At 37.5% G+C, this 112,090-nt stretch overlaps 1 protein-coding gene across 1 annotated transcript; it reads right to left on the bottom strand.

Moving 5' to 3' along the window:
• Nucleotides 1-18,447: 18,447 nt before the first annotated feature.
• Nucleotides 18,448-80,815, bottom strand: nudt14 (nudix (nucleoside diphosphate linked moiety X)-type motif 14). Its single transcript, XM_007230937.4, has 5 exons — nucleotides 80,638-80,815; nucleotides 48,913-48,956; nucleotides 35,589-35,653; nucleotides 29,077-29,383; nucleotides 18,448-21,963 (listed from the first exon to the last, which is right to left on the bottom strand). The coding sequence occupies exons 1-5, from the start codon at nucleotides 80,716-80,718 to the stop codon at nucleotides 21,714-21,716; spliced, it is 747 nt and encodes a 248-aa protein (XP_007230999.2). The 5' UTR covers nucleotides 80,719-80,815; the 3' UTR covers nucleotides 18,448-21,713.
• Between the last annotated feature and the right edge of the window lie 31,275 nt (nucleotides 80,816-112,090).

Here is a 112,090-nt window from a genome sequence, read left to right as displayed (position 1 = left end):
TGTGTGGGGTCTTCTGCATTGCATGTTGATGTTATTTCTGCAAGAGGCATTCTGTTTACATGGACAATTCCAGCCAGACACCATGTGAGGCGTTTCAGGGACAGATTCTTTTACATTACACAAAGATACAGATCACTTACGTTTCTGAATGTGAACCGTCAAGATAGCCAAATTTGATCTGAGCAAAAAATGGGACTTGAGCAATGTGGCTTGTAATGTGTTTTTCTAATTTGTTTGGTGTGAAATGTTCCATTCCAAACATCTGAACATATGAAAACACTGCCTGATGCCTTACTCTTAAAAAGGTGGTCTTTCAAAGAGTCTTCAGAGAAGCCAATGGCTCTTAAGAAAAGCATGTTTTTTGTTATTGTCCACTAAACTGTATAATAAATCAATTGACTGTATTTGCATTGCAATCATCATGGCCGCTGGTTTCTCTGCATTGTCCCATTTTACACCAGACCATTCTGAATGACGTCTTAGCTACGTAATTCTGCAGAATTCTTCAGAAAATCAGAAGAATCGGTTAAATTTCCCCCCTTCATGTTATGGCACAAACGGAGTTGCATGAAGAGGTTTAACTGCTGTTTGGATTGCAGCGTAAATGAATCTCCATTAGTGTCTACTGCTTTTGTTCCGCTCTCAGACTCTTATGGGACAAGAAGTGCATATTTGCAGTGGAGCAGAACATGAGGGCATGCAACACCTGACAGAGCTGTGACTCCTCACACCCTCATATCTGCCTGTACTTCCTTATCTCTGCGGAAACATGGCTTCCTACCACACAAAGGACACACTGATTCATCTTAGGACAGTGCGTGCCCCTTGACATATTTTGCTTGGATGTGGAGGAAGGTGCAGTTGATGAACACACAAGGCAGTAAATGAAAACATTCAATTTAGTCATTCCAAAAAAGCCTAAAAGAAAACACAGAATTTAATTGGAACACTTCACTTTCACTATTATTCTAGAAGAAGTTGTTGCGACTGGCCCGGAGATAGGATCTGCCACAACTTGTGGCTTAGGGGTTGGTAAGATAGGGGTTGGTTACACAAGATTTATCAAATGTAAGCAGTGATAAAAGTTTAACAGTGATAAAGAAGCATTTTTGAATAAAAGGTATAGATCAGGGGTACAAGTGTAAGATCTCAGAGAAAAATAATCTTCATAATTCATCTAAACTTCACATGATCTTTTGTTTCTTGGTGGTGAAATCGTGGAGAGTAAAATAAACCTATGACAACAGTTAGATACACCATTGAGACTCATGCTAATTGTCAACAGAGGAAGGCTGGTTCACACATAGGGCTGCCTACATCTACGTTACTCAATGTTAATACCTAATGCTGTTTTCATGTCGTGTATTTACAAGATGAGAGCACAGGAATGCCACCACAAACTCGTATTTACCAGTAGGAAACTGGGATTTTTAAATAAGCCCTAAGTTTCCGAGTTGGGGGTTTTGTCAGTAACAAGAGTTCATGGAGGCTGCAAGTATGAATCTTGCTTCTACAGTAAACAGTAAAAACGTATTAGCAATAGTTTTAAGCTTGAGTTGAGTTTAGCTTTGAGGGCAACTAACACTAATGTTATTAAGGAATAGCAACAAAGCTTATTAGAAGGATCCAAAAAGGGTTTCCTCATGCACATATATTGATATTATGAGCACTTACTCCCCTAACACCTCTAACAAACTAACTACAAACTAACTACTACCTCATTTCCTTCTTCCTCTTCTTTCCTACTCTATTCCATCATTTCCCTTTGACCTCCTTTAGGACCTATCTGTTTTTTACCTTTAACTTCTATTACTTCACTTCTATATGTACATCACTATTGTAAGTCGCTTTGAACAAAAGCGTCTGCCTAATGTACGATAATGTTATGTGATATTTTTAAACAGTTGTTTATTTGTATTTTATTGGCTTAATTCTCTTGGAGTAGGGCAAAATAAACCTCTTATTCTTTATGATAATAGACCAAAACTATAAACAAAGGGAATTTCTTAATGCCGTCCATTTCCACCCAACCAAAAAACACTCGATTCTCGTAAGTCGGAATTTCCGAGGAGGACTTGAAGGCAGCATAAAACCTCAGTGAAAGCCATTCATTTCTGAAGCAATGGGCTGAGAAATATACATTCCTTCTGCCTGAGAGAAGAATCCCAGCTAACAGAGAATGTTATAAGAATGTTTTGCAACATTTTTTAAAAATGTAATACATTTACATTTACATTTACATTTTCGGTATTTAGCAGACGCCCTTATCCAGAGCGACTTACAACAGTGCTTCAAAGTTACTAAAGATATCCAAAGCTAGTTTGTGGACTAGGATCAAGAGATACATAGAACTTAATCATGTTAAGAACCCTAGGAACCTTTTTTTTTTTTTTAGTTTAGGAACTCTTTAAAAAGATGTGTCTTCAGTCGACGTTTGAAGACGGCGAGTGACTCTGCTGTAATAATGTAATAAAGATTGCATCACAATGTTATTAAACTGTTTCTCACATATCGTTTCCAGCTAGATAAGTACGTTAAAAGTAACACTCCCAAAACCTCAAAATTAAAACACTGACACAAGTGGCATTGTAGCAACAATGTCAGAATGTTTAAAAACGTAAATAAACATATTCTAAGAACATACAGAAAACCTGACAGATTGAACATTCTTAAAACGTTAACTTTTACATACAGAAAGCGTTCTACTAATCAAAAATTGCTGGCTGCCACAAAGCCAATGTGCTGCAATTAAATTGTAAAGAGAGGATTGAACACATTCACTTTGTGTCTGAAAATGCTGGAACAGCAACAAGCACAGGTAGATCAGATGGCCATTGCTGTGATTATGGTTAATCCAGAGTTAGGATAAGATATGCTGGTTCACAGTGGGACAGCAACAACACGCTCTGACACACCCCTGGCCATTCCCTCCAATTTTCCCTCCACAGGAGCAGGTGCAGATAGCCTCTCGCAATAACCTTTACAATTAGGGCTTTCACAATGAGTCCAATCAACCTTGACACCAGTGTCAGTGAAGGGTCATTCCACAGCGATGAGTAGCCAGGCCAAGAATGTAAGAGCAGGATAACAGTGTATTAAAAAAATGCACTTATGCGCTGGCTATGTTTGCATCTGAACAAATCACATTTAGTATAAAAATGTAGTCTTCATTTCATTAAGTTTAACTCAAGAGATGTCATGTTTTGTCTGCTCAGCTTCATTTCATTGGTTAGTATACATTTATTTCTACATTTCAGACCTGGAAACACATTCCAGAAAAAACATTGGGACGCTAAATCATTAACTATGTAATTACTTACGTAACGTCACCATTCCTTTGCAATGAGGACGCCAATCACTAAAGTGCTTCAGGTGTTTTCTAATCCCATTCTCCCTAAACATGTATAAATGTGTGTAATAGTATGAAGGTGTTGTTGTCAGATGTTTATGTTTTAACATTTTTCACACATTAAAGCACCAGTACCGTATTCTTCCACAGCCATGCCTGTGCAATTTGCAGCATGTGGGTTTGCATTGTCTACCTAAAAAAAAAAAGCATGGGCTTCCCTGAAAAACACATAGTTTTCAGGGCAGCATATATTGATCTAAGATCTCAATGTAAAGCATTAATGCTGCCAGACCATCAAACATGACTGAGAACTGTAGATGATTTATGAAGAAGAAAGATCCAACCAGAAGTTAGACTCTCATTGGAAGCTATATGAAGCGTTTAGAGGCTGCAAAAGGAGGATCTACTAAATATTGATGTAATTTTTCTGTTGGGGTGCCCAAATTTATGCACCTGCTTAATTTTGTTTAAAGAATTATTGCACACTTTCTACAAAATCTTTAAACTTAATTTTACTTCTCAAATATCACTGTGTTCATCTGCTATATGATATATTTAACTAAAATTGCTAATGAGAACAAAAAATCATAAAACATTATCAGGCCCAAATTCTTTTACACCACTGTATAAATTATATTAGGTTTATACTGTTGATCATCAAATAAAAGCCAAGGTGTTAATTTAAAGAACACTGTATTTAATTTTTATATGCACGTTCCATACTGGTCCACATTATCTAATGTGGGGTTGTAGTTGAAGCCCATTAACAGTATCATGAGTGTTCTTGAGTTCTTGAATAAAAAGGAACATTTCTGAATATATTTGCCATACATTGTGCCACTGCTTTGGCTTTGAGAACACATGAACAATTCTGCTATGGAACGCTTGATGAGAAGCAGAAATAACTGTTTAATGTTAATGAACTGTGCGGGTAATATGTAATTGGCACTACTCGAACATTTTTATGAGCCCTGCTTCACCGAAGGAGGCACTTCGCTTCCATTTCATGTGGCTCAGTGAAGAGGAGAAAGGCAGAGACATGCCTATGCTATTGTGCTTCAGCAGCGAATACATTTAGCTGAGAGAGTGATGAGCCTCTTATTATCATCACATTAATTCAAGAGAGATTTAGCAACCGCAGAGCTTATTATACAACTAATGGAGATCTAATTTACTTAATGTGATCATGTCATCGTTCTCGTTTCTCATCAATGCTTTGCTTTCTTTTGTTTTTTTTTTGTTTATGTTTGGCAGTTTATCATGTATCTACAGTGCTGCTGCACAGAGATGCAAATAACAGAGATGGAAATAAACTACGCTGCGTATACTCTCCATGAGATAACACCAAACAACGCAAACAAAAACCACAAAAACTATGCTGGTGCTTTTTTTTCATCTATATAATTCTTGTTCATATAATTCATATAATTCAATTTAGTATCGGGGCCAATATTGACGTAATCAGTGTATCGGATATGGGCTGATCCACTCACCGATCCATATTCCAGTCCATAGCGTGAGCTGGACAATAAACCCGGCGTAAAATAAACACGAAACGCATCACTGATCCGGATTCCAGTTCCACAGTTTACCCTAAACCCCCAGGAGCTTCATTCTGTGGCTGACTGAATAAACTTTAGCTGTTTGTCTATAAAAAAATGAAAATTATCTAGAAAGTTTTCACCTTGGAAACGCCAAACAGCAAAACGGCTACATGTAATATTTCAGTTAGCATCCGAGGGGTGAACAGATTAACACCAGCAGTCTGTTAGCCTAGCCTAGCACTGAACCGACAGCAGCATTCTGGTGTTGTAAAGGTATTAACTACAGACTTGAGTAAACTATAGTCATAATCCCCATATCCTATAAAACCACAGGATCTACAAACACTAACCAGCACAAACACACCCATCTGCTGTTCAAAACAGTAATTAAGTTAGTTCAGAAATACAGTTAGCATCACCAGTTAGCCGTTAGCCATCTCCATTAATATCTGCAGTCTATCAGTTTAGCTAGCACTGAACCGACAGCTGCATTCCGGCATTGTGAATGTAATAAGTAACTATAACTCTCAAGCAAGCTAAAGCCATAATCCACATCAAATATAAAAAAACAGATTCTACCCACTCTATCCAGAACTAGGAAATCAATCTGTTATTAAAAAACGGAAAAGCGTTGCAGGTTAGCCCATAAAAGTCTCCTGCATAACCAGTGAAAAAGGATTAGTCTAGAGCCCTGTATTTAATATTTAACATATTTAGTATTTAACTTTTTAAAAAATAATTAAAGCAAATTTTTTTAAACAAATATTTAATTTGAAAGTTTGTTTTTATTAAATTTGAAACTATTGTGTGTTTGTATATAAAGTGTGTCAAATAAATGACTTTGGAATGAATTTACATGAAATGCACTTGTGTCTACTCTTCAAAGGGCTGTGTAGTCTGTTTCAGCGTCATTATGTAACCTTAATTATATATAGAAGTAAAACAGTAATTTAAGTGTTTAATTCAGCGGCAAAAAATCACATGAAATAATGAAATGTAAAATAATTCACTGCTAGAAATTCAAGTGCTTTTAGATTTAAAAATCTGGTGAGACTGTTTTACTTCCATAATCATAGGACTAATAATAAAATAAAAAAGTGCCCTTTTATCGGTATTTGTATCAGTATCGTCAGTTTTAAATCAGAATGGGAGCTGAAAAAAGTGGATCATCCCTTCACTAACTGTTATGTCATACATCTAGCACTCCTAAAACGGTACGGCTTTTTTCACACTCTGAACACTAATTTTAGCTAGAAAGGACATCCGTCCATCCGGTAAATGACATCATACCAGCCTGGAGTAGCCACAGCTACTAAACTGTGCATATCAAAAGACATGTTTTGGCTGTCTCAGAAACAGCAATGCCATGGAGTCATCCAGGATATCCTACAACAGAGTAGGGATGATGGCTGCCCTGTTTGCTTTGCTTGTTTTTATCCTAATCCATTCCAAGCCCCACATCCGTCCCACGGTTCAGAGAGGGTTCAGCGAGTCAAAGGGTGCGCGGTGAACGCCGTGGAACCAGTGGCCTTGCTGCACTTCAGGCTCAGAGACACAGACCCAGAGCTTAATGAGAGGATAGGAGAGCTGTGGCCTCTCCTGGACAGGGAGCAGGGAGAAGAGTGGTTTGTGATACCTCATAAATATCTGCAACCTCTACAGATAAGCAAAGAGGCAAAACAGAGAGCCAGTGTTCTCACAGCAGGTTCTTCATCCAACTCTAAATCAAGGCCGGATAATCCCCCTCATCCTACAAAGTACCACAGCTACAACGGAGCTGGAGTCATCAAAGAACTCAAGCTGGGCCAAGAATCTGCTACAGTGATTTCAGATGTTAGCATTTCTGTTTCGCAGCATGTTGTAACCCAACTGGTAATGGTATGGCAATAAGTAATCTCTACGTTCAATTTTAAAAACATTTGAAAACAAGAGGGAAAGCTGTTGACAAGAGGAGATAATCATAAAGCAACTATGTTCAATGTTGCGCCTAATTTGAAGGAGAACTCTGGTGTGAAGTGATCTTGGTGTGTAGTGAAACATGACAACGAGTACAAACTTTTATCAAGTAGCCCACCTCCATTTACCGCCAGCATTTAGAAACACAGCATTTTTGACCGATGCTACTGACAGGATTACAATACTAGAGATAGGGGCATAGCATTGCCCATGCAAAGAAATCACTATTTTTACACAATTTTTAAGTTTTTAAGTAGCTCCACACTTTTTTAGTAGAACTCAGAGGGTCCTGACATTTAAAACGAGACATTGAGAAGGTTGCCTCGAATTTGCCATCTTTGCAATATTTGCCATCCCCTTTTGTACCAACTTCCAAACAATGCAAGTATTCACGTGACTTATTAGCTGTAGTTTCGCTTGTGGCCTTCAATCGATTTATTTTGTCTTAATTTCAAGATGGCGGCTACCTGAAGTCACTGTGTGTATAAACAGTATTTTTAATAAACTATGTGTGAACTTTTAAAGTTCTCAGTGCCTAATTTTAAATGTCAGGGCCCTCAGAATTCAACCAACGAAGTGTGGAGCTACTTTGAGCTTGGTAATGGTTTAAAATAGTGAATTATTTGCATGGAATATGCTATGCCCTTTTTGCTAGCATTGTAAGCCTATTGGGAGCATCGGCTAAAAGAGCGGTCTTTCAGAATGCTGGGCTTTTTGACATCACAGCCTATATTGCTGTGAAAATGTAACAAATAAAGCTCCTTTTTCTGGGCAGTAAGTGATTTTTTTTTTTTTTAAACTTAATAGATAAGAATATATACAAATAACAATCATGCAAAAAGTAGTTTGACAGCATGCTAACCCAACTGGTGATGGTTTTGGCACTTAATAAGCTCATAGCCCATATCGCTGCTGTTCAATTACACAAAACATACTATTTTAATAAAGTTTTTCATTAACTTCCTTTCAAAGTTAAGAATAGTTTAGCCTTCCCCTGTAAAGTCAGCATTTTGGAGACATTTTGGTTTATTTTATCTAATTCATGTTGTGATAAAGTAATATAGTGCAATATAGTGCTTTTTACAACTGCTAGAAAATAATGTTATCACAAAGCAGCTTTACAGAAATCTGGCAGCAGGAAAAGTCTAATAAAACATAAACATAAAAAAAAACTCCCTCAGAATTGTAGGAAGACACGTCTAGGTGGAACAAAGACTCACGAAAGGGGACCCATCCTCCTCTGGTCAAACTACCTACAGTATAAATTATTGATAAAGAATCACTATGCATCCACATTTAATAGGTTATATATATTTAGGTTTACTGATCTAATTAAATTAGTGGTGATAGAAATAATGAAACTACTGATGAATAAAAATAATGAACAGCTTTAAAATGGACAGTGACGATATTCACAGTCTGATCACGATTAGCTGAAACTCTTGACCAGCCACTTTCAGTGACCCTCATTACCAAAGGAAAAACAGGGACCAACAGGACAGTGAGTGGGGCAGTCGGGCGGTAGGGCTCAGGTTTCTCCGTCCCCCACCGGGGGTTAGGCAACCCATTCTCATTTGCATACAGATGGAGAGTGTGGTGGAATCGTATTAGGTGTACTCTCTCTTTTTGTTGGGCAGGTCACAACTCCAGCAGTGGGCACAATACTCAGTGCACTTCAAAGGGCCGGTCACACCTGGGCGTGCCGGGAAAAAAGGGGCGGCCACCCGTGGCCAGCCGCACAGATGGCCTCTCGCACTGGAGCACAATGGATGAGCTGTAAGTGGTCCACGAGTCGAATTACACATGAAAGTGCACGGTGATCCTCCGCCCAAATTTGTGCGCCGTGGTGCGTGAACACGGCTCATCACTATTTCATCATCAGCATCATACGTTCATTTATTTGGGTGGGTTGGGGTGGAGAAAAGAAGGGAGGGAGCATATCATGTGATATTTAACGGAACGTAGAGGGTTGATGGTGCCACAAAGCTGATGCTTCTTCATAGGGCTCAAAAGATGTTAGCAGTAGCCAACAAGGCTAAAACAAATTTTTAAGATAAAGCAAGAAAATATGACACGAATATGCAAGCTTATGTAAGAATACACACTTGCAGGCTAGCAGGGAGAGAACAAAGCATTTGTTCTGGAGGTCGCTGGAGGTTAGCAGATGCTTTCACTGCCATGGAGGCAGCCAAGCAGACAGGAAGACATGCATCTCATTGAACAACACCGTGAGGGGGTGTTCTATGACCTGTTGCCATCTCGTTCCCTGGCAACAAGTCCTTCAAAGCAGCATCGTTCGTGCTATAGAATTTTTTTGAGGAATGCAGTAGGTGGATAAAAGTCAAGACTGATCAAATCAACCTCTTCCAAGGACATTTGCCTCTGGATCTTTAGTAACGTCAAGCCGAGACTACGAGTTTACCCCGAGAAAAGTGTGTATTTCACTCGTAAATCTGGTCTGTGATCATCTGGTCTCAGTGTGGTGGTCTCCACCACCGAGATTTGGCATCCAGGCAGAAGGAAAACTGCAGAGAAAGCTGAGAAGCAGGGAGCTTCTCAGTGTGGGCGATCTTTTTTAAAGCAATGGGCTCCAGGACTGGTCCTCTGTTGAGACATGCAAAACACACAAGGCATGTCGTGAGAATTTGCGGGTATGATTTAAGATTGGCGAAATGCTAAATGATCCCTTCCCTGTAAAAACTGTGAGGGCTGAGCCTGCAGTCGTGAGGGTCAAGCGATACATAAATGAGGGAGGGAGAGAATGAACAGTCTTCAGCCCACCCACAGTCAAAGCCATTACCTCCCACACATGGACCATAGCCATAGTCAAGGAAATACCAAGCAGGCGAAGTAGTTTTAGGTCATGAATGATGACTGAAATCCAAATAAATTTGTGTCAATCAGTAAAAAAAAAAAAAAAATATATAACCCTTATGAGAAACTGACAGATGGTAAGCCCTCCTCTTACTATAAAAAGACTACAGACAGATTTCATGCCGCAGGCAAAGTTTGAACGGTTAGCGCTGCTCGAAAATAATAAGCAGGTATGACAGTCCCCTGACACTTGCAGTGTCATTATGCACAGTTTGCAAGAATTCATTGCTGGCAGTGTGCCCCGAGCTCCCCTGTCAACATTCAGGTTCAGTGGAACAGCCTCTTCCCGCCTCCTTCCTACATTCTTCATAAGATATTTCCTTTCAATTACTAGCTCCCCTGCATTAGTGAAGGTATCTACAAATTATGTACAGATGTTATTTACCTGCACGTCAGCAAGAGCACTGTAGATTTAAAAAATCAGGACTGCACGCTTATTAGGGCTGTGATTAATTGCAACAAATCACTTTTTTTGTTTACTTTTAATAATAATGGTTTTTAAAATGCAAAGTTAAAGAATCATAAGAGTCATTATTATTTAAGACATTTAAATATATTTGTTTAATTGAATGTTGATTGCCCTTTCTGAATTCGAAAAAAGTCAAAAGAATGAATACAAAATCTGAAAAGGGAAAAAGGAACGATTCAGTTTGATTCTCATATTGTATAGAATATTATTCTCTCTATTAGTAATGGATACAGCTTACTCAACATGCACATTTATCCAGTTACTGAGACACACCAGCTTATTTTATTTTACTGGTAGAAGCTTTAATGGAAAGAATTAATCATAATCTACTACATAATCATAAATAAATATAATCTACTTTCTATAAATAAACTCGATAAATAAAACATTAATACATCACCAGGCTCTGTAAAATGAGTGAATAATGGCAAGAGTTTGTGGACAAATTTGGCAAAATGATAACTAGGTGTAAAACAAATGCATTAACTCAATAACTTCTGCTTAACAATTTTGTAGATCAGATTTGCATCACTTACCCCTTAGGTGAGCCATCAACCGTGCACCGTGCAACTTGATTTAGGGCGTTGGTGTGTCTTTGCAAAGAGGGCTATGATTTTATGAATAGTGTGCCTTTTTAAATCAGACATATTATTTTAAGCATATCATAGTTTTAATGGTTTTGTTAAATGTAATTAGGTAACTTTATTAACTGTACATTTTATTATTTTTATTTTGTATTTATGGTTAAAATGTTAAAATTTTTCAATGTTTTTTTTTTTTTCAAACATTAGATAGTGGTGTATATTTTAAAGACTCAACCTTTAAAAAGAAAAAAATATATATTTTTTTTAATTTGCCCTAAACAAAGAAAAAATCTGATTGCTTTTATCTGGTTAAAGTTTCCAGATAAATCCAAAATGTTAAGGTGTTACATTGATAGCACTACTTTCTATACACCAAACTCACTAACTGATTAAATTATAAATAAAAATAATAATAATTTACAAGACAGATCATGATATATACCATAAGACTGACGTATCCAAGAACTTCGCATCATGATACTGACTGTGCAGTGTTGCTAGGGATTGCCAGCTAAATGAAGCAGAAGCCTGTAAAGGTCTGCAAGCTGAAACACTACCAGCTGAAACATCTCACTGACATGCATATAAAGGCAATGAACAACTACTTTGCCTTAAGTGGAAAGAAAAAAGAAAAAAAGTTCAAAAGACAAGACCAGTCCCCACCTTCTGCTCTTGGCTATTCCCATGGAAGACTGCCACTTTGAGATGAATAGAAACAAACTGATTGAGTTACTCGATATTCTGCCCACTACAGAATAACAGAACCCTTTACTAAAACCCTTTTCACCTTTAACTGATCAGTTACATCAACGTACAGCGATTTCACATGCACACATGCTTCCGTGCCGTTAATGCAGATAAATGATCCTGGTGGAACATTATCAGCCGTGTTTTGGGCAGTGCTAAGGCAAGGCTGAGGGTGGTGATGATGGATCTGGGCAGGGCCAGGACAAAACACAAGTTCTCCTCCCTCAGAGAAATCTGAAGAGCAAAGAACCAGCACTAAACCAGATCTGTACTATTTCAATAGCCTGCCACTGGCAGCTCAGGTGAACTACTTACTGTATGTGCTGATACATGCAGTTACCAGCCACAGCCCAGCCTACACTGTTCAACAGTGGACCTGCACTTCATACAGTGCTGGAGCTGCATCCAGTACTGAGCGTTAAACATTTCTGATCCAGAACAAATCATCCAACATCAGTATCTGACCTTTCAAAATCTCCTGTGACTGAATGCAATCAAATGTTCTCAGCATTGTTCCAACATCAGGGTCAATATCAATAAAACGTACCTTTTGTGTCCACAGTATAATCGTTTACATTTCATAAAACAAATACTCTGAATAAAAACACATTATTATAAATATAAAAGAATGTTAACCTTCACTTAAAATAGCTTTTTGTACATTATATACAGGTGCTTTCTCTAATGCGGATGGGGGTGGGTTTTTCCCTTGTCTTCAGTGCTGCAGTGTTAACCTGAATGATTGTTTTAAGTGGTCAAATAACCCCTTATTGTAAAAATAGATACAGCTCTTAAAATGAAGAGTTTCTTTGATTTTATCAAATTGGAAACTTCTGGAATATAATAAGGAGGAAGATGAATGATCACAAGCCATCAAACCAAGCTGAAATACTTGAATTTTTGCACCAGGAGTGACATAAAGTTATCCAAAAGCAGTGTGTAAGACTGGTGGAGGAGATCATGCCAAGATGCATGAAAACTGTGATTAAAAAACCAGGGTTATTCCACCAAATATTGATTTCTGAACTGTTAAAAAGTTGATGAATATGAACTTGTTTTCTTTGCATTATTTGAGGTCTGAAAGCTCTGCATCTTTTTTTGTTATTTCAGTCATTTCTCATTTTCTGCAAATAAATCTAAATCACAATATTTTTATTTGGAATTTAGGATAAATGATGTCCGTAGTTCATTTTATTTAAACATAAACCTATAAATAGCAAAATCAGAGAAACTGCTTCAGAAACTGAAGTTGTCCAGGATTGGTATAAGATTTAAAGTTGTATTTTAAATCATTTAGGCATTTCAGTTAGTAATTTTATCTATTTTCAATCTAGCTATTTAAATGTATCCAATAATTCTCTTACAACTTTCACACTAGCTGTGTTCCAAAGTGTTGGCTGCATCATAAAATCTTTCGTGTACAACCAAGAAATGCAGCCAAAGTCATTTGGAGTGATTTAAAGGACGCAACTGATGTATCCTTCACAGACTTCAGTTACTTTCAGTAACATTTCACTGCTCACGTCCAACACATGGAAAAACTGAAAACCAGCACCACGAAATTGGGCAATGATGGTGAAAAAAAACTTCTGGTACGGAGTTTGCTTTAAATTGTTTGAAATTATTTATTCAATTTTAATTTATGTGCAGCAATTAAAATTTTATTTTTACTTAATATTTCTTATATTGTCTCTGAATTTAGTTGAGGTTAGGCCTAAGCTGTCCACTCTGTCATGTAAAGTATTACAGTACTTTTTCTAAATATATTTAGATGTTTTGAGGACCAAAAGGCACAGTATTCTGTTAATGACCCATATACTATAAAGTCTTTTCAAAAGAGCAGAGGATGGAAGTGCAGCAAAATGGAGACAAATTCAATGTGAAAATGTTTTTTGGTATAAAAAATATAATATTATCAAATCTCTTAAAACTTGTCAGCCAAAACAAATTAATTACACACATTTAAAATGACAAAATCAAGGCTGTAATACTTTCTACCATAGAAAACCGCATGTGTGAATGTCCTTTTTATAAATCAAACTAGTGGCAAACTCTCAAAGAGTAACATCTGGATTTTTCAGATTTTGAATACCTAATTCTGGGCCGGGTGTCAATGAGACATGGCTGCAAACACAGGGGGTAGAGTTGGACAACACTTCTGATTGTAGGGGTGATAATTAGAAAAGCAGACACAGGGCTGGCAGGCGTTCTCCGGCTGGGGACTGAGCTCTGAGTATTCAGCCTTAGAGAAAATGTGGTTGCTTCAAAAGACCATTCACTTGTAATTCATCTACAAATTCTGTCTACAAATACAGTACTATATACTTCCCTTTTGTATACGTCTGTACAGCGTATGTAAATGTATAAAACTCACAATTATATATAACAAATCATTATCATTCTAGAGAACACAGTTCTTCTGCTCCACAGCTCAATACGGGGTGACTTTTCCCCTGTAGACCATGCCTGCTTTTAGATATGGTATCTTTAACTTCATGCATATCTGTCCTATTCTAATGTACAGTAGCTAAATGGGTTAGAATGGGTGTCCACAAACATTTAGAAATGTTGTGTACAAACATACAGGGCATCTGCAGGTACGCGGGAATTAAATGTAAGACTTTAATACGACTTAGAAACAAAATTAAGACCACAGAACATCATACCCAAAGTAAAACATGGTGGTGGTAGTGTTACAGTCTGGGGCTGCTTTGCTGCTTCAGGGTCTGGACAACATGCTGCAATATATGGAACCAGGAATTCTGCTGTTTACCAGAAAATCCTAAAGGACAATATACAATATCCGGCCATGTGTTTGTGACCTCAACCTCAGGTGTACTTGGGTTCTGCAGCAGGACAATGATCCAAAACACACAAACAAGTCCACCTCTGAATGTCTTTAAAAAAAGAAGAAGAAAAATGGTTTTGAAGTGGCCTACTCAAAGTCTGATTGAGATGATGTGGATGATCTTAAACAGGTTGTTTATTCTTGAAACCCCTCCAATGTGGCAGAATTAAAACAATTAAAAAATAATAATAATAATAAATCTGTAGGTGGCAAATGTTTTCATTGCCACTGTTTGTACATATATACACAGCTCTGGAAAATAAATAAGAGACCACTTCAATTTCTGAATCTGTTTATTTGCAGAAAATAAGACAAAGCTGAAATAACAAAAAAAAAATGCAAAGCTTTCAGAATTATTAATTAATTAATGTTAAGAGAACAAGTTCATATTCATAAAGTTTTAAGAGTTCAGAAATCAATATTTAGTGGAATACCACTGGTTTTTAATCAGTTTTCATGCATCTTGGCATGTTCTCCTCCACCAGTCTTACACACTGCTTTTGGATAACTTTATGCCACTTCTGGTGCAAAAAAATTAAGCATTCAAAATTTTATAATATAAATTCATAATTTTTCAGTGGTCTTTTTTTTTCCAGAGCTGTACATACAGTAATGTTCAAAAGGTTTAAACATACTATATAGAGAATAGGAGAGTAAGTAATGTATATATAGTAAGTGGTGTAGCTTGTTTTTAATGACCTTGAGGGCATGTAGAAAACTGGCAAATCACTCAGGCAGGCATGGTTAAACTCTCCAAACATCAGTCCTCCTCGCCCCGCCCTCTCACGCGCTCATTGTGTGGGCCTTGTTGTGTGCTGCACAGTTGCTATGGTAAAGCTGTGGTAGTTGTACTTAGTTACTTGATGCTATTATTTGTGTGCCTTCTCCCCAACCACCTGTCCCACCCCCCACAATCCTGCGCTCTGGACATCCGTCAGTAACACTGTCTAATGATTACCGTTGTACCTAATAGAAAAGTGGTTAACACAAACACTGCCTTGACGACTCGACCTTTCTCCCACACGTCCAGCGGAGAAAGTTCACTAACCCACAGCTCCTTCTCCAAAACCCCTCAGTCCAGAGGAGGACCTCCGACACCTGCTGAATTAACACGTAACAGCACAGAGTAGCTGCATTTCTATCTGAATACTGATCAAATTCTATACTAATTGTGTATTTGTGATAAAGAGGACTGTACCTGACTCGTAAAAATATTTTAAGGTGAAAATCCACATGTAACATAAATGACACAACAACAATTAAATTATTTTCTTTGTTCTAGAAATAGGTGAAAATTTCATTAAAAAGCATTTGGATTACTAAAATGGTTGGGACAGAGCTGTATATATATATATATATATATATATATATATATATATATATATATACAGTTGTGGTCAAAAGTTTACATACACTTGTAAAAAAACATAATGTTATGGCTGTCTTGAGTTTTCAATAAGTTCTACAACTCTTATTTTTCTGTGATAGAGTGATCGGAACACATACATGTTTGTCACAAAAAACAGTCATAAAATTTGGTTCTTTCATAAATTTATTATGGGTCTGCTGAAAATGTCACCAAATCTGCTGGGTCAAAAATATACATACAGCAACATTAGTATTTGGTTACATGTCCCTTGGCCATTTTCACGGCAACTAGGCACTTTTGGTAGCCATCCACAAGCTCCTGGCAAGCTTCAGGTCGAATGTTTGACCACTCTTCTTGACAGAATTGGTGCAGTTCAGCTAAATGTGATGGTTTTCTTGCATGAACCCGTTTCTTTAGCACTGTCCACATGTTCTCAATGGGGTTTAAGTCAGGACTTTGGGAAGGCCATTCTAAAACCTTAATTCTAGCCTGGTTTAGCCATTCCTTTACCACTTTTGATGTGTGTTTTGGGTCATTGTCTTGTTGGAACACCCAACTGCGCCCAAGACCCAACCTTCGGGCTGATGGTTTTAAGTTTTCCTGCAGAATTTGGAGGTAATCCTCCTTCTTCATTATCCCATTTACTTTCTGCAAAGAACCAGTTCCACTGGCAGCAAAACATCCCCAGAGCATAATACTACCACCACCATGCTTGACAGTAGGCATGGTGTTCCTGGGATTAAAGGCCTCACCTTTTCTCCTCCAAACATATTGCTGGGTGTTGTGGCCAAACAGCTCAATTTTTGTTTCGTCTGACCAGAGAACTTTCCTCCAGAAGGTTTTATCTTTGTCCATGTGATCAGCAGCAAACTTCAGCCGAGTCTTAAGGTGCCTTTTCTGGAGCAAGGGCTTCTTTCTTGCACGGCAGCCTCTCAGTCCATGGCGATGTAAAACACGCTTGACTGTGGAGACTGACACCTGTGTTCCATCAGCTTCCAAATCCTTGCAGACCTGCTTCTTGGTGATTCTTGGTTGACTCTTGACCATCCTGACCAATCTCCTCTCGGCAGCATGTGATAGCTTGCGTTTTCTTCCTGATCGTGGCAGTGACACAACTGTTCCATGCACTTTATACTTGCGTATAATTGTCTGCACAGTTGCTCTTGGGACCTGTAGCTGCTTTGAAATGGCTCCAAGTGACTTCCCTGACTTGTTCAAGTCAATAATTCGCTTTTTCAGATCCACACTGAGTTCCTTTGACTTTCCCATTGTAGCTTTTGTAGCTGAGTCTAATCACTGGGTCAAATGAGCCCTATTTAAATGGGCTCATGAGAAGTCAACAGCTGTAGTCAATCAGAATCACTTACAAGAAGTGAAGAGGCCATGACATGAAGCTAATTTGATTGACACAACTCGCTACATCACCAAAATTGACAAATTTTGTTGCTGTATGTATATTTTTGACCCAGCAGATTTGGTGACATTTTCAGCAGACCCATAATAAATTTATGAAAGAACCAAATTTTATGACTGTTTTTTGTGACAAACATGTATGTGTTCCGATCACTCTATCACAGAAAAATAAGAGTTGTAGAACTTATTGAAAACTCAAGACAGCCATAACATTATGTTTTTTTACAAGTGTATGTAAACTTTTGACCACAACTGTATATATATATATATATACATATATATGTATATGTATATATATATTGATCAACTTGGTTTTTTTTTTTTGCATTATTTGGGGTCTGAAAGCTCTGCATCTTTTTTGTTATTTCAACAATTTCTCATTTTCTGCAAATAAATGACAATATTTATATTTGGAATATGTTCATTTTACATTACATTCATTAACATATACCTATAAATAGCAAAATCAGAGAAACTGATTCAGAAACAGAAGTAACCCCTTAATTTTTTTATTAATTTTTTAATATATATATACCCAGCACCACTTTTTTAGCTTATTAAGGTCACATGATCACACATTCACACACTGTCCTGTGATGCTCTCAGGACATTCAGTACACAGTATGTGTCACTTAGGGACTTGATCAGTTAAAGTGAAGGACAGAATGCTGTTAGGAACTTTCCAAATCTCTTAATAGGGCTGTGTATTGCCATTAGAACTCGGCATTATAAAAAGTATTATGCTACAGGGGTTATGATTCATATATATTGTGATACTGTAAGAAAGGTGACATAAAGATACCATAATTGTTTTAATCTAATAAAAAAAAAAAAAATCATGAAATCAGAATGCTGGGGTCTAATAACAGAACACAACACTGATATCTAGCAGTTCGGGGTTTAAACAAAACACTAAAAATTACTGTCTGATATAAATCTTTACATCTAAATTAATAATTAACAATAGTTAATACTGTGTTTACAGTATTGCAACACAAAAAGAGTGAGATCATTAGTTATAATGATATTTTCCTACGTCTATTCTTTTAATTTTAAAATGTCACCATGGGCTCGTTGGAGTTAAACCGTGTTTGAGTTGAGATTAACACATGCACTCCCTTTCTCTGAAACACATCCTCAGCCAGACATAAGAGTTTGTGCAGTGAGTCACGACCTGAATACAAGTCAGAAACTGTGCATCAGCATTCACACAGAAAACACAGCCTTCAGAAAGACAAAAGACAAGGGCAGCTCAGGTAAGATTCCACTGTAATAAAGAGTAGTGAACAGTACGTGGCCTTAGGCAACTTTATTAATTTACACCAAATTCAAATCAATATAATACAGATAGTGCACATGCAACACTTCATGTTTCAATTGTGTGTGTGTGTGTGTGTATATATATTATCAAATCATATTATCTATTTGAAATATATATATATATATGCATCGAGTGCAGACATTTAATGAAAAACAATAAGAAATGAATACAAAGTATACAAAGTACTTACAGCATAGACAGTATTTTTCCGCTGTTGAAATTACAATAAAATCAAGCATAAAAAGCACTGGTGTAGAACAGAAATTCATTTCATTCTCTCCGAAAAACAAAAAAAAAAAACCTAACTAAATATTAATAAGATTAAGTGGGACATATAAAACATAACACATATATATAAAAAAAACACTCCATCAAGTGCCCAGTGATAAAACTAATAGCCCAAAATAGTATTAAGAGGCTTAAGAAGAGAAAACATCCAGTTCGGATTTCATATGCATATGCTTTTGGTGTTTTTTTTTCGTTAAGATACAATATTATGTTAATCATATGTTTAATAATTAATGTTAAAACAATAAATGTTAAAACAGTCACAAACATGTATGTATGTGCCATATACACGATTCATTAAAGGTATACTATGCATACTTATATTCTGTTACCCTCCGTTGATGTTCTGAACATATTGAAAAGGTTTTAACTGATATGGCGAGAGGGATCCAAGCTCAGGAGGCCTCTGTAGACTAAACGCTCAGTTCAAACCATAAAAACCAACGTGTTTCACAGAAGGCAAACCTGGACACCAATTCTGAACTCAACACCTAGATTTTGAAAGGCATGTATGGAGGAGAATGGGTGTTATGAACAGTGGCATTTTTAACGTCTTTCATTAATGAACATTTTAAATAGTCAAAAGCCTTAAATACTTAAAGCCTTACGTAGTTCACATCGTCAGAGAACAAAAAGACAGCAAATCAGTTTCAATCGTACTTCACAGATGATTCAAGTGATATAATAATGAGGACTCTGCTGCCACAAAAGCAACGAAACACACCAACAACAGCTCTGAGACTATGAGAAGGAAAGTAGTAGTGTGAGTAGTGTATAACTGCACCCGCAGAGACGGTGCTCGTCAATATTATAATTTATCCAAAATTATTTTGTGTTGCTGAAGAAAACAACTATTGGCTCCTGGCAGCATGTGATAGCTCATGACATCAGGTTTTATTTATTTTATTTATTTTTTTTATTTTTTTTGAGAATTCCTAGAAGGTATACAGTAGTATAAATAGCACTAGGAAAGGTGTGATAACTGTACGCATGATTAAATATTTGCCAATATCACATTAGATATTAGAGGAAACCACAGAAAATACCATGTGCAAAATACATTAACACTGTGTATGACTTTCAAGTATTAGTTTTCAGAGATATAGATTGAGATGCTGCTGCTTGATATGACCGAGAAAAAAAACAACCAAAAAACAAAAAAAAAAACAGCCTCAATCTGGATAAGCTGGTTGACCAGCCTAGTTCTTGACCAGCATCATCTCTGTGTATTTGATTAAGCTGAAAAGTTGATAGCTGGTCTACAAGCGTGATCAACCTACACAAGCTAAGCAACCAGTATGACCAATGTGACCAAGGTGACCGACCATTATCTCTATAAGCTGTTTGTCCAGCATGACCAGCAAGACCACGCTGGTCGATCAAGCATGATCAAGCACGACCAAAAACAAATACAAATGCAACACACACTCTATGCTGGCTCATACTACGCTGTTGCCAAATAACCAGCTTTTTTCAACCAGCTTAGACCATCTGTCTCCAGGCAGAATCTATCACTATGTGCTATCTTATTATTAGTTATTTTATATTGGCTTTATATTCTTAAAAAATACAAGTTCCACAAGCAACGTCATGCACTCCAGGCATACTCTTGAAATAGACAAAGAATATGGATATGTAAGGTGGATGATGGATGTGTGGTGCCAATATTATGATGAACTGTAGAGAGGACCACGGTCAGAGAGTTCAAGGTAGTACTGTTTCACATTTTACAAGAAAAAAATGTAAATTCCTCTTTTAAAAAAAGAACTACAGTACTTCGAGATAAATCATAAATCAATTTGCCAACAATTAAATAAAAAATGTGATTGTGCCCCAGCAAACTAGCTTTTCAGAACTAACAGCCAGGCTTGGCGCCATGCCAAATGATCAAAAATGGATTTGGTGATGGCTTTGGGAATAGTGTTGTTGTATGTGCCATGAGTGCACATGAAAGCTCATTTGCGTGGAGTCTTTATTGTGAGCACTACGGATAAATGGTTCGTGAGGATGTACTGATTGTGCATGCAAAGCATTGGCTTGCAAAAAAGTCTATGTTTTGTTTATATAACCAACAACAGCAGACTTCAGAAGCAGGAGCCCATTTGATTTTATTTTTCAATTTCACACGTAGCTCCTTTTTTTCAGAGATACCAGCTTGTGGTGATGAGTATTGATAAAGACCATTGTCTCGAACCCTGAATGTCCCAAAGTCAGCATTGGACCTGAGAAGTCTGTAAGTGCATGGCTATTCTTCGCTCAGTCAAGAACAGCCCTATTATTGTTAATGTTAATTATAATGGTCTGTCCTGCGCTCAGTTAGGTAGCTGCCTGCGTGTTAAACACAGCAATCACACTGTTTGTGGTGTGACAACTGTTTTTTTTTTTTGACCAAGTTGGGCTGCAAACCTTGAGGGGAACATGGCTGAATATCATCATCATAATCATCATCATAATCATCATTACATCTTTGCTTAAAGGTCAATGACCTGAGACAAGTATCCTTTCAGACTAAACCTCCCAGTATGTAGTATGAGGTCATTAACGTACCTTTTCTTCTAACCTCCTCTTCTGAAGTTAGAACAGTTTGCTTTTACGGTATTTAAGGGCCATGGTGAGTTTTTTTCAAAAGAGTACCCATCTAAAATTTCGAACTCTAGAAAAGCGAAGCATTTAGTTTCACAAAACAAACCCACAATGACTCCGTTCGGTTCTATGGCAACCTACCGGGACTTGTCCGCTACCGAGGAAAGAGGATAGCTTACACCAGTTTGTGACAAAGTTTGAAACAGGACAATAGTTAAGACTGGTAATAAGAAAAGAAAACAAACAAACAAACAAACAAACAAAAAAAAAGCATCAAACTAATCAGAATACAAATCATTGACCAGTTTAAACAGTAGATTAATAAAAAGTTATATGCTGCAGGGGTCTGGAAGGTACTGCACTCATCATTACACGTTGGTGGAGATCTTGTACTTGGGCGACATGTTGTTGTGGAACCAGATGAAGCTGAAAATGACGCCCATGGTTTTTGGGATGCTCTCGTCGAAGGCGAAAGTCATGGCCTCGTGCAGGGGCACTTTGACCACCTCGATCAGCTCGCCCTCCTGAGGTTTTCCGCCACCCTCGCCAACACGGTTCTCATCTGACACCTCAGCATAGAACATGGTCTGCTTGGATCCGGTCACTCCTACCCCCGACCTGTGGGGCACACAGAGAGGGAGCAGGTGAGTCCCATGGGCCACTGGTTTCATGAATGGTTTTGCATTTTTTAATGGAAAGTAAAAGATATGGATGACAAATTAGATTAAAGACAGATCATAGGAAGTGTTTTCTTCTCTCTGTAGGATGCTTTTTTAGTATTACATAACACCAGCACCAATGTGAGTCTCAGTAAAGCAAAAACTGGAATGTTTCCAGTTAACTGTCCAGTTAAATCTCCAAAGAAAGCTCTGGCAGAGTGATAAACATTCTCTGATGCTGGCAGAGTTTGGTTTAAGACGCAAATGGTCTCAAAGCTTTCCCTGAGGAGCAGGAATTCTGATCTCCACAGCTGCACCATAAGCCTGCAGGGCTTAACAGCCCAGTCAAGCTGTTTCCCGGCCGTGTTTTTTACATGGTGGCACTGCGAAGTGAATGTGGAGTTTATAGGGGTTGATGGGCTCTACCTTGTGGGCCCTTCAGGCAATTCGGAGACGCTTCTAAGGCCACAGATGGAGGATATTACAGTAAGCATGATTGTGCCTGAGGCGTTGTCTCACCTGAGACACTGTCAAGGAGATATTGTTATGGTAATCTCCCACAGGCACTTAGAGCAACCGTGGGCCTGGAAATGTCCCTTCCTCTTCCTGAAATAGCATCTTCAAATGAACTGGGAGGAAGGACATGAGCTCGGAAATAACGAGGAGAATTTCAAAATTGTGAATTTCGCCCTCAGTTGTAAAGAAAGGAAGGACCAGAACTTCTTATACAAGCTCAGTCCAACCAGAATGTGTGGGTTGGGGTTGCAAAATACAACACTGCATTTATTAGCAATTTCAGGGAATTTCACAGCTCGTGTTGTAGTTGCCCAGAGCGGCCAATCAGACGAGCGTGTATCAGAGCCCACTGCCCACATTCCCTTTTGTCAACATCTTTATAGTGGAATCTGAGCAATGTTTTGTTAAAACTGAAAACACTCAGTATTTACTGGAACGAACGGAATCAAGGACTGCATTAAACAGACAGACAGTCTAGGCGTGTGAGAGCCTGTATCTCTAAAGGCCCACAAGCTCCACATTTAGATGGACAGTTTAAACGCACATATCGGGTATTGTTACATAGGGGTATGGGGGACACGGTGACCGCCTCCCATCAAGAGGGGAAGACGTGGTGTAAAACAAGAGAGCGATAATCCTCAGGTACTGCAGACAGCCATGACTCACTTTGAAAAGGCATTTACATTCCACCTTTAGACTGGTGAACTACAGGTCAGACTACAGTAAGAAGAAGCACAGAAATGAAAATGCACATTAAAGTGGTGATGAAAATGTTCGGCAGAAAGTAATACTGTAAAAAAAAGCGGTATTATGCAAAAGAAGAGGCTGGCAAGCAGGCAGACATATAAAATCACTAAAGACCTTCCAAATAAATGGCTTAATTCTTTAGAAAATAATGCATATATTTAGACTGATGCTAAATCCATGCCATTTTTAGGGATTACTTTGGTTTCCATGGCTCTAATGATAACATGAAGGAAAGTATGTGCAATGGTAATGCTGTGGTCTCCACACACTAAAGTACATGCAAATGTTAGTGAATTTCCGTGTGTTTTACCTATTTATATCTAAATAATTGGTATTGTTATAATGATCTAGGTAGATGGTCAAGCAGTAACAGAGAATAATTGTAACAGTATCAATTACCCAGATGATAGATTAAATAAATAATGACTGGCTGTTAAAAGCTGCTAGAGGGTTACATAACCCATGCTTCAGAGGTTATTTTATATGAACACAATTTTTCTTATTTTCAGGATTTGGATTTTCCAAAAAATACGTTAGACAATGACAATGTTACTTGGCAATAGAGAACTGGCTTTACTGTACTAGTATATCTAAAAAGAAAATAGAATTTCATTGAAAAGTTTAAGTTTTAATTTTAATAATTGAGTTCACAATATGAAACTCATATAATATAGATGTTTTACACACAGATGAATCTATTTTAAGCATTTTTCTTTCTTTTATTGTTGATGATTATTATGGCTTACAGCCAATGAAAACCCAGTATCTCAGAAAATCAGAATAATATAAAAGACCATTCGGCACTTCTTTGCAGTGTAGCCAGTGTGCTGGAAAATGAAATCCACATCTCCATAAAAGTTTTAAATGATATTTAATTTTTTTGATATGCACTGTGTAGGTAACATATCATTAAATATTGTGTGTACTTAATTTACCATTATGAATTAAAGGAGAACGCCAAAGTGAAATGGACATGGGTTGTGGTGAAACATCAAAACGAGTATGAATGATTTTCAAATAGCCCAGCATTGCGAAACAAAGCGCTTTTAGCTGATTCTCCCAACAGGCTTACAATGCTAGAGATAGGGGCATAGCGTTGCCTGTGCAAAGAAATCACAATTTTACACTATTAACAGCTCAAAGCTCAAAGTAGATCCACACCTTATTAGTAGAATTCTGAGGACCCTCACATTTAAAACGAGGCACTAAGAAATTTGAAAGTACACAGATAGTTTATTAAAAAAAGACGGTTCATTTTAAGATGCCAGTGCTCAGAGAACTACCTTGAAGCCACTTCTTTGCATGGACAATGCTATGCCCCTATCTCTAACACTGTAAGCCATTTGGGAGTAGCAGCTAAAATGCGCTCTAATTTGGAATGAAGGGGTTGAATGGAGGTCAACAAAGACAAAAGTTTGTACTCATTATTATGTTTCACCTTTACCCCAAGTACATTTCACACTGGATTTCTCCTTAACTTAGAGGCCATGTATCCCAAATCAACACAAATGAACTAATAATTAAAAAAAAAAAAGCTTTTTAGAGTTTGGTACAGTTGGAAATATTTAGATTCTGTATTAATACAGAAGACGTAAGCTCAATAAAAATTCCTTGGCAATACTTTTGCATCAGTGCTCTTCTAAAAATGACAAACCTGCCATGTTTGTAGCATAAAGCAGAAAAAAGTGTCATTTGAGAAAATTGGGTAGATGTACAGTCATAAACACTTTAATTACCAGCATACAAATTAATTTAGGTTGCCAGTAGTCTTACAATTTTTAAACAAGAATGCTTATGGGCCAAGAGATGTTGAGACCTCTTGGGTGTTCAGAAATCAATACTGAACGACACTTTTTTATATATAATTATCTGTGAATTCTGGTGAGATTGATGCTTGAACTTATGAAAACTTTTATGAAAGCTCCTAAATCCTAAATATTAAACTGATGAGTGATAAACAGTGAATTTACAATTGCATTTATGTAAAGAAAAAGCAGGAGTACGGGACTGCAATGCCCTTTAATAGAATGTTCTATATCAGAGCAGGCTGTTTACTCCACATTCCCATACCTAAGTCCAGTAGAAGACTATAACCCGAACAGCCCCTAAATACACACGGCAGGTGTAACATCAGGCTGGCAGGTGCCTGTGACAGCACAAACAGCAGGTGCTTGGCCTGTAGTAAAGTCCTGTTTGTGTGTGTGTGTGATAGCAAGAAGGTCTGAGGGAGTGTTTGTGACTCCATGTAATGACACAGTGGATTAGAGCTGGGTGGGTGAGGGTAATCATCAGCAGCAATAAGCAGGTGTGTACGCTCCCCTGCTCACACACAGACGCGCACAGATGTGAGACGGCGAGGGTTTACGACTGTCTCCTCATCTAAGGCTGATAAGAACACAGTCTCACCCCACTGATCTAGACATAGTTAGAGAGGACCGTTTAACCCCGCTCTTCAGCTGTATTCCTCCACACAATGGCTGTTTGAAGTATTAGTGCTCAGCCCAACACTAAATACAGGGAACAGCACTCTTTAAACTTTACACACCAAAAGATATCCGTTACGCTGTTTGATGAGAAATGTGGCTAGGGTTATGTGGTTGTAAGCCTGCAAACACAATGGGCTGCAAAGAGATAATACAAAAAGTAAAAGAAGTAAACAAAAAGCAGGTATTGTATGATTAAAGTTTAATATTTCCTTCTTGTTTACTCTGCGCGACTGCCTGGACTTACACACTACCCTAGATCAGTTTCCTCCAACTCCAAGGTTCTAAATTATTCATCGTCAATAGTTCATAAACTATTGATGATAAACATTAGCGGTGTGCCGTGCAACTGTTTATTCTGAGCAAGAGGCTCCTTCAGCTCTTTTTCCACGCATAAATATCTTTACTTATTAAGCGATTTGCTTTAAATGCACATTTAATTTAGTGCTCTCACATTTAACACGCTAAATAAACAGAACACTTAATTTTTTTATCCTCTAGTTTAGCACCTCAAACCACTGTAAACTATATGTTTAAACATTTGTTTTCATCCCTTTTAGTAGACAGTCGTTTACTTCTTACTCTGCACAATAAAACTTTACGTTTACATTTTACTGCTTCAGTGCTCTAGCGCTCAAGCGGTCCAGCGATCTAGAGCCCTGCCACCATGATCAGGAGATTGCTGGTTCGAATCCCAGTCATGCAGCTTGCCATCAGCTGGCCTTGTTCTCTCTGGGTGGGTAGATGGCGCTCTCTCCTCACATCACTCCAAAAAGGTTGATGTCCGCAGCACAGGGCGTCTGTGAGCTGATGTATCGGAAAAGAGTCGCTGAACTTTCATCCGTGTGCACTGTGATGCTACTTGGCAATGCTGCATCAGCAGCAGTTTGAAAAGGGGCGGAGTCTAACTTTACATGTATCGGAAGAGGCATGTGCTAGTCTTCACCCTCCTCGTGTTGTGGCATCAGTGATAGGGGATATACAGCTGAATGGGTGGCACATTTAATGCTTATTTACTACTGATTTGCTGCTTCTTTATTGTTAGCTGTCTTGCAAAATCGCTGGTTACACAAACCATACATGTTAGATTTGTATTTTTTTTTTGCTAGAATTTTTTTTTTCTTGTATTTCTTGTATATGTGTACTACAAGTCACAGCTTTTAGAACACACCCCCATTGTATCCCCTATATTTTTCCTTTTAAGGAAAACAAACTGTTCATTGTATAAAAAAATAAAAAAATAAACATTTATTGTTAAAAAGACTGCAGCATTTACACACAGCACATTCACAATTTCATCATAATCACTAGAAAAAAGGCACAGAAACACAGCCAAGTCTGTAACTATTAAGTATTTTCTTCAGAAAAATTACAGATGAAGTCAGAGAGCGGTGAGTACTGTTTCCTACATATTGAAAATCCTCCTGGAAACGCATTAAACTGGTACAGGAAGAGGTCTGGCTGACCCACATGGCAACACCTTTAGGTCATCTTAACACTGGACTAAGTCTCAGTTTTAGCTTGTCTGATCCATACAACACTGCTTCTGGACAACTACAAAACAGGGGTGTTCTTAAAGTGTGTATATTTTGTACACCTGCTCATCTGTCTTTATTTCAGTTAATATACCAAATGGCTCTTTGCTCACTATGTATTCACCTAAAACTGTGCACAATATGATTAACAGAAAGCCATCTGTACTCAGTTATAGGATGCACAGCTCTTTATTTAGCATGAAGTGCAGTATTTGGGTGTTAAACCCAAGTCTTGTGACTTGTGTCGTGTGCTACACAGGGTATCAAGAAATAAGTATTTTGCTTGTGACTGCAGGCCTCGCACCTAAATACAGCTTTTTCGAAGTGGCTAGTTCTATTTCAGAACTCCTGATTAAAACCAGCTACTTAGTCAGTTATTTTCAGCTACTAGATGTGTGGAGATTGCAAGCAGTCTAAAGTATTGTTTTAGAACCAAAAATTAATGTTAAAGCAGTAACATTAACACTAGAGCTTCCTTCGGCAGAAAAAGAATGTTTTTTTGTGTTTCATGTTCTAAATGAGTTATTATTTCATAAAATAGTAACATGTCTCATTTTCAGCATCTGATATGGCTTCTTTGTTCTATTGTGAATAAAATATGTGTCTATGAGAACTGCAAATCATTTCATTATGTTTTTTACTGAACTTAATTTACATTTACTTTTCTGGATTTAGGGTGTACAGTCATTAATAACAACATGTTTTCATTTTAAATGTTGAGATTGGCTGTTTGACCATTGCTTATTTCTGAATTAGCAGATTAGCATCCTTTTCTCAGGTCCCTTTGTAACAGACTGACAGACCACAATAGAACATCCTTCTAAACTAAAATGATAATGGTGAGGGGAAGAAGTGCAAAACCTTTTCACAGGATGTGTGCACTAAAACATAAGCTCTTACATTTTGTGAACTCATTCGAAATTCCCAATGTAGGTTCAACACTTTCAATCAATATTATACTTGTGTTCATAAGCAGAAGAGAAGACATATTTTTGTAATCAGAATGAAATGTGCGTCATTGTTGTGTGTGCAGGTTTGTTTTGGGAACAGAGAGCGTTCTGCATTTATGCAATAAATTATTTTAACATGACAGTATACTAGAATGTTAACTAAAAATAAAATGTATTTGTCAGGTTAAATAAATATATATATATATATATAGCTAGATTTTTTTTCTAGTTCATTTTTGAATGTAGAGGAACCTACACCCCAGTTACTTTGCATTTTTTGCTTTCTGTGCTTTGAAAACAAGGGTAGAAACTTCATAACCCTTATAGTTTTAAACTCTTTCTTTTTCTCTGCTACCTGTCCGCTTTCTGCTCTCTTTAATTTTCCTACTCACACAAGTGTGAGGCTAAAGTTTGCAGTTCTTGTAAACATGAACATATCCTTTCATTTCTGTCATATATTTTTATACTATCATTCCACATTTTTATAGTGAGGGCATTGCTAATTTTATTTGCTTTTGGCTCTATTACAAACAAGACAAGCTAATCTGCCCAATTTTTTCATCTGCAACCATGAGAAAAGAGCTGTGATTGGTCAGACTAATTTTAAGACATCTGTATATCTGTAAATAGCGCCCCAGTCGATCAGTGTCAGACTCAGAAAGATTCAGAAACATCATAAACATACAGCATGTGTGTGTTTTTGAAACATAAGCCTTTTTTTGTCTGTAAAAAATTTGACCCAATGGTAATATGCCTATTCCCATTAGGCTAAAGTGCTTAAAGTGCTTATTGTTAATATAAACCTAACATAACGTCTGTATGCACTGTGTTGTATACACACCTGTATGACGTGATCCTCCTAAGTTTGGTGACAGGAACATCGAAGCCACACTCTTCCAGGATTTCCTGCCGGGCGATCTCCTCCAGCGAGAGGTCAGGTTTGTCCACCAGGCCAGCGCACAGCTCGTAGGTCACGCCCACTGAAGCCGGGGGCTGATCGGGGTGATTGGTCGCCTCTTCACCCTCCTGGCCCTCTGCTGGGGCTTTGGGTTCCTCTGGGGCGGCCTGCGTGGAACCCTCACCTCCCTGTTCCCCCTCCGGCTGAGGAGGTGCAGGCTTGCTCCTCTCCCACTCGCACATATAGACAGCTGCAGAGCAAACACATGAACACATGCCTTACATAATATACAACACACACAACACGTTCAGAAAGCAGTGCACACAGCAGAGATTCACCCTATTTACACTGGGTCATGCCATGTGCCTGGATTGTATTCTGAAAATATTTTGGAGGTCCAATGTGTTTCCAGTTAGTCAGACTGAAATCTGATTTCTGGGTGAGATGGAGGACACAAATTGATTTTATTGAAATTATTACTGGTGTTTCAGTTGTTCTATGAGAAGGTTTGGCTGCATTGTGTTTACACTTGCATTTTTATGTAGCCTTATTCATATATTATCCTCATACTCAAGTACTCAAATAACCACGAGTAAATGATGTCCTAATATTTTGAAGATGTGGCCATTTTAAACTACCCAGCAAAACAAACTTAAACAAACAAATACATGAGATCTCTGGCTAGGCAACAGACAACAGGTGTCTGTTGGCACAATTCTTATTGGTTAGTAGATGTATTACAGCTCCATGCATAAATATGCTGCTGTAATCTGCTGTGATTATATATGTTCTATATGTTACTAGGGGTGTGCCATCTCGTATCGTACACGATAATTTCGCCAACATTTTTGAATACCGTGAACAATATAATACCCTAAAAATATCGTGCCGTATCACCCACCCCTAATTATCATATCAGGGCACTACTTTTTGATTGTTTTTAGCAAAAGAAAAAAATCACACTTTTCTTATTTCCTATTATAAATACAGATTATTTAGTATCATTAGTGCAGTATCGTTTATTTTACTTTAATCCTGGATTTATGGAGATATTTGGAGTGCATTAATAGTATCATGATATTCTGGATCATTGACTTCTGATACAAATCTGATCAAATTCTTGTATTTTTTAATATCTCAGGTAGGGGGGTGACATAAATCGTATGCAATAACACAATAAATTTTTTATTTTGTTGAAGTCAATGTCGGGTGCAATGTCAAATTAAATAAAAAAAAATGCTGTTTGATACAGAAGGAAAATCTGTATTGTTCTCATTTTCCATGACTTATATATTAGAGGCAGGTTAATTATTCCCAATATCACCTACAGGATGAAAAAAGTCGCAAGACAGACTTTTATTTCAGAAACAAAAGTAAAAATGAAACAAATCTAAACCCATGAATCCTGACTTTGTTATCTTGGAATATGGCCGTTTCATCAGGGAAAAATATATATATATATTGATGGAATAAGCTGGTCTATATTCATTATGTTCAGGTAGTCAGCTGACCTCATTCTTTCAGCACAATGGATTTTAGCAAACATTGGATAACTCCAATATTTCTGGGACAGTATATTGTCCAAAAAAAAGAACACTTATTGTGACAGGCATAGGTTACAGTGGTGTGCAGTGAGGCCCTTAGAGTAGGGGTGACAATAAGTGCATGTAAATAATTACATATTTTTTCATCAGGAAATATGTATTATAGGTTCTGTAAACTATAAGTATTTATTTTATATATTAACTAAAATAAAAACAGCAACTAATTCAAAGCATTAGTCTGTGTTTTTCAGTTGCTATGGGACTCTTATCTGACTAAAAGCGGTTTTAACCAATCAAAGCTTTTTAAAATGGCTTTTGTACCCTTGTATCTGCGTGACCCTTCTTCTGATTTTGAGAAGGTGTAGTAATGAGGCTGTTAGCAAAGTCGAAAGAGAGTCTAACCAATCAGATTCATGGTTTACACTCCGGGGGCGGGGCCATGGCTGTCTAACCCCTTCTCAGCTCTTGGATGAAGGAGCTACGTGTTGGTTAGTCGTAAAACGATACACATGCTGGATTAATTCAATAGTTAGCGCACTATGGAATCATGGCGCATCATGGAATTGCCACTGCAAATCAGACAGATATTGTGTCACATCATATTAAAAAGCCTTTTTCTGTGTACTTAATGTTTTGGCGGCCCTGGTGTACTGTAGACATACAAAACAGTGGCGTGGGGCTGCAGAAGGGGTACCCACTATATTAATTGTACGCCACTGATAGGTTAGTACAAACATTACTGGTACAACACACTGTAAAAACCAGTGTACAAAAAAGGTGAAGGTGAACACGGACTGGACCTACAGAAAAAAGAAAAGAAAACAGGAAAAAGAAAGACGTTTTCTGTAAACGAGTGAAAGGTAGCATGTTTATATTCTGTGATTATGAGGAAAGCAGTGGTTTAACGAGATGATCTAACAGGTGAAGTTACGAGGCAGGCGGAGGCAACCTGAGCCGTACAGTGGGACGAATGTATACACACAAGTGGGACATGAGCTCAAGAGCAATCATGCTCGAGAGGCTTTGTTCCAACACCATTACCTCACACAAAGCCCGGCCTTCTTTCGAAGCATTGTTCGAGGAACGAGGAGAAAGGAAGGGAAAAAGGAGAAGTCCCTTTCAATGCGAGGCTTTCCTTCCATTCTGAGGAGCAGGGCGCCGTCCCTGGCGAGAAAGGGGGAACAATAGCGGCACGGCGCACGTACTGCAGTGCGGGCCCAGCACTCACACGAGCTCTCGCGCCATGAAAAATGTTCCATTACAAGAGTGCCATTGTTTCCAAAGGGCTGAAAAACAGGGCAGAGAGCACTCTGACATGAACCCCAATGTACATGACTGCACTGGGATGTATACTGTAGGCAGCAGTGTGCTAAAGTCTTACTTAAACTATATGTGGACAAAAGTATTCGAGACATATGTTCATTCACCGTTTCTTTAGTTTATCTTAAATAATTGTCTTTACTGTTCAGGGAAGATTTTTTAATTAGATTGTGTAGCATTGCTGCAAGGATTTTACTGCATTCAGCCACAAAAGTGTAAGTGAGGCCAGGATGTTGGATGATCATGCCCAACTCTCCATCTCATTCCAAAAGTACTGTAATTTACACACTATAAGGCACACACCGAAAAAAAACATCAGCGTGCCTTATAATCCGGTGTTCTTTATGTATGAATTCTACCGTTCAGGTTGTAAGGAGCAGTAAAGCCTCTCCACTGAAGTACAGCATTATACAGAGTTTCAGTTTAGTTCTCCAGCACCGAGACTAAAGCATCATCAGCATTAGCATTAGCATTAGCCAGCATTAACCCTGCTTGTTTGACATGCAGAGGAGAGTATTATCGGACTGTAGCCTGCTGCTAACCCCGGCTTGCACTGTTGGAGCAGCATTAGCATTACCCGCTAACTGCGCTAAGCACTAGCTCTTTCGCTGTGCAGCGGCAGGTATATATCAGCATGAATCCTGCGTCTCTACCGTGTTAAAACAAGCTACGTGAGACAAACCGCTAGCTAATATCTCCCTGGCTTACCGGAACACTCTAGGTGTTCTTCAGTGTAGCGCTGTCGGGTGGCATTTACGTCCCGCTACCGCTAGCGGTTAGCCACTAATGCTAATGCTGCTGCACCCAGACTTAGTGGAAATCTGGAAATCTAAGCTTACTGTTAATATACAGAAGCGCTGTACTCAACCAAATAAACATTTTTTAGGAGAGAAATCTGTGTAGATCATACATGTTACTAAGTGCTGTCCAACAGGTTCATGTTTTTCTGCTCCAAAGATTACAAAAAGTACTAAAAAAGATGTGTGTGCATTAGCACATCTGGATTAAAAAAGGGAGCAACTTAAACAATAAGGCTTAATTACCTCAGAAAACACTAACATTGCAAAAAGTACATAATGGTACGTAGTACCAGGTACATAAATGGTGCCTTGACCATTTTTAAAATCTCTCTATAAATATATATATTTACAATATTTGTAAATATTTACAATATTTACAGATATCATCCAACACCTAGTATATCTAGGCAGTCCTTTGTTAAAGCAAATCAGATGATCTACTGGTGTGACTGGTGTTCAGAGAGAATTCACCAACCAAACGTACGTTCTTCAAACTGTATTATCAGTACTTTATCCAACACACAGTATCAATATCTTTACTAAAACAGCACTTTTTGATTATCTAGGCTGTATTTATGATTATTATCTATTATTATCGATTCTAGTGTTATGTAGGCTATTGACAGGCGAAATTCTACTAAGACTGAGAGTATGGCTTTTGCAAAACAACTAAAAGGATTTTGCACAGTACTGTATGCAAAAAATGAATAGCAATAATTAAATCAGTGCTGGGAGACAATACTTTAAACAGATGTCAATTTATTTAAAATTTTACCTCAGTGATGATTACTTTTTATATCAGTTACTATATTTAATATTAAATGACTGACAGCACTTTTCTACGGAACAAGCTGCTGGACTGGCTCAGTTGGCTTATTGTTCGAGTTCTCCTCCATGTTGTTTCCATGTCGCAGACTAGATGAATTGGAGTCACATGACTTCAAACAAGGTTAAATGTTTTTAAGGGTACAGGACATGCACACTCAGTAGGAGAGGTACTACAAAATAAAAATATATACAGAATAATAAATAAAATGATACAATTAAGATTAATCTGGTTAGAGGTTAAAAAAAAAAGGTCTTGAATATTAAATTAAATCCCATCCTACAGGTAAACTCACACATCGACTCTTCATGCTGATAACCTATATCAGAAATAACAGCAGCTGTCACACACTGCATTCAGAAAGGAAGAGTTTTAGGAAGGAAAGGCGAAAGAGGAAGATTGTTTTCTTTGTAGGGGTTATCTGCAGGCTGTGGCCTGACATGGCACAAAGCACCACCTTCTGCAAACAGTTATAAAACAACAGATGATGTTACCAAGTGATGAACCCAAAACCGAAGAACAAAAGTCAGCACTTGAGATTTACAACCATCAATTAGAAACCACTGTTGCTAAACTGACAGCAGAACGTCTGAAGAAGAGTCTGCTGAGAGTTTGCACCTTTAAGAGCATCAAGACACGTGTGTGTCTTTCAGCGTTTAAAAGTCATGCTCAAGACTGAACGCTGAACGGCTCTGATTCGTGCAGAAATAACTAGAAGACTGAATGTGAATCTGACAGGCCTCCACCTCCACTCTGCACACAACACTGGTATGTTAAAAAGTTTGAATCTACCAAAGCAAAAATAAGATCGATAGGTAAAACACATTAAACATACAGGTATACAGTTATAAAATGAACTAGGCTCTATAAAGCATTATGTCACACTGTTTAGCTGATTAGTGGTGAGAACCCAGACTGCGCAATATCGAAAAAAAATGACAATAATATATACAGCTCTGAACAAAATAAATAAAAGCAGTTTCTTTGACTATATCAAATTGAGAACCTCTGGAATATAATCAAAAGGAAGATGGATGATCAAAACAAGCCAACAAACCAAACTGAACTGCTTAAATGTTTGCACCAGCAGTGGCATAAAATTATCCAAAAGCAGTGTGTAAGACTGGTGGAGGAGAACATGGCAAAATGCATTAAACTGTGATTAAAACAGGGTTATTCCACCAAATATTGGTTTCTGATCTCTTAAAACTTTATAAATATAAATTTGTATTCTTTGCATTATTTGAGGTCTGAAAGCTCTGCATCTTTTTGTTATTTCACTCATTTCTCATTTTCTGCAAAAAAATGCTCTAAATGACAATATTTTTATTTGGAATTTGGGAGAAATGTTATCCGTAGTTCATAGTATAAAACAACCTTGTTCATTTTACTCAAACATAAACCTATAAATAGCAAAATCAGAGAAACTGATTCAGAAACTGACGTGGTCTCAATTTTTTCCAGAGCTGTATATTTGTTTACTGAAATAAATATATTGCGTTATTAAAAAATAACAATTTTCACCAGGGGTGATTAAACATGTAATTTAACATGTTTAACATTGACGCTATTAATAATGGTCTGTGTGTATTCAATATTAGAGTAAAATAAATGATACTGGGCCTTTATATATTTAGATGGAAAATGTGTATTTTTTTTTTTACTTTTTTTATTATGCAATGAAAAAGATTTAAAAGTTTTAAGAGGACAGTACATGCGCACAGTACAAAAAGAATTCAAAATACTGCAAAAAAGATAAATAAAAATACACCACAAAAAATTATGGAAGCAAGATTAATTAATTTTTTTTTTTTTTTTTTTTTCATACCCCAATCCTAAAGGCTCTGCCATTTTTTCCATCTAGCGAGAGCTCACACATTCACACTTCATACTAATAAAATAATATTAAAAATATAAAAATAAAATTATTTAAACTTCCAAAATTCATAAAGAAAATCTGTTTACCTGGGCGGAACTGCTTGACCAGGATGAAACAGTGAGAGGTGGTGTTGAAGATCAGCACAGAGACACTATAGAGAAAGAGAAAAAAGGAGGGAGGAGAGAATTAAAGGTACATCAGCCTGTTACAAGTTGCACCGACATGAAAAGCCATTACTAAAGACGAGCCTTTAAGCAATACAAACTAGAGAATGCACAATAAATACATAATTACTGGTATTACATACAACTGTGTGTAATACCAAAAAATATGTTGAACACAGCCCTCTTAACAACTACTCCCAACACTAGAACAGCAACCAAGACAACAGAGAACTGAGAACTGTGTGCACAATTTTCCCATAACTGGGATTGGAATAAAAAGCTTCTTGCTCTTAAATGTCTCATCACAGTTAGAAATGGGAAGCTACAAATTACTGCTACTCATGATTACAGTGTTTACAGACCAGAAATGCACTGAGATGCTCAAGATTTGGGGGAAGTAAGTAAGTTATTGATCATAAAGTGTTATAACTTGTTAGATGTTATCTTGTGAGTGTGTTTAAACGCTGGTCAGCATGCTGGTGGCATGGTTACTTGTACTATGATAGTAAGAGTGAGGTCTAATAGTGGGTGCTGATAGACAGGACGTTCTATTCCTGAAGTTGTGTTTGGATTTAACATTCCTCAGCCTACAGTCTGAAGCGTGTACCAGGAATACATACATACAACCCACAATAGACAGCACAGAGAGCAGTAATGATTGTGACCCACAACATCTGGCTAGAACTGTCCATGCAAACACATACAGTGCACCTGTAGGTAAGTGCAGCATTTTTGTTTCCATGGGACAAGGCAATAGTCACTGATAATATATCATGCATATTGATACTGAACATTTAGACACAGACCAATTGTCCACAGTATTGATCATTTTTAAATCATTTATCACAGAGAATGAAAAAGACCAATAGCATGGACTGTATCGGTTTACTTAGGGCTGCACAATCTATTGCTTCGGCAGCATAATATTTATTTAGCATTATATTTATATTTATATTTATACATCAAAATACTGGGATGTCATTTTCCCCCCCAATATCCTGCAGCCATACTGTTTACAGAATTTGTACAGAATTTTATAACAGGTTTTGGCTTTTATCTTAAACCCAGGAGTTGCTATTTGTCCAATTAAAATCTAGGACTTTAATTCTATCAATTTAAACACCCTCCTGTATGTGACTATCAAATAACTCTGGTGTAAATTAAATCTATTAAATATATGACACACCCCAAATTAAGATCTTCACCAAGTTGTTACAGAATGATCCACCATATCATGATACTAAACTAGAACCATGCAATTTTTTATTTTGCAACAAACAGCAGAAAAAAGCTGTACCCCAATGGCCCATATAGCTCTAAAATATATTTCAGGGTATTACTGAAATAACATTATAAAATAAGGTTGGTGATATTACTGCATTTGATACAGCACACTCCTAATGTTAAATAATAGATAAAAACAGACAAAATATGTACCAGCCTGTAAACTAATAAAAAAAACAATGGCTAAAATACAGATTGCTCCTTAGATTGATAATAGTAGGAAATGCTCGCCTGGATCAGCAAGCAAAAATAATACATTTTATCCAAGTCTGTAGCAAACTTAGCCTAAAACAGCACACATCCACAAGGTGTGATGTGATGTGATGTGATGTGATGGTAAGTGTACCTGTTCTTGTGGGGTAGTCAAATGTTGTGTTTGTGTAGTTTGAGACTGACTGCCTACTTTATTAAATGCTAATGGTTATAAAATGAAAAGCTTTCCTTAAAATAGCTTATTTTAAAGTTTTGCCTTTTTGAACACTAAATTAGTATCAGTATTAAGGTTTTAAAGAGAGTACTTTGCTTTCCATAACTAAAATCTGGACAGTCCATTATGAAATTAAGGGCTATGCTCCAAACTGCTACTATTCAGGTGGCTAAATCTGATTGTGTTAATGCGTCTGATGCAGTGAAGACAGAGGGAAATGATATCAACACACATGAAGAGCATGTCTGGTCTGTTAGTTGTTTTTTATTTGGTGTCAAATACTTTTTCAAAACATTCCTCCAGAAACCTGCAGAAGCTTCAGTAACCTGCACTGTTTATGGATATCAACAGATAGAGACTTTATTTAGGGTTTAATTTATTTTTATTATTATTAATTTATTTATTTTTTTTTCACTTTTTTTTTTTAAATAATATTATTATTAAATAACAACTCTATCAAACGTATGTATTAAACCTAAAGCTGTTATTTCTATGTAAGTTCTATTGTTGGAGCCTATTAGCTTGCTGGTTTAGCTAATACAGTATAAGCCTAGTGAAATCTTATACTGCAGGCATTAACAAGATGAGTAACTGATGGAACATAATGTTCTTCTTCAGCAGTAATTTTATTGCGCTTTCATTGCGCTTACTGCCAACCTATTAAATTACATTTTTGTATTCTTCCTATTCTAACAGTAGCATCACTCCTCCTTCAGTAGTGATTTTCTGTACTCGTGGTTGTAGATCATGGTATTTTGGTAATGGGGAGGGTTTCTAGACTGAAAGGGCTCAGTGGGAAGAGCATGCTGGGTTTCAGAGCAGATAATGGATAAACCTCAGTAGGAGGGAGCAGTTGTCCCAGTAATGATGCTTTACTGGTTTTTCTAAGAGAAAAATAAACCACAACATTGCACCTCCTCTCACACCCACCCTTATCCACAGGCCTCAGCTAAATTTGTTAGGATCAAAATAGCATGCAAAGTTTGCTGTAGCTCACAACTGTAGAAAAGTGTGTGTGTGTGCTGAAACGGGTAAGGCAGAAGGTGCATGCATGGGCCAAAAGCTTGCACCATCAAGCTCACAGATCCGCACGGAATTAACACTCCAGCTTTCGTCTTGGTTCCTCACTACAGCTCCTAGACAGAAGCTAATACCTCTGAAGGGGAGAATAAATACCTGCGTTTTAAGGATCTCTGGGTAATAGGATTTTGGCAGGCTAAGAAATCCACCTAAAGCACACTGGAATAGCCAGGCCTTTGTTGCTGGACCAAGAACAAGCTAATCACTCGGCAGAGCAAGAGGTCAAGCTGTCCATCCACAGTCTCCACTCACTCTCCCACGAACAACTTTCATTCTTCTGCTGATACTTTAGACCCAGGACTTCAGACAGGTGGAGTCCCGGCCTGAGAGCCACTCGCCTTTGGCCTCAGATCATTAAGAACGTAGGTGATCCATAACTGACCGTGTTGCACAGTGTGAGTGTGAGAGAGTGTGTATGTGTGAGTGAGTGAAACTGTGTGATTGTTTTGAAGGCAGTGGAGACCGAGTCTCACACACTCTGTTGGGAAAACGGATGTGTCTGTAGGGGCAGGAAGCCCTGCCCTGTCTTTCCCATGGTGAATTCAGCCTGGCTACTCTGAGGACAGGCACACAAACACAAAGAAGCAGGCTGTCCTCCTCAGTACAGTGACACATAATGTCTGAACATAGGTACCAACAGGCCTGGGCAATGCGCTAAAATATTGCATCACAATATGTTAAGCAGTTTTTACTTTATACAGTATTTATCAGCAATTTTTTACACAGACAAAATGCTTTAGTAGCATCATATTGTTAAAAAATGCTAATTAAATACTTTTTTTTTCAAAACATTTATTTTATTTAAAAAAATCTGACGCACTTATTCCAATTAAACAGCACCAATTACACTGTTTGTGATAAAATGGCCAGTTGGTCAGTGTTCTTTAAGCACTAATGAGAATCACAATAAATAAATAGAAGCATATTACTTATCGCATTTAACAAATGTATTACAATACGATAAAATATTATCATGTTGCCCAGCCCTAGATAGCAACCCTGTGCTAAAATCTATCAAAATATAGATTCTTTAAATGTGATTTTCTTTTGAAAAACTTTTAAGAGGTTCTTTAAGAGGTCAATTGTGGAACTTTTTACAATGATTTAAAGGTTTTCCACTAATCTAATGAACCTTTTCAGCACCCAACTGGTTCTTTGAATTCCCACATGGCTCTAAAAGGAACCACTTCCACTGGCTTTCACTAAAGAACCCTTTCATAAGTGTTCCATAATTGGGGACCACTGACAAAAATAGGGATGGGCAAAATAATAAAAAAAAGTATATCTCAATTTGTTTAAGAGAAACGGTGATATATAGGATATGACACAACATTAAAAGAATAATCATAAGTATCATCATTTTATTTATATAACATCACAAACCAAACTTATGATTCATTTTATTAGTAAATAGCTAACTGTATCTCTAAATAAGAATTTCTCAATAGTGAGTCTTAATAGTGAACTATGTTGTATGAGATGGTAACATAAATGTGTCATGCTTTGTCACGCTTTTTTAATTACGATGTTTCTAAAGCCCTATCCGGACAGGATTATGTTCTCGGAGGGTCCTGGGTTAATTTTCTCTTTTATGAGGGGTCTTCGATAATTTTAGTCCCACATTTCTGAGTTTCGTCACCACACAATTAATAAAATAGCCATTTGTCCACTGCCATGCACCGTAATTACACTGCGGGCGCTCGTTTCCACAGAGATCCACGTAAACACAACAGTGAGTGGAAATGGAGGAGCTACTGAACTTGAAAAAGCCTAAAAACTCACTGGTCCTCCTGTTTTATTCAACTGCAGTCCGGATGCAAGTGTTTTATCACTCGGTAAAGGGGGAAATATTTTTCACAAACGTCCCCCTGAGAAAAGAATGCCGTCCGGTTTTGGCTTAAAACACATATTGTACAAAACTTTACCCTGTTAAGTGTAAGCCCTCCACAAACCAAACCCTTTCATAGGGCATCTCATGATATGATATTATCACAATACTGTGCCCATGATAACTATGATGTCATGATACTATGATTCTGTGCTACTTAATATATATATCACAAGACAATTCTTTACGATACTTCACAGCATCTGTGTTACTGAAGAGGACAAAAATACTCCTAAATAAGTAAATAAAAAGAATTATGAATTTATTCATGTCACAGAATTTAACAACCAATATTCTTCACCGCAGGTTTACCCTATTTATTTGATTAGTGCCACCAATTTAATTAAGCAACAACTTTAGTAAGTCTTATTGGGGGAGTCTAGGGGAGATTAGAGCATATTTGTTTGAATAAAAACATCCATATTTGACGCCACATATAAAAATATATAACAAACAAAATCAACAGGATATATTATGATATCTATATTTTGTGTCATCTGAACATAGTAATCATATATGATCTTGTTGTTAAATAAATCACACTCAGTTGACAACATGCATTGTGCACCAGTGTAAAAAAATGTTTTTAAATATATTTATATTGACGACATATTGCCCAGCATCTAGACACAACACACTTGTGCAGAATACATCAGCTAAACCTTTAACACACTTGGAAACTTGAAGATACAGACATTCATGCACCAGTGTGCACACACACACACACACACTCGCTCACGCACACACAATTAAAGAGTCTAGAAGGGAAACCCATTATCTGGAGACACCATGATTCATTTGTGCCTGTGCTCCTGATTAAGAGGGTCTGCTTCCATTTTAAGCACCTCTATCTCACCACCAGCGTTTTTCTTCTCCCGCCTGCCCCTTCCTACCCAGCCTCTTCTCCAACAGGGGGAAGTGGTGTTCCCAGCACCCCGTCTCCCTCCCTCTACTGAGAGGGTCTGGGCTCAGCTGACCCGCGCTGGCTCTGCAGCTGCCGGGTCACGGCACCAGCTAGCTCTGGCATGTCCCGCTCTGAGGAGCTCTGCCACAGAGGCATGCTGGAGATTTCACACACCATTAATCCCGTCCTCCATTATAGCTCTTCAACTTTCACCAGGATGGATGGAAGGACAGATAGGGCTGTAACCATTTCCAAAATACACAATTCAAAATGCAGAAGAAAATGAAGAAACATTAAAAATAAAGAGTGCCTGAATATGTATTGTGGATATATGTTAATATTATATACTTTAGCAATACTTTATCTTTTTTAAAACGCATGTAAAGATTGGCATCAGACAGTGGATCATTTCGTGTTGTTTAAATCAGTAGATAGCAGTGAACTTTTATTTTATTCAGATTTTATAAATATAAAAAATAATACTAAATAAATATAATACTATAACAGTTTTCCTAATATTTGTTTTAAAAAACTGCACTTAATCGCCTTATCTAGAATATTAAAATATATTGTAATATATTGAATTGTAACCCCTTGATTGTGATATGTATACCGTATTGCCAAGTTCTTGCCAATACAACCCTAGTTAATATGTTTATTTATGACATACAACAAAAAACAATTATCACAATACAATAAAATATCAGTATATTGACAAGCTCTACATTACTGCATATAAAATGCTGAATCTATAAAGATGCCATTACATTATTCATATCTTTGTCATGCAAAAACGTGTTTTATTTTTACTTTCTTTAAAAAAAAACAGTTGTTTACTGGTCATTTAAGATGTAACAGGTTTTTGCACAACAGCAAATACACAATAATAACTTTATATATTGTGTCATTTTATGCAGTCAGGCAAACTCTACATTATTCAAAAGCTTTATTATATACAAAAGAAGAAGCCACAAACCTAAGTAACTGCCTAAGTAAAAAAAACTAATTCTCAAAAGAAAAAAAAAAAAAAAAATCTTTTGTCAAATGTCAAATGTGCTGGATGTTAATACACAGATTTCTCTCCTGGAAACAGTTTATTTTTTCTGAGGGCGAGTGCTAGCCATGGTTAGCATCGCTAGTCAGTCGCAGTTAGCAGCACTAGCCAGCTCGGGTTAGCAGCACTAGCCAGCCCCGGTTAGCAGCACTAGCCAGCCCCGGTTAGCAGCACTAGCCAGCTCCGGTTAGCAGCATTAGCCAGTCATGGTTAGCAGCACTAGCCAGCCCCGGTTAGCAGCACTAGCCAGCCCCGGTTAGCAGCATTAGCCAGCTCGGGTTAGCAGCACTAGCCAGCCCCGGTTAGCAGCACTAGCCAGCCCAGGTTAGCAGCACTAGCCAGCCCCGGTTAGCAGCATTAGCCAGTCATGGTTAGCAGCCCTAGCCAGCCCCGGTTAGCAGCACTAGGCAGCCCCGGTTAGCAGCATTAGCCAGTCATGGTTAGCAGCCCTAGCCAGCCCCGGTTAGCAGCACTAGGCAGCCCCGGTTAGCAGCACTAGCCAGCCCCGGTTAGCGGCACTAGCCAGCTGTGCTTAGTGGCACTAGCCAGCCCGGGTTAACGCTAGTTAATGCCGCCCGATGACGCTAGACTGACAAACTCGGAGTCTTTCGGTAACCGGTGTGATTTTTGGGAAAATTAAAGGACTTAAAACGCTCCTTATATTCCCAAAAATATGCTATATTCCCAACACAGTGGAGAAAGAATTAACACTACTCTAAAATAAGTATAAAATTAGTGCAAGTCTACTATATTGTTGATATAATTTTTTATTACTCTTTGATTCACTTCCCAGCCCAGCCGAGATACACAGTGAGACATCCACAGTCTTTAAAAAAAAATTTATATATATTTTTGGCCTCGTCTTCCAGACCTATGATACACATAAACTTTTATTTTATTTTATTATTTTTTCATGTAGGTGAAGCTACATAGAGGGCTCTTTTGATAGTTTTACTGCTGCAGACATCTCTTTATCTCTCTTTCTTTCTCTCTCTCTTTCCCCTTCAAGGCTCAAGTCCTCCTCATAAAAGACAACTGACACCAATTCTCTGTGCTTCTTACCTCCAAAAGGCCAGCAGAGTGCTCACAAAGGACTGAAGCAATGGCACTAATGACCTGAACAGATGCTTCTCTTAATGGCTTTACCTTTTAATTGCGTTCTCCCTGACCACCCCCACCATCCCCTCACCCCCCCCTTCTCTCTCTCCCCCCTCTCATACTCACATCCGACTCCCGCCCAAAACAAACTCATACATCATCAGAGCTTACAGACCACCAAAACAACACATCAAACAGCCAAATGGCAAAGTGAAACATTTCAGTCTGCATCACTGAAACAGACATAAAGGAACAAAAGCAGCCTAGCCAAAGCATTCACAGGTGTCTCAGTTATAATAATAGAAAGGGCACTGCTATTTACAGTCTTCATAAGCCAACGATTTTCATGCAAATGTCACTGACTTCCCAAACTTCCTCAGCCATAGTCATTCACACACGAGGTCTGTAGCTTCCTCTCGGAAGAATAAAGGCCTCATAATGCTATCTGTGAGAGTAATAAATCTCTTTCTATGGCAGATGTCCCTCTCTCCCTCTCTCTCTTACTCTACATTTCTTTCCCGTCATCTTTTTTGAGAGGAAATAAGTTAAACCCCCAGACGGCCTCATATGAAAACACAAAAACGTCCATCAACGCCCTAATACGCTGTCCACAGAGATGACAATGACATTCAAAAACTTAACTGAACCCTATACAAGATGTCAGGCGTGATCTCAGGGCCACAGCGGGAAATTCTAGAAGCACTGGGAGGCTGTTCTTAAGGACAATCGCCCAAGGGCCACTGTGGGTGAGCCGGGAGGAGAAGCAGAAGCTCTGTTTTACTGCTCCAGACACTGCAGCCTGTATAGAGAGCTGAACACTAGCTCCAATCACACCAGAAGCGCATCAGCCAACTTCCTTTTCTAGCACAGAGGTGAGAGATTCCGAGTCTGCTGACTCTTATCTCTCCAAGTTGTTTAATCACAGGTTTGGATTTACACTTCACAGCCATCATTTACACTCGCAGCAACACTAAGAAACTGATCTGTAAAAAGAACAGCACAGCAGGAATGGGCAGAAATGGGCAGTAACCCCACTATTTAAAAATCTCCTTGTTTTATGCAGTACAGCTAGTAGGTTTAAATGTAGTTGATATATATAGGCTATGTATCTAGCTTAAGAAATTTGAGTTGATTTAGTCATTTTACCTCATATTTTAGGCTTGATTAGCAGAAAACCAGCTATGCCATATCATACATTTAGCTTGCAACTCTACCTGATGCCTAAAATTTTGCATAACATGAGGTCATGATACAAAATTCTGAGTTTATACACATTTTACAAGGTAAAATTCAAGCACTTTTCAAGGCCATTTTTTAAGTTTTTCCAGCACCTTTCAGCTGTGGTAAATTAATATGGTAAATTAAAACGGTGATATCTCAAAATTGCGATTCAGCGATATTAATATAATCTCAAAACTATTCTCCACACTTTACAGCGACTATGCTACTAAGACAAAATACTTCTAAATAAGTAAATAACAGGAATTATGGATTTATTTGTGTCAGTTTCACACAATTTTAATACCAATGTTCTTCACCGCATGTTAAGCTATTCATTTGATTGTGAGGTTACTGTAGTATGTCAAATTTCGGGGTGAGTTGAGAGCATTTATACATACATATACTCAAAATTACTAATTTGCTCTTTGTCATATTATTATGTTTACCTAAACACAACCAGATTTGTGTTTGGTTATAGCACAAGGAGAAGAAATGAAAGCCTTTCTTTATTTTACACTCTGCAATTTTTTTCTTTAAGCAAATTTATTTTATAAGTTACTGTGGTTAGAATTCTAAGCATTTTTAAGCCCTTTCTCCATAATTCCAGCACTTTCCAGGCCTGGAAAAGAGAATGTTAAAGTTCAAGCACTTTCCAGGATTACAAGCACGCGTACGAACACTGAAAATTATAACACAATATAGATATTTCTGATTTCTCAAATCTGCCAATAAAAAAGTCCTCTTCCTAATGGTGAGTGCGTGCACTCAAAGTTTCTGCAGGGCAATGTCTTGTACTTCTACACTTAAACTGGTGTCACATGTCACAAAATACATAAAAAAGCTATAGCAGTAGCAGTACAAGGAGAAAAAGAAATATTAACTGTAATATATATTGGCCGCATCTAATATCTCTAAGGCACACAGCTTGGTAAATGGGGTCAAAACTGTTTTTTGTTTTTTCATTTTCTCCGCAATTTACACAGTCAACTACCCAACCCACTTATTAGGACTCCACCTATCACCAGGAGGGTGAAGACTAGCACAAGCCTCCACTTTCGGCCTGCAGCTGATGAAGCATTGCTGAGTAGCATCACAGCACACTCGGAGGAGAGCACAGCAACTCGGTTCTGATACATCAGCTCACAGACGCCTTGTGCTGATCAACATCACCCATTGGAAGTGATGTGGGGAGAGAGCGCCATCTACCCACCCAGAAAGAGCAAGGTCAATTTGTCCTCTCTCAGGGCTCCAGTAGCCGATGGCAAGCTACATGAACCGGATTCGAACCGGTGAACTCCCGATCATATTGGCAGCGCTTAGCCTGCTGGACCACGTAGAGCCCTTATTCTTTTAAAAAGATACTATTTCTGAACAGTTCACACTCCTAACCTGACATGCCTGTGCAAAAAAAGCTATGCTTCACATAGACTATCGGTTCCATCTTCACCAACATCACAGAAGCCATTAAACATTTCCAGTGGATGACAGATGGGCTTATAAATGAAAATGCGTTTGAGCTGCTGTAAAAAAGGAAACGTTATACAGTCATTCTTTATTAACCTCTGACAATGCAGCCACATCCTCTTGTGACATAATATTAAGTGTTCAGACACTTATTTAGATTTTTTAAACAGAGAACGTTTCCAAAATCTGCCTAGCTTTTCTCCCATCACCTTCTCAGTGGGAGGAGTTAATACCTGATAAAATGATTAAAGCACAAAAGGGGTGGGCAATATTATATCGTATACAATATATCGTGACACAAAAATATCAAGATATTAAAAATCCATATCGTGATAATATTGATGGTTTGTCTTAAAAGTAGTCCATTATTTACTTTGAAGCTTTAAGTGTATTTATTGTATAATTGTTTTAGTTTATAATTTTTGTTTGCAGTTTATATGCATGAAAATATTCTGCAATATTTTTAGCTGCATTATATTATTTTATGCTATATTATTTATTTTGCCACATTATGATTATGCTGTTATACTATTATACTATATTCTTGAAATTAATGAATCATTTTTCTGTTTTCCTATATTGCCAAGTATATCGTTATCGCAAAAATACCCTGAAATATCGTGATATTATTTTAGAGCCATATCACCCACCCCTATTTCACACTTCTACTCAGTGATAAAACTCTTGCATCCGGACTGCAATTGAAGAAACAGGAGGACCAGTGAGTTTTTAGGCTTTCTTGGTCACATGACATCGCGTTCAGTAGCTTCTCCATTCCCACTTACTGCTGTCTTAACGTGGATCTCTGTGGAAATGTGCGCCCAAAGTTGAATAATGGTGTGTGGCAGTGGACTTAAGCAAGGACATTTGAGAAAAATACATACATGGTCGCTCAGGACGTGAATAAAATCACAGAGGACCCCCCATAAAGAGAAAATGACCCCAGGACCCCCTGAGAAACTTATCCCGTCCAGATAGGGCTAAAGACACACAACTGACCAATGAAAATAAGCTGGTACTCAAGAAGAACTGTCACACTGCTGTGTATAATAATCACTGATACACAGTCTTAATGACTGTGTTCCCCACACATTATTCACGGCTGTCAATAGACATCCTATAGTAGTTGGATTTTTTTCCCCCACACATTTTTCAACAGAATTCCACAGGTTCTCAGTGCTGTTTACATCTCATGATTGTGCTGAATTGCCATGACATCATCTGAACTTCTTCACTCTTCAACACACTCCATCACTTACTGAGTGTTACAGTATCTTGCTCCATCTTTTTTGTATTTCTTCCAAAAAGAACATATATATTCTGTCCAACACATCCAAAACAGTGCAGTGTATGACATGTATGTATATATGAGCTATTTTCTTTCCACTGTCCGTGTATATTAAAATTCCTTTCTGGACATCTGGTTTCTGTCTGATGAACACATACAATAATATGAAAAATCCTCTTTAGTTGAAAAAATCATAGTCCAAACAAAGACCTCCCATACCTACCACCTTAGACCTTCCATACCTACCAAACCTAGGAAGAATGAGGTAATTAATTCTGTTAATAGTGGCTTAATTCAGTGATGTTTATAGGTACTTCCCATACTATTCTCAGTGTGCTTATACACCTGCTTTGTTTGGTACAGACCATCAAACCTTTTAGTTTGGCCAAAACCAAAATGAAGGTGTAAAAAGTGACTCAAACCATGGTCTGGACCAAAGGATCCAAAGTGGTGGTCTACCAAATGGTTCAGATTTTCAGTCCAATTACAGGACGTCTCACATTAAACAATAGAAGAAGAAAAAGTACTGGTGTTGTGCCAAAATCTAACCCCCACTTATGCACATGCGTGAGTATGTGTTTACCGTAAATGTAGATTAATAATGATTTACAACAAAAATAAAAGGATCAATCCAAAGGAAATTTTTAATGTTCATTCTGCTGGGTGATGATTGATGTACACGTAATGGGAGTTATATTTGGTACAACCTGGAAAAAGATAACAGGTGATGACGAGCGATGCCTTATCTTCCATGTAGAGCAAACATTCTTACCAGCTCCTACTAAACCTATGTCATTATTATACAGTTTCACTGACCTTCAGCTAAATGCTTTGCGGTAATGATCATGCTGTTGCTGAAACCAACTACTAGTATCTTGTGTTTGTATGACAGAATAAAAGAATTATAGTAATGAATTACAAAACAAGTTATTAATAAAATCTGAATACATATCAGAATACATTTTTCTTTCGTAACGTGATAAATTTCCAAGTGAAACTGGTCATACGGGTTGACCAGACAAGACGTTTTCCAACACAATTTTATGGGATGGTGGAAAGCAGGCATTTCAAAACAAACCAGGTGCCAGATGCTAGTCTGCAGTTGTACCTAAGAGTACAGTGAGAGTACCTGCCTCCTGCAACACCTCATCGGCACCAGCACTTCCTTTTTTTCCTTTTTTTTATCATTCTAGTTCCTAAGTCAGGTCAAAGCATGCCAGAGAGAACCCTTCAGGACACCTTTTTGTGACATAAATCTGATGCTAATTACTGCAGGTCTGGAAGTGTTCCTGCTTCACCAATTCAGTAATTGGATGGACATAGCAGCAGCTTTCATTGGATTACTTCAAACTGTCTGATTATATGTATAGCCACTGAGAAAAGGCTTATTCACTTGTCTGACTGACACTGTGAGACTTGAAGAATAGGATTATGCAGTAATGAAACAAAAATATGCACCTGGCCTAAGAGTTTAGAACAAGAAGACTGTATACGATTTCAAACAGAGTGAGAAAAATAACCGCAAGCTGAATACTCACCTATCATGAGTTCGCATGAAGTCCCAGGACTTTTTCGTTCCATTCTGTAGAGAGAAAAAAAAAAAAACAACTGTTAATGTTTAACAATTATAACATATAAACGTACATCATAATATATATGTATGAGCTTCTACACAGTAATAGTGTTCAATGATTTAAATAAACATGTGAACATCCTAGATCGCTGGTTCGAATCCCAGTCATCTAGCTTGCCATCAGCTGCAGGAGCCCCGAGAGAGCACGATTGGCCTTGCTCTCTCTGGGTGGGAAGATGGCACGCTCTCCCCATATCACTCCAAAGGGTGATGTCGGTCAGCACCTGGGTCTATAGGAATGGACAAACCACTCAAAACAATGGCTTGCAAACACAAACAACTAGTCTGTAGTTAACTTAAGTAAGGCATCTTTCTAAGAACTGCATCTACATGTTCCGGCTAAAAGTGATGCATTTTAGAATGCGGGGGGTAAACAGAGGTGGGCTACTGGACAAACATTTGTGTATCACTACTCACCAAGTCAAATTTAGACCAAATTTCTCCTTTAAATGCTAACTAAAACATCATGGTAGAAAGTTATCATGGTATATGGTATATGGAAAGATTTCATATGTATATATAAAGCATCAAGCCAGTATCTTATACAGTGATACTATATACATCAACTAACGAAATCAAAAGAACCAGAGAGGCCAAGTAATTTAGAATGAAAATTCTAAACTCAGAGAGGTAATCTAAGTATATCTAGGGTACATACTGAGCCAAACTTGCCAAACAAACACCTTTACTTTCACTCTTATACCACTGAAATCTCGAGCGTGTCTGATCATTTCAACACCTTAAGACAGGGATTCTGCAAAACATGCAGCTCACAAGAGCAGACATGCAGGAAAAGGCTTTCGCTGCGGTTCTGGGCCTGTGGCAGAGAGTTTGTGGGTGTGTATCCGTGTCCGCAAACACGTCTGAGTTGAAGCTCACACTGAGTTATCTAGTGTTTATATAAATACACCTTGAACATAAAGACACAGAGGTACAAATCATTAAACTGTAGTGCAAACATCCGAAGCATGGAAGCAGGGAGCTCAATCACATAAAGTGTACTACAAAAAAATCTGACATTAGGAAACACAAAACGTTCACCTGCAATGAGGCAGCGGAAGATCACAAGATCACAGTAGTGTAGCTGCCACAAATCAGCTGGTAAATTGAACAACTCAGCTACAAAGTTTCAGATCACACATGTATATTACAGTGTATAGTAGTGTCCGCTGCTCTGCTGACTAAGTAATCTGGCAGTCTGCCACCCTTACTGTAAGGGCGCACACTGTAAAGTTTGGTGGAGGAGGGATAATGCTATGGGGTGGTTTTTCAAGGCTTTATCCTGAAGGCTGTTAGTTCCAGTAAAGGGAAACCTTAATGCTTCAGCTTACCAAAACATGTTGAACAATTTTATGATCCCAACTTTGTGGAAACAGTCCGGGGAAGGCCCTCTTCTGTTCCAACATGATCAAGCCTCCGTGTTCAAATTAAGGACCATAAATGCATTGGCTGGGTGAGTTTGGTGTGTCCCACACGGAGCTCTGACCTCACCCTCACCAAGCAACTTTGGAATGGATAATATTGAAGATTATGAAACAGACCGTCTCATCCAGCACCAGTGGCTGGACTCACAAAACCAATTCTGTTTGAATGGGCTAAAACCCAAGTACCCCTCGCTGCAGAACCACAAGTCCAGGGGGTGGGGCTGGATCTGATCCAACTCTTCCTACGTCGTGTTTTCATTGGTCTGAAGCAGATCGGACTCTTCCGCATCCGGTTTTACTCACTCGTTTTGATTGTGTATTAATATCTGTAATAATAAATGAACATGGTAGCTGGTAGATAAGACACTCATTGGCATCCTTTATTTTAATTATTTATTTTTTATTTTGTCTTTAGGCCCTTTTTATTAAAGATAAAAAATGAAATAGTTAATATTTATATAGGAAATGTACAGCATTTTATTATGTTTGTAATCACAGACATGTTCCTTCTTTTAAATCTGTATTGTGTGATTTAAATGTGCTACGTAGCAAATAACATTTTGATCTATAAACGGTAAAAGTCTTAAGGTTGGGTTCCAGGATTTATTTGATAAGATAAAATAATTCCTGGTCGGGAAACGTAAGCGACACGTGTTAAGTTTAACGACGAATTGAAATGCGATGACTTAAAACCAATGAAAAGAAGATATGGGTGGTCAGGAGGTCAGGCTCCACCCCTTGGATCAGATCCAGCCCCACCCCCTGGACTTGTGGTTCTGCAGCGAGGGGTATCTCCTAAAACCTAGGAAAACCTGCCAAGAAAAGTGGAAGCTATTATAGCTGCAAAGGTAAGGAGGCTCCATATTGATGCCAATACGTAGATTTAGAATGGGAGGTCATGGAGCTCCTGTATAATTATGAAAAACTTTAAGCACCCCTGGCAAAATAAACTGTGCTGGGCAGGATACCATACGGTTCATACGGTATACTGGAAGGGAATAAAAAACTGGTATGCATTTTTTCCACATACTGCCACACCTTTAGAGGCGCTGCGGAGCACCATGTAGAACAGTGCCACCAAAAAAACACAAAGCTTGCTGGCTAACGCTACCCAGCTAGCATAACAAGCATAACAGTTAGCAGTGACACTGGGGTGAGAGGAATGGAATTACGCAGTCGATCCACAGCTCGGACAAACGTTCCTCTCGTCCCCCAGATGAACCCAGAATCAGTCCTGAGTGCAGAATCATTTATCAACTTTAGCCATAAAAATATAAATTTGAAGAATAATTTGAATGTATTTTTTTACTGGAGAATTGTGGCTGATTTTAATACTGTAATGCCTTTAATGGCGTCCATAAAAACTTATTTTAATTTAATATTAAACTTGTGTGTTGTGCAATAGAGCTTTTGAGAAACATCACTTTTGAATACTTAAACCTTATGTATTTTAGGACTATTTATAGTGTTTATTGAACTATTTAAAATATTTAGATTTTTAAAGGGAGTCCTGTTAAAGTTGTTGACGTATCTCTTTTTAAGGTCTATTGTTAACATTCTTTAGATGATTTTTGGCTAATAAAATCTAATTTCTTCATATATTGTGTAATTTTGTCAATCAAAGCATAAATTAAAGCCTTAGTGTCTTATTACTCCTAACAGTACAGTAAGTCACAAACATATATAAAAGGCCAGTAAAAATACTATGACACACTGTAAACTCCTGAAAAATACTGTGGTTTTACAAACAGCAAACAGCATTTATATCTCTAGCCTAGATCTCCTCTACAAACTTACGTCTATATATACCGTAATTTTCGGGCTATAAGGCGCACTTAAAATACTTATTTTTTCCCAAAAATCGTCATTGCGCCTTATAATGCAGTGCGCCTTGTGTATGGATTTTGCTTGTGTTTACTGACCTCGATTTTATGTGGTACACGGCGCTCTGTTGTGCAGAATTCCTCACCCACGCCAGAAAAAGATCCCCCTCTTGGGCTAGCGCGCGGTTACCTTTGACTGCCGTACTGCCTCTCGGCTGTGGCTCAAGGTAGCTAGTTTCCACTGTAGCTCCGTGGCCAGAACAAGGTGCCGGTAAACTTTCCTTTCCACCCGTTCTGGGGTAATAGCACAAACTGTTTCTTTTTAGCGCTCACTTCTAAGTAAAGTTAACCTCTTAACACGCGCTGGCCCACCGGCGGGCCAGAAATATTTAATATTTCATAACTGGCTGTGTTTCTGAATAGTTATGAACAGTTACAGGTTCAATATAGACATCCAATATACCATTTTAAAGCTTAGAATCTCTGCTTTTGAGCTATTTAGCCTATTTAGCGGAATATCCTTTCAGAAAATAAACATTTAGGGCGAAATATGCCTTGGTTATGATTTTAATAATTCATAACTCTCATATTTGCGTTTATCGTTCGTCCATATTTCATCGAATGCGGTCATGTCATACACCATTCGAACCGTCTGGCTCTCCGGATTCCAGAACTGTGCTTTTACTGTAGGATGTATGTTTCATGAATTAGAGCTGCGTCAGAGTGCATGTTTCCAGTAATAAAAGGCTCTCCTTTTGTCCTGGGGTAACCTCCGGTCACTGCCGCCACCCCCCGAACACACACCCGCGCTCAGCCACAGGTCCTACCTTCAAAACGTGTCCAGACTAAAGAGAATCCATCAATCCAGTCTCCTGTAATCCACAGTTATATCCAAACAGCGCTGGAAATCACTTCATCCAGAAATGAAACTTATCCAATCTTTATCTCTGTTTTAAAACCGTTTTATTCACCGAATTCGGCACAACACGCTATTATAGTCAGAAGCCTCGCGGAGTAATGCGGTACTTGCTGTGCTTCAACATAATATTATGGTCTGTCGGAGCGTTGCGGCTACCGTTGTCAGGAGCGTCGCGGAGTAATACGTACTTGCTGTGCTTGTTGATTTATTGCTCAGAGATGTTATTTTTCACAGATATTGTGAAGGATTTATTGCTCAGAGTTATTGTTACTGATATAAATAAAGTTTCATTTAGTGCGCCTTATAATCCAGTGCGCCTTGTGTATGGACTAACACTAAAAATAGACCGTTCACTCATCGTGCGCCTTATAATACGGTGCGCCTTATAGTCCGAAAAATACGGTAATATTAACAAATATTGCAATTTCATAAAAATCTTTTGAAAATTGGAATGCTACATCCTTATGGCACCCACTATCAGGCCTCATTAAAACTTTTCCAATTCAACTCAATCGCCTTGCTATGGGCATGCTGGTCAGTGTTCAACATTGTTAGTAAGATAACACCTTACAAATTACACAGGTGTTGGTGTTCTCAAGTTGTCCCTTGAGGTAGCATACATACAGCTATCTCTTTACAGTGTATTTTAATACTTATGCTGTGTTTAAAGCAGAAATATATGAAATGATGTGAAATTGTCTTGCTGTAGTTGTAGTTGTTGAGGTGAAACATTATAACAAATACAAATTTGTGTTGAAAAGCCCACTTTCATTTGCCCTCACCATTCAGAAATACAATAATTTTAGCCGATGATCCTAAAAGGCTTACAATGCTAAGGCAAAAATGGCAATTTTTTTCACCAATAACAAATTAAAAGTAGCTCCACACCAGAATTTTGAGGGCCCTTACATTTAAAAAGAGGCACTGAGAACTTTGACAGTGCACAGATAGTTTAATAAAGACTTTGCATTGTATTTCGAACTGTTGAAAGCAAACAGAGGTGGGCTATTCGACAAAAGTTTGTACTCATTATCATGATTCAATACAACCCAAGTCCATTTAACACCGGAGTTCTCCTTTAAGCCATCAATAATTAAACTATTCAACAATTCACAAAATGAAGAACAATTTATATTTTGCAGCATCTTCCCTTTAATGAATGTCTTCTGATGTCAGTTTGAGGAGAACGAACACACATACACACACACACACACACTTTAATGATTCTCCAGGCTGCAGGAAAGCAAACAGTTGTATTGGGGAGTAGGTCAGTGGGGTAACAATAACAAAACAACTGCAATTACAATGAGAGCAATCACCAGGACATCACTGTATCTCTAAGTCAACAGATACTTAGCTAGACAAAAAAAAAAAGAAAGAGAAAAGCAAATGCAGCGCCTCGTCCTGGCCTGGCCTGACCCGACTAATCGGAGTGGCGAGTGCACTCGGTTAATAAACAACAAGCCTCCATTAACAGAAACGTTCATGCTTAACCAGAGGCGCTGGACTAAAACAGCAGCGTGGAGAGAGTGACCCTGCATGCTGCCTCAGTAACTGAAGCGCAGCCGGGGGGCCGGCGGGGTCGCGTTTGCTTTAGGCCGCTCCACCACACGTGCTAATGATGGTGCTTTTTGGCTCCAAAGTGCGGCACTTTTAGCGGGAGAATGAGGAGGTGGGACAAATCACATACATCTGCGAGCTGTTAGTGGCTGGTCTCATTAAGCTCAGACATGACCAGAATCTCTCAGCAGCTACAACTGCAGCTCCTCAGGAGGAGAACTGGACTGTGCTGCATGAATATGTTAATATAAACTATAACTGGATATAATGTCCCAGAAGTAACTGCCACTATGATCAGGAGATCGCCGAATCCTGTTCATGTAGCTTGCCATCAGCTACCGGAGCCCTGAGAGAGCACAATTGGCGTTGTTGACAGGCTTATTATAAATATTTATTAAACACCAAACATGTTTAGCATCCCAGCAGATATACAATATTGAGATTCTACTACCATGATTGCACACCATTGCAAAAATTATTGCTGTGGCTGGTTCACATTTTTATGAAACATCATAAATACGTAAATTCAATCCCTGCACAGGGCTTTTACCTAGAAACGCGAGATGCAGACAAAGCAATGGGCCTCTGCTTGACTGGAGCAGTTTAGCCATGACTGCTAACAGCTGGGTTAAAATCATGATGCTAAAAGACACAGCAGGTTGACCCCGAACAAATATTACTGTCCATATACCGTATTTTTCACGCTATAAGGCGCACTATCACTAGCACTATTTTCATACACAAGATGCACTGGATTATAAATCACATTATACAAAACTAGTAAGGAACAGGGGTGTCGCCATGTTTTCTTTCTAATTTAGCAGGTCTCTGTAAAGCTAAGCTAAGTTAAGTAAACAAAATCATTTTCTCACGAGTCACACGAGCGCTGGATGTTAATCTACACAGATTTCTCTTCTGAAACTGTTTATTTGGGTGCGTAAAGCTCTTTCGTTTATTTACAGTAAGCTTAGATTTCCAGATTTTTTCATTAAGGATAGCCACAGTTAGCGGCTAACGCTGCTCCAGCAGTGCTAGCCAGGGTTAGCAGTCTCGGTGCTGGAGAACTATACTGAAACTCCTGTGTAATTCTGTACTTCAGCGGAGTGGCTTTACTGCTTTTTACAACCTGAATGAAAAAAATAATACATAAGGCTCACCGGATTTAAGGCACACTAATGATTTTTCGGAAAATTAAAGGATTTTAAGTGCACCTCACAGTGCAAAAAATATGGTACCGTACAATAAATCAATAGTGAATTATTGATTTTGACAGTGCTAACATTTTCTCCATTAAAAATGAACTTATTAAAACATATTTTTGTAAGAACTCAAGTTTCAGTGGCTGGGAACACACATTTCAAACAGCAGTCAGGAAGCAGTTGCTTCAGTTCAGAATGAACAACACTTTTTAAGTGTTTCTTTAAGAGGAGTTCACTCACAACAACATACTGTGATTATTAAAGCACACTCTAACACCTCTGTGACCTGACGATTATGCAGTGTCTGCCTATAAAAAGAGGTGTTTTAACAGGTTTAAAAATGCCTTTCTTGAGTTACTTCATGACAGCATTGTAAAAGAAGCCCTCTGTTTTCCATTTGCCTCACAAAGAGCGTGCTGAAGTATCGAGAACCGAGTGCAATAAAAAACTCTTTCTAATGCACGCCAGGGCAAAGGTGTGTGCCTTGTTCCTCAATACTTCAAAGTGATCCAAACATTTTTGTGTAGGCGTGATATCCATCATTTTCTCCCATGGGGCAAGGAGAGCGGGGATAAAACGGGCCTTTCTGTGGCAAGTGCATACTTGAGCACATAGTTGTGGAGGTGTAAGTGGGCATGTTTAGATAGGGGAGGAGGATACAGGGTGACTGGAACACGTCCAAGTGGACACCGCAAGGTCTCAGGTCTACATGCAAGCCCACCTCCGTACTCCAGACACACGTGCACCACACTAAAAAGACAAGGTCTTGCGTAAGAGTCCTGCATTTTTGTTTTGTTCCTTCTTGATTGGTTTGGCAATTCAGGGGCATCAGTCAAATTTACACAACTCTCCCGTTACCCTGAACGCAGTCAGTCAGTCAGCCAAGTCATGCTTTTCCTTCTTTATAAAGCAATTACTTGTAGTAATCTCAAACAGACATGCTTATGTGGTTTCTGACATTCTAACACATTTTGTAAGACATATTTCAATTGGTCAAATGTTTCTTGTAGGCCAGTACTGAAATATTTTTTTTCTTATCCAAAAATGAAGAACATGGTTTGATGGTGGAATACCAAACATATTTTGAGTTTTTTAAACTCTGGTCCTCAGTTATAAAGTATGTAGCTGACAGCTTAGTGTGGATCTTCACTCGGTTCTAAAATAACACTAAAATATTTTACTATTACAGTAAACATTGATATCCAGCTCTAGGTGACAGGGCATTATTTTTTTGCATTTATTAAATGCATGTATTTAAACGGCAATTCACACTTAAATCACCTTAATAATACCTTAAATTAATGCCATAAAGAGATAGAGATAGTCTCAGTGGATCAGATGTGATTTTGAAAAATTCCAAGGCCAAGTTATTTTAGCTAGCTACCTCAGCTAATGTTGTCAATCTGGCCCTGTAACTACAGCTTGTATCTTTCCGCTAGAAAACAGTCAGATTCTGAAAAGGTAGAAATTAGGGCAAAAATTTCTATCACAACATTTTTCTTAAATTTGACCGATATAATATCATATTCCAATATCAAATTAAACAGTATAAAGGCCTCCACCATTATGCATGTGTGTTCATTTACAATAGTACAATTTTATACCAGAATCCTAAATATATTTTTATGTAGGGTTGCAACAACTAATCAATTAAATCAATAAAAATCAATTACAGAAAAAGTTGGAATAGTCTCAATCAATCATTGTTACTAGAGACTGCTAGAGTGTTTAAATGAGACGTGTGTCATTTAGAGTTTTTAAGTTCCACCTTAAGGGTGGCGGCAGTTAGGTAGATTAATTTTTTTTTTATATATAAAAATCAATCCAAACATTTTAATAATGCGTTTTTCAAGTTATTTTCAAGGTATTAAAAGCGTTTAAGAGTGACAGACAAGTGTACATTAAAATAATGTACACTGTTATTGTGCTAATTTTCCATTCTTTAATATTTATAATAATGGTAGGTTGTATGTTCCTTATACTGTTACAACATTAATTCCCTTAATTCTTTCATACCTGAACAATATTTGGTCAAATAAAAAAAAAAAAAAAAATGTTATCCAATTATTAATCAAAAAATGTCAGACCAATTTTCCAAAAAACGATTAGTTGTAGCCCTGTTTTCATGATGCACAGTATTTATCACAACATTTTAACAGACAAAATGTATCAGCAATAGCAGATTATTAAAAACTGCTATTTAACCACTTTTTCATGGATAGAATAGTATTATATTTTTGCTGCACATCATTAAATTTAACAGGATTTTTACACTCTTTGAAAAATTAAATATACAGTTGGGTCAGTGTTCTTTAAGCACAGATATTTTCTTCAATATGCTTATTAAATTATATATTGATACAAATAGAAATTTTCTCACATTTAGACAAAATATTGTCATATTGTCCAGCTCTAGTAGTGGGTGATACAGAACATAATGAGTGATGCTGCTGTAGATCAGATGCTGATAGGTATTGCGTCTAGGAGCTGGGGGAAGTCAGGTAGGGGGGTTGGTTTGCCACAACAGCTTGTTCGATATATGAATTATAAATTATTCAGTCTTTTTACTTATCACTAATTTTGGTTGCCAAATATTCAGGTTCTTGTACAGTTCATCTTCTATACAGCCAGTTTAATCTTCTGAAGCCGTACTTCAATGCTAACGTGACGTAATCAGATCCCACAAACGCAGAAAAGTAGAAGCTCGGCATCGGCATGTCATCCGTCACCTTCCTGAAAGCCCAGAGTGTCATGATATCTGGCCAGATGAGCCTCAATGAAGGGAAGCGGCTGCAAGTTCATACAGAGCCGATACGTAATCGGAACGAGGGCGTGGTGCTGACACGACAAGCCCTGAAAGCGCAAGTGCTGCAGAGCCGTCATCCAGGCGCATGCTCTTACAGGATCGGCACCATCCAAGAGAGGCCGAGTGGAAAAAGAACTATACTTTTTAAAGAACTATAAGCAGTTTACACGCGTGTTCACGCACACTCACACTCACATAAACACACACAGTGAACCTCAGGTTTACTGCTGTCCTCTGTAATTACCACCATAAGATCCTGCAGCATCATCACACAGCAGCAGTGTCAAACAGACAATTTCTGCCTCAGGCCCTTCAACCCCACCTCCTTCACTCAGGATCAGAACAAGCGCTACTGTGCTAAGCGTGCTCTCGTGACAGGTTCATCATCATTAATGCCTGCCCTTATCACACCGGCTTGTACAAACGGTTACGTGATGAGCATATCTAGTATGCAGCATGTTTTATAATACTATGCAGTGTAATCCACTAATGCAGCTGTAGCTTTTCACACCTCCCCTAAAACTCCTAAAACTGTGCCCCAGTTTAAACTGGAATCCCTTAATTTAGTTTTTCTAACCGGTCTGTCACCTGCCATCAAGCTACTGTCAAATTGAATGTTTCCTCGTACTGGACAAAGGTGGACAAAACTCTTTTACTATAGCTTTTATCCATTATGGACTGTTTGTCCATTATAAAGAAGGGCGATATTGAAAATAATAATAATAAGTGACATTTTTTTAAATATTTAATTAAATATTCAGTTGTTTTACTTGTAAACAGACAGCACCATTTAATATGATGCCCAATCTATTGTTTTCTTTATATATTTTTTTTTCCAAATAGTAAGCAGACCCCTTAAAACTTACAAGCATCTATTATAGTAAACACAGTGCAAATATAATGGTGCAAAAAGATTCCCTCTGACAAGCTTCTTTTATGTAAAGATGTACAATCCTGATTGTTCCATTTTGAAAATTGCAATAAAACAGTTACTTCGATGAATCTTTAATTAATCTGTAAGCCATCTCAGAATATTCAATATTCAAAAGTTCACAAAGATCTAATAAAATAGGAGCAGAAACTACTCAGTGCAAATATGCAAATACACATTCCTTTGATTAGCCTGAGGGTTCATGGTCTCTGATTTGCTCCCTGTGGAAAGATAGAGAGTATGTTTCCCCTGTTCAGCAAAGGCTTGTTGACTCACCAAACTCATTCTCATTCATTGTTTACTTACAGATCATGGTTTTCTACTAGATTCTGTGAGGATTTGATTGCATTCAGTCCACCTCATCCTCAACCTCATCCCAACAGATGATGGAGCTCCATCCATCATTCAAAAGAATACAGTTCCACTGCTCCACAGCTCAGTGCTGGGGGCCTTTATATATCTTTATATATCTCTAGCCCACAGGTTCATGTACAGCATTTCTGTTCCACAACATTCTATTCTATTGGCTTACAGGAACAAGACAAGTCAAAAAGGTGCATCTGTACATTTGTAACAGTCACTAAACTTGGGTGCAGCTTAAAGGTTGTTTGAAGGGATGTCCATTAGGGGAGGAAATTGCAGGGCATCTCACAATACATTATATATTATCAATATGTTTCCCACGCTTTTGTGATACTCAATATATCGCAAGACAATTACCAATCACCTGTGTTACTTAACAGGATGAAATTCTCCTAAATAAGCAATGGAATTATGGATTAACGGTGTCAGTTTCACAGAAATAGCGGCCAGTTTCAGCGCAGGTTTACCCTATTCATTTAATTAGCATCATCACATGAAGTAATAAAGCAGTAACATGTAGCAAGTCAAGTTAGGCTACGTTCACATTACAAGCCACGTTGCTCAAATACGATTTTCGGATCTTGGCGGTTCTCATTCACAAATGTAAGTGATCTCAATCTGTGTGTAATGTGAACAAATCTGTGCCTGAAACATCTTACATGCGCAAATAGATACGTGTATAAACGTCCCCATTCGTGATACGTGAATAAACATCCGTAAAAACAAAAAGAGACATGATGTCATGGTTTGTACAGAATTGCAGACACGTGCAGATACTGATAAAAATATATAAAGTTTATTATAACAATAAACAGATGTAACAGAAGTCGATACAGAAAAATGGGTGATCACCAGTAAACAGAGCAATGAAGACGAAACCATACCATAAACGAGAAACAGTCCAGAGTTCATACACGAGAGATCCAATATCAGAGGTAATCCAAGAGGCAGTAGTGAAAACACAGTCCAGGTAATACACAAGCAATCCAGTATCAGAGGCAAAGGCAATAATCGGCGTCGAGAAAACAAAGCAAGGTCATACACAAGATAAACTGAAGACAAGAGATATAGAACGCTTTGTAATGAGGAGAACCTACAATACGCGGCGTGGGTGTTTGTCTGGCGTGCACCTTTATAGTGCCAGTAATCAGTATTCGGGACTTCCTGGAGGAAGCAGGTGAGGTGTCACGTGATCAGGTGAGTGCGTGATGTCAGCGGGTGGTGCATTCTGGGTAGTGTAGTTGTTGACCTGAGAACCTCCGTTAGAGCTTGGTGTGGAAGGGACAGAGGAGCTAACAGCACCAGATGTGACACATGAATTTTGATTTGACTGTTTACATCCATGTCCATGGATCAGATACGCATTTGATTTAGGACCACATATGAAAGTGACTCAAATCTAATTTGAAAAAATAAGAATTTGCCATGTTCATCTGAACCACATTGAGCAAAAAAAATCTGATTCGAGTCACTTCAACCTGGTAATGTGAACGAAACCTTAATGAGTCTTGCCATCATTTATATCAACATTTGACACCACATATCGATAATGCATTGTTTAACACTTAAACATACAGTGTACATTTAGATACAGTAAAAATAATGCCTAAAATATAAATATGCCTTAAGATCACAGACACATTAGTCAGTCAAAATTTCTACTAATCAATTCCATCTAAGTAAGAGGCACACAGTTTCCAAATACCATCACTTTAAGAGAATCAAACACTGTATGCCAAATTCCACAGCTGACAGGCCTGAAGCAGAGTTTCCCAACATCCTGGCATCACGCCTCCTCAGCATAATCAGTGAGCCAACCAACAAGGCATTTCATAGTTTTCAGTTGTTTAGGTAAAGCAAATATTTGAAATGTTTAGCTTGCACTTTTCCCACTACATGACTGAACTTGACTGAATAGCAAAAAAAAAAAAACATATTATACAATCCTTTTCAAGCGCTTGATGGAGTAGAAACCAAATTACTATATGAATATGTACTGTACACACATTTTGAGTGGTTAATTGAACATTGTGTGCATGTGTTGATTATGAATTTGCTGTCATCAATTTAATTCAATTTAATTCAATATAAGCCTCACAATTCAGTACAAGGAACTGTAATTTCTAATTCAGGGTTTTTTAAGTAACTAAGCTGTATAACAGTTGAACACAATCCATCGTCAGGAAGCAGAGAAAGCAAAACTGACCTTGCTTTCTGGGTGAGTAGGAGGGGCTTTCCTCTCCCCCCATCACTCAGTATAATGCCAGCCAGTGTGGGCTTCTGTTAAGTGACGTATCAGAATTGACAATCAGCAGTGGCGTGTCCAGTTATGTTGTGTTAGTGGGGGACTGGCACCCTCACAACTGTTTTGTAAGAGATCCCATCAATTAGACCTAGCGACCATCCCATCTCCCCTAGAAAGAAATTCAAATTTAGCTTTTTTAGCCTGCTGTCTGAGAAGCAAATGTGTTATATCTTAATGATCAGACAAATGTCTGTTGACGCTAGAGCTGGGCGATATGGCCCAAACATCGTTTAAAAAAAAAAAAAAAAAATCCGATTTTCGATTTAAATCGATTTTTTTTCTCTACTAAAATCTCCTAAAAGTCGCTAAATGACATCATCGCCTAATTTGCATCATACATGTTTTTGAAGCTGTAAAGGATTAACATTGTGTGAGAGAAAAAAGTGAGTAAAAAACACTCTAAATATGTTAGAAATTATACAAATAAACTTCAACAAAATAACTTTATTTGTACGTAAATTACATAAATCATTTTTTTCCCGTGTTGTTACATGTTATTTTAAGAGCAGTTTTTCATTTTATAATTTTTTTTTTTTGCTTTCTTAAGTTTTCTTTATTTTCAAACCTATTAGAGACAAATTGTTGAATAGCTTTTTCCAAAAAGAGGGAGACACTGTGGAGGAGGTGAGTGACAGGCTATGTGGTGAGTGAGGTGAGTGACTGACTGAGACTGTGTGAGTTAAATTCAGTGAGGTTTTTTTTCGTGTCACACTGAAGACACTTTTATATTTATATTTCTGCTCTGTAAATAGGGGGGGGGGGGGGGGGGGTCAGTCAGCACGCACAGTGTGTTTGTGGAGCGGTGTGTGTGGGACAGAGGGCGGGGCTGCGTGTGAGAGAGAGGGGCGGAGCTAAGCTCAGGGGAGCGTCGGTGGTGAAAATTAAAACTCAGAGAAAATCGATTTTCATAAAAACACATCGTCCTTAACTGTAAATTCGAATTAATCAATAAAATCGATTAATCACCCAGCTCTAGTTGACGCATATCAAAAAAATCGCAAATTAGGTATGCACCAGTAGCAACAGCCTTAAAAACTACGATTTAAATAGTGGAAATACCAAGTGCAGTGACTTCAAAATATTTATTCAAAATAAACTGTAATTCATTCAGTTTAACTGGACTAATCATGCTCTCTGTAATAAATTGTACAGCTCTAATGATGTTCTCAATGTGCTTAAATAAAGTCATACTGTTTATACTATAAGACACAAATGATCACAATACAAATAAAGCTCTGTCATATTGCCGTCTAGTGTTGACAGATTTGATCTGATTATGAAATTATCAAGGCTTGAAAATGTAATAGTCTTCATTTAAAGCAGGGGTGTCCAAACTACAGCCCGCGGGCCATTTGCGGCCCGTTTCCTTTTTTGGAGCGGCCCGCGAGGTATTTTAGAAATAGAATGAAAGTTGGCCCGCTGTTAAGCAGGTTTTTATTATGTGAGATTCAAAGTTTGAACACTAGGTGTCAGAAACGGGCCAAAGAGTCTAAAAGCGGAGAGAGTGCGCATTTCTAGCGCAGAAAAACGGGCCAAAGAGTCTAAAAGTTGCCGTAATTTTAAATATTAGTTTAATATTAAGAGACATCATGAAATTAAACATCAATTTGAAAAATCTTAGTTTACTCAACACTGTCAAAGATGAAGATAGTAAGTCAAGTAAAATGGTGTGTAAATGAAATAATCAGGAAAAAAGTATTATTTAAAGTGGTATATTTTATTATTTGTTTTATTACAGAGTGTGGCCTGTGACTTTAAATATATTTCTCCTTCTGGCCCCCAACAAAAAAAGTTTGGACACCCCTGATCTAAAGTCTTTGGCATATAATTTTACTTTACATTGCCTCCAGAGTGTCTCCAGAGCTTGCAGCAGAGGAACCCCAGTCTAAATTGTCCTTCTGAAGTCACAGTCATTTGTGAAGGCCTGCCCCAAGAGGCAGAGCGCTGCACTGGGACTCACAGCCGTGTGCACAGATGGCGGGGGCTCCTCATTTTCAGGGCCACTCAATAGGTCAGCAAGAAAAGCCCTTTGGGACCCTGGGAATCAGCAGCAACATGGATTACGATGCAGATTATAGGGCCGTGGGGGGAAGCTGGACCTTGAAATTAATGTGCTCTCCTGGACTTCCCTGCAATAAAGGCTGAGGAGTGAATGGGGATAGAGAGGCAGGCCTTGTTCTTTTGGGTGCTTAAAGTCTAATTACCATCAGCTCCCAGTTTATAATGCTGTGACCCCGGCAGCTGTCAAGAATTCAATTGCCGTCATGCTGCCACTTACAATCGGGGGCCTTTTAATTCCCACCATGTGCTGTACAACTTCCCAGGATTTAAAGGCCTCATCACACCCCATCCCCACCAGGTCATCACACTCCACCTATATTACTAATGTGTATTCATGGCGAGACGGATGCACACTGTATGTGTGTGTGTGTGTGTGTGCGGCTGAGGAGTGCAGGTGGCAATTAAACTCCTGCAGAGATTACACACCAGAGGAGAGATAGAGGCACACAGCAGCTACTGCCAATGCACGCAAAAGTACAAAGTAAGTAATGGTTTGAATGTTCAGAAATGAAAGCCAAAGTTTGGCGGGAAAAAAAAAACATTATTTAAAGTGTATCAGATATCGGAGTATGCTTCTTTAGTTTTGGACTACAGCTATAAAGCTAATATACCTAACAAGTAATTAGGGATGGCCCAATATTTGAACAATGGTCGTATAAATGTTACTATACATTTTTCAATAATTAGATCATATAAAGTGAAAATGAAGCACATATCCCGAGTTAAAGGGTGGTTAAATTAATTAAATACAAATATTTTATGTATAGTAGTATAATAGCGCCTCCAATAACCCACAGCTCTTCTCTAAAGTACAATAAATTCTAAAGTACAGCCACTTCTAAAGTGGATCCGGACCAAGACCACCTCTGTTGGTCGGACCAAACTCTGGTCCTTTGGTCTGGAAAGTGGTTCGCTGTGCCGTTCACACCTGATACTTTGGTATGGCCCAAAATGAAGTCTGAAAGCCCAGACCAAACAGGCCAAAAGTAATGCGCCCTTTAAAGACTTAAAATCACTAACCAGATACCCCTATCGAGAGTACATCACTCAGTACTGCAGAGCTAACCACACAACACTGCTATCCCCACAAAAAAGCTAATGGTACAGGCCACTTTTCACAACTACCAAAAGTGCAGCAGCAACAGTAGAAAGTAAAAAAAATCTAATCCAATATGAGGTTCTTGTGCTGGATAAGCAGCTGTTTTCAGTTGTGTTTCCACTTCGATCTACAGAGAATGGTTCTATATGGGAATTCACAGGCTCTCTGAGCTTGTTAACTTGTTACACTTCTCTTAAATGTGGTTAATTTTCCAAATAAGGTTAATTTTATCTTAACAGACAATGCAGAATTTATGAGTAAATTTGCCTGGAACAGTTAATAGAATCTATCAGAATCGGCAATCAGCCAACTGAGCTCAAAAGACAATCAGTGATCGCTACTGCCCCCAAAACACTATCCGGTCCATCTCCAAGTTCTGGGTTTATAGGCTCACTCCATTTATGTAGACAGGAGCCTGGTCTATATTTGGAAACGACTGCTGGGGGCGTTGCCTTGATTGTCGCGGAGTGGACAGGCATACTAATAAGGACTTTTGTCCTGCATGCAGCTAAAAACAGTGATAGCAGTAATGTTTAATTTTGTCCATGCTTTGTCCAATGTTGGCTACATTAGAACCAGTGAAAAACTAGTTATTCAGTGCATTTTGGGAATTTAAACGTATTCGTTATATGTAATATATAATAGTTTTAAGGCTGATATATAGTTAAAGATTAAGTTGATAAAACAAAAAAACCCTGAAATATCAGGCTAAAATATTGGTTAAATATTTTGATGCTGAAAATATTTCCAACATGATTCTTATATCAACGTGCATTCCTGCAAGTAACATAAGCACTAAACACTTGGCTAAAACTTGGGGTGCATAATGATATTTGAACCAGTATCAGTATCGCAAAATATTGTATTGTTTCTAACTGCAATACAAAATGGATATGTGGTGATAAATACTGATAAATACTGAAATACTGATATTTTTATTAAATCCTTGGTGCTTTAAACTCCCTAAGACTCACTCTTAAAATTTACTTACTAAAGTTACTGCTTCATTATTCCATGTGGTGGCACAAATCAATAATAATAGTAAACCTGCTGCTGTGTCAAAAATGGACACTAATAAATACATAATGAATGTTATTTGCTTTTTTTGTATTTTATTTCCTTCAGTAACACAGAAGTATTGTAGAAAATGTTGTTGCAATCGCAAGAATGACAGTATTGTGGTATTATAGTTATCATGGGCAATGTATAGTGATAATATTTTTTAATAATAAGATGCTCGATAGGATCAACCCATAATTGCATGGGGCAGAGGTTCTTGTATTGTACTCTGGAGGAGCGAAATGTTCAGATAACACTACATTTATTACTGGACCCGAAAATATTTTACTGCATTTGTTGTTGGCTACATTAGTTCCAGTAAAAACCTAAGGAAGATTTAAGAACTAAATTTTGGTTCATGTTACATAGGGAATGAGATGTCATTAGGGCTTGCTTAGAACATTCTGGGAATCAGAAGATGCAAAAAAATGTATTAGCTTTAATGCTAATTTATTGTACGTATAGGAAGGAAAAAAATGATTCCAGGTGCTGGAGACAGAATTAAACAACCTAAGCGCTTAAATAGACATTTTTTGTTTTTCTTTTCTTTGGGCCAGTGTGTGCCTTGGTTACATCAAGAGCAAATTGATATTTCCACTCGTCACATCAAACAATGGCGCACACCCACACGTCACCTCGGTTGCGTACGCGGGTTAATGGAGCTTTAACAGCGCGCTACTTCAGCATAAGCAATGCAGATCACTAAGGTAAATAATAAGACTGTAATTAATTATATCAGGTAACAACCGGTGTAACCTAACCCACCAGCCATCAGACAAAGCCCTCACTGTGTAAACAACCAGATGACGTTTCCTGACAGGGGCACACTCTGCTCACAGTCAGACGAGCCACAGAGGACACTCAGAGAAGAGAGGTAATGAAATGAGCAATGCACCTCAAATTAAGCAGGGTTTTTATTGTAGTCCAATCCAAACAACACGAGTGTGTGTTTGTGCATGTGCTAAAGACATACAGAGGTCTGGAGGATGCTAGCTAGCACTAACTCACTCATTCACTCATTCAAGGGCTTGTGTTTTAAAGACAAGGGGAAAGAAAGCTGAAAAGACAGACAGAATAGAGCTCAGCCTCTTTGTCTCCATCTGCTGTCTCCTCTCCAGCCTCCCCCCCCCCCACCATCTCCACTCTTTATTCTGCCCCAGCCCACAGGTGGAGACCTTCAAATTAACACCACGCCCCTGCCTTCATTTTCAGCTCATTGTGGACTTGAAGGTTAACACCCCTGCCCAGCCCATCCATAATCCTGCCTGCTGAACGTTTTACAGGCTCAATTATACAGGGACTTGATGGATGGAAAAACAAAAAGCTGATCAATCTATTGATGTGGCAGGATAATGTATCTCGGGCCTCTTCCGAAGCGCCACTGTAAGTTTCTATTTAGAGGATGTTTTGTTTATCGCAGGGTTAGGGCTGCCTTTACTTGGGAAAAAAAGTGGCCTATCAGAAGATCACACCCCATCTAAAGGGAGACAACACTGTACTTTATATTACCACGTGAGTGATTTATGAAGCTTTTCAGAGCCCCAAACATCATTGTTCCCACGAACAATCCGCAATCTCGCAGGGAAGTGATACACAGGACGCAAATACAATGCCCTGAATGGCGGCCGAGAAAACCCCGGCCACAGGGCTGAGGCTGCTCCGACACAGTGGGAAAATGTTCTCGGGTCCCAGTCACCACCCAACTCTCACCATTATAGCGCTCATAGATCTCAGCCAGGCCAAGGAAGTGGTTTGAGGTTACCAGCAAGCGAAGGCCGTACAATGTTGGGAACCAGACAAGGCATCTCCGCTCGCCGGCTCCCGTTAGACGGGTGGTAGTGCCACTGCGCTACTGGTAGCAGGTTCTCACTGCAAATCTCCAGAGAGATCCGGAGTAATAACTAGGCCAGACAATGCCACAAAAGGATGCCTCTAATGATAAAATAGAACACACACGCCGTGCAAAAATAGACACGTGTCCGTGCGAGACAACCAGCGTGCGAGTTAACAAGCGAAAGTGGCCTGCACTCTTCAACTCCTCGACAGACCGGCCTCCAAAACAATGAGGCCGAATCGCAAGTGTGCCGCTCACCTTTCCACCCCCGCAGCTGATGAGCAGGGTGTCGACAGTGACCACACGCCCCACCACCGGAAGAGGCCAGAGGTCATCATTGACCCCACTGGCAACCTGTCCATCTGCTCTCCAAGGCAACTTAACAAGGCTCAGAGCGTCATCTTTTTGAAGATCATTCTAGAGCTGCACAGCATGTCCTTTCAGCATCGTCATCACAGTGCACACAACTGCAGTACGTCACATAGCAGGACATGCAATTAGTGTTATGTGCAATGCCAAAAAACATTTTTTTTTGCTTGAAAATGCTTATTATTTACATGCCAATATTTTACCAGATTACAGAGTCTACTCAAAATATTTGTCATTAATGCAGAGATTGCATTATTTATATTATGGCATTTTTTTGGGCAAAATATGGTGTTAACTCCTGTATTTTGTAACATCACAAAATGTACCACAGAACAACAACATATTGGAACGTGAATTTTCCACTATCATGCAGCCCTAAATCATTTTGTGTTCAACTCAAGCAGCTTTTGAAGCACATTCATTCATTCAATCATTCACTAGAATAACAAATTCTCCTGATCACCATGTTTTTGATGGACTGTGGGAAGAAACCAGAGTTCCCAGAGGAAACCCATATAGAGAACTGAGATGCGAACATGCTAACCACCAAGCCCTCATGCAGCCCAAAGCTACCGCACTTTACCATCATTCTGAACTAACTAAGGCTCTTGTGGCTCAATTTGAACACTTTTACAAACTGAACCCTCCCGCAAAAGTCACATGAAACATGAGGTGTTGAGCAGCATGATTTTCAAAGGGAAAAAAGGAAATACACATACATTAATATTTAAAAAGTCTGATTTGTTTCCCCTTCTAAAGAGCAGCATGATTAACACCACTAACAACAGGAAATGATGAAGGCTGTCTCTGATTGGTCCAAGAGTTGCTTATGATCCAAAATTTCCTAAGTTCATCTGCCCTGCATCTATATGAAGCACAGTGACAGCATTATATATGCAGTTTATATATGAAACAGCTATATTTAATGTGCCAAATAATAAATATAAATAGTACAAAAACCCGAAATGTTCTCAGATCAGCAGGTTGTTTATTACAGAGGGTACTGGGAAGAAGATGGGCCTACGCACTGGGCGAGCAAAGCATGGGTTTTCATGCGAAGTGCATACCGCCGCCTCTCACCTTCATCTCGCTCATTGGGCTTTAATGCATTCATCACCTCTGTTCCCTCTCCCGCACATCTGTCTCGTGCAAATCCCATTTCCTGTGCCTATTGAGCGTGCCCAGCGGCCTGGTGCTGGGCTGATGGCTGCCACACGTTTCCCATGGCCTCCTCACCCCTGTACTCGCTCCAGCCTGCCTGGCCCTATTGTTCCTCATCTGTTCTTCCCCACCCGATGCGCACCGTTGTCCACCCACCAGCCCCTTGCCCTAATCCAGCGACTCCCCCTCTCTCTCTGCAACAAACTTGCCTTTGATATCCCTCCTCCCTGGCTCGGACCCCCGTGGCTAAAGCAGCAGGTGGGCAGCTGGAGCAGTTGACCGTGTTGGCTCAGCTGCTGGATCGCGGGACACGAGAGACTTGCCTCTCTGCACGAGAACCGCTCGGACAGACCAAATTTCATTACCCAGCCCGTCAGCTAATTAATTAAGCCCTAATCCACTGGAGAGCCTCGGTGGGCAAGCATTTGATGATTGCAATACCTGAGACTCAACCTGACAACAACTGCCAATCCCTCCTATGTCATGTGTGTGTGTGTGTATGAAACTGCATACACTGCTTTCTAAAAATCCTTCCACTAACTCAGGTAGGCATTTGTCATCATGTGTTTCAATCATCAAGTAGTGGCTTGGGAACCCCCGCACCTGTAACTTATCAGTTTTGAGGTACTCTCTTGTAAGTGTGGCTGAATACTGACTGATCAGCAAGCTTCTGAAAAGGTGACAAAGTGAGGGCAAGAGGTATTGTGACATTCAACGTTTTGAAGTTGTGCTTTTTTACCATGTTTCATCATTCCTTGATCCACAGTGTCACATGTGCACCGAAAATACTGTACCCCATAGAAGGTATTGCAGTGGACTGCACACTAATGATTGTAACCAGTGAAGTCTGGCTAGAACTGTTTTCACGAACAGACAAGCAGCTATAGCAGAAATCACATTCATAGGACCCTATGATTTCCATGATGCAGAAAACACAGACAGAATCACAGAATTCAGGAAAAAAAAAATTGGAATTAGGATGAACAAGTGTAAACACGGAATACACTGAATTAGAAAATGTACTGTAGCCTGAAGACCAGAGTATTTACAGACACACATCATACACACATCATATCAAACAAAACAACATAACAAAGCAAAAAACAGCTAATAATTAATCTCGGAATACAGATAGCATCACAATCCCATTTTGTTCTTCATAATAAAAGCCCCAGACCAGAAAATAGAAATTAAAAGAGCTATACCAAAACAATTTTAACAGCATTAGCGAAAAGACTATTTTATTTTACTTGGGCGTAAACTTTTGATCAAAATATGGTCAAATACCTAAATTCTGTTAGTATTTGCATCTTAATTGTAGGCGTTTTAAGCAGGGCTTGTGTATTTTATTATTACAGAGCAATATATTTCATCATATAGTTGCCTGACAGCTTTATTTAAAAAAAATCTGAAATTTAACAAAAACAAAACAAAAAAAACCCAGAAAAAAATAAAGCAGATTTCCCACCCCCCCCCCCCCCCCAAAAAAACATATTTCCTTACATCTAGATTCAATGCAGAATCACACCCCACATCGATTTCCCACAGCTCAGTAAGTACACTCTTTAGCTTTCATAAGACATGACAGAAGTCACGGGAATGGACGCAAGTTCCCATTCCCTTATTTTGGCATGTGAGTGTAGTTGAGCAATAAGTTAATTCCTCAGACTAAAAATAACTTAACAAATTGTACCATTTCATACTTAATGTATGAATTGAACAAAACAGCCTACAGTTCAGATTACAAGCACATGCAAGGCCTGTACATCACACAAGTCCCAAGTCTGTCCTAAGAACACTTTTATCCCCAGTGCTCAGGAGCTGTCTTGCCCTCTAGGCCAGCATGAGGCTGTCATCACCAAATTGCAGACTTGAAGAAGGACCAAAGGCCATAGGGTTCCACGTGAGTCAAAGCTATGGAATGAACTACTCCACACACATTGTACGGATGCACCAACGTGGGAATTATGGGCCAATGGCGATGTCTGGCATTAAATACATCACAGGAGAAAGTTATATCCTCAGGATAAACCTGCTGAAGGTGTGCCACGGAAGTGACCAAGCGAGTGAGTGAGTGAGTGAGTGAATCAGTACAGGAAGGCACAGGTTGGCAGCAGCAATCTCCCGGCACAGAGTGCCAGCAGAGCCGTGTGGGTGGCACACTGCAGTGACTCAGTGATGCAGCTGCTGCTGTTGCTGCAATAGCCAGAAGGAGGGGAAGACACATAGATGCCACTTACGCTATGCAATAGCTGAAGAAACTTAAGTAGGTTATGTTAGACTACGAAACCTCCAGCAAAAAAAATCTACAATATCAGTCTAGAGCCTGATTCATTACTGGTTCAAATACACAGCATTTAGAACTAAATTACACCCTGTGGCTTAAATCTCACATAATAATAGGTAATGTATAACTTGTGTCATGACAGCTAAATAACAAGATACAGAAAAGCACTGCTTTCAATCCTCAACAGAGAACCAGAGAAAGGTTCACACATCAATCTTCTCACCACAGGATGTAGAGTTGTCTATTGTGGCCAATATCTGACATTTGTCACATGAAAAAGAGCAATGGTTCACGTGAAGTTTCAGTGTAATCTTCACCAGCTTCACAGGAGCCATCAAGACGTTCCAGTAGGTGAAAGCTGGGCTCACTTTTAAACTTGTTTTTAAGCTTTTTATTTTCCTGTAATACTGCAGCTGCGTCCGCTATGGGTGTGTTCTGATATTTCTTTACAATTCTTTACAAACACAGAGCAGTTGCAATACATGGTTTTTAATTTTTGTATTATTTACGGGGTGTGTTACCTCACTATTCCACCACTGAAATCCTCTCTCATAATAATGAAAAACACTGGATTTGGGCCAAATCTACCTGCTGTGTGAACGTAACCTTTGATGCACAAATGTTAAATAACTTAGAATGGACATTTTCTTTTTTTTTTTTTAATTTTCACGCTTTTATGCACCTGGCCCAGAATGAGGGTCTCCAAGTCCCCCGGATAATTACAAGATGATTTTAATTAGCGCTTTTAAAGCAGAGACACGGTCACGGTCTGCACTGCATGGGGTCTTCAGCACTGTGATTATGATGAAAGACACCATAAAAGCATCCTTATGCTGCTCATCAGCCATAAAATCCTACGGAGAACGCCAAGGTTATTAATTAGGCCAACCAACAAATGCCCTGTTTAAAGGGTGGCACAGAAATTTTTGTTCTTTCTTCTATTCTTCTCATCTTATTTATTGCTTTACCTTTATTTAACATATATGGTTCCAACCTATACAGGGCTCTAGGCTAACTTTTTTCATAACTGTCCTGAACTAAAAATACTCTGGAAAAAACTTCTGGAATATAATTAAGAGGAAGATGGATGATCACAAGCCATCAAATCAAGCTGAACTGCTTGAATTTTTGCACAAGGAGCGGAATAAAACTAACCAAAAGCAGTGTGTAAGACTGGCGGAGGAGAACATGCCGAGATGGAAAACTGAAAGCTGTGATGAAAAACCAGGGTTATTCCTACAAATATTGATTTCAGAACTCTTAACTTGTTTTCTTTGCATTATTTGAGGTCTGAAAGCTCTGCATCTTTTTTGTTATTTCAGACATTTCTCTTTTTCTGCAAATAAATGCTCTAAATGACAATATTTTTATTTGGAATTTGAGAAATGTTATTCGTAGTTTATAGAATAAAACAACAATGTTCATATCTCCTCATAAACAGCTCATAATCAGTTTAATGGAACACAAATTCAACGTCCCAAAAGCATCCCAAAAGAGCATTAATCTTGCCCCTTCTGCTATTTTTACCGTCCCTGGGACTAGGGGTGTGCCATATCATATCGTACACAATAATATCGCCATTTTTTTAAATATCGTGAACGATATTTTACCCTGAAATATCGTGCCATATCACCCACCCCTAATTATCACATCAGGGTTCTACTTTTTTGCTGTTTTTAGCTAAAGAAAAATTTCCACTGTTCTCATTTCCCATAATATATCTACTAGAAACAGATTCTGTCCAGTATCATTATTTTTTTTATTTAATACTGGATATATGGAGATATGTAGAGCGCATTATTAGTGCCATGACATTCTGGATCATTGACTTCTGTTATAAATCTTACAAAATAAATTTCTTGTATTTTTTAATATCTCAGTTGCCATATCATATCATATGCAGTAAGAAAATGTAATATTCATTTTGGTGCAGTAGTGTATACTTGAAATCCTTTTTAAAATACAGTATTTCGTCATATCGTCAAGAGTATCGTTATCGCGATAATACCATGAAATATCGTGATATTATTTTAGGGCCATATCGTCCACCCCTACCTGGGACGGTGGGGCAGTGTTAGTCTGGAGCCCTGCTATAGCTGGTTCATAATGACACACAACAGATAAGACAGAACTTTCATCAGCTATCAGTTATACCAAAAGAACATCACCAACCAATCAACCACAAACATGCACACTCTGTACACAACCTCAAAAGATCAACACAGATTTACAGTCTAACAAGTAAAGCTGGAAATAACGCAAATAAACATAATTTGCTCATATTTTGATTTCCAAAATAATCATGAAGATCTGCAGTCAGTGCAGAGATACGTAGTTCTTATTATAAATTATAAAGTACAGTGGCTGCTTAAGCTTGTACAGCAGACCCGAGCAAGCCCCTACTTTCCCACCCCTTCAGGTCATTCTACCCCTCCCCCTCCCTATCTTGTCTCTTGTGCTGCTCAGTGGTAGACCTTCCCAGAGAAGTAGTCTGGCTAGCTTACAAACTAGCAGAATCAGGGCACCCACTCAGACAAGGTTAATTGCACCATAAGGTCATATGAAGATATCACTGACCATTTCAAATTAGTTTTTTGTGGCAGAACGCCCATGTCGCTCGTACCTTAATCCACACTGATTAACACCTTATGCTCCATGACTTTTATGACACCCTAAAGGCCAATTAATGCTTCTCTGTCAAATCTACCCCACAGTCACATTGTGATTGTAGAGCAACACAAACAGCCCAACACACAAATATAAACGCCTTAGACTGTGTGTGAACTCAATGCAGAAGTATAAAAAGAATGACTACTTGGTAAATACATGCAAAGTAGGGGTGGGCGATATGGCTCTAAAATAATATCACGATATGTTAGGGTATTTTTGCAATAACGATATACTTGGCGATATAGGAAAATAGAAACATTATTTATTAATTTCAGGAATATAGTACAAGAGTATAACAGTATAATCATGTGGCAAAAACATAATAGCATAAAATAATATAATAATATAATATAATTTTTTAATATCATGATATTTCTGTGTCACGATATATTGTATATGATACAATATTGCCCACCCCTAATGCAAAGCAATGAAAATTGACAGACTTGTTTCTAAGGGTGGAAAAAACAGGAATCACCAGTGGTTTTGAGGACATTTAAAGGTTAGGTAATACTACATGATCCTTAGTTTGTACTTACATAACGTGGCATATGGTAACTATACAGCTATACTATTTGGCTATCAGTTAAATTGCCAATTAAATGGTATGTAACAGTGCTTAAGCTATATCATTAGAAAAATGACATTTACATAAATCAATTTCCTTTTACTCTGCACAGAGGTCTAGAAGTAGACACAACATATTGTTAAGCATCGATATCGCAATGTACACGTGCAATAATCACATCACAGAACGTGCAATGTTTATTGCTGCCTAATATTAATAAATAGCAATAATAATAATTATTACATGTTATTACAATTGTTTCATGACCAGAACATTGATTATTTCTACCCAACACCTCATTTTAATTATTAATATTGCCGCATTAATATTAGCACATGTTGGATCACTGACTTAGTGAAATTTCGCACAATACTTGATTTGTTAAAATCGCAATATATACTGAAAATCAACAAAATAAATCACAATGTCCTTTTTTTTAAGGGCTGTGTATTGGTACAAAACTTGGTGTATGAATTACAATACAGGGGTTGCAATTCAATTTACTTCAAAATACTGCGATACTGTCATCAAGGGAATATACTGCCATTGTATTAAATCAAACTAATTCTAAACAATTCACAGTATAAAAAAACATATTATTTAGATATTATAAAATCTAAATAAAAGGCAGTGTACAACACTGCTATGTAGAAGTTTAAACTCAACACTTGACAACAATAAACCACTGTCTGACCAAATCTTTACATGTAAACTAATAAGAAATAAATCAACAGTGTTTTTAAAATACCCAAATAATATCTATATTTTCTTCCAACCCTGTTTAATGTAGGAAGATCTCACGTTTATTTTTTTTAGTATTACTTTATCTCTCTACATCAGCGGTGAACTATGCCTTTTACTATCTAGATATCTAGGTATAATGCTACTTTAGCTATTCGTCTTAGTAACTGATTAACCCCACTTTCAGTTTCAAATTATTATGGTGGTAAGTCTGATGACTTTAAGTGGATCTATTCAGACATCACTAATTGAGAAAAAATTGAGAAAATCCTGATTGTGCCATACAGACCCAGTGAGGCCTTAAGGACTTTCATAATAACTTCAACACAGATTGCCCCATGTTAAATTTGGTAATGACCGAGGACCGAGGGCGTCTTCTGAGTGAGGAAAACGTGGGCTAAGAGTGGTCCGAGAGTGTACACTTGTTAGTGTAACATGTGTAACCTTGACAACTTGCGTTATGACAGCGAGTGATAGTCCCATGAGCATCTGACATGATTGCGCCATGCATTCCACCCATACCAGCAGCAAGCAGCGGATGTGGATGACTAAGACGTCTCTCCACGAACAATGGACCTCGCACTGGGGATTACCACTTTAACTATACCAGAGGAAGCCTTACTGCACAGTGAACAACGCACGGGCTGCCAAGCACAGATGCAGTGGAACAATCGGGGAGGAAACACCCACAGGTGCCCCCGAGAAAACAAAGGTCTTAATGCAAGTCCAGACAACAGTGGGAAAAATGACGTCAACTCAGGAAACTTCTATGGATTTGTTGAAATGTCCTTTGGAACCAATGCAAAGTAAGAGAGGGCAAAGGAGAAATATGCTAGAAACTCACTGTAACAACAGAAATGAAAAAAAGCATCAACAACTTTATAAGATACTAAAATTGTTCTTTCTCAAATCCAATCTGTTTTGACGGCTTTTCACACTAACATTTGCAGGTATTTAGATCGGATTTGCGTGTCCGAATATCGCAAACCTATATGTATGCATGCTAGTAGTGTGATTTGGTGGTGCTGCTGGACGCCGAAGACATGGGGGTCACTTTGGATTTAATGAGGTTATCGTTTAAAGCACTGTGAGCGACACAAATGGTGAAATTCCATTGAACATCCAGATTGAACATCCAGAGTTCCCAGATCTATGCAAATCTGATTGGAATCGTATTGGTTTTTACGTTTATACACTCAAATATCAATTATCTATCTGGATACACAACAATCAATAAAGATCACAAACCAGATTTGGGCTGGCAGTCTGAACATAGCCCCCAATTAGACCCCAATAAGACCAGTTCATATCATGTGATTAGTATCTGGACTGTGTGCTGATACACTTGGTAGTGAGATGAAGTTCTATTACTGTGTGGGAATATGCCAATTTGCTATCATTATATCACTATGATATAATATTTGACTACCACCTGAAGTGTTTTTAAGATAAATCAGATTTATATCAGCTATAAGTGTGTCTTATGTGAGTTTACACTTTACATCTAATCCTGATATTTAGGATACTAGAAGTGATCAGGCGTAAACAGGGTCTACTTGTGCAGTAGGGCAGATTGTGAGGTCATGAAATAGAACTTAGAAAATCCTTAAAACAGGAACAATATATTTCGAGCATGTTGAAGTGACCCCACAGCCTTAATGGGGAACTCCACCAATTTCATAACTCAATGTATGTCATTCCAGGCACAATTTCCCGAAAGCATTAAGTACTGAGATCATGGCAGCTAACTGGCAGACTGAGAGATCAGTGTAATACTCGCTCAATCCTTTAAGAATCAGCTTTGTGCTAAAACACTTTTGGGAAACCCAGCCCAGGGAGATGTGAAACATCATTTTAGAGAAAGGTACAACATGTCCTAACAGCAAGAATAGCGAGTGAGTGACAACGATAAAGATAGAACATTCTTAATGAAGCAACGGGACACAATGTAGCGCATCATTTTTGATGGACTCCCAGTTTCTATTCTTGAAGCAGTGACTGCATCACTCTCATGTACAGTATTAAAGGAAAGCGGAGAGTAACTAATACATCAGTTGGAATAAACATTTACCAAAATAAATATTCACCAAACTGAGAACATTTGCATTAGCTGGAAGCATGATTTGTTGTCTGTTACAAGCTACTAACATCACATTTTGAACTGTTATACAACTGTAAAATTTATATAAACTTTTAAAAAATAATTTATATTAAAGAAGTACATAAACATTACCAGGATGAAGTGACCCAACTATTTTCTTTAGGGCTGTGTAGACACATAAAATCTGATCTTTATAAACCAGATTTAAGTCACTTGCACATGTGCTCCTAGATTAGATAGGTATCCAATTCATTGGCATGCAACATGAATGTGAATGAGCATGAGATTCATCTTTTTATCTGTAAGCATTGAAGTAGCGGAGTTAAAGTTAAATACGAGTTTGTGGTGGCATTTATGTGCACCGATCTCATAAATAAGATATTTCTCGCGCAAAATTTAAGGACGCAATAAACACCATGTTTTCGTTTGAACCCACTGATCCCTCTGTTGTTGTTTTTTTCTTTAAAATCTTCACTGTTAATATTTTGATTACAGGTTCCCATCACCTCCAGTGTAGAATAAAAATTCACGTAAACATATCAATTGCACAATACAATACACAGAACGCAAAACCACTAAGACAGATAATGACATACAGTAGAAGTCAAAGGTTTGGACACACTTTCTTATTCAATGTTTTAATTCTTTCAATAATTTCCCTACATTATTAATGAATATTAAAGTCATTCAGACTATGAAGCAACACATAAGGAATCATGTAGTAAACTAAACAGTGTAAGACAAAGCAAAAAAATGTAATGCATTTAGGTGCTCTTATCTGGGATGGTGTTAACTTACAGGTTCAGAGACTGATCACTCTGATAAACTTATCCTGTGCAAAAGAGGTAGTAAGGATCTGTGTAACAGTTAAAGATGAGAATACATTTAAAGTTCTTGAAATGTTTCAGATAGACTGACCTACATGTCAAAGTATTTATTTTTTTCTTTATTTAATTAGCTGAGTAGTTTTTGCCATAATATGAATTAGAACATTACTTAAATAGGGCTATTCACTGTATACCAACTCTACCACTTCACAACTCAACTGATGCTCTCAAACACATTTAAAACAAAAATTTAAGTAATTAACTCTTGACAAGTTCAGCACAGCTGCTAACTGAAAGTAATTCCAGGGGACTCTACCTCAAAAGTCTGACTGAGAAAATCCCACCAAGATGTGCAAAGCTGACATCTAAACAAGAGGCACTAAGAGGCACTACAAGAGTCTAAAACATAAAACATACTCTGGCTTACTTAACACTTTTTTGTTAACTAAATAATTCCATATGTTCTTCTTAATAGTTTGGATGACTTTAATACTATTCTACAATGCAGACACTTAAAATCATGGGAAGAAAAAATGCTTTCACTTTTATACTTTTGACTGGTACTGTATATGTTGTGATATATATATTTTCATTTTTAAAATGCTGGAATTTCACTGGCTGTCAAAGTTCCAACATGACATGATTTTAATAATCTGTGTATCAGTGAGTGGTTCACACTAAATGATAATGGGTAAATATAATCATTAATCAGGCAGACTGTAATGTAAAATGAGAACAATGTAATTTTTTCTTTGAATGCATCAAGCACAATAGCTTTCAAAAATGTTGTTAATATTTGCTTAAAACATTGCACTTTCTGTGATGTGAATATTGTACATATGTACATTACGATATCAATGCTGAAATGATATACTATGCATGAATAAAGTACAGAGGCAATTTAAAAATGAGTCCAAATGCTCTTTAAGGCCACTTTAATGATCACTTAGTTAGTTAGCTGGGTTTGGGCATGTACAGCACTTTGCAGCTCTCAGGTAGCTCCTGTTTTCATTCACTCTCTGTACATGTGATCACACAGACCAAGCAGGTCTCCATTTTTCTTTACTTCACACAGTGTCATCATGTGAGCAACAGGATGGGAAGCCCAGGGAAGTGAGCTAGGCTGATGATAATGGGAAGCATGTGCATTAAGAAGGAAGGGCACTGTGTGTGTGTGTGTGTCTGTGTGTGTGTGTGTGTATCTGTGTCTGTGTGTGTATGTAGCTGCTCAGAGTATGTAGCTGCTCAGAGTATGTAGCTGCTCAGAGCCCTACTGAACACAAAAACCGTGGATTTCGACAGCAGCTCTACTAAACACAGCACAGATCAGTGACAAGAGCATGCAGCCCAGTAAACTCGATGGTTGACATTATGAGCTGCTGCTGGTGATGATAATGATGATGAGGATGATGGTGTTGGTGATGAGGATGATGAGGATGGTGATGAATGGGGGCTGGGCTGCTAGCTCAACAAAGCCCGGTGGTGGCTCTGCCCCCGTGCTGCGCGCGGTGTGCGGGACTCACCTGGCTATAGTGCACGGTGAAGGGCTTGAGGTAATTGGAGCTGGTGCAGGGAACGACCTGGATATTGTTAATCTGCTCCATCGTGTCAGAGACAGCTGCCCACCGGCGCTCCACTACAGCTTAGCCCAGCCGCAGATTAGCCTACAGTGCAGGAGTCGGACTGGCTACGGAAGCCTGAGAGGGGCACACGGACAGCGGCGCTTCCGCGAGAATTTCACAGTCAAGACGATTCAGATATACTGTAGCTAAACTTATAGAACAGAACAATAAATAAACGCTATTTTTTGGTTGCATTTCATCTTAAAATGGCGTTGATGGGGGAAAAACAACCTTTATTAAATACTGCCTCAGAGTTAGAGCTGAAATTCTTATCACAGATGATAATAATAATAATAATAATAATAATAATTTATATTATAGTGTTTTTTTGTTTTTTTTTATTATATTACTATTAATATATTGTTCTTATAAGAAAAAAATAAGACAATTGTTTTTTTTATCCTATTCTTGTATATTTATAATTTTATTTTGCTGTACTTGCTAGCTGTAACTTTGGGAAGGAGAGTAACGAAATTGTAGTCCTCTGTATGTCCTGTACATATGCAGTATTGACAGTAAAACTTGACTTGACTTGACTTCACAGTTATATTATTATTATTATTAGAAGTAGTATTTGTAGTAATAGTAGAATTAATTTTACACTGCAAGAAGTACAGGCTTTAAGAACAGAATACAAATAAGATACACATTTACATAATGTAAGTAAAGTTTAATACAAACTATACAAAACCATAATGTTGAATCAACCTATTAATGATCAGAAATCAGAAATTAATGAAATAATAAAAGATTAAAAATTTTTTTTTTTTTTTTTAAATAAATGAATTTATTCATTGTATGTAAGAACGTAGTTTTATGTTCACGGAGTGTCAGAGAGCCCCTTCTAACATGTATGCAATGCTGCAAGCCGGAGCCCCAGTGGGCGTGTTTACAGGGCGACGCATAAATCAATTATTTTCGACTGCAGCCAAACAGATCTCGTTGTCAATCACTATTAACCTTCTCCCTTCTAACCGGAAAATCTAAAAAAAAGAAAGAAAAAAGGAAATCAATGTCATCATTAGCCCCGCCCCCATGCGCTACCATGTAGAATCAAAGTTCAAAAGAACCGAGTCACTGTTCGGTGTTTTGAATCCATCGATCACTGAAAAACAGAAGAATCCGAAAAATCGGATCAGTTTTTAGAAGCGGTAGGACTTTTTTCTAGCTCTTTCTAGTTATGTAAATATGGCATATGCTGATACATTGAGACTTTTGAGTTATTTAGTTGAAAAGACGTCAAAGTGTGATTTTTGTTTGAAACATGGCACCTGGTGCCAAGTGGGTTAAAGTCAGGCCCCCAGCTTTTCCCTTCCAAAACGTGCCACCGGAAGTGTGCTGCTGAGGAATGAGAGGACCATTAGAGCAAAGCTATCCGTTCACTTCCATTCATTTCGGGGTGTCTTTGAACCAATAATAAATGTATTTCCAAGCCGTTTTCGATTATGACACGACCCGTGTTCTTTTCTACAAAGAACGGATTTTCTGCAATTTGATCCATAAGATTAATAATCTGTTCATGGCTTTAGAAAATAACATTTTTATACAACTATGCTAACGATGACGTAAAAAGACAGCGACCCAAAATACCGTGCTGTAATGTTTGGAGAAGTTGCTCCTCTTAATTTAAAAGTACAGAGCTGACTGAATTAGAACAGGGTCAAAGTAACCTCTTATTATGCAAATATAATACTACTACTAACAGTTATAATACATTGTAGATATAACTGTAATTTATATTACACATTTATTATTCTTATTACTGAGTTTCTAAATGCTTGTTATATAGACAAACTATGAATATTCTTCAGTAAATCCGTGGACTAATATTGGATATCAGTAATTCTAGTTTTTATCTGCTGTTTATTGAATAAAAGCCCCATTCTGGGACGGAATTGAGCTTTTCTCACTGTGGAGTGCAAGGGCGTAGGAGCGGGCTTGATATTGGGGGGGGACACATTTGCCAATATGAACCCAAGCCCACCCTATAGTTTCTTAGAACAACATTTGTGGAAATTACTTTTAATCACAAATAATATTTTTTTTCTGTATTTTGTTTTTTATTAGTTAACAAGGTGATTTTACAACCTAAACATGTTACTTCACATTACATTTACTGTTGTAAGAAAAAATTATGCAAATACATATACATATGACAAAAATGATCAGTTATCACCTAATATTTAAAATAATATAACAGATTTGGTTATTATTATTATTGTTATTATTATTATTATTATTATTATTATTATTATTATTATTATTATTATTATTATTATTATAATCATGTATTGGCATGTCAATTCTGTTGTATATTTACATTTTCTCCACTCTTTAAAAAAAATCCTACGCTTTTATTTTTCTATTAAGAGCTCTTCTAAAGATTGGTGTCCTTTTATGTAAAAGAATGTAACTTTACGTTTCATAAAGATTTGAATTATAAACGTCAGGACATGTGGCCTTACTGTGAACCCTGTTCTAACATATTCTACTGAATATTAACACTGTTCTACATATTCTAGAGCTTTCTCTGCTTTAAAGACATTTAATAAAGTAAGTGGTGGTATGATGTGTCTAATACACTGCTGGATATACATGATTAAACTCAGTAAACTCAGTAAATGACTGTTTATTAGCTGATCAGCTGGATCAGGTGGAAAACACAATTTTGGGGCAGTGATCAGGGTTAAGAAACTGCTTTAAACTACAAACATAAAGTACTGTACTAAATTCTGACTATCCACTACATCTGGCTTCTAGATAACTAGTTAACTAAATGAATTTTTGTTCATTATTGCTCACAGTAAATCCTGTAATCCTAAATTAATAAAGACAGTTTAAAAATGAAACAGTAATTAGCTGATCAGGTACAGGGCAAGTTGAACATTACGTATATAGTTTATTTTTTCTTTAACGTTGACTTCCAATCTATCTAATTCCAAAGTTAAGCTAACTCACTCACACAGCTGCAGTTTATTAATCACAGTGGGTTTAAACTGTGTGCTGATTTAGAGTCTTGTATTTTTAACCAGCTATCAGAAACATCATCACAGTTTATGTGGTTAGCCTATCGTTACCTTTCTTTTAGAAACGCTAAGCCCTTAGCTTAGCGTTAGCTAAGCCATAGCATGAAGAAGTAAGTTTATGTTAATATTACATAAATAAGGCAATTTAAAATAGTTTGTTGTGGGAAAAAAAAATTATTAAAATAGCTTAATATGATGTTTGAGAATTAAAACGGCACGATAATTCTCGTCAGGTGTTAAATGTGTATTCCCGCCTTTAGCTTAGCGTTAGCTTATCGTTAGCTTAGCGTTAGCTAAGCCATAGCATGAAGAAGTAAGTTTATGTGAATATTACATAAATAAGGCAATTTAAAATAGTTTATTGTGGGAAAAAAATAATTAAAATAGCTTAATATGATGTGTGAGAATTAAAACAGCACGATAATTCTCGTCAGGTGTTAAATGTGTATTCCCGCCCTTAGCTTAGCGTTAGCTTATCGTTAGCTTAGCGTTAGCTAAGCCATAGCATGAAGAAGTAAGTTTATGTGAATATTACATAAATAAGGCAATTTAAAATAGTTTATTGTGGGAAAAAAATAATTAAAATAGCTTAATATGATGTGTGAGAATTAAAACAGCACGATAATTCTCGTCAGGTGTTAAATGTGTATTCCCGCCGTTAGCTTAGCGTTAGCTAAGCCATAGTGTGAAGAAGTAAGTTTATGTGAATATTACATAAATAAGGCAATTTGTTGTGGGACAAAAATAAATGGCCATCTTCAACATTTTCTGAGATTTCTAATTTGTCTTTTTCTACTTGTGCAGATGGAGTCATGAAATGTGACGGGACAGCCACCGACGACTTCATACTTCGGAGCATCTCAAACATGCACCACAAAGACGTGGAGGACACACCGCTGTCTCTCAGGACCTAGAATCTTAATGAAAGTATAATGATGTTAAGGGAAGGTGTAATGGAAAGGTGTAATGTAAAGTTGTAATGGTGTTAAGGGAAGGTGTAGTGGAAAGGTGTGATAGTGTTGAGGGAAGGTGTAATGTTAAAGGTGTAATAGTGTTAAGGGAAGGTATAATATTGTTAAGGGAAGGTGTAATGCAGGGGTCTCAAACTCATTTTTGCCGAGGGCCACATTGACATATTGGCTGTCCTCTGAGGGCCAGATGTAACTTACAAATATAAGAAAATGTAACCAGATGTAATATAAAATGAATGTAATTACTCCTTAATGTTAAATAACTCTCAATATACTATTTATTCAATCAAATATTACAGTTGCATGGAAAAATGTTTGCTTGTTGCTCTATTAACATAAATCCTTTTAATTTGTCATGTTATGAAATCGAAAAACTCCATCAATCAAGAACCAAACTATTCAAGTGAATAGAAATTACATCAAGTACAAGTTATATTAACTTTGATCAAAACGTTTGATACTGAAATAAGGCTTAATAAATATAAAATCAAAAATTGTGAGCTGTGACAGATTTAGCATTTCCTCAGATTTAGCAGTTCCTCATCCAACCACTAGTCGGAGCTGCAGCTGCAGCACCACAAGCCCGCAGTCTTTGCTTAGTCAGAGCTACAGCCCAGCCACGGGCTACAGGGCTCAGCTGAGCCAGTCTGGAGCGTTTTGAAATTTTTTAAGTTCTTCTGTGTATGAAATAAAATAACCCCACTAACCGGATAATACAGCTCTCTACAGTTCATCTTTCAGCCCAAGCAGCTAACAGCAGCAGTTTAGAGCAGCGTCACGGAGGCACTGCTGGGATTACATTATAAACAGGTCAGTTAGCGCGCTGCTAACCTCAGGATGTTTATAACTACGGAGTTTAGTGGACACACCACGGCTGCAAGGTTAGACTGTTGAAGGCTACTGAAGACTACTAAAGCAGGCAACGCAGCGTAAGCAAAAAAAAACAAAAAACACACACACACCAAAAAACAAAAGTTAAGATAAAATATGAAAACGAACATAATAAAGCATAAATAATTAAATTGAATTGCGGGCCAGATGTATGTTTATTTTGTTAACCCGTGAGGGGCCGTATGAAACCGCGTGGGCCGGTACTTTGAGACCCCTGGTGTAATGTAAAGGTGTAATAGTGTTGAGGGAAGGTATAATATTGTTAAGGGAAGGTGTAATAGTTTTGAGGGAAGGTATAATATTGTTAAGGGAAGGTGTAATGTAAAGCTGTAATAGTTTTAAGGGAAGGTAAATGTTTAGTGAAATTGTTATGGTGTGAATCTAAGGTGTATGTTATGTTGATGTAAAATAAAGGCATTAACCCCAAATGAGATTTACTCATGTTTATTATTATATTAATGTTTCCCCAAACAGAAAGGGTCAATTTAAAATCAACAGTGGTAAGATGGGGGTAATTAATTTATCCCTTGCTTTTACTGGTTCTTTGCAGGTTGACATGTTTTGATAAAAGTGAGAGGGTTGAAATGCAATTTATTTGTAAAGCATATTGTGTATAACTAACGTGCATAACTAGTTCCAGAAGGTTGTGAACCTGTTCCAGTAATTGTTTGGCTTAGCTTTGTATGCGTTTCCAGTTAACTGCTGAAGCTGGAACAATGGAACAGTTGCCACCGTCTGAAATGGCACTACAGTTATGCAGGGAGCCTCAAAGTAGTTGGTCTATAAAAACGTATACATGTAAATTTCACGTAGAAAAGACGTCCACAACGACTTAATTTAAACTAGAATTAGCCCTTATCCGGAGGTCTGGGGGACGTCAATACTGGACGTGCAGAAGACGTCAGAAAAAAGACGTCGTCTGGCGTCACAGTCTGCACCTTCAGGAGACCAAAATTGGACGTGCAAAAATGACCTAGAAAAGACGTCGTTTCAACGTCTCTTTGTTTAGTGGGTTCTAAGGTATTGTGGTGTTAGTTTGTGGTGAAATAGATGTTTTAGGGTTGTTGTTTTGCGTTTTTGGGCGTTTTTTGGGTCATTCTGAGCAGTCACCATGAAGAAGTAAAGCGTGGGGGGACCGTGCTTTAAAAGGCCCCCGTCTCCCAGGCTCTAATGTATTGGCTCTGTGGTCATTACTAAACACTGGGACACTGCTACTTGTCTAAAGTATGTGATATCAAAAACACAAGGGAAATCTAATGGGGAAAACTGGGTCTTCAGGGAAATAAGTCAAATTTATTTATTTATTTATTTATTATTTTTTTCACTTTTTAATCTCTTTTACAAAAGTTTACTTATTTTACAAAATCATCCTACTTTCAATAACATGTTTGTCATGAGCTCTTTAGTGAGTTATTTTCGCTCCTTTTTGGCATTGGCTGTGTATTTACTGTGTACTTTTTAATATATAAAATAGGAACACACACTGACCCACACAGTGTCATGTGACACTGTGACATAGGCTTTCCCATGATGCATTGGGGTGCAGTTGAATTTTTAAATTTGATTAATATTTGAGGAATTGTGTATGAAGGATTTTTTCTAAGGTATTGTGGTGTTAGTTTGTGGTGAAATAGATGTTTTAGGGTTGTTGTTTTGCGTTTTTCGGCGTTTTTGGGTCATTCTGAGCAGTCACCATGAAGAAGTAAAGCGTGGGGGGACCGTGCTTTAAAAGGCCCCCGTCTCCCAGGCTCTAATGTATTGGCTCTGTGGTCATTACTAAACACTGGGAAACTGCTACTTCTCTAAAGTATGTGATATCAAAAACACAAGGGAAATCTAATGGGGAAAACTGGGTCTTCAGGGAAATAAGTCGAATTTATTTATTTATTATTTTTTTCACTTTTTAATCTCTTTTACAAAAGTTTACTTATTTTACAAAATCATCCTACTTTCAATAACATGTTTGTCATGAGCTCTTTAGTGAGTTATTTTCGCTCCTTTTTGGCATTGGCTGTGTATTTACTGTGTACTTTTTAATATATAAAATAGGAACACACACTGACCCACACAGTGTCATGTGACACTGTGACATAGGCTTTCCCATGATGCATTGGGGTGCAGTTGAATTTTTAAATTTGATTAATATTTGAGGAATTGTGTATGAAGGATTTTTTCTAAGGTATTGTGGTGTTAGTTTGTGGTGAAATAGATGTTTTAGGGTTGTTGTTTTGCGTTTTTGGGCGTTTTTGGGTCATTCTGAGCAGTCACCATGAAGAAGTAAAGCGTGGGGGGGACCGTGCTTTAAAAGGCCCCCGTCTCCCAGGCTCTAATGTATAGGCTCTGTGGTCATTACTAAACACTGGGAAACTGCTACTTGTCTAAAGTATGTGATATCAAAAACACAAGGGAAATCTAATGGGAAAAACTGGGTCTTCAGGGAAATAAGTCAAATTTATTTATTTATTTATTATTATTTTTTTCACTTTTTAATCTCTTTTACAAAAGTTTACTTATTTTACAAAATCATCCTACTTTCAATAACATGTTTGTCATGAGCTCTTTAGTGAGTTATTTTCGCTCCTTTTTGGCATTGGCTGTGTATTTACTGTGTACTTTTTAATATATAAAATAGGAACACACACTGACCCACACAGTGTCATGTGACACTGTGACATAGGCTTTCCCATGATGCATTGGGGTGCAGTTGAATTTTTAAATTTGATTAATATTTGAGGAATTGTGTATGAAGGATTTTTTCTAAGGTATTGTGGTGTTAGTTTGTGGTGAAATAGATGTTTTAGGGTTGTTGTTTTGCGTTTTTGGGCGTTTTTGGGTCATTCTGAGCAGTCACCATGAAGAAGTAAAGCGTGGGGGGGACCGTGCTTTAAAAGGCCCCCGTCTCCCAGGCTCTAATGTATAGGCTCTGTGGTCATTACTAAACACTGGGAAACTGCTACTTGTCTAAAGTATGTGATATCAAAAACACAAGGGAAATCTAATGGGAAAAACTGGGTCTTCAGGGAAATAAGTCAAATTTATTTATTTATTTATTATTATTTTTTTCACTTTTTAATCTCTTTTACAAAAGTTTACTTATTTTACAAAATCATCCTACTTTCAATAACATGTTTGTCATGAGCTCTTTAGTGAGTTATTTTCGCTCCTTTTTGGCATTGGCTGTGTATTTACTGTGTACTTTTTAATATATAAAATAGGAACACACACTGACCCACACAGTGTCATGTGACACTGTGACATAGGCTTTCCCATGATGCATTGGGGTGCAGTTGAATTTTTAAATTTGATTAATATTTGAGGAATTGTGTATGAAGGATTTTTTCTAAGGTATTGTGGTGTTAGTTTGTGGTGAAATAGATGTTTTAGGCTTGTTGTTTTGCGTTTTTGGGTCATTATGAGCAGTCACCATGAAGAAGTAAAGCGTGGGGGGGGACCGTGCGTTAAAAGGCCCCCGTCTCCCAGGCGCTAATGTATTGGCTCTGTGGTCATTACTAAACACTGGGAAACTGCTACTTGTCTAAAGTATGTGATATCAAAAACACAAGGGAAATCTAATGGGAAAAACTGGGTCTTCAGGGAAATGAGTCAAATTTATTTATTTATTTATTTTTTTTTTCACTTTTTAATCTCTTTTACAAAAGTTTACTTATTTTACAAAATCATCCTACTTTCAATAACATGTTTGTCATGAGCTCTTTAGTGAGTTATTTTCGCTCCTTTTTGGCATTGGCTGTGTATTTACTGTGTACTTTTTAATATATAAAATAGGAACACACACTGACCCACACAGTGTCATGTGACACTGTGACATAGGCTTTCCCATGATGCATTGGGGTGCAGTTGAATTTTTAAATTTGATTAATATTTGAGGAATTGTGTATGAAGGATTTTTTTCTAAGGTATTGTGGTGTTAGTTTGTGGTGAAATAGATGTTTTAGGGTTGTTGTTTTGCGTTTTTCGGTCATTCTGAGCAGTCACCATGAAGAAGTAAAGCGTGGGGGGGACCGTGCTTTAAAAGGCCCCCGTCTCCCAGGCTCTAATGTATTGGCTCTGTGGTCATTACTAAACACTGGGAAACTGCTACTTGTCTAAAGTATGTGATATCAAAAACACAAGGGAAATCTAATGGGAAAAACTGGGTCTTCAGGGAAATAAGTCGAATTTATTTATTTATTTATTTTTTTCACTTTTTAATCTCTTTTACAAAAGTTTACTTATTTTACAAAATCATCCTACTTTCAATAACATGTTTGTCATGAGCTCTTTAGTGAGTTATTTTCGCTCCTTTTTGGCATTGGCTGTGTATTTACTGTGTACTTTATAATATATAAAATAGGAACACACACTGACCCACACAGTGTCATGTGACACTGTGACATAGGCTTTCCCATGATGCATTGGGGTGCAGTTGAATTTTTAAATTTGATTAATATTTGAGGAATTGTGTATGAAGGATTTTTTCTAAGGTATTGTGGTGTTAGTTTGTGGTGAAATAGATGTTTTAGGGTTGTTGTTTTGCGTTTTTGGGCGTTTTTGGGTCATTATGAGCAGTCACCATGAAGAAGTAAAGCGTGGGGGGACCGTGCTTTAAAAGGCCCCCGTCTCCCAGGCTCTAATGTATTGGCTCTGTGGTCATTACTAAACACTGGGAAACTGCTACTTGTCTAAAGTATGTGATATCAAAAACACAAGGGAAATCTAATGGGAAAAACTGGGTCTTCAGGGAAATGAGTCGAATTTATTTATTTATTTTTTTTTTTTTCACTTTTTAATCTCTTTTACAAAAGTTTATTTATTTTACAAAATCATCCTACTTTCAATAACATGTTTGTCATGAGCTCTTTAGTGAGTTATTTTAGCTCCTTTTTGGCATTGGCTGTGTATTTACTGTGTACTTTTTAATATATAAAATAGGAACACACACTGACCCACACAGTGTCATGTGACACTGTGACATAGGCTTTCCCATGATGCATTGGGGTGCAGTTGAATTTTTAAATTTGATTAATATTTGAGGAATTGTGTATGAAGGATTTTTTTCTAAGGTATTGTGGTGTTAGTTTGTGGTGAAATAGATGTTTTAGGCTTGTTGTTTTGCGTTTTTGGACGTTTTTGGGTCATTCTGAGCAGTCACCATGAAGAAGTAAAGCGTGGGGGGACCGTGCTTTAAAAGGCCCCCGTCTCCCAGGCTCTAATGTATTGGCTCTGTGGTCATTACTAAACACTGGGAAACTGCTACTTGTCTAAAGTATGTGATATCAAAAACACAAGGGAAATCTAATGGGAAAAACTGGGTCTTCAGGGAAATGAGTCGAATTTATTTATTTATTTTTTTTTTTCACTTTTTAATCTCTTTTACAAAAGTTTACTTATTTTACAAAATCATCCTACTTTCAATAACATGTTTGTCATGAGCTCTTTAGTGAGTTATTTTCGCTCCTTTTTGGCATTGGCTGTGTATTTACTGTGTACTTTATAATATATAAAATAGGAACACACACTGACCCACACAGTGTCATGTGACACTGTGACATAGGCTTTCCCATGATGCATTGGGGTGCAGTTGAATTTTTAAATTTGATTAATATTTGAGGAATTGTGTATGAAGGATTTTTTCTAAGGTATTGTGGTGTTAGTTTGTGGTGAAATAGATGTTTTAGGGTTGTTGTTTTGCGTTTTTGGGCGTTTTTGGGTCATTCTGAGCAGTCACCATGAAGAAGTAAAGCGTGGGGGGACCGTGCTTTAAAAGGCCCCCGTCTCCCAGGCTCTAATGTATTGGCTCTGTGGTCATTACTAAACACTGGGAAACTGCTACTTGTCTAAAGTATGTGATATCAAAAACACAAGGGAAATCTAATGGGAAAAACTGGGTCTTCAGGGAAATGAGTCGAATTTATTTATTTATTTTTTTTTTTTCACTTTTTAATCTCTTTTACAAAAGTTTATTTATTTTACAAAATCATCCTACTTTCAATAACATGTTTGTCATGAGCTCTTTAGTGAGTTATTTTAGCTCCTTTTTGGCATTGGCTGTGTATTTACTGTGTACTTTTTAATATATAAAATAGGAACACACACTGACCCACACAGTGTCATGTGACACTGTGACATAGGCTTTCCCATGATGCATTGGGGTGCAGTTGAATTTTTAAATTTGATTAATATTTGAGGAATTGTGTATGAAGGATTTTTTTCTAAGGTATTGTGGTGTTAGTTTGTGGTGAAATAGATGTTTTAGGGTTGTTGTTTTGCGTTTTTGGGTCATTCTGAGCAGTCACCATGAAGAAGTAAAGCGTGGGGGGGACCGTGCTTTAAAAGGCCCCCGTCTCCCAGGCTCTAATGTATTGGCTCTGTGGTCATTACTAAACACTGGGAAACTGCTACTTGTCTAAAGTATGTGATATCAAAAACACAAGGGAAATCTAATGGGAAAAACTGGGTCTTCAGGGAAATGAGTCGAATTTATTTATTTATTTTTTTTTTTCACTTTTTAATCTCTTTTACAAAAGTTTATTTATTTTACAAAATCATCCTACTTTCAATAACATGTTTGTCATGAGCTCTTTAGTGAGTTATTTTAGCTCCTTTTTGGCATTGGCTGTGTATTTACTGTGTACTTTTTAATATATAAAATAGGAACACACACTGTACCACACAGTGTCATGTGACACTGTGACATAGGCTTTCCCATGATGCATTGGGGTGCAGTTGAATTTTTAAATTTGATTAATATTTGAGGAATTGTGTATGAAGGATTTTTTCTAAGGTATTGTGGTGTTAGTTTGTGGTGAAATAGATGTTTTAGGCTTGTTGTTTTGCGTTTTTGGACGTTTTTTGGTCATTATGAGCAGTCACCATGAAGAAGTAAAGCGTGGGGGGACCGTGCTTTAAAAGGCCCCCGTCTCCCAGGCTCTAATGTATTGGCTCTGTGGTCATTACTAAACACTGGGAAACTGCTACTTGTCTAAAGTATGTGATATCAAAAACACAAGGGAAATCTAATGGGAAAAACTGGGTCTTCAGGGAAATGAGTCAAATTTATTTATTTATTTATTTTTTTTTTTTCACTTTTTAATCTCTTTTACAAAAGTTTACTTATTTTACAAAATCATCCTACTTTCAATAACATGTTTGTCATGAGCTCTTTAGTGAGTTCTTTTCGCTCCATTTTGGCATTGGCTGTGTATTTACTGTGTACTTTTTAATATATAAAATAGGAACACACACTGACCCACACAGTGTCATGTGACACTGTGACATAGGCTTTCCCATGATGCACTGGGGTGCAGTTGAATTTTTAAATTTGATTAATATTTGAGGAATTGTGTATGAAGGATTTTTTCTAAGGTATTGTGGTGTTAGTTTGTGGTGAAATAGATGTTTTAGGCTTGTTGTTTTGCGTTTTTGGGCGTTTTTGGGTCATTCTGAGCAGTCACCATGAAGAAGTAAAGCGTGGGGGGACCGTGCTTTAAAAGGCCCCCGTCTCCCAGGCTCTAATGTATTGGCTCTGTGGTCATTACTAAACACTGGGAAACTGCTACTTGTCTAAAGTATGTGATATCAAAAACACAAGGGAAATCTAATGGGAAAAACTGGGTCTTCAGGGAAATGAGTCGAATTTATTTTTTATTTTTTTATTTTTTTCACTTTTTAATCTCTTTTACAAAAGTTTATTTATTTTACAAAATCATCCTACTTTCAATAACATGTTTGTCATGAGCTCTTTAGTGAGTTATTTTAGCTCCTTTTTGGCATTGGCTGTGTATTTACTGTGTACTTTTTAATATATAAAATAGGAACACACACTGACCCACACAGTGTCATGTGACACTGTGACATAGGCTTTCCCATGATGCATTGGGGTGCAGTTGAATTTTTAAATTTGATTAATATTTGAGGAATTGTGTATGAAGGATTTTTTCTAAGGTATTGTGGTGTTAGTTTGTGGTGAAATAGATGTTTTAGGGTTGTTGTTTTGCGTTTTTGGGCGTTTTTGGGTCATTCTGAGCAGTCACCATGAAGAAGTAAAGCGTGGGGGGACCGTGCTTTAAAAGGCCCCCGTCTCCCAGGCTCTAATGTATTGGCTCTGTGGTCATTACTAAACACTGGGAAACTGCTACTTGTCTAAAGTATGTGATATCAAAAACACAAGGGAAATCTAATGGGAAAAACTGGGTCTTCAGGGAAATAAGTCGAATTTATTTATTTATTTATTTATTATTATTTTTTTCACTTTTTAATCTCTTTTACAAAAGTTTATTTATTTTACAAAATCATCCTACTTTCAATAACATGTTTGTCATGAGCTCTTTAGTGAGTTATTTTCGCTCCTTTTTGGCATTGGCTGTGTATTTACTGTGTACTTTTTAATATATAAAATAGGAACACACACTGACCCACACAGTGTCATGTGACACTGTGACATAGGCTTTCCCATGATGCATTGGGGTGCAGTTGAATTTTTAAATTTGATTAATATTTGAGGAATTGTGTATGAAGGATTTTTTCTAATGTATTGTGGTGTTAGTTTGTGGTGAAATAGATGTTTTAGGCTTGTTGTTTTGCGTTTTTGGGCGTTTTTGGGTCATTCTGAGCAGTCACCATGAAGAAGTAAAGCGTGGGGGGACCGTGCTTTAAAAGGCCCCCGTCTCCCAGGCTCTAATGTATTGGCTCTGTGGTCATTACTAAACACTGGGAAACTGCTACTTGTCTAAAGTATGTGATATCAAAAACACAAGGGAAATCTAATGGGAAAAACTGGGTCTTCAGGGAAATAAGTCGAATTTATTTATTTATTTATTTTTTTTCACTTTTTAATCTCTTTTACAAAAGTTTACTTATTTTACAAAATCATCCTACTTTCAATAACATGTTTGTCATGAGCTCTTTAGTGAGTTATTTTCGCTCCTTTTTGGCATTGGCTGTGTATTTACTGTGTACTTTTTAATATATAAAATAGGAACACACACTGACCCACACAGTGTCATGTGACACTGTGACATAGGCTTTCCCATGATGCATTGGGGTGCAGTTGAATTTTTAAATTTGATTAATATTTGAGGAATTGTGTATGAAGGATTTTTTCTAAGGTATTGTGGTGTTAGTTTGTGGTGAAATAGATGTTTTAGGCTTGTTGTTTTGCGTTTTTGGACGTTTTTGGGTCATTATGAGCAGTCACCATGAAGAAGTAAAGCGTGGGGGGGGACCGTGCTTTAAAAGGCCCCCGTCTCCCAGGCGCTAATGTATTGGCTCTGTGGTCATTACTAAACACTGGGAAACTGCTACTTGTCTAAAGTATGTGATATCAAAAACACAAGGGAAATCTAATGGGAAAAACTGGGTCTTCAGGGAAATGAGTCGAATTTATTTTTTATTTTTTTATTTTTTTCACTTTTTAATCTCTTTTACAAAAGTTTATTTATTTTACAAAATCATCCTACTTTCAATAACATGTTTGTCATGAGCTCTTTAGTGAGTTATTTTAGCTCCTTTTTGGCATTGGCTGTGTATTTACTGTGTACTTTTTAATATATAAAATAGGAACACACACTGACCCACACAGTGTCATGTGACACTGTGACATAGGCTTTCCCATGATGCATTGGGGTGCAGTTGAATTTTTAAATTTGATTAATATTTGAGGAATTGTGTATGAAGGATTTTTTCTAAGGTATTGTGGTGTTAGTTTGTGGTGAAATAGATGTTTTAGGGTTGTTGTTTTGCGTTTTTGGGCGTTTTTGGGTCATTCTGAGCAGTCACCATGAAGAAGTAAAGCGTGGGGGGACCGTGCTTTAAAAGGCCCCCGTCTCCCAGGCTCTAATGTATTGGCTCTGTGGTCATTACTAAACACTGGGAAACTGCTACTTGTCTAAAGTATGTGATATCAAAAACACAAGGGAAATCTAATGGGAAAAACTGGGTCTTCAGGGAAATAAGTCGAATTTATTTATTTATTTATTTATTATTATTTTTTTCACTTTTTAATCTCTTTTACAAAAGTTTATTTATTTTACAAAATCATCCTACTTTCAATAACATGTTTGTCATGAGCTCTTTAGTGAGTTATTTTCGCTCCTTTTTGGCATTGGCTGTGTATTTACTGTGTACTTTTTAATATATAAAATAGGAACACACACTGACCCACACAGTGTCATGTGACACTGTGACATAGGCTTTCCCATGATGCATTGGGGTGCAGTTGAATTTTTAAATTTGATTAATATTTGAGGAATTGTGTATGAAGGATTTTTTCTAAGGTATTGTGGTGTTAGTTTGTGGTGAAATAGATGTTTTAGGGTTGTTGTTTTGCGTTTTTGGGCGTTTTTGGGTCATTCTGAGCAGTCACCATGAAGAAGTAAAGCGTGGGGGGACCGTGCTTTAAAAGGCCCCCGTCTCCCAGGCTCTAATGTATTGGCTCTGTGGTCATTACTAAACACTGGGAAACTGCTACTTGTCTAAAGTATGTGATATCAAAAACACAAGGGAAATCTAATGGGAAAAACTGGGTCTTCAGGGAAATAAGTCGAATTTATTTATTTATTTATTTTTTTTCACTTTTTAATCTCTTTTACAAAAGTTTACTTATTTTACAAAATCATCCTACTTTCAATAACATGTTTGTCATGAGCTCTTTAGTGAGTTATTTTCGCTCCTTTTTGGCATTGGCTGTGTATTTACTGTGTACTTTTTAATATATAAAATAGGAACACACACTGACCCACACAGTGTCATGTGACACTGTGACATAGGCTTTCCCATGATGCATTGGGGTGCAGTTGAATTTTTAAATTTGATTAATATTTGAGGAATTGTGTATGAAGGATTTTTTCTAAGGTATTGTGGTGTTAGTTTGTGGTGAAATAGATGTTTTAGGCTTGTTGTCTTGCGTTTTTGGGCGTTTTTGGGTCATTCTGAGCAGTCACCATGAAGAAGTAAAGCGTGGGGGGGACCGTGCTTTAAAAGGCCCCCGTCTCCCAGGCTCTAATGTATTGGCTCTGTGGTCATTACTAAACACTGGGAAACTGCTACTTGTCTAAAGTATGTGATATCAAAAACACAAGGGAAATCTAATGGGAAAAACTGGGTCTTCAGGGAAATAAGTTGAATTTATTTATTTATTTTTTTTTTTTTTTTCACTTTTTAATCTCTTTTACAAAAGTTTACTTATTTTACAAAATCATCCTACTTTCAATAACATGTTTGTCATGAGCTCTTTAGTGAGTTATTTTCGCTCCTTTTTGGCATTGGCTGTGTATTTACTGTGTACTTTTTAATATATAAAATAGGAACACACACTGACCCACACAGTGTCATGTGACACTGTGACATAGGCTTTCCCATGATGCATTGGGGTGCAGTTGAATTTTTAAATTTGATTAATATTTGAGGAATTGTGTATGAAGGATTTTTTCTAAGGTATTGTGGTGTTAGTTTGTGGTGAAATAGATGTTTTAGGCTTGTTGTTTTGCGTTTTTGGGCGTTTTTGGGTCATTATGAGCAGTCACCATGAAGAAGTAAAGCGTGGGGGGACCGTGCTTTAAAAGGCCCCCGTCTCCCAGGCTCTAATGTATTGGCTCTGTGGTCATTACTAAACACTGGGAAACTGCTACTTGTCTAAAGTATGTGATATCAAAAACACAAGGGAAATCTAATGGGAAAAACTGGGTCTTCAGGGAAATAAGTCGAATTTATTTATTTATTTATTTATTTATTTTTTTCACTTTTTAATCTCTTTTACAAAAGTTTACTTATTTTACAAAATCATCCTACTTTCAATAACATGTTTGTCATGAGCTCTTTAGTGAGTTATTTTCGCTCCTTTTTGGCATTGGCTGTGTATTTACTGTGTACTTTTTAATATATAAAATAGGAACACACACTGACCCACACAGTGTCATGTGACACTGTGACATAGGCTTTCCCATGATGCATTGGGGTGCAGTTGAATTTTTAAATTTGATTAATATTTGAGGAATTGTGTATGAAGGATTTTTTCTAAGGTATTGTGGTGTTAGTTTGTGGTGAAATAGATGTTTTAGGCTTGTTGTTTTGCGTTTTTGGACGTTTTTGGGTCATTCTGAGCAGTCACCATGAAGAAGTAAAGCGTGAGGGGACCGTGCTTTAAAAGGCCCCCGTCTCCCAGGCTCTAATGTATTGGCTCTGTGGTCATTACTAAACACTGGGAAACTGCTACTTGTCTAAAATATGTGATATCAAAAACACAAGGGAAATCTAATGGGAAAAACTGGGTCTTCAGGGAAATAAGTTGAATTTATTTATTTATTTATTTTTTTCACTTTTTAATCTCTTTTACAAAAGTTTACTTATTTTACAAAATCATCCTACTTTCAATAACTTGTTTGTCATGAGCTCTTTAGTGAGTTATTTTCGCTCCTTTTTGGCATTGGCTGTGTATTTACTGTGTACTTTTTAATATATAAAATAGGAACACACACTGACCCACACAGTGTCATGTGACACTGTGACATAGGCTTTCCCATGATGCATTGGGGTGCAGTTGAATTTTTAAATTTGATTAATATTTGAGGAATTGTGTATGAAGGATTTTTTCTAAGGTATTGTGGTGTTAGTTTGTGGTGAAATAGATGTTTTAGGCTTGTTGTTTTGCGTTTTTGGACGTTTTTGGGTCATTCTGAGCAGTCACCATGAAGAAGTAAAGCGTGGGGGGACCGTGCTTTAAAAGGCCCCCGTCTCCCAGACTCTAATGTATTGGCTCTGTGGTCATTACTAAACACTGGGAAACTGCTACTTGTCTAAAGTATGTGATATCAAAAACACAAGGGAAATCTAATGGGAAAAACTGGGTCTTCAGGGAAATAAGTTGAATTTATTTATTTATTTATTTATTTTTTTTTTTTTCACTTTTTAATCTCTTTTACAAAAGTTTACTTATTTTACAAAATCATCCTACTTTCAATAACATGTTTGTCATGAGCTCTTTAGTGAGTTATTTTCGCTCCTTCTGGCATTGGCTGTGTATTTACTGTGTACTTTTTAATATATAAAATAGGAACACACACTGACCCACACAGTGTCATGTGACACTGTGACATAGGCTTTCCCATGATGCATTGGGGTGCAGTTGAATTTTTAAATTTGATTAATATTTGAGGAATTGTGTATGAAGGATTTTTTCTAAGGTATTGTGGTGTTAGTTTGTGGTGAAATAGATGTTTTAGGCTTGTTGTTTTGCGTTTTTGGGCGTTTTTGGGTCATTCTGAGCAGTCACCATGAAGAAGTAAAGCGTGGGGGGGACCGTGCTTTAAAAGGCCCCCGTCTCCCAGGCTCTAATGTATTGGCTCTGTGGTCATTACTAAACACTGGGAAACTGCTACTTGTCTAAAGTATGTGATATCAAAAACACAAGGGAAATCTAATGGGAAAAACTGGGTCTTCAGGGAAATAAGTTGAATTTATTTATTTATTTATTTTTTTCACTTTTTAATCTCTTTTACAAAAGTTTACTTATTTTACAAAATCATCCTACTTTCAATAACTTGTTTGTCATGAGCTCTTTAGTGAGTTATTTTCGCTCCTTTTTGGCATTGGCTGTGTATTTACTGTGTACTTTTTAATATATAAAATAGGAACACACACTGACCCACACAGTGTCATGTGACACTGTGACATAGGCTTTCCCATGATGCATTGGGGTGCAGTTGAATTTTTAAATTTGATTAATATTTGAGGAATTGTGTATGAAGGATTTTTTCTAAGGTATTGTGGTGTTAGTTTGTGGTGAAATAGATGTTTTAGGCTTGTTGTTTTGCGTTTTTGGACGTTTTTAGGTCATTCTGAGCAGTCACCATGAAGAAGTAAAGCGTGGGGTGACCGTGCTTTAAAAGGCCCCCGTCTCCCAGGCTCTAATGTATTGGCTCTGTGGTCATTACTAAACACTGGGAAACTGCTACTTGTCTAAAGTATGTGATATCAAAAACACAAGGGAAATCTAATGGGAAAAACTGGGTCTTCAGGGAAATAAGTCGAATTTATTTATTTATTTATTTTTTTTCACTTTTTAATCTCTTTTACAAAAGTTTACTTATTTTACAAAATCATCCTACTTTCAATAACTTGTTTGTCATGAGCTCTTTAGTGAGTTATTTTCGCTCCTTTTTGGCATTGGCTGTGTATTTACTGTGTACTTTTTAATATATAAAATAGGAACACACACTGACCCACACAGTGTCATGTGACACTGTGACATAGGCTTTCCCATGATGCATTGGGGTGCAGTTGAATTTTTAAATTTGATTAATATTTGAGGAATTGTGTATGAAGGATTTTTTCTAAGGTATTGTGGTGTTAGTTTGTGGTGAAATAGATGTTTTAGGCTTGTTGTTTTGCGTTTTTGGACGTTTTTGGGTCATTCTGAGCAGTCACCATGAAGAAGTAAAGCGTGGGGGGACCGTGCTTTAAAAGGCCCCCGTCTCCCAGGCTCTAATGTATTGGCTCTGTGGTCATTACTAAACACTGGGAAACTGCTACTTGTCTAAAGTATGTGATATCAAAAACACAAGGGAAATCTAATGGGAAAAACTGGGTCTTCAGGGAAATAAGTCGAATTTGTTTATTTATTTATTTTTTTTCACTTTTTAATCTCTTTTACAAAAGTTTACTTATTTTACAAAATCATCCTACTTTCAATAACATGTTTGTCATGAGCTCTTTAGTGAGTTATTTTCGCTCCTTTTTGGCATTGGCTGTGTATTTACTGTGTACTTTTTAATATATAAAATAGGAACACACACTGACCCACACAGTGTCATGTGACACTGTGACATAGGCTTTCCCATGATGCATTGGGGTGCAGTTGAATTTTTAAATTTGATTAATATTTGAGGAATTGTGTATGAAGGATTTTTTCTAAGGTATTGTGGTGTTAGTTTGTGGTGAAATAGATGTTTTAGGGTTGTTGTTTTGCGTTTTTGGGCGTTTTTGGGTCATTCTGAGCAGTCACCATGAAGAAGTAAAGCGTGGGGGGGACCGTGCTTTAAAAGGCCCCCGTCTCCCAGGCTCTAATGTATTGGCTCTGTGGTCATTACTAAACACTGGGAAACTGCTACTTGTCTAAAGTATGTGATATCAAAAACACAAGGGAAATCTAATGGGAAAAACTGGGTCTTCAGGGAAATAAGTCGAATTTATTTATTTATTTATTTATTTATTTATTTTTTTTTTCACTTTTTAATCTCTTTTACAAAAGTTTACTTATTTTACAAAATCATCCTACTTTCAATAACATGTTTGTCATGAGCTCTTTAGTGAGTTATTTTCGCTCCTTTTTGGCATTGGCTGTGTATTTACTGTGTACTTTTTAATATATAAAATAGGAACACACACTGACCCACACAGTGTCATGTGACACTGTGACATAGGCTTTCCCATGATGCATTGGGGTGCAGTTGAATTTTTAAATTTGATTAATATTTGAGGAATTGTGTATGAAGGATTTTTTCTAAGGTATTGTGGTGTTAGTTTGTGGTGAAATAGATGTTTTAGGCTTGTTGTTTTGCGTTTTTGGACGTTTTTGGGTCATTCTGAGCAGTCACCATGAAGAAGTAAAGCGTGGGGGGACCGTGCTTTAAAAGGCCCCCGTCTCCCAGGCTCTAATGTATTGGCTCTGTGGTCGTTACTAAACACTGGGAAACTGCTACTTGTCTAAAGTATGTGATATCAAAAACACAAGGGAAATCTAATGGGAAAAACTGGGTCTTCAGGGAAATAAGTCGAATTTGTTTATTTATTTATTTTTTTTCACTTTTTAATCTCTTTTACAAAAGTTTACTTATTTTACAAAATCATCCTACTTTCAATAACATGTTTGTCATGAGCTCTTTAGTGAGTTATTTTCGCTCCTTTTTGGCATTGGCTGTGTATTTACTGTGTACTTTTTAATATATAAAATAGGAACACACACTGACCCACACAGTGTCATGTGACACTGTGACATAGGCTTTCCCATGATGCATTGGGGTGCAGTTGAATTTTTAAATTTGATTAATATTTGAGGAATTGTGTATGAAGGATTTTTTCTAAGGTATTGTGGTGTTAGTTTGTGGTGAAATAGATGTTTTAGGGTTGTTGTTTTGCGTTTTTGGACGTTTTTGGGTCATTCTGAGCAGTCACCATGAAGAAGTAAAGCGTGGGGGGGACCGTGCTTTAAAAGGCCCCCGTCTCCCAGGCTCTAATGTATTGGCTCTGTGGTCATTACTAAACACTGGGAAACTGCTACTTGTCTAAAGTATGTGATATCAAAAACACAAGGGAAATCTAATGGGAAAAACTGGGTCTTCAGGGAAATGAGTCGAATTTATTTTTTATTTTTTTATTTTTTTCACTTTTTAATCTCTTTTACAAAAGTTTATTTATTTTACAAAATCATCCTACTTTCAATAACATGTTTGTCATGAGCTCTTTAGTGAGTTATTTTCGCTCCTTTTTGGCATTGGCTGTGTATTTACTGTGTACTTTTTAATATATAAAATAGGAACACACACTGACCCACACAGTGTCATGTGACACTGTGACATAGGCTTTCCCATGATGCATTGGGGTGCAGTTGAATTTTTAAATTTGATTAATATTTGAGGAATTGTGTATGAAGGATGTTTTCTAAGGTATTGTGGTGTTAGTTTGTGGTGAAATAGATGTTTTAGGCTTGTTGTTTTGCGTTTTTGGGCGTTTTTGGGTCATTCTGAGAAGTCACCATGAAGAAGTAAAGCGTGGGGGGACCGTGCTTTAAAAGGCCCCCGTCTCCCAGGCTCTAATGTATTGGCTCTGTGGTCATTACTAAACACTGGGAAACTGCTACTTGTCTAGAGTATGTGATATCAAAAACACAAGGGAAATCTAATGGGAAAAACTGGGTCTTCAGGGAAATAAGTCGAATTTATTTATTTATTTATTTTTTTTCACTTTTTAATCTCTTTTACAAAAGTTTACTTATTTTACAAAATCATCCTACTTTCAATAACATGTTTGTCATGAGCTCTTTAGTGAGTTATTTTCGCTCCTTTTTGGCATTGGCTGTGTATTTACTGTGTACTTTTTAATATATAAAATAGGAACACACACTGACCCACACAGTGTCATGTGACACTGTGACATAGGCTTTCCCATGATGCATTGGGGTGCAGTTGAATTTTTAAATTTGATTAATATTTGAGGAATTGTGTATGAAGGATTTTTTCTAAGGTATTGTGGTGTTAGTTTGTGGTGAAATATATGTTTTAGGCTTGTTGTTTTGCGTTTTTGGGCGTTTTTGGGTCATTCTGAGCAGTCACCATGAAGAAGTAAAGCGTGGGGGGACCGTGCTTTAAAAGGCCCCCGTCTCCCAGGCTCTAATGTATTGGCTCTGTGGTCATTACTAAACACTGGGAAACTGCTACTTGTCTAAAGTATGTGATATCAAAAACACAAGGGAAATCTAATGGGAAAAACTGGGTCTTCAGGGAAATAAGTCGAATTTATTTATTTATTTATTTATTTATTTTTTTTTCACTTTTTAATCTCTTTTACAAAAGTTTACTTATTTTACAAAATCATCCTACTTTCAATAACATGTTTGTCATGAGCTCTTTAGTGAGTTATTTTCGCTCCTTCTGGCATTGGCTGTGTATTTACTGTGTACTTTTTAATATATAAAATAGGAACACACACTGACCCACACAGTGTCATGTGACACTGTGACATAGGCTTTCCCATGATGCATTGGGGTGCAGTTGAATTTTTAAATTTGATTAATATTTGAGGAATTGTGTATGAAGGATTTTTTTCTAAGGTATTGTGGTGTTAGTTTGTGGTGAAATAGATGTTTTAGGCTTGTTGTTTTGCGTTTTTAGACGTTTTTGGGTCATTCTGAGCAGTCACCATGAAGAAGTAAAGCGTGGGGGGACCGTGCTTTAAAAGGCCCCCGTCTCCCAGGCTCTAATGTATTTGCTCTGTGGTCATTACTAAACACTGGGAAACTGCTACTTGTCTAAAGTATGTGATATCAAAAACACAAGGGAAATCTAATGGGAAAAACTGGGTTTTCAGGGAAATAAGTCGAATTTATTTATTTATTTATTTTTTTCACTTTTTAATCTCTTTTACAAAAGTTTACTTATTTTACAAAATCATCCTACTTTCAATAACATGTTTGTCATGAGCTCTTTAGTGAGTTATTTTCGCTCCTTTTTGGCATTGGCTGTGTATTTACTGTGTACTTTTTAATATATAAAATAGGAACACACACTGACCCACACAGTGTCATGTGACACTGTGACATAGGCTTTCCCATGATGCATTGGGGTGCAGTTGAATTTTTAAATTTGATTAATATTTGAGGAATTGTGTATGAAGGATTTTTTCTAAGGTATTGTGGTGTTAGTTTGTGGTGAAATAGATGTTTTAGGCTTGTTGTTTTGCGTTTTTGGACGTTTTTGGGTCATTCTGAGCAGTCACCATGAAGAAGTAAAGCGTGGGGGGACCGTGCTTTAAAAGGCCCCCGTCTCCCAGGCTCTAATGTATTGGCTCTGTGGTCATTACTAAACACTGGGAAACTGCTACTTGTCTAAAGTATGTGATATCAAAAACACAAGGGAAATCTAATGGGAAAAACTGGGTCTTCAGGGAAATAAGTCGAATTTATTTTTTTTTTTTCACTTTTTAATCTCTTTTACAAAAGTTTACTTATTTTACAAAATCATCCTACTTTCAATAACATGTTTGTCATGAGCTCTTTAGTGAGTTATTTTCGCTCCTTTTTGGCATTGGCTGTGTATTTACTGTGTACTTTTTAATATATAAAATAGGAACACACACTGACCCACACAGTGTCATGTGACACTGTGACATAGGCTTTCCCATGATGCATTGGGGTGCAGTTGAATTTTTAAATTTGATTAATATTTGAGGAATTGTGTATGAAGGATTTTTTCTAAGGTATTGTGGTGTTAGTTTGTGGTGAAATAGATGTTTTAGGGTTGTTGTTTTGCGTTTTTGGACGTTTTTGGGTCATTCTGAGCAGTCACCATGAAGAAGTAAAGCGTGGGGGGACCGTGCTTTAAAAGGCCCCCGTCTCCCAGGCTCTAATGTATTGGCTCTGTGGTCATTACTAAACACTGGGAAACTGCTACTTGTCTAAAGTATGTGATATCAAAAACACAAGGGAAATCTAATGGGAAAAACTGGGTCTTCAGGGAAATAAGTCGAATTTATTTATTTATTTATTTTTTTTCACTTTTTAATCTCTTTTACAAAAGTTTACTTATTTTACAAAATCATCCTACTTTCAATAACATGTTTGTCATGAGCTCTTTAGTGAGTTATTTTCGCTCCTTTTTGGCATTGGCTCTGTATTTACTGTGTACTTTTTAATATATAAAATAGGAACACACACTGACCCACACAGTGTCATGTGACACTGTGACATAGGCTTTCCCATGATGCATTGGGGTGCAGTTGAATTTTTAAATTTGATTAATATTTGAGGAATTGTGTATGAAGGATTTTTTCTAAGGTATTGTGGTGTTAGTTTGTGGTGAAATAGATGTTTTAGGCTTGTTGTTTTGCGTTTTTGGGCGTTTTTGGGTCATTCTGAGCAGTCACCATGAAGAAGTAAAGCGTGGGGGGGGACCATGCTTTAAAAGGCCCCCGTCTCACAGGCTCTAATGTATTGGCTCTGTGGTCATTACTAAACACTGGGAAACTGCTACTTGTCTAAAGTATGTGATATCAAAAACACAAGGGAAGTCTAATGGGAAAAACTGGGTCTTCAGGGAAATAAGTCGAATTTATTTATTTATTTATTTATTTATTTTTTTCACTTTTTAATCTCTTTTACAAAAGTTTACTTATTTTACAAAATCATCCTACTTTCAATAACATGTTTGTCATGAGCTCTTTAGTGAGTTATTTTCGCTCCTTTTTGGCATTGGCTGTGTATTTACTGTGTACTTTTTAATATATAAAATAGGAACACACACTGACCCACACAGTGTCATGTGACACTGTGACATAGGCTTTCCCATGATGCATTGGGGTGCAGTTGAATTTTTAAATTTGATTAATATTTGAGGAATTGTGTATGAAGGATTTTTTCTAAGGTATTGTGGTGTTAGTTTGTGGTGAAATAGATGTTTTAGGGTTGTTGTTTTGCGTTTTTGGACGTTTTTGGGTCATTCTGAGCAGTCACCATGAAGAAGTAAAGCGTGGGGGGACCGTGCTTTAAAAGGCCCCCGTCTCCCAGGCTCTAATGTATTGGCTCTGTGGTCATTACTAAACACTGGGAAACTGCTACTTGTCTAAAGTATGTGATATCAAAAACACAAGGGAAATCTAATGGGAAAAACTGGGTCTTCAGGGAAATAAGTCGAATTTATTTATTTATTTATTTTTTTTCACTTTTTAATCTCTTTTACAAAAGTTTACTTATTTTACAAAATCATCCTACTTTCAATAACATGTTTGTCATGAGCTCTTTAGTGAGTTATTTTCGCTCCTTTTTGGCATTGGCTGTGTATTTACTGTGTACTTTTTAATATATAAAATAGGAACACACACTGACCCACACAGTGTCATGTGACACTGTGACATAGGCTTTCCCATGATGCATTGGGGTGCAGTTGAATTTTTAAATTTGATTAATATTTGAGGAATTGTGTATGAAGGATTTTTTCTAAGGTATTGTGGTGTTAGTTTGTGGTGAAATAGATGTTTTAGGCTTGTTGTTTTGCGTTTTTGGGCGTTTTTGGGTCATTCTGAGCATTCACCATGAAGAAGTAAAGCGTGGGGGGGACCGTGCTTTAAAAGGCCCCCGTCTCCCAGGCTCTAATGTATTGGCTCTGTGGTCATTACTAAACACTGGGAAACTGCTACTTGTCTAAAGTATGTGATATCAAAAACACAAGGGAAATCTAATGGGTAAAACTGGGTCTTCAGGGAAATAAGTTGAATTTATTTATTTTTTTTCACTTTTTAATCTCTTTTACAAAAGTTTACTTATTTTACAAAATCATCCTACTTTCAATAACATGTTTGTCATGAGCTCTTTAGTGAGTTATTTTCGCTCCTTTTTGGCATTGGCTGTGTATTTACTGTGTACTTTTTAATATATAAAATAGGAACACACACTGACCCACACAGTGTCATGTGACACTGTGACATAGGCTTTCCCATGATGCATTGGGGTGCAGTTGAATTTTTAAATTTGATTAATATTTGAGGAATTGTGTATGAAGGATTTTTTCTAAGGTATTGTGGTGTTAGTTTGTGGTGAAATAGATGTTTTAGGCTTGTTGTTTTGCGTTTTTGGACGTTTTTGGGTCATTCTGAGCAGTCACCATGAAGAAGTAAAGCGTGGGGGGACCGTGCTTTAAAAGGCCCCCGTCTCCCAGGCTCTTATGTATTTGCTCTGTGGTCATTACTAAACACTGGGAAACTGCTACTTGTCTAAAGTATGTGATATCAAAAACACAAGGGAAATCTAATGGGAAAAACTGGGTCTTCAGGGAAATAAGTCGAATTTATTTATTTATTTTTTTTTTTTCACTTTTTAATCTCTTTTACAAAAGTTTACTTATTTTACAAAATCATCCTACTTTCAATAACATGTTTGTCATGAGCTCTTTAGTGAGTTATTTTCGCTCCTTTTTGGCATTGGCTGTGTATTTACTGTGTACTTTTTAATATATAAAATAGGAACACACACTGACCCACACAGTGTCATGTGACACTGTGACATAGGCTTTCCCATGATGCATTGGGGTGCAGTTGAATTTTTAAATTTGATTAATATTTGAGGAATTGTGTATGAAGGATTTTTTCTAAGGTATTGTGGTGTTAGTTTGTGGTGAAATAGATGTTTTAGGCTTGTTGTTTTGCGTTTTTGGACGTTTTTGGGTCATTCTGAGCAGTCACCATGAAGAAGTAAAGCGTGGGGGGACCGTGCTTTAAAAGGCCCCCGTCTCCCAGGCTCTAATGTATTGGCTCTGTGGTCATTACTAAACACTGGGAAACTGCTACTTGTCTAAAGTATGTGATATCAAAAACACAAGGGAAATCTAATGGGAAAAACTGGGTCTTCAGGGAAATAAGTCGAATTTATTTATTTATTTATTTTTTTCACTTTTTAATCTCTTTTACAAAAGTTTACTTATTTTACAAAATCATCCTACTTTCAATAACATGTTTGTCATGAGCTCTTTAGTGAGTTATTTTCGCTCCTTTTTGGCATTGGCTGTGTATTTACTGTGTACTTTTTAATATATAAAATAGGAACACACACTGACCCACACAGTGTCATGTGACACTGTGACATAGGCTTTCCCATGATGCATTGGGGTGCAGTTGAATTTTTAAATTTGATTAATATTTGAGGAATTGTGTATGAAGGATTTTTTCTAAGGTATTGTGGTGTTAGTTTGTGGTGAAATAGATGTTTTAGGCTTGTTGTTTTGCGTTTTTGGGCGTTTTTGGGTCATTCTGAGCATTCACCATGAAGAAGTAAAGCGTGGGGGGGACCGTGCTTTAAAAGGCCCCCGTCTCCCAGGCTCTAATGTATTGGCTCTGTGGTCATTACTAAACACTGGGAAACTGCTACTTGTCTAAAGTATGTGATATCAAAAACACAAGGGAAATCTAATGGGTAAAACTGGGTCTTCAGGGAAATAAGTTGAATTTATTTATTTTTTTTCACTTTTTAATCTCTTTTACAAAAGTTTACTTATTTTACAAAATCATCCTACTTTCAATAACATGTTTGTCATGAGCTCTTTAGTGAGTTATTTTCGCTCCTTTTTGGCATTGGCTGTGTATTTACTGTGTACTTTTTAATATATAAAATAGGAACACACACTGACCCACACAGTGTCATGTGACACTGTGACATAGGCTTTCCCATGATGCATTGGGGTGCAGTTGAATTTTTAAATTTGATTAATATTTGAGGAATTGTGTATGAAGGATTTTTTCTAAGGTATTGTGGTGTTAGTTTGTGGTGAAATAGATGTTTTAGGCTTGTTGTTTTGCGTTTTTGGACGTTTTTGGGTCATTCTGAGCAGTCACCATGAAGAAGTAAAGCGTGGGGGGACCGTGCTTTAAAAGGCCCCCGTCTCCCAGGCTCTTATGTATTTGCTCTGTGGTCATTACTAAACACTGGGAAACTGCTACTTGTCTAAAGTATGTGATATCAAAAACACAAGGGAAATCTAATGGGAAAAACTGGGTCTTCAGGGAAATAAGTCGAATTTATTTATTTATTTTTTTTTTTTCACTTTTTAATCTCTTTTACAAAAGTTTACTTATTTTACAAAATCATCCTACTTTCAATAACATGTTTGTCATGAGCTCTTTAGTGAGTTATTTTCGCTCCTTTTTGGCATTGGCTGTGTATTTACTGTGTACTTTTTAATATATAAAATAGGAACACACACTGACCCACACAGTGTCATGTGACACTGTGACATAGGCTTTCCCATGATGCATTGGGGTGCAGTTGAATTTTTAAATTTGATTAATATTTGAGGAATTGTGTATGAAGGATTTTTTCTAAGGTATTGTGGTGTTAGTTTGTGGTGAAATAGATGTTTTAGGCTTGTTGTTTTGCGTTTTTGGACGTTTTTGGGTCATTCTGAGCAGTCACCATGAAGAAGTAAAGCGTGGGGGGACCGTGCTTTAAAAGGCCCCCGTCTCCCAGGCTCTAATGTATTGGCTCTGTGGTCATTACTAAACACTGGGAAACTGCTACTTGTCTAAAGTATGTGATATCAAAAACACAAGGGAAATCTAATGGGAAAAACTGGGTCTTCCGGGAAATAAGTCGAATTTATTTATTTATTTTCACTTTTTAATCTCTTTTACAAAAGTTTACTTATTTTACAAAATCATCCTACTTTCAATAACATGTTTGTCATGAGCTCTTTAGTGAGTTATTTTCGCTCCTTTTTGGCATTGGCTGTGTATTTACTGTGTACTTTTTAATATATAAAATAGGAACACACACTGACCCACACAGTGTCATGTGACACTGTGACATAGGCTTTCCCATGATGCATTGGGGTGCAGTTGAATTTTTAAATTTGATTAATATTTGAGGAATTGTGTATGAAGGATTTTTTCTAAGGTATTGTGGTGTTAGTTTGTGGTGAAATAGATGTTTTAGGCTTGTTGTTTTGCGTTTTTGGACGTTTTTGGGTCATTCTGAGCAGTCACCATGAAGAAGTAAAGCGTGGGGGGACCGTGCTTTAAAAGGCCCCCGTCTCCCAGGCTCTAATGTATTGGCTCTGTGGTCATTACTAAACACTGGGAAACTGCTACTTGTCTAAAGTATGTGATATCAAAAACACAAGGGAAATCTAATGGGAAAAACTGGGTCTTCAGGGAAATAAGTCGAATTTATTTATTTTTTTTCACTTTTTAATCTCTTTTACAAAAGTTTACTTATTTTACAAAATCATCCTACTTTCAATAACATGTTTGTCATGAGCTCTTTAGTGAGTTATTTTCGCTCCTTTTTGGCATTGGCTGTGTATTTACTGTGTACTTTTTAATATATAAAATAGGAACACACACTGACCCACACAGTGTCATGTGACACTGTGACATAGGCTTTCCCATGATGCATTGGGGTGCAGTTGAATTTTTAAATTTGATTAATATTTGAGGAATTGTGTATGAAGGATTTTTTCTAAGGTATTGTGGTGTTAGTTTGTGGTGAAATAGATGTTTTAGGCTTGTTGTTTTGCGTTTTTGGGCGTTTTTGGGTCATTCTGAGCATTCACCATGAAGAAGTAAAGCGTGGGGGGGACCGTGCTTTAAAAGGCCCCCGTCTCCCAGGCTCTAATGTATTGGCTCTGTGGTCATTACTAAACACTGGGAAACTGCTACTTGTCTAAAGTATGTGATATCAAAAACACAAGGGAAATCTAATGGGTAAAACTGGGTCTTCAGGGAAATAAGTTGAATTTATTTATTTTTTTTCACTTTTTAATCTCTTTTACAAAAGTTTACTTATTTTACAAAATCATCCTACTTTCAATAACATGTTTGTCATGAGCTCTTTAGTGAGTTATTTTCGCTCCTTTTTGGCATTGGCTGTGTATTTACTGTGTACTTTTTAATATATAAAATAGGAACACACACTGACCCACACAGTGTCATGTGACACTGTGACATAGGCTTTCCCATGATGCATTGGGGTGCAGTTGAATTTTTAAATTTGATTAATATTTGAGGAATTGTGTATGAAGGATTTTTTCTAAGGTATTGTGGTGTTAGTTTGTGGTGAAATAGATGTTTTAGGCTTGTTGTTTTGCGTTTTTGGACGTTTTTGGGTCATTCTGAGCAGTCACCATGAAGAAGTAAAGCGTGGGGGGACCGTGCTTTAAAAGGCCCCCGTCTCCCAGGCTCTTATGTATTTGCTCTGTGGTCATTACTAAACACTGGGAAACTGCTACTTGTCTAAAGTATGTGATATCAAAAACACAAGGGAAATCTAATGGGAAAAACTGGGTCTTCAGGGAAATAAGTCGAATTTATTTATTTATTTTTTTTTTTTCACTTTTTAATCTCTTTTACAAAAGTTTACTTATTTTACAAAATCATCCTACTTTCAATAACATGTTTGTCATGAGCTCTTTAGTGAGTTATTTTCGCTCCTTTTTGGCATTGGCTGTGTATTTACTGTGTACTTTTTAATATATAAAATAGGAACACACACTGACCCACACAGTGTCATGTGACACTGTGACATAGGCTTTCCCATGATGCATTGGGGTGCAGTTGAATTTTTAAATTTGATTAATATTTGAGGAATTGTGTATGAAGGATTTTTTCTAAGGTATTGTGGTGTTAGTTTGTGGTGAAATAGATGTTTTAGGCTTGTTGTTTTGCGTTTTTGGACGTTTTTGGGTCATTCTGAGCAGTCACCATGAAGAAGTAAAGCGTGGGGGGACCGTGCTTTAAAAGGCCCCCGTCTCCCAGGCTCTAATGTATTGGCTCTGTGGTCATTACTAAACACTGGGAAACTGCTACTTGTCTAAAGTATGTGATATCAAAAACACAAGGGAAATCTAATGGGAAAAACTGGGTCTTCCGGGAAATAAGTCGAATTTATTTATTTATTTATTTATTTTCACTTTTTAATCTCTTTTACAAAAGTTTACTTATTTTACAAAATCATCCTACTTTCAATAACATGTTTGTCATGAGCTCTTTAGTGAGTTATTTTCGCTCCTTTTTGGCATTGGCTGTGTATTTACTGTGTACTTTTTAATATATAAAATAGGAACACACACTGACCCACACAGTGTCATGTGACACTGTGACATAGGCTTTCCCATGATGCATTGGGGTGCAGTTGAATTTTTAAATTTGATTAATATTTGAGGAATTGTGTATGAAGGATTTTTTCTAAGGTATTGTGGTGTTAGTTTGTGGTGAAAT

The sequence above is a fragment of the Astyanax mexicanus genome, chromosome 1 (assembly GCF_023375975.1).
Source record: "Astyanax mexicanus isolate ESR-SI-001 chromosome 1, AstMex3_surface, whole genome shotgun sequence".
Taxonomy (NCBI): Eukaryota; Metazoa; Chordata; class Actinopteri; order Characiformes; family Acestrorhamphidae; genus Astyanax; species Astyanax mexicanus.
Note: the sequence above shows the minus strand (reverse complement) of the source record. Positions and strands in the feature narration are given on the sequence as shown.

What these genes read in the sequence shown, in the direction of transcription:
- nudt14 (XM_007230937.4), bottom strand. Translation starts at nt 80,718, where the DNA reads ATGGAGCAGATTAACAATATCCAGGTCGTTCCCTGCACCAGCTCCAAT. An exon ending in TCACCGTGCACTATAGCCAG is followed by an intron (nt 48,957 to 80,637) that starts GTGAGTCCCGCA and finishes TTCTCTCTACAG; the next exon opens with AATGGAACGAAAAAGTCCTG. An exon ending in GGTCAAGCAGTTCCGCCCAG is followed by an intron (nt 29,384 to 35,588) that starts GTAAACAGATTT and finishes TTTGCTCTGCAG; the next exon opens with CTGTCTATATGTGCGAGTGG.